This window comes from Leptinotarsa decemlineata, unplaced genomic scaffold (genome assembly GCF_025532065.1).
Source record: "Leptinotarsa decemlineata unplaced genomic scaffold, Ldec_3_MD MMD2_tig00004307_RagTag_RagTag, whole genome shotgun sequence".
NCBI classification, from domain to species: Eukaryota; Metazoa; Arthropoda; class Insecta; order Coleoptera; family Chrysomelidae; genus Leptinotarsa; species Leptinotarsa decemlineata.
The window spans coordinates 4076599-4208014 of record NW_027412606.1 but is presented as its reverse complement, the minus strand read 5'-3'; the positions used below and the strand labels follow the sequence as shown (position 1 = coordinate 4208014).

Below are 131416 nucleotides of genomic sequence, written 5' to 3'. Positions count from 1 at the left end.
GATGATGGGAAACGACCAGATGGCATGACTCTCATTCCTTAGCAGAGAGGAAAACCGTTTGTCTGGGATTTCACCTGCTTTGATACTTTGGCTCCTTGTCACGTTCCTTCGACTTCTGTATCCAGCGGTGCATCAGCTTCATCAGCGGAATTGTGCAATTATTTGGGAGGTCATGTTATTATTTATGCAATAGGAGTCGAAATTTTTGGTACCTTAGGCCCCCAAGCATTGGAGTTCATTCATGAAATAGGCATTATCTCCAAAGAGACGAATGACCCAAGAGCTACCTCTTTCTTGATGTTCAAGTACAATTCCTCAATCAAAAACACTAAGTCGATGTTTCTCATGAACAAAATATATCAGCATCTTTCTATGATGGTACAGCCAATCCTATCCTATCCTCATTCCCAATCGAGAATTATCCGTCACATATGTTCTTCACCGATGCCGCTATGCAATTCTCATGTTTTCACGCAACGCAACGAATATGTACAGACAGTGCAAGAACTGGAGTTGTGCAGTTTGGTGGAGGACTCTCAGCAATACGGTCAAGTTTTGACAGAAGAGGCTGAGCTTAGTCCATTGGCTGAGCCCTCACAGTCCCCAAAAGAACTAATAACCAATTCAGTTTTGAGCACTTTTGCTTCGAATTCCTTATCCCATCGATCCAATGAAGGGGTGGATCATCGTATCCGTATTTACTCAGAAGAAGTTAGTAATGGAAAACGTACAACAATAGTTACAACAATAGATCGGTGAAACATTCTTCAGTCAGAATCCTTGAGTTTGATGGGTTGAACAATATTGAAAACACCTGCTTGATGAACAGTGTGATCTAATGTTTATCAAACACGAGATGGTTGCTGAAATATTTAAAAAAGGATGTATACATGGAAGATATCAGAACTAGTATTTCATGTATGAAAGGTGTTTTAATCAAAGCGTTCGCAGAAGTCATCAAGAAATTGTGGTCAAAAGATTCATCTGATAGAGTAATTAACACAATCTACTTTAAAAGGTTGATTCAAAGATTTGCCCCTTATGGATTCTGCTCATGGATTCTGCTCATCAAGACGTCCACGAATTCCTTTGATATTTTTCAAAGGGTTCACATGAGGACCTCAACAAAATTACTGAGAAACCTGAACCGATCTCAACAGAGATTGACGAAAAGTTGAGCGACAGTGAAAAAGCACAAGAGTCCTGGCTGAGATATTTAAATATGAACAACTTCAAGAATGTAGACAATTTCGTTGGTCAATTGAAATCCACTATGAAGTGCACACACTGTGGATACTCATCAGTAACCTTCGATCCTTTCTGGGACTTGTCCCTCCCCATGCCACAAATAACTGGCCTATTGACCTAGTCACATTGCTTGGATTCCTTCACAAGACAGGAAACTCTGGATGGAGATGAAAGACCAACGTGTTAGAGGTGCAAGAAAAGAAGAAAATGTACAAAGTCCCTATCAGTCTATAAATTTTCCCGTATTTTAGTAATTACAACGGGCTTCACACAGCATATTGCTCTTCTTCTTTCCAATTTTTTTATAAACCTAGTTCTCTGAATTGATTTGTATTTCATGATTATTCCAAATATCAATAGTATTATACAAGGCAAGTAGTCGTAGGCCTGTTTGAAACCGTTAAACAACAAAGTCATTGATTTCAAATAGAAAGTGGTACAATTTTAGAATAACGTTTTTCATGAAAATGTGAGAAACTTTCGAAGAAAGGAAATAAGTAAATACTTTGGAAATGAACTCTTCACAAAGATATGTGAATCATGCAAAGAAGTAACTTTCAGACACAAACTGGAAGAAAAAGTCCTCTCCCTTTTTACATTTCTGTATGCAGATGGAGAAATAGAAATTCAAAAACTTCCCTGAATTTTGTTCATGACTTTCGTTTTTCAACATCTTCGAGATGAAGATATGATTAGTTGTTGTTTTTTCCTGACTGAATCCACTTTGATGATCTTCTCTTTTCTCCGTTTCGTATAGTTCAATCACATTCTTATTATTTTTGCTTTGTTTTCGTACACTATCGCTGATAATGTGATTCCTCTGTAATTGTCAAAAATTGCTTGGTCACCTTTTCATATATGTGGTCATTACCCTGGTATTTTTTCATTTTGCCATTGAAATAGGTCAAGCTATTACTTTCGGCCTCCACTAATTCTGCTGGTATTCCATTTCCTGCAGAGTTGTTTTTCAATTCTATCATTGCTACTTTCACCTCCGGCATAGGAGGTTTTCATTTGTAAATTAATTTCATACAAACGAACCACTGATAACTTCAAAATATTTTTTTCTGGAAAAGCGATAGAGGTTCTAAGGCAGTTAATTTTGAGCTCCACACCTCACTTCTGAAAAATCAGCTCGTGCGAATGATCCTGCTACTAGTTATTTTACTATTCACTCGGTATTAAGTTAGTAAGTTGTTTTGTTTCGTTCGACTTTACTCTTGCTATATTGTATTTTTCTAAAAGCAACAGATGATTATTATTGTTACTTATTACTGAAGTATTGAAGACATTCATAAATTCATTAGAAGTAACTGGTTATTTGAATATGTTAATCGTTTGAATGTAGTTTTAGAATGTTTCTTGTTCGATATTTGTTGGTACCTACCTGGTCATGACTTACAAAAAGGGATAGCAAATAATATTTACTGAATTTTATTCATTCACAAAACATCGTGAATTCGTACAAAACTTTCTGTTCATTATTTCGATATTGCAAAATAAAACGTTCGTGGTAATTCAATTGTTTTTTCGTAATATTTTCAGCCAGTGAGGCTAACTCAGGTTCAATAATACAAATCAATACAGTTGAAGTTAAAGTTGGATATGGATTTTTGGAATAATTATATTGTTTCTGAGGTTTATTTTTCATTCCCCTAATTCATTAAAACAATAATGAAATACGTGAAAGAGACTTTTCATCATATTACATGAGGATGAAACATCAACACATTTGCCACTTCCAGAAGTATGATGCATTTCAACTGGTCAACAATACAACATATATTTTATAGTATTCATGGTAACCAGTTGATACTGTTGATATGGAGAAAAATGATCATATTGTCGAACATCTCAATCTTTCTGCACAAATAATTTCAGTTCGACAAAAAACTCCTAATTATACAGTCAAGTTGTTACTCAATTGTACAATAGTTTATCGACATAGAACCCAGTCATATTGAATAACTTATAGTAATAAAGTGTATATATTCTGACTAAAACTTGAATTCAGTCATGAACTTTTTTGAAGTATGAAAAAACTCGAATCATGAACATTCGACTTTTCATAAAAACCTGACGAAATACTTTTAGAAGGTAACTGTAGCGCTAGGAATAATCTCTTAAATATAGTCTTATTGAACAGTGTCTTAGAATTAACAATAACTTCATTTATTTTTGTATTATTTTACGCTGTAGAATAATGAAATTGGTTGTAAAACAGACAATAATTCACAACAAACACAGAAGTGTTCAACATTCTTTGACGGAGAACTTGTGATAAATCTGCACAAATGCATTTATTGAAAAAATGTTAATCAACACTCTTGTGACTTGTTTCGAAAGATGAAAGAAACACCATATTTATGTACAGAGTGTCAATTTGAAAACTTGCCACCCTTAATATCTTCCTTCTAGTAAACAATATGAAGAAAAGCAGGTCGATTTTATAGGCAAGGGGGACACTTTCAAGGACTATTTGTAGCCCTCGTGGTTTACCCCGTAAGAGGGGTAAATGTTACCCTCAGAACTTTAAATGGCAATGGGAGTCAAGTGTCACATCATTTTGATTGGCGTTCAATCTTACTTCCAATGGTACCCTGAGTTATTATTTTTTGATGAGCATATGCGGAAAAATATCGTTGTAAACTTACACATGTAAGTAGAATTTGCCTGTTCTGAGATGCATTATTGTATTGACTCCTTTCAATGAAAATGGGACCGTTCCAACCCTTGAATGACAGGAATAAATGTATGACGTGTGGGGTTTTTCATTTGTTGGTTATTGTCCTTTAACAAAATGATATTAAATTTTCGAAAAAGGCATTTCAAATATGAAATACACCTGCCATCATCTCACAAACTGTTAGAAATGTTGTCCATTTTGCTTTAAGCAATAATAAAGTCTGTTTTCTGACTCCCCTCTAACATTATGGAAAACTTGACTGGTATGCTGCTGTAATTCGTCTTTTGAGTTCTTTAATCTCAGAAAGTTGTGTTTTATAAGCAAAGAATTCAGGATGTCGACGAAGAAAAAATCTAAGGATATTAAATCCGGTAATCTCGGAGACCATTTGACTGCTCCCTTTCTGCCAATCCATCTATCCGGAAATCTCTCGTTTAACCATTGTCGGACGGGAATAAAACAATGAGGTGGAGTACCGCCTGCTGGAAATGTTACAGATCCTCTTACAAAAGTTCGTTATCTCCTGCATTCATTTGAGTTTCTAGCTGGTGAGTTATAAGAAGATTGATAGTCTTTCCAAGTATTTCAAGGTATAGTCAAGGTATGCCAGAAATAATAGACCAATAATGGCATTTCCAAGAATACCAGATCAAACATAAACTTTTTGTGGGTGTGAAAATTTGTGGGTTTTCTTCACAACAATAGCGACAATTTTGTCTATCGACATTGCCATTCATAAAAAATTAACATCGCTCATCGCTGAAACAGATGTTTAACAGAAGATGAGAGATGGTTTTGACTCGATGAGACATGATTTCACAAAACTCTATTCTTCTATTATAATCATTCTCGTGAATCTGCATTTCATAAGGATTAAATTTATGCATTTCAATGCTTTTCTTACAGTCTCGCATGACATCTCCGTCTGTTCTGATAATGATCGTAAGCAGCTTGTGGGCTCTGCAGCAAATGTTCTTAAAATTTCAATTTGAACGGCTCCATTTAGTATTCTGGGGTTATTTCTTTTTCATTTGTCACTGAACCAGTTTCGTGAAACTTATTCACCAAATCAAGCACATACCGGTGACTTACATTACAATTTGGATGTCTTTCGTTGAAAAGACATGCCGCTCTTCGTGCGTACTTTCCAACTTCTCCATAAATTATAATCATTTCAATTGTGTCTTCGAAAATGTAAACCATGTTCACACTTTTATACACTTATTAAAATAATCACTAAACAGCCCAACAGCACAATACTACCACATCATTCAAATTTGCGAACCAATTTTTTGGTTGAAAACAGAAACTTCTGGAAACGAAGAATTTCGAATTCAACTCTGTTTAGGTTTTTTTAACACAACTGTATTATCATGTATGTTTTACTATCACACTATTTTTTATGTAAATTAATTAGAGCTAATTGCTAATGTTACCCCTAATGAAGGGTTGGAACGGTACCACCTAATATTCTTATCAGTTCTGGTCTAACCATGCATCTCAGTATGGGCCTACTGATAATTACCTTTACACATGAAAAAAATAATAAAGGGTACCATTGGAAGCAGAATTGAACCCCAATGAAAAGGATGTAGCACTTGACAACCCTTTCCATGTAATATTCTAAGGGTAACGCCTACTTACTAGGAGATTGAATCACAAGGGCTACAAGTAGTTTTTGGAAGTGTCACCCTTGACAATAAAATTGACCTGTATTTTTCGATTCCTCATATTGTTTACTGGAAGGAAGATATTGAGGGTGTGAATTTTCCAAATTGACACCCTGTATAGTCGAGATAGGAATCTCTGTTGAAAGATTTATTTGAAGTTTAGCGTGAAAATTGTATTAGACATTGTAATTCATACTTGCAATTCCTATTGTGAATGCATAACATTTTTTGTGAATATGTCGTAAATGATCTTATATTTTTAATTCAGTCGTTAGAGGGTTGCAACATACATTCAATCAGCTATTAATGTATTTTATATAATTTGAAATCTTCACAATTGACTCAGAGTATGCATGTATACCAAGACAAATTTTTTTCGTAGATTATAGTCCACAGTAATCATTTTGCTGAAATCGTGATTCTACGTCATTTTGGCTGCTCTGTACCTTCTTTGCAATTGATTTCGTATAAAATCCTTAAGGACAATTCTGTTCATGAGAAAATTGAATATGTGGCATATTTGACAGGGAGCTAGAAACTGCCCTTTTCAGTAGTTTTTTTTTGCAAGATGGCGTCAAATGCAGAGCAATGTGGCTAATGATAAGTTGAGTTTTTCACTCTCCAACAGTTGGGGTTAATCGCTTCTTACTCCTCTAGCGGCTATGTTACATATCGATATACAATGAAAATTATTTCTTCCGGAATGGTAGGTTTTAAAAAAGTCCACAGATTTACATTTCTCAAAGGTTAATGCGAATATGCATATGTTTCGGGATGATTCAAAAGCAAAATGAACATAAATCATAGGTATTCAGCAACAGTAGAAACTGTTACAAAACTCACAATAAATGAAACCCAATGGAATATATATCGAATGAAATCATATCCTTGCCATTATATATTCATTTTTCATGATGATAATCGAATTTTCAAATAAAATTCACTGTGTAATCCATTGTTATTAAATATTATCATGTGTTAATTTTCGTAACCTATCCATTCGATGAAATCATATTCAGAAGTTTCGCTGATTATTAATTGAATCAAAACAATTACATTGTCAAGTGGAGGTATCACACTAAAATATATCCACAGAATCAAATAGCTGTCCATTTGCCATCCAAGTGCCAATAAACTCAGTCATATTTTCCTGCCTAAATGATAAATATTCAGTCTTGAAAATGATTTGGTTCAAGCAATCATTTGACTTGGTGAAAACATTTTCTTTCCTCAGACCAGAAATTCCCAACCAAGTGGCATCATCAGCATTTTTGTTCTGATGAGAAAGAAAGGTTTTCAATAGATTTATTTCACGTCAGTGGTTCCGAATTCCACTCATCGAAATACGAAGTTATTGTTCTGAAAATAGTCTGCTTTGTGAAAAATACGAAGTGAATACTACTCGTATCATTATAGGTTACATTTCAGGTACTATTACGAAAATTGCTTGCTGTATATCCGTGTTCAAAAATCCTTTTTTTTGATGAGTTCTTGGAATTCGAAATGTTTTCTTTTTTGACATGATTCACTGAACCCCTCTCAATTTTCTTCCTCAGAAGATCCTGATGATGGTTATATCATCATTTTTGATGATGAGGGGATTCTTGAGGGGATTCTACTTCCGTTGAATTTCAACGTTATCTCACATTAGGTTATATTTACCAAATAATATACGTAGATAATTACATTTCTATGAGCTCTATATTACTAACAATCCGAGTTACTGAAAATATTGAATATTCGAACTAAGCATACTTCACGTTCTCTTTGATTGCTAAGTTCGAATTTTTGATTGTAATTTATCATTTAATAATGTCCACTAGTTTTAGCTAACTTCCAACTTGGTTCTCCATACCTCCACTCTCTATGATTTTGGGGTAAATAAGATACAGAATGCCAGCTATCATGTTGCAAATTCTGCATATAAGTATTCTCGAAAATTTTTCCAATTTTGGTCGTTTGGGACAATTTAACTTCTCCTTTTGGAGTTTCGTGGACATTTCTCTCACTTTTCACCCACCCTGTGAATTTTCCTGACATGTTTTCATTGATTTTATAGCAACCTAATGTAGGATACTCGTTAAATCTGAGTAGATATGATATGAGAGAGCTAGGACGGAAAAGGCCGTTGTCCCATGTAACATGTCATTTTTGTCACTAGATTTTTCAAAAAGTCACTAGATTCAATTGAAAAGTCACTAGAGTTTAATCCCTTTGACGATATACTGAAGGCAATCGAGTTTTATCGTACACTATCGTTACTTCAGATTCTAAAGTGACTCTTCGATAAAATCTGGTAACATTTTGGGAAATCTAGTGAAAAAAATGACATATTGAACATGCTTTTACTCAAGGAGATTTACATAGGAAAACGGCCATTTCTGTCCTAGCTCTCTCATAGCATATATAGGTACTAATCTAGTTGAATACAACTTTTAAAGTCTATTTCTCCGATAAATTCTCATTTTGAGAATGATTATCTGTGGCTACTGGATTGAAGGCATTTGAAATAAAACAAAATTGGCATTGTTCATTCAGAAACTATATATTAGATATTCAATCATCATGAAATCAATCGTATACATATAAGAGAGTCAAGCAATGAAATAATTTATGCTTCCGGCTCACAATCAACAAATATGCTTCAAGCAATGTTAGCATAGCAAGTTGAGAATGTGGATTTTCATTATTCACGTTTTGTATATTACAACATTCAACCTTTTTTCAATTATTTATATGTTTGTGCCACCACTGATACACTAAGGGTACTGATTCAATTCAATACTTTGGTCACTTTAAGATTTACTATTGGGTGTAGTCATCCTTTCGAATAGTTCTCTAATTTTTATTCTTTGGCAATAGTGAAAATGTTCAAATAGCCTTGGATATTGAAAATATGTTTGATTACCGGTAACAAATGAATCAATCGAAAGCAAATTTTTGCTTGGAACAACTGAAATATATAAAAACTGTTATGGATATACAATATAATATTACTGGAATTTTTTCCCAACACCAAATCGTTATTTTTAACACCTCGACACGTGTTTCGATCACCAAGTGATCATCTTCAAAGAGGAAGATTAAAACTCCAGTAATATTCATTACTACACCAAAGGTTCCAAACAGTGAATCATAAATGGATATACAAGATTATTTTAATCATTTCAGACGTGATCTTGTCTTCATCAGGAGCTCATGTTTTTGAGATGAATGAATAATGTTTCTGTCTATCAGGAAAGGCGAATTCATTTATACTATTGAATATGTTTGAAAATGTGTAGGAATTTATTGTAAAGTACGAATAAATCATATCATATCCTTGCCATCTCTGATATATTTTCTGAAAGCAGTTTTTGTAAAACTTTGTTCGATTTAAAAAAAATGTTTTGGAAAATGCTTATCACTTTTCACACCATTGATACAATTGACTCTTAAATTTTAAGCATTCCACAAAAGCTTTCAGAAAAAAATTGTGAAACTATTTATAATTCATAACCACTGTATACTCTCCAACATGAGTTAGTACCTGTCGTCCAATCAAATGATTAATTCAACTACTTCAAAGGAGTCAAACAAGTAATTTATGATTTACCGAATTATATTTGAAACAGGTCGATGAAATTGATGCTATTGCATAGTACTTTATTTCGAATGTTTCCATACTTTCTAGAAGGTTGAATTTCAAACATTCATTCTGGAAACGAAGAGTTTCGAATTCAACTTTGAACTCTAGTTCAACTCTGTTTAGGTTGAATAACTTTTTCTGAGATCAATTGCACTAACACCAAACTGATATTTTTGCACTCGACGCGCGTTTCGCCAACAAAGTTAGCATCCTCAGGAGGAGAAAATTGATACCTAGTCTAGTCTGGTTACTCCTTATATACTAAAATTTGTTACCTGAAGTTGTATACCTGAAGTACAATATGGAATTTCTCGGTAATTAACTACCTGCAAGTTCTTAGTAATTATTCTCTTCCTAACGGAAGATTAAAAAGCGGGCTAAACGGAATGGGTCCCTTATCGCCATTCATGCTGTTCTTACATTTTGCTATTTCTGGCCTCTCACATGCATCGAGTAGCCTAGTGTCATGCACATGCTTAATCAGTTTCAGATTGTTTTCACCAATTCTGTGGTCCTTGTCTACAGCATGTTGGGCGACACTGGATTTTTCTATCCTTCCGTATTTCATGTGTGCACAATGCTCCTTGAAGCAGGTTTTAATCGCTCGTCGGCTCTGGCCGATGTATTTGCTGTTGCAATCTTGACAACTGATTTCGTAAATCCCCGACCTTTCTGTGTTTTCTAGTCTATCTTTTGGATCACCAAGGAGCTGTTGCAATTTATAAGAAGTTTTATATGCAACTTCCATATTTACTTTATCGAATATCTGTTGAAGCCCTCTCGTGTATTGGGGTTCATATGGGATTACTATAAACTTGTTATTACTTTTCTCTCTTTGAAAAGTCGAAGATTCACGAAGTGCTTCCCTAAACTTCCATTTTTAAATTATCTTGTCAACTATATTTGGGTTAAAACCGTTTGCTTCAGCTACATACCAAATCACTCTCTTTTCATAGTCGTACTTATTTTTCTTTAAAGGAAAAATTACTAACCAGTGTATCAGAAATTGCAGTGCAGCCATTTTGTGTTGTGTTGTGTGTGGCACGTCGAGTGCAAAAATATCAGTTTGGTGTTAGGGCAATTGATCTCGAAAAAAGTTATTCAACTTTCATACCATAGGTTCCAATCTCATCGTTATTCTGTTTAGGTTCTTTTATGCATGGTATGGATGTTCTTTCACTATCACTTATGTGTAACATAGAATATAATTCACAAGACAATTCATGTAAACTCATCATGTATTTGACACATATGCCATTTTTTCAAAAATCTGCCGTTTTTGTGAGAACGCAAAAATACCCATGCTTGGTTGACCCAAATGAGTTAACATTTTGTTATTTACATCATCGGCTCTTTGAATCGTGGTAATTTCGTTGAATTGGAAGTGATTCAGGGACAAACACATCGTCAGCAAGTCATTGACGAAACGAAACATCACAGACGGACAAAATGTACAGAAAAAGGTTTAATTTTTGATACTTCCTGATGGAAAATCCAATAGTGTTGTACCACACGTTACCTAGAGGTGATACCAGCATTTTTTTCCAAATAACTCGTGATAGCACTTCGAATTTCATAAGGGCTCATCGATATATTAGGGAGGCGTCAATATTATTGACATGTGGGGTATATTGTTAGTAATTTCGAAGTGAAGTCTGCCTTACACTTTGTTGTTGATCGATATTATTGAGTCAATAATATTGATTCAATAATAATGACCGGGGAGCCTAAGAGCAACCTTAAAGCAACTTCAGTTGAAAGATCAGAAAAGACAATTCAGAAGCTTAGTAATTTCAAATTATTATTCAATTTGAAGATTCAATAACAATTCATGAATGAACTATAAGAGATCTCATTTCCAGGTTATTTTCATTTTGATTTCATTCCATGTTTGGATTACGTTTTCATGGACGGATATTTTAGAGAATTCATTGGACAGAAGAATAAACAATCTTATAGTGGAACAACTAGACTGATAGAATGTGTGTTTATCGCAGAATTAGTTCCAAATCAACGAAATATTCCATTCATCCTGTAACTGTTTTATGAAGGAAAGTTCATTGTTGGCAAAAATGTCCATGAATGACTTCATGGGATAAAAAATACACAGAAACTGGCTGGTGGAATATTTTTTTCTATTGGTGCAGGTAAGCCAATGACATTCTATCATGTTTCACTGAAACAGATAGACAACTGAGTGAGTTCTTGGATTTCATAAATTCTCCTCAGCTTTCTATCACATTCACAAAATATTCTCTGGGCTTGATTTTCACGATTTTCAAGATTTTTTCACCTATTCATATCAATTCAAAGCAACAAGTTTCATTGCTATGATCTAGAAACCTGTAAATATTTCTTTGTCCGATGTGAAATTCAATGAAAAACAATATAATAAATCAAATCACGATCAACAATGGGGTTATGATGGCAATCTTGTAGATTCTTCACTGTCCAGAAAACTATACAGCCGAAACATGATTGAAATTTGCCGATTATAAAAGATGAAAATGAACTCATTTGGGTCAATTTTACGGAATGAAGATCAAAAACCAGTTTCATTTCAAGCATACCACTTAACTTGAACATATATCAAAAACAAAGGCGTTAGAGAAGATGAAAGAACATAAAAACAGTTTTCAGAATAAGGTCAAGCTAGAGTTGCATTCAGAATATGCATAAAAAATATAAAAACAGTTTTCAAAATAAAAAAATGAATTCAATTCATGAAACTCACGTTCTCACAGAGAAACATGAGCTCGATCGCCCAAACTTCGCATTTGCAGAAAAAAGGTTCAGAATTTAATTTTCTTGAAAATATGCAGTTCATTGAATTTCAAAATTTTCTAATATCTGATAAACGACCAATTGATTTGGGTAATTCAGCTCTGCTTTATGTATTTTCATCAGAAAATCAATCTAGTATTTCAGGTAGTTGGATCAATCAATTATCTGATTGAAATCAGGTAATAACTAATGTCGAATTGGATGAATTGATTGTAAATTATCAGTACTTTATCATTTTCTCTCAAGAAAACTCTTGTGAAATGCGAAACACGTGTTGCGATTTTTGTAAAACATTCACAATGACAATTTCACAGTAAATTGTATCAGTAGTGTTCATATCAATTTCCATCAAATACCGGCCAATTCTATCCAATCATATCATTCTTCGACATATCTTGATAAATCAAGGTCATTTTTCAACTATGTGCTGAGAAATATACATTCATATCCAGTATGATTGAAAATTCAAATCGAAACTGAAGTGAATCTACTCCAAATTTCGAACTATCAAAAATTGTTCCCCTCGGGTGGGGAAAACAATATCATCCAAATATTCATTCGACACAATGAATGAAAACGACTTATGTTTATGTTGTTTCTGGTTTTTCAAAACTAAAAGAGAATTCATCCAAAATTCTTCAACTACTAGCAATCTCAGTGTGATAAACACATATTTTTACGTTTTTATGTTACCAACTCCATCATGAATATTTTCAACAACTCATTATCTGGATAAAAATTCCACTTTTGAGTGTCTTATTTTGCTTTATATTTCAAAGATTCGTATCCATATAAAATGACTATTTTCCAATCTCTGTTATATAAATCCGGACTAGACAAATACTCAAATTTTGAGTAGGATTACTTTGGACCTACATCTAAAAACTTTCAAATGGATATTTTGAAATGTTGAATTGTTAGAATACTTCATGTGTGATATGAATGTCAATAAAGTATCATAAAAAAATTACATATTTCAAAAAATAAAATAAAATGTACAACAAAAAGTTCAGTAGATCAGATTGTGAAGCAGTTTGGTGAAAAGGAATGATTTTTGTGTATTTGTTCAGATTGAAAAATATCTGACGTATATGGTTACTATTTCTTATCAAGTAACGGGCCAGTGTAGTCGTGAAAAGTAACTGGGAAACTTCTTTGATTTCAATGGAAATAAATGTGAATTGATGTATAATTGAATATGTATTTCTCAGCTTATCATCGAATCTAGTCAATTTTCAAAAAAAAAGTTTTACGTTAGACAATAAAGTACCATAGAATTAAGGACCTGTATTCACGTGTTAACAACCTCACCAGAAATATTCTATATAGATTGTGTTGTTAACTTGTTACATAAAGACAATAATGAAAAAGTTGATTTCAGCAGTTACGAGCTGTCTTTATCCAGCTAAATAAATTGTGAAAGTTATTTGTAAATAGCTCTGTTATTAGGTGGAATTAAAGCATCAGTGTTATTTTATTCGTTTCATTTGATAATAATCAGTAACACCCTGAGAGAGTAAATGAGGAAGTTAATCATTCCAAGTGTGTTTACCAAATTTTTTAAACTGAAATATGTTCACATCATCCTGAAAGTGTCTAATGATTTCACTGAAATTGATCAGTATACAAACTGAATATTATTATTATGGGTGAATGTATATGGTACAGTGCCTCAATCTTATTATTTTGAATAAATAAATACCAAAAATCAGGATGGAAACATTTTCAAAAATGATTAGTGTTTTCTAAACAATAACTTTTTTTTGGAGGTGATTGACAATATCATCAGTTCGGACTTCCATTGTCTAATATAATATAAATTGATTTGATAATCCTGAAAAAAATCAAAAAGATTAACCGAAAATAACAATTTTATTAAACAAAAAACTGAAATTACAAAGAAATAACATGCAAGCAACAACCAAACAAATAAAATTGAAATATTAATAAAAGCTGAAAATAAAATTGAAAAATTAAAAATATATTATCAACAAAAAATGAAATAAAAAACAAAAATCAAAAGATTTCAAACTGAGTTATGTCACAACGTTTCGATTGTTAGTATCCACAATCGTCTTCGGATGATAACTGGACTTATTCCTCCGAGATCTGACTATTTATAGGCCATTCGAGTGCTTACACGTATCCCCTCTTTCCGCTTCATTAGTTTTGGCGGGAGATGTTCGTTTGGCGGGAGTTGGTCGTTTTTCGCTTGATTAGAGGTTTCCATATGTTACGTATCTCTACGCTAGCTTGACTAAATACGTTGTTGGACAACATATACGCGGCTTCTTTGAATTTTCTCCTAAACCACTGTTCCTCTTTGTGGATGATTTCATTAAGTGAGCTCAAGCTGAAATCATCCACAAAGAGGAACACTGGTTCAGGAGAAAATTCAAAGAATCCCGCCAAAACTAATGAAGTGGAAAGAGGGTATAGGTGGAAGCACTCGAATGACCTACGAAGTCAGATCTCGAAGGAATAAGTCCAGTTATCACCCGAAGACGGTGATAACTGGATACTAACAATCGAAACGTTGTGACATAACTTGGTTTGAAATCTTTTAATTTCAATTTTTTAAATTTTTTGTTGATGATATTTTTAATTTTTCAATTTTCTCTCCAGCTTTTATCAATATTTCAATTTTTATTTGTTTGGTTGTTGCTTGTATGTTATTTCTTTGTAATTTCACTTTTTTGTTTAATAAAATTGTTATTTTCGGTTAATCTTTGTTTTTTTTCAGGGTTATCGAATCAATGTTTATTATATTAAACTGATGAAATACACCACGAAACATTGTCAACCACCTTCGAACAAACGTGATTGACAATGTTTCATGATGAATTTCATCACTTTGGACTTCCATTGTCTGATATTGTATAAAATGATTTGAAATCCCTGCAAGTACTAATAAAAAATTCAAAAATGAATAGCAGAAAATGATGATAGTATTAAGCGAAAAAACCTGAAATGGAATAATAGTGAAATAGAATACATGTAAAAATTGAACAATCGAACAATAAAATGAAAATTGAAAGTTGAGAGATTTCAAGCCAAGTTACTTCACGACGTTTCGATTGTTAGCATCCACAATTGTCTTCGGGTGATGACTGGACTAATTCCTCTGAGATGGCCATGTTTCGCTTGATTATGGGTTTTCCATATATTGCGTATCTCTAGGCTAGCTAGGCTGATAACTTTGTTGGACAACATGTATACCGCTTCTTTGAATTTCCTCCTGAATCAATGTTTCTCCCTGTGTATGATCTCAGCTACGGAGAATGTTTTTCGATCTGGAGCAGGTTTTGATGTTGTACTCGGATCCAATTCTTTTTATCCTTTTCGATAATACTCTAAAGTAGGAAAGTGGTTGTGATGGCTTCTCTTCCTTGCGAGGCTCCTGCTGTCTTTCAGCCAAAGTCTGTGCCACCATCGCTTTGTAGTAGTCATTCCCGAGACTCTCCTTCATATTACAGAGCCTGAAAGTACGATCTATTAGAGTCTTGATGATTACTCTTTTAGTCGATTGGTGGAGATTGGATTCGTGGTTCACATACTGTTCCGTGTGAGTGGGTTTTCGATATACAAATGTTTCCCAATAAGTGTCGGTCCTCTCCGCACAATACGTCTGAGAATGACAATTCGTTGAGGACATCCTTCTCCAACATCCTTCTCCAACGCTGTTGATGTGTTTCAGGAAGGCGTCTAGTTCAGTATTTCCATGTTAACATAATCTAACTTGGGCTTCTTGTGGACTTCTTTGATGGCCAGAGTTTCAAACCACCCCATATATATGTTGGCTATGACTGGTGAAAATGGCGATCCCACTGGCAGTCCCTCATCTTGTGTAAAGAATTCGTCCTTCAGTTGGAAATACAGTTTCGTATACCTAGTAGTTCCATAAATACTTCCATTGGTGAATTAGTTCTATCTCCTAGGTCCCAGTCTTCGACTAGCATCCTCTGTATGACTCCACGTTGAAACTGATCAGTTGATCTTCCTGTGTGACTTTAATTGTCCCTAGTAGTTCGACAAAATGTCTTGAATTCTTCACAAAAGAGGATGTTTTTCCTTGTAATGGTTGTATCACGGAGAGTAAAAATTCAGACAAGTTTTGAGTAGTCGAATCTCTGGAGATAATAATCAGTCTGAGCGGAACGTCCTTATTGTGGATTTTGGGTAGTCCATACAAGTGAGTCCTTTCTAAAGAACCTCTTCGATCTTCTGTTCGTAGAGAACATCCCATATAATATCAGACAATGGAAGTCCGAACTAGTGAAATTCACTAAAGCATGAAGATTTGTAAACTCCTCCAAGATATTGGAATTGGCCCAAATGAATGCATCATGTGTGTTTCCTGGGTATCGTGCAAAAAATTAATGCCTGAAACTTTCAGAGGAAAGAAGTTTCCCACAATTTAATGATGATGGAGAAGTACAACGCCAAAAGGTTTTTGCCAAAAAACATTAAAAGATTATAACAGTTTCGTAAGGGCTACATGAACAACAATACTAATATACAAAAATCAACTCATGAGCCGGCTCAAATGATTAGAACTACTGCAACTCTTTGCAGAAATATGGTGTAGATATCTTCACGCCAATTATTCAAGCTTTTTATGATGGGATGTTGAAAAAGAAAATGAGAAGTGTGAACGATGATGTTCAAGGAAGAAGAATGAACTAGGAAGACATTGAAATAAACAACTCAAAGAGGCAGTAGAGAAATGTAGAAGAATTGATGAATTCTTATTCATTTAATCGATCACATTTTTGAAAAATGAAAGTCAGTTTTGAAATAAAACAATTTTATCTTTGATTTTGTCTACAAGTACAACAAAAGTTAATAAGTTTATGTGTAGGCAATTGAGTAATATTAAAAATAAATCACTTGCGGCCATATATCCTCTCGTATGATTTCAGCAGCTGATTTCACCACGCGTAGTCTTTCTGCTTGATGATCTGAGCTTCTACTGTCATACCATGGGCTGTGAAAATTTTGTGACCTGTGTTATTAAAACAAACAGTCGTGTATTTGAAGTGTCTCTCAATGATAAAAATGTCCTCCCCGTACATACTTTGCAAACAAGCGAGTTTTGACTGTTCGTAGTTGAGGTCGTTCTCCTTCTATCTGGTCCATGAGTTGAACTAGAGAGAACTGACACTCCTCAGAATTTCCTTTCAGAAATGAATAAATCTTTTTCATGGCCTTATCCACTGAGGGATGCTGACGATTCTGGACTTTCCTATTGGAGGTGCCTGGTAGAGCTTTGTTTGGCAAAACCGATGATATCTGGCATCAAGGGCTACCAAATAAATGTTCTCAGATATATGCTCTTTTATTATAAGGACCCATTCATCAACACATTTCTAACCTGCTTTCAAGATTGTTGCACTGAGAGACAACTTTTCCGCAGTAATGACATTGTTCGTTTTTCTGGCTTCTTCTTCTTTTCTGCCACAAGAGACTCTTCAGTTATTTTGTCTCCACTTAGACAACAGTGTTCTCCGAAATTGAACTGCTCAGATACTGATCTCGTGGCCCTTGATGGCGTAATATTTGATTTTCCAGTGCTAACAGCTGATTTGATCAACTTCTGATTGTTGTATTATATATATATGACAAACACTGTGCACATATATCTCATTCACGCCCTTCAATAAATGACATTTCATTGCAGCTGACCTTATGGTACAAACACGCAAAATATAGCTACCTCCGGCTTTCCATATTGAGCTAACAATTCCTGATGATTTCGATTAAATCGTGTCCCTTTAACGCACCTCATGAATGAGGCGGAGGCAGGAGTTTTGAATCTTTTGCAACATTTCCTTATTCCAAATTATGAGTCACACATCTGCGTAGTTAGAAGATGAGAGAACGAGACTATTGCAGAGAGTCATTTCTGTTGTTTTTCAATTTCCGAAAATCAACTTGAGTGACAGATATGCTTCCCGGACCAATCTATTCACATAGAATTCAAATCAGAGACTGTCTATAGTGACGCCTGAATTTTTTGCTTTCTTTATGGACTCCAAATCATTTGAGTTAGCTTGTAACAGGGTGGCCCTAGAAATAATCGGCCTGATCTAGAGATGGCGGTAGTTGTTTGAAAAATATCACTGTTTTGAAAAGAACATAATCTTTAAAGCATGGGCAAATTTCGAATATGCAGTTGGTTACCTCGTTCACAGGCAGATGGGGTGACGACAAACCTGTTGTTTGTTGTAGTCTTCAGCTTAGTTCGAGGAATGATACTCCGACGGAATTCGATTTTCAATTATCGAAAATCATCGACTTTATATTGATGATATACACTACCTTGCACTGACGAGTGGCCAAACAGCCCGAAACCGGTCTGCAAGTGTGTTCCAATAATTGAAAATCTATTGCGGCAGTTGTATCGCCAACAGCATATGCAGGAATAACTTCAGTGAAGAATCCTGCACTGACACCTGTCGGATATACTCCAACGCCCTTCGTGGTATCAGCCAGGGGAGTGGTTGTTTTCTTATAGGTGTTGGTCCATTAACCTACTGTGTAGGGTGTTGAGACTGGCCTGAACGAATTATTCTTCTAGATGATTTGGTTTGAAGCATGTGTTTTAAATTCGAAGACACTGCGTTGTTTGGTATTTGTTTGGCAGCCACCAATAGGTGAATTCATTTTTTAAGGACAAAGCACTACAGGAAAATGTCTGAGGCGCTCTGATAGCGGGGCCTGTGATCATAAAGAGAATATTATGAGTTAATTCAGTGAAGGAAATAATCAGAAATGAGCTTCTAATTATCGTTAAATTATTTGGGAATTTCTACATCTACCTATTGAAGCTTAACTGTGAAAATTGATCACACTGCTTTCGAAGGAGTAGTATTAGTTTGCGAAGAGGCTAAACAATCAATGCCGTGAAACTGTCAGATAATACACGTTACAGGACTATAATAATATGGTCCTTTTCTCAGGACAAGAGGAAATGAAAGAAACTGAAGGTTTCAAAGTTTCGAGTATAGGAGCTTTCTAGCTCGTTTCTCCTACATTTATTTTCTGAAACGAATTTTAGCAGCGCTGTCAACAGATGCAGATTTCTCCGCATCAAATTTTGAATATCAAGGCAGGTCCGAAAAAGCTGTAGAGTTTGTGCCGATCGCACGAAGGCCGGTCTTTTTTAAATCTGATCATTTGGTATACTTACTTATATTCTCTCTCATTGTGTGGTTCCAGTTTAATCTTAATTGAAATGCTTTTCACTCACTATTCTCTTCTCGATAGATTGACAAAAGGTCTCTTATTTGTTTGTGTTTTCTTAACTTCATATTACTCTACTAGGATGGTATTTTTCTCAGTCCAAGAGAAAATGAAAGTCCAAAGTTTCAAATATAAAGTATAATAAGTAGAATACGACTTTATGAACAAAATAATAAAAAAACAACGTGTAAAATCTTATATAAAAAATGTTGAATTGCAATAAAACAAGAGAAAATAGAACAAATAATTCGCCGCAAATGTTTATTGTGCTATTCACTATTTAATTCAAACTCTGAAACAACTATAAACATACCAACTCGGTACAAAATACTTTTAGTTTTACTTTTACTTCAGGGAGAGTGGTGTATAACTTCAAATTTTCACCATTTTTTTTTTGTAATTGTACTCTAGCTTAACTATCAGCACTAGGAACCCCACAATATGTAATCTCTTTGTAAATAGGAAGTGGACTCAGATAAAATATTATGTGAACTCTCTCTAAATATCAACTGGTTAGTAGAAAAAAATAACAAACACTTACATAACGCCTCTTTGTGTGGTTCGTGGTCAACCATAGGTTTCGTTGACCCGGTGTGTCTTCTACACCAACACTTTTAATTTAAACTCCCCTGTACCCCATACCGGCTTAAGATTTCACTATCGTTTTTACTTAAATTTCGCCACACGTGCTTACAAACAAAATATCTCCCCTATTTTGCCCACCTCCCTCAGCCTCAAAGGCTGAGGGAGGTGGCTGAGACCTCCGATCTCGTCTCGCCGAGATCCGGTGACCGACCTTTTCTGTCTCTCTCGTAAGAAACTCCCAAGCCCTCGCGTCAGCTACGCTATCCACAAAAACCTCATATCAGCGTTTTTTCAACCTTCCCAAGTGTATGATCATCGGCAGGATGCAATACACTTATTTGTTCAGTCTAAGTAAATTTTAACATGACCACAACGACCCTCGAAGGTCCGACAGTCATAAAGTAATTCAGCGCTTTTTCAACTGGAAAAATATCGACACCGAAGAAACAGGTGATCGACCTCGATCTCAATTAATAAAATAATATTTTATGTTACTCTCGCAATGGCCGTTATTACAGGACCAAAAATACTCTTACCTATTTTCATAGTTCTAAAAACAACCACTTAATCTCTTGAAGATGCCAATTTGGTTGGTGAAACGCTTGTCAAGAAGAGTATTGACGTTCTGTTGATTGAGAAAAGGGCATGTTTTTGAATTTATTTCATGCCAGAGGTTACAGATCAACCTTTTACTATTCTAATAAAATTGTATGAAGATAGTCTGGCGATGGAAAATGGTTGGTGGCAGCAAAGGCGTCAAATATATTTAGTGGACCGCAATGACACACGCCACATGTTCTCTACCGAAGTGACTTGAGTGTATATCGGACGACACATTCAGGAGGATTGCTTTAAATCATTCGCTTTGACTAACAGTATGCTCGCTGAAAACCAGAGCCCAAACAGAGTATGCTTATCAAACTGGCGAATCGCTATTTTCAGCATAGATAATCATCTGATCTCTCAATAATGAAGAAATGGTTTTGGCCATATTTCTCGATATCGACAATGACAATGCACTTTCCAATAGAATAGAATGAAATGCATGAGTGGCCTATACCTAGGCATGCTCGTGAGCAGAATAGCAATCACAACTCTCGTGAGTGAGGCCATCAGGTTCAGAGACAGCCTTCATGGCGAAGTGTTATCCCCTCTTCTGTGATCAGAACAGCAAGCAAGACTTTTCGAAATGAGGCCATCCGGAGCAGAGTCACCAGGGCTACCTTTAGTGTGGCGTACTATTCCCGTTCTGTGGTTATTCCTGATTGATAGTCTGCTTGACGTCCTTATCCAATTAATATTGTCATGCTGGCAATAACCACATGAAGAAGAATCGCTTATAATACCCACCAAGGACCCCAAACCCCGGCATAACTGTAATAGTCTCTTTTTCATTTCAAAGGAATATGGATGATTCAACTTCAGTTTTCCTCGGTGATGGGGTTATTTTACTAGAGGAAGAGATTAGATGGATAACAAGCAGAATTATGCGTAATACCAATTGCAGGGAATAGGCTTATGAGAAGCGTAGAAAAATACTGGCTAACATCGAAAGTCGCAGCATTTTGGAAATAACCTCCTACTCAATACTGTCAACTATACACTTCCTTTATAACAGTCCGGTTCACGAGCAGAGAGGAGAATATTCTGCGAGAGGAGGAAATAGTGCGAGCAGAGAGTGATTGGTTTACAGATTAATGAGAAAATTCTTAAGTTCTGCAGATACATACTCTAGCAGACTCAGAACAGAGATACCAACCTACCTGTTAGCGAATGCGACGTATTTGCGCGTTGAGAGATTGGTAGGAAGCAACCTCATCCATAAATCAATAGAAATAATTTCAGACTGACAAGCGGCCTTGGAAACTCTTGGCTCTCACCGGGTTACCTCTGATTCGATGGAAAAGATCTCATTTGATAGAAATATCCAATAAATTGTCTCCGGTCTTTATTCTTGGCTATACTGACCTGAAAAGTAAGGAATCAGCTGACGGACCAGAACCTGTCCCCTGAACTTTAGGGAGAGTTTCATACTTCGGATAAAATCTACCAGCATTGGCCCTTCCCCAAAAGAGGTTTTTTTGTTTTCTTCAGAGAATGTTACCGACCAATTATAAGACCTCAGCAAATATTTTGTCCTGAAGGCCTACTAACAGGTTACTGTCACCTGAATTATCATATGAAGAGTTTTCGATTTTCATGTTTTCCGCCTCTGTCTGGAAAATGATGGAACAGCAGAGCATATATTTTATTGTGCCCCTTCTAACCGAATCAAGTTTCATCAAGGAACTGGACTTATTCGGTCTAGATTGAATAGGTATGATCCACAATGATCCTTCGGATATTTCAGTAGATAATCGAATATACCCATTCACTTTGTACTCACCTTAACTAGACGTATCAATTAGACTGTATAACAAATTATCAAATGTACAAGACAAAAATATCCAACTATAAAGTAAATTTTATTATGAGAATATGCATTCTCAAGTATACAGAACTGAAGATATGTTTTGTGATCAACTCATTACAAGAGAGGCATGATGTTGAAAAAATTCATATGCTCCTTGTGAAATAGCTGTCATTTTCAATTGTTGAAGAAATAATTAGAAAAAAATGAGGAATTGAGTTATAATGCCACAATAATATATTTGCTTATATAACTAAATTTGTGTCGTATTTTGTGGAAGTGCAGTTAACAAGTGGATGTATATAAATACAATTGAGGATTATTCCCGACTGTGGTGGTCTTTTCGATTGAGAATGGTGATATCTAATCATCTTTCATATTTAGATTATTCAAAACAGCATAGTACGAAAACGAAGACCGAACGATCTGTAAACAGAAAAAAAAAGTTATTTCACTGAAAATAAAATAGTAATGATAGAAAATCATGTTCTTATTATATGATGTGTGTTGACAAAAATTTAAAAATGCTGAGTCCTCCACATCATTATTATTATATTTTCCCCGCTCTCGACTAACCTTGTGTTACTTACCGATGTGAATGTTTCGACAGATATGTTGAAGAATCCTATTGCCTTGAATCGTATAGGTTGTTGAGTCCTGTGCATGAAGTAAATTATCTCCTTCTTTACGGATTCTGAAGCATCCATCCAGGGACACGAATATATCGCTAGGGGTATATTTTCACTCTGAGAAAATCAACATTTTCAGTATATTTCAATCAAATATTCCAAGACATTATGTACAGTTCACTGTCAGAATATATTTTTCAAGTTCTGGACTGGAAGTACTGATGACCTAATCATCTGATGAATTCAAAGTGATTACTGACATTTTTTAATAAAAACAATGTTTTACTTCAAAAGAAATAAGAAAAATTTGAATCAAATTATTGATGTGTTACTTATTACCATAAATAATACAACTCGAAATCCTTGCTCGATAGAATCCTTGAAGTTACTTCAATTTTCCTGTTGCTACATCAATTACACTTGAATGAACTGGTCACAACTCGAACGAAGGCTTGCGATATTATCACTGGCAAAATAATATTTTATTGTACTTGGAAAATACTACAATTTTCCGAGACGGGTTTTCATCAAACGGACTGCTTGTAACTAATTTCGTTTTCATAAACATAAACAAACCTACTCGAATTTCCTCAAACAGACAAAAATTAGTCAGAGTCACCTGTTTTGTTGTGTGATGTTTTATATCTTTTGTTTGAAGGTGATTGACAATGTTTCATGATGAATTTCACTAGTTCGGACTTCCATTGTCTACTATATAAAATGATTTGAAATCTCTGAAACAATTAAAAAAGAAGAATTGAAAATGAATAGCTGAAAATAACAATTATATTAACCAAAATAAACCTGAAATGAAATAAAAGTGAAATAAAATACAAGTAAAAATAGAACACTTGAATAGATAAAAATAAAGAAATGAAAAAAGGAAATAAAAATAAAAAGTGGAGAGATTCCAAGTCACGTTAGTTCACGACGTTTCGATTGTTAGTATCTACAATCATCTTCGGGTGATGACTGGACTGATTCCTCCGAAAGATGACTATGTATAGGTCGTTCGAGTACTTTCACTTATCCCCGCTTTCCATTTTCCGCTTCACTGGTTCCGTGGAAGATGACCGTTTTGGCGGGAGTTGGCCATAGTTGTACAACGGTACTCCTCCATATTATTGATGATATTGTACGAGCTACGGACAAAGATGAGTGTACTGTTTTGGTCATGTTAGATTTCAGCAGAGCTTTTGATACTTTCAACCATAATTTATTGCTTGAAATTCTACTTTATATAGGACTGTCGAATAATGCTAAGAATCTCATGGCATCATACCTTAGGGGTCGTAAACAAATGGTTTTAGTTGATGGGCTATCCTCCAATTATATGGATTTGAAATGTGGAGTACCCCAGGGTTCCATTTTGGGGCCATTGCTTTTTGCTATATATACTTCCTGCCTAGTGAAAACTCTTCAGATTTGTAATGTACACCTTTATGCGGATGATACTCAAATTCATTATAGTTTTCACCCCAGTACGGCAGTGGAGTCATGTGACCTTATAAATGAGGAACTTAATAAGTTCATTGAAGTTGCAGAGGATCACTGTCTTAGTATTAATTGCAGTAAATCTAATGTTATTCTTTTTGGCAACAAAAACAAAAGAGATGAGATTTCTGATAATGTAAATATTTTAATAAAAAATGAAGTACTTCAAAACGTAAGTGAAGCCAAAAGTTTAGGTATAACATTGGACTCCAATTGAAAATTTGAAAAATACATGAATCAGCTTATTCAACGTGCATACTTCACTCTTAAAACTATATATGGCAATAGATATTTCCTTCCTTTTCAAATTAAATCAAATTTATGTGAGTCATTAATAATGTCCGTATTTAATTATGCAGATGTACTCTACGGTCCATTCTTGTCCAGCCAATATCAATTGAAAATACAAAAAGTATTGAACCCATGCTTACGATTATTATTTGGTATCCGCAGAAGAGAACATATTTCACACAAATTAAAAGATAATGGTTGACTAAATATGAGTAATAGAAAGAGATTACATGCTGCTGTTCTTTTTCAAAAAATTATTTTCGATAAAACACCCTCATATTTGCACAGAAAAATCACCTATCGATCCGATACACATAATCTAAATATCCGATATAAAGGAACCCTTTCACCGCCAATATTCAGATTAGAAATATTCAGGCGTAGTTATACTTATCAAATATGTTCAATATACAATCAGGTCCCTACCATGTTCAAATCTTACAGTTTGCAAAGATTCAAGAAGGCCTACAAGAAACACTTGTTTTCAATGCAGTCCTGATATCGTACGATGGAAATTATATTAGAAATAGCTTTAATTATTTAACTTCCTTTTTTTTTCTTTTTCAATTCTGTTATATTGTTAAGTTCAACACACCAGGCCACACAAACGCGGAATCGCAGTCCGCGTTTGGTGGCCTGGTTTTCGTGAGGCTGCTACGGATAGTGTTACCGGATCTGAATCCCAGACTGCGATTCCAAGAATTGCATTTACCGGATACCCTGTGAGTGCGGAAAATCCTATATTGGTGAAACTAAGAGGCCATTGAATGTTCGCATTGCCGAGCACAAGAAACACACACAGCGAGGGGAAACCAGCAAATCAGGAATAGCAGACCATGTTTGGACCCATCAACACAACATCGAGTGGTCCTAAGCTGAGATTTTGCACAGAGAGGAACATTGGTTTATGAGAAAATTCAAAGAAGCCGCATACATTTTGTCCAACATCGTATTCAGCCAAGCCAGCGTAGAAATACGCAACATATGAAAACCCATCATCAAGCGAAAAATGACCAACTCCCGCCAAAACGGTCATCTCCCACGAAACCAGTGAAGCGGAAAATGGAAAGCGGGGATAAATGAAAGTACTCGAACGACCTGTAAATAGTCATCTCTCGGAGGAATCAGTCCAATCATCACCCGAAGATGATTGTAGATACTAACAATCGAAACGTCGTGAACTAACGTGACTTGGAATCTTTCCACTTTTTATTTTTTTTCTTTTTCATTCGTTTATTTCTATTCATTCGATTGTTCTATTTTTACTTGTATTTTATTTCACTATTATTGTATTTCAGGTTTATTTTGGTTAATATAATTGTTATTTTCAGCTATTCATTTTCAATTCTTCTTTTTTAGTTGTTTCAGGGATTTCAAATCATTTCATATAGTAGACAATGGAAGGCCAAACTAGTAAAATTCATGTTTTATATCGTTGCCACTAGATGAATAGTTTTCATAATGCCTTCTCTAAACTATGTTTTTGAAATGGGCTGCGATTTTTTCATTCATTATTATTTCAACAACTAATTTCTACAATGTTTCGCCCTAAGACACTTGCCTTAAGGCTATTCAGTACCAAATTGGATAACATTATAGAAAATACTTGCCCTAAAGCAAGTGTCTTACGGCGAAACATCGATGTCTACCAGTCAGAATGACAGTGTTCCATTTAAGTGCAATTTGTTACCATTCATTTGAAGTAAAACTCCTGTGGATGATATCTGATTTTATTCCATAACGAATGTTATGGAGTAGAGAAAATTATCATCTGTATAATTCAGTGTTTATATAAAAGTATTTGTTCCGAAAAATTTTTTTTCTTTCGTGTTATTCAATATTTATATGAAAGTAGCTGTTTCAGGAGGACTTTCTTTCAGTTTGTGTCTGAAAGTTGCTTCTTTGCATGATCTACACATCCATGTATATAGTTACTCAATTTCAAATTACTTTCTTCCTTTCTTTGGAAAATTCTCATATTTTTTGTATCAAGATGGAGTAGTAGAAAGCCAAAAACTTTCTTTCCCAAAAATACAATATTGTATATAGATTTGGTTTAATCTTCTTCTTGAAAATGATCACTTGGTGATTGAAACATGTGTCCAAGTGTTGAAAATAACTTATGAGTGAACGAACTATAACATTCTCTTTGTATATTTTATAATTATATACAACTATAATATCACAAGTTATTTTGAAATACTCTTCCACACTTGAAAAACATCTGAATTAAAAATGTCGTTTCATTCTGATTTTGAACTGATTGAAATGAAAACTTCATATGTTTGACGGAATTTCATTATATAGATTCGAATTCAGATGTCCATGAAATCCAAATAATTACGCTTACTGGTAAGTGGTTAGTGTATGGAGTTAAATTGAAATTGCAGTTTTCGAAATCTTTAGAAACAAGACAATAACATGAGCTTACCTTCCGTTTCATTTCCGAGGAGAACCAGCAAGGTACTAGGAGTAAGTTGAACATCGAAGCCAGGAATTCAATCAGATAAAAGAATTCGAAAGTATTTCTCTCAACCTGGAATAAAAGAATCAGAATATTTCATAATATTATGTCATACTGAACAACGAAATATCATTTCAACTTCAAAGGAAAACAGCACGCTTCTTCCATGAAGTTTTATACATTGATATGAACAGTTGACCTCAAAACCTTGGCCAACAGGCCACCAGAAGCAGATTGAGATGTCAGGTGCAACATCAGCACCTGCTTCAGATCCGGAAACACTATCCGCAGCAGCCTCACGAAAACCAGGCCACCAAACGCGGACTGCGATTCCAATAATTGCATTTATCGGATATATATCCTATATAGGGTGAAACTAAGAAGCCATTGGAAGTCTACATTGTCGTACACAAGAAACATACACAGCGAAGGGAAACCAGCAAATCGGGAAAAGCAGAGCATGCTTGGACTTATCAACATAACATCAAGTGGTTCCCATCTGAGATCATCCACAGGGAGAAACACTGGTTCAGGATGAAATTCAAAGAAGCAACATATGGAAACCCATAATCAAGTGGAAAACGGCCAACTCCTGCTAAACTGGTGAAGCGGTGAGCGGGGAGAGGGAATAGGTGAAAGCACTCGAATGACCTATAAACAGTCATCTCTCGAAGAAATAAGTCCAGTCCGATATAAAAGACCTCGACACTCTGTCGTCCTCCGGTGAAAGATGAACAATCTTTTCATTCATCTCACTCCAGCCAGGTAGAGCTGATGTCCGAAGGGATTCATGTCGCCATCCCATCATCAGTAATGACCCTCTGACAAACATCAGTTGAAAGGGTAAGGAAGCCAGGCTCCAACCTGTCTGAAACCAAGATGGCTGTCGGTGAATAAGCCCAGTCATCACCTGTAGACGATTGTGGATACTAATAATCGAAACGTCGTGAAGTAACTTGGCTTGAAATCTTCCACTTTTTTATTTATATTGTTCACTTTGCAAATGTTGCTTGTATTTTATTCTACTGTAATTTCATTCCAGGGTTTTTTAATCAATATAATTGTTATTCTCAGCTATTCATTTTGATTTTATTGATGTTTTCAGGGATTTCAGATCGTTTTATATCATCTTAGACAATGGAAATTCGAAATGATGAAATTCAAAATTCATATTCCTCACAAACAAATGTGCTTCCATGATAAAAATCCTAGGCTGTGGAACTGTTTTCGACAGGCAATACTGTAAAGAAAATATTATAAATTATTGGGATGAGACGTGTCTATACCCTCCGTTGATTGGTATTGTGGTATTTGCAGTAAGCCACTAGAGAAGCCAACTTCTGAAATAAATCAACAACTTTATGGAAACTGAAAAAAGCAGATTGTAAAAATTGCTGAATAAATACATTCAGTAGCCAAAACAATGTGTTGAAATTTTTTTGTGAAAAACTGTTAGAAATTTGGATTGAACTTCAATGTTTCAACATCCAAGTTATTAGTTGCACAGTAGTTTTCATGCACAAATCAACTTCGAGAAACATATTTCATAGATTACTGTTTTCACATTTTCTGTTTCAAAACTGAAATACTGATCCAAAATAAAAAAATCCAACGTTTCAAAAATCTCAAACGATCAATCTGAATACCTTTTTTGAAATTATGAGTCAAAATAAATTTTCTGTAGGAGGTTTGATATAGAATTTGATGCATTGTGTTTCATTACCTCGTCAGAGGCTAGCCATTTTGAGATGAATTTGGTAAAATAGTGATATCCATCAGAAACAATCATTTGAAAATTTCTTTTTTTTTAGAATATAGAAGTTGCCCTTTTTATAATACTCACCACACTCAATAGAAAGAGAGTCATACACAAACATGATGTACTTGCTATGAACTGCAGAAAATATATTTCACTGAACACTTCTTCAGTTTTCTTAGCAAATCTGAAATAAAAAACTGGGAAATCAGTATAAAATATTTTAATCTACCTATAGTTAGCAAATAACTACTAATAACTTCTTCGAAAGAAATATATTTAAGAAGTTTTGATAACTATCTATAATAATTTCTGACAAATCAATCTCTCACAAACATTGTTTTTTATATTTTGTTTCTTCTAAACACTTCATACTAGGCGCTAATGACTGTGATGGTGTCTTGAATAAGAAATGTAACTTTTCTTCCAGAGTGGATGGTATAAACTTTCCGTATAAACCTTTTCCATTTCGTCTTCATTTTCAGTAGTAAGATTCTGACGGCCAACTTTGTTGATATCTGGTTCATCCTGATGATTCTTTATTGAAGCTGGTTTGAGTATCTCTATGAATATATTTTTTTTCTTATTGTTGATCAAAACGGTGAAATATTTGTCATTCCACTTTAAAACTTTATATGGTCCAGAATATGGCTGGTGCAAAGGTTTTTTGGCTGCATCTATTCATACGAAGACATGTGTGGCAGTTGGTAATTTTTTATTTTCCAGTTGCTGTGATCAGAACCTTGTGTTACTTCCATTTCATCCATTATCTCCTTGGGGCTGTTTAAAAAATATTCCCAATCATAGTTGATTCTTGCAGAATTCATAATTCTGTGGAACCATTCAATCATTCCATTAGAACTTGGATGGATGATTGGAAACCCATTATTTTGGGAAATTCAGAGAATAAGGAACTCTCGAATAATTGACTTTCTTGATCTGTGGTTATTCTGGATCCATTCATTATAAAGAGTTTTACTACTGTTTCAGCACGTATGTCTTCCATAGAAAATGCTTCTTTCCATCTGGAAAATCGGTCTACTCATGTTTGGCAATGAGAGGAACCATTTGCAGGTGGCAATGGTCCGACAATATCAATATTCATGTGTTCAAACCTTGTACTTGCAGACAGGAGTAACTACATGTTTATTCACTTTGGATTTTTGACGGGGGATACAGAACCCATTCTTGAAGATCTTTTTCAATTTCAGGCCAAATATATTTACTTTCGAAGAGTTTTATAATTGTTTTGGTACCAGGGTGAGACAGACTGCAATATTTTAAAAATGTCCTTCTTTGAAATTTTCAGAGCATATGGTACAATATGATGAGTAGAAACATCACATTGGATCTTGCTGTCACTTCCAGGCGTTTGTATTTTTTTTAGTTGAAGAGATGTTTTTCCTGACAAAAGTTTCTGGAGTTCATCATCTTGTTCCTGCTCTTCTTTCCAGCAACAGTATTTTTGGGTTTGTTTGGGAGAAGTAGTTTCTGGTTTTTTATCAAACGCAAACATCAAAGGTTTATGATCAGAATATATTACAAATTACAGAGATGTTCTTATTTCTTATTGGTATTTTTTAACTGTTCCATAAGTTGGATGCATAAAAAATCAATACTGTCCACTCTCGCTGTAATACAGTCTCGATTGGTTGAGGTACTAGCTGAACACTCATTGTATAAGAGATTCAACAGAGTTGTGAAGTCAAAGTCTTTCGAATTCGCAAACTCGGGATACCTCTTGATGATTTCCAATTTCATTTTTAAATCTGATACTTCTCCATTGATGTCGATATCGAAATGTTGTAGGATTTTTGTAACTTGATCTTCGTTGAGTTGTTGCAGAAGTTTTAGGAAGTATTGCCGCAATTGGATATATGAAGTACACTTTTGAAATGGAGTCAATAACGGAATGTATTCTCTAGAAAATTTCTACACACCAATTTTGCCAATAGTCGAAATAACTGGTTGTTCCTTGTCAATATATACATACTTTGCTCATACAAACCTGTCGCTCACCTATTTTTTTCTTGGATTCATTATGCTCTTTTAATATTCGAAAAAGCAGTAGTTATTTCTCATGTATACTGATGCCAAAGCAGTGATCTGTTAGTCACATATTCATAGTGGATTGCCTTTTATATTTCGGGATTAGAGAACAAAAATAAATATCAATCATCAAAAATCACTTAATTGTTTTTCAAAATATTCTCCATGGAGATCTATACACTTTTGCATGCATTTGAACCAATTGTCGAAGCACTTTTGCCACTATGATTGAGGTATCTCCAAAACATGACCTCTAAATTTGTTTTGTAAGTGCGGGAATAAAAAAAAGTCATTCGGTGCCAAGTCAGGACTATACGGCGGATGACTCATCAAATCGATGTTTTGTTTGAGCCAATGTGTGACAGATCGCATTGTCGTGGTGAAGAGTGATCCGTCTTCGGCGATTGGTTTTTCGATTTATTGGAGACAATTGGCAAATGGTTGTGTATCACTCAGAATTGACTGCTCTGCGTTGTTCTAGTGGTACGGTTGGGACATGTCCAATTTTGCCGAAAAAATAGGCGACCATTCGCTTGGAAGTGCTTCGTACGTGATCAAATTTTGTTGGATCAACTGTCACGATGTCATAGACGTATTCCAAAGCGATCGTATTCTTTGAGCATTTCCTCCAACCAATCAACACGAGCTTTTTTTAAGCGATCGAAAAATTGTGTGGGATCCAACGCGAACATTTTTTTTGACAGTCAAATGTTTATGCAATATTGAATGTATGCTGGTCCCACTAATGCCTAAGATTGTCTCAATCTCACGATAGGTCACATGACGATCTTGCAATATCAGTTCGCGCACAACATCAATGGTTTTCGGAATAACAACTGATTTTGGATGACCTTCACGAAATTCGTCTTGGAGTGAACCACGACCACGATTGAATTTACCATACCATCGCTAAACACTGGTTCTTGATGGAGCTTCATCACCAAAAATTGATTTGAGTTCATCCATGCACTGTTGCTGAGTTAATCTACGTCGAAAGTTGTGAAAAATAATCGTACAAAACTGTCCACGAATCAATTCTATTTCTGGGCCGAGATGAATCTTTTAAATTACTGTGAACCAGTGGTCGCCAACCTGTCGATCGCGAGCTACCGGTAGCTTGCGGAGGCAATTCTGGTAGCTCTCACAACGATTTTAATTCAAAAAATACAAACTGCAAAAATCAGAGAAGCTTCCGAAAATTCCACAAAAAAATCTAATTATTATAATATTAAACATAAACAGCGGCAACGTTGCGATGAGCGATCTGCCGCTGACGCCATCAAGCTAGAATCGGCTAGAACCGACCAGCCGGACCAGCGCGTTAGTGTTCGAGAACGATCTGGATTGCTTCGAACGGGATAAATACGCACGGCGCGGCGACATTGCGCTTAGTTCAAAACTGAACACGTAACCAACGTCCGGCGGTTGGGTTAGTAGAGAACAACAAAAATAATATTATGGCAAGCAGTTGTAAGGAGGTAAAGACATACCACTTTCATTCGGAATGGGAAGAACAATACTTTTTTACAGAAGTCAAAAATAAAAATGTGTGTTTGTTATGTAATACTTCGGTCTCCGTTGCTTAAAAAGGAAATATTGAGAGACATCATAAAACTGTACATTCTAATTTTGAAAAATCATTCCCACTACATTCTGCCGCCAGAAAGGAGAAACTGAAACAGTTAAAAATGCAGTTAATTGAACAACAATCAATATTTTTAAGAACAGTCGACAAAAATAAGGCGGCAACTGAAGCATCGTCTCGTGTGTCCCAGATAATTGCACAAAAAAAGAAACCTTATGAAGACGGGGAAATGATAAAACAGGCGTTTTTAGAAGCTGCTGATTCGACATTTGCCAACTTTAGAAATAAAGACGAGATAGTTTCAGCTCAACATTGAAGAGGTTGGCGACCACTGCTGTAAACCACACAAATAGCGCGATTATGTCCAAACGTTCTGAGTAGGTATAAGCTCAAAAATGTCCAACTTCACGATAGAGCTGTCAGTTGTCAGATTGCAACACTAGGGTTGCCAAATCCCGAAACATAAAAGGCAACCTATCCACAATCCTAGTGACATTGTGAAAAGATCTAAGGCTACTGCTTTGAAAGCTATATGGTCAATTAACCAATAAGATTTCGGAATTGGATATTTTTTTCCATCTTTCAGCCTGAGTGTTTGTATGAAATCCAGTAAACGCATAAAGAAAACTATTTTGTAATCACAAGCGAAATAACTCACCTCAAAATGTGTCTATGATACTCAACAAACTCTCCAACAGAATATTCGATTTTGCGACAGTCCGCCATGGTAGCCATTTCATCGCAAAGCATATCACACTGCAGCCCAATGAATGTTGTAAACCCAGAAATCATTATATCAGCATATATATTGATGTAGGAAATATAAATGCAGGATATGCATTGGTGAATATATACCACTTCATGGACTGGGGACGATGTAACATTGAAGGGATACCATGAGGCGAATGGTAGGTTTTCATCATTTTTTTTGACGAGCAGTGGAGTTGTCATAGAAGATATCACAGCCATGGAACAAGTTGCCAGGAGAACAGTTTTTATGGTTCTATAAAACCGAAGCGAATTTTCAGCTATGCATTTCTGTTGCGAAGTTTTAGGCTGAAATATTTTGTCGTTTAGAGTGTCTACCAAAATTTGAAATGCTCTTCGATTCTTGGCCAGATAATACGACTTTGCACTCGCCATACAGCAAATCGCCACCACATAGCCACAACCTGCGAACTTTCTGAGGCTTTCAGTTTGCTTGAAAAAATTTATGACTTGCGCTAAATTCAAGACAAGCATGAAGAGAATATTGATCACGAAAATATACACTCCATGAACTTTTCCTTGCGTTTCATTTTGATTTACTATCCATACTCCGAAATATCTCAATAGAGTGAAGTCAGTTTGGAAGTAACTATGAAAATCTAGGACTAGGTCTGAGGAACCCATTTTGCTATTCACAAAATGTGAAATCAACTGTGACCTGAAATTGAGGTAGCACTCTCTTATACCGCTTCGATTTTGAAACTTTTGCCATTATGGTAATTATTTGATAACAGTCCGGAGCTGGAAGTGAGAGACACTTTTTCCTGGATAATGATATAATCGGGGTGATTTACTTCGACACGCTGGAATAAGTGGAAAATTGAAGAAAAATATATGTTACTTACCTGAGTTTTTGGTGTGAGAACTGACATTTTCACTGTATTGATCTAAATACGAAATACATGGGCTGAAAAGATTCGGGCCTAACACATACAGGGTGTAAAATAAGTACGTTGAAATATTCAAGTGACGTATTTCTGAGACAAAAAGTCTATATGAACTCGTGTCCGAAAATGCTTCGTTTCGAAGATACGGGATGTTGAAATTGATTTTTATTGTTCGCTCTTTGTAAATAACTCTTGCAAAAAAGAAGTTATTTGCACGAAATTCGGCAGCCGAGGTTTTTTGACGTGGGAAATTATAATTGTGTATTAATTTTCATGTAAGATCTAGAAGACGCTGCGTACGCTGTCATTATTTATTTCAAAATGCCCTAACTTTTTTGGCAGTAAATATTTGGTACTGTCCATGAAAAAAACTAATTTCCACACCTTTTCCAAGTAAAAAACGTATATTTCCCCAACAACGCTGGAGGTGATCGTTTTCGAGATATTTACAGTTTTCAATATCGATGCATATTACCTAACTCCTAAGTGAAGTTGCTGAGAACAATGATGAGAAAAATGATTCGTTTTCGAAATACAGATTGTTGAGACTTTTCAAAACATGTTAGGTTTTTGTCATAAGTTTTATGCAATTTTAGTTATTTTCATCAAACTTTATACGCAGTATACCCTACAGACTTCTTTTAAACTGAGCATTATCGAACTGCTTATTCAATTCGAATTGAAAAAAAAATTGTCAGGTTTAACGATTCAATTAAGAAATTGCTACATTTCGGAGTTTTGTAAAAAATCAATTCGGAGAATAAATATATAAAAATTAAACGAAACAACTATTACAACAACTGTTCAATGTGACGACCTCCAACAGTAATACAAGCTTCTGCTCTCCTCATTGAAGAATTTCGCATCCGTTGAAAAATGCCCGAAGTGTTTCTTATCGTTTCGCAGCAAGCTATGATGCGATACCTCAACATTTTCTCGTTTTCAATCGCGCTAGCATGAACTATTGATTTTATGTGTCCCCAAAAGAAAAAATCGACGGGATTGAGGTCCGGTGACCTCGGGGGCCAATGCTCAGTACCTCCTCTTCCTATCCATCGTTGGGGATATGCTACGTCTAAAACTCCTCTTGCTATCACACTAAAATGAGCAGGAGCTCCATCGTGCATAAATCAAGAGTGATTTCGGAGACCAATGGAAACATCTTTCATAAGTTAGGGAAGCTCGTGTTCCAAAAAATGTAGGTAAGCATCTCCAGTCAAACGTAAGGGGAGAAAAAAGGGCCCAATTAAATAATCTCCAATGAAACCTACTCATACATTGAAAGAGTATCTGTTTTGGAAATGAGTGTGCGTTATCGCATGTGGGTTATCTTTTGTGTGAATGGTTGTTATGGAAGTTCATGATACCATTTCTTGAAAAATTACCCTCATCTGTGGAGAGGATTATCGATAAAATTTTCGGATGTTGTTCGACTTTTCTTTGAAGCCATTGAGCAAATTCGATACGTGGTTGGAAATCACGTAGCGAAAGTGCCTGGACACGCTGAATATGATAAGGATATACTTGCTGTTCCTTTAAAATTCTATAAACTGTCATGGAACTCACATTTAAAATCGATCAAGGTAATCGATTCAAGGTAAGGTATGCGAAATCCTACTAAAACTCTCAAGCAAACTGTTTTGTCTGCTATCTCAGTGTACCTAAGACGGTCTACAGTGACAAGTTTTGGAAAGGAGTAGAGTATTTATGGAAATATCTGTTAATGCCGTCCAAATTATACCTTTCAACTTGGTTACATTTATCAACACTTATAGTTGAATTTCTATAAGAAAACTCAGGAGCTGGCCTGCGTCATTGCCTCCACAATCAAGAGATAGCTATTCAAACTGGGCACAAACACTACTTTCTTGCTTGAATCATGAAAATAGTAAGTACATGGTATAACTGAAATGTTACATATTGTCGACACTCATTCGTAACTTTCGGACAAACCTTTCCCTTCCATTATTATAAAAACTGACCAACTGAGACTGTCACAATTCATTAATAGCTTTATACGAAAATGAACTCTGTATTGAATGGAATGAAGTTTCGAAAAAAAATTCACTTATTTCAATAATAAATTTAAAAATATTTCCCACTAGACACAGATTGAGGGGCAAATCAGAATGGGACTGTTTACAACGCGTTCGATAAGTTTGTTGGGGGTAGAAATAGACAACAATTTGTCTTGGCACAATCATGTCGATGGAATTGCAAAGGCTGCTTCTGAAAAGCTTGGAACACTGTTCCGAACCAGAAAACTGTACACACCTCAGAAACTTTTGATGCTTTATAAAGCTCAGATCAGACCTTATCAATACCAATACCAATACCCTGAAGTTGCTGAATTCCATCCAGAAAAGATCCATCCGCCTGACTGAGGACGCGAACATCATGTGCAACTATGATAGCCTGGAACATCGAAGAAAGGTTGCAGATTTGTCTCTATTCTATATCTACTTTGATGGGAGACGTTCAAGTGATTCAGCACATTTGATTCAATACAGACGGCTCAGAAACCAAAGAAGGCTCAGGATGTAGAGTGTACTCCAGGTCACTGAGCCTGAGGATTAAGTGGGGAATGGGAAGAAATACCAGCGTGGTCCAAACAGAACTGGCTGGTATCCACAAAAGAAATAACCAAGAAAGGAATTTCTGGCAAAAACATAACAATCTGCACTGATAGCAGACAAGCACTATTAGCCTTGAACAGACAGCGTGTTACCTCAGAGCTAGTACTAGAGTGCTTCTCAGGGTCACCTTGGGTGACCCTGGGAAGCTGGCGCCGAAGAAATATCTGGCGATGACCAGGAAAAATCTACGCCTTACAGTGGGATTTCTGACTGGCCACTGTCAACTAAGGAAACACCTCCATAATATGGGGCTAGTAGATACACCTCTATGCAGGATGTGTGAACAGGAAAATGAGACTGTCAGGCATGTCCTGTGCGAGTGCCTGGAGTTATCGTCAATATAAGAGTGTGTGTTCGGCGAGTCTTGGCCTTCACCTGCCGATATAAAGGAGATGTCTCCCAGCGACCTGTCCACCTTCCTGGAAAGGATGAACGATGACCTAGGAGGACAACTCTTCGGGAGGATGTACAATGGGTCACATGTGGCCTAAGTGCGTGGGCTCACACTCACCCTCCCTACTCTACAGATACAGAGATACATTTGATTCAACCAAGAGCGGTATATATCAGAAATACGCGACGGAATGTGACTGCTCATCGTCTTGAAGGTCAAGTAAATACACTGTAAACTCAACTGTTTAATAACTCTTCCATCTGGAAAACTGCGTTTATGTGGAATTAACTTCCCGAGAACGTTTTTCCATATCGATTCAATCTTCAGCGATTCAATCTCAATGTGAATCGCTACTTTTGCACAGGCACCGTTCTGGGAGCGTCTCAAGGATGTTTCTGTAGTGCTTTTGTTTCGTCCTTAAAAAAAACTTGATCACACAAAACAAAATACTTTTTCCCAATGCGCGTTTTGATAATCAACTGAGCATAGATCAGGAGGTGACTGAAACTGAATGTAAATTCCACTGGACAGAGCCACAATACTTCAAATCTAATCAGTCTAAAAATTGTATAAGTTGTACAGTTATTTCTCTTATCAGTAGAGGTGTATGTTCATCTCACCTTAGCTTGCCTCATCTCGTCTTTTCTCATCTCTTTCCGTCTCTCATCGTCTCTTTCCGTGTCATCCTGTCATCGCTTCCATCGCAGTACGTGGCAGACAACTGAGTGATTAGCAAATGAAGCAGTTTTCTACTTGTGTGTTCAATAGTGACAGTAAGTTCATCGGGTACAAAAGTAGTATAATGCTGGTAGATATTGAAATAATTTCTCGAGAAAGTGAAAACCAATAATTGCTAGGTGATGTATAATGTGATGTGGGTGAGAATTGTGGATTTCCTTGTACTATGTCACACTACATTTTAGTTACAACATCCTGAACGTTTCATTCTTCTTTCAGTTCAAGAGTATTCAATACTGTGTAGAAGGAGAAAGAAGATCGAACAATCTGAAAAAAATTAATGATTCATCTTTGAAAAACATAAATGAATGTTTAACCGTCATGAAAGTTTCCACAGAAATCTGGAACAACCCAACAGCATAAAACCTTATTGGCTTTTGTGACTTATGAATTAAAATTATCAGGTTCTTCTTGAAAGCTCCTGAAGCTGTGACCCAATGACAACTGTAAGCTGCTTTAGCGATATTTTCACTCTGGAATATATTTGGTTTTCCATCAAAATTTTTCAAATTATATTATTTGCATACCTTTCTACACATCTCTGATGAGAACCAGCAAGGAATCAAAAGTAGGCAGAAAATTGACGTCTGGTAAAAAAATAAATAGAGGCATTCGAAATTAATTTCTTCCTGCTGAAAATCATAAATAGTTCTTCACAAATTAAGTGGACATATTTGGAGACTGGCTGTAAATCAAATTATTTAAAAGAACATTTCGTTCAGGCTAGTCTCAAATCACCTACACTGTAGGTTAATGGATATACACCTATCAGATAACAACTACTCTCCTAGTTAATACCACGAAGGGTATTGGATTATATGCGACAGGAGTCAGTACAGGATTCTTCACTGTTGTTATTCCTGCATGTGCTGTTGGTGATATAACTGCTGCAATCGATTTTCGATTATTGGAACACATCTGCAGACCGGGTAAATTTCATAAATCCGGTTGGTTACCTCGTTCACAGGCAGATGGGGTCATGACAAACATGTTGTTTATTGTTCGCTTCAGCCTAGTTCGAGAAATGTAAGCTCTGAAGGAATTCGATTTTCAGTTATCGGATATCATCATCGATAGACACTACCTTGTACTGACAAGTAGCCAAACAGCTCGAAACCGGTCTGCAAGTGGGTTCCAATAAATGAAAATCTATTGCAGCATATGCAGGAATAACTTCAGTGAAGAATCCTGCACTGAAACCTGTCGGATTTAATCTAACGCCCTTCGTAGTATTAGCCAGGGAAGTAGTTGTTTTCTGATAGATGTCAGTCCATTAAACATTTAAGGTAATTTAAGACTGGCCAGAACGAATTTTTTGTTTCAGATGAATATTTCTTTCCTTATAAGATTTGGTTTGATGATATATAACTCAGAAATAGGAAATACATCAGTAAAACACTTGTTATTGATGGAATTATATTTTTATCAACACGCTTTTATCAGCATCACCTGTATGTATGTATGTTTATTTGTTTGTAACTCTCAAGTTCGGGATCAATATTTGACAGAGTTATCGACATTTTTTGCTTGGTTTATTCGCGGGCAGATGGCGCTGTTCGAAACCGCCTTGATATAATTCGAACTCACTTTACATGCATTTCTTCATTTGAAAAGAGTATGTTTCTTTCATTACCACGCGCGCCTGCTACCTTATTTGTAACCCTCCTTTGCGCGCCTGCTTGGTAGCTGATTTTCAGTCTCCCTATCCATATTCTAAACAATATACGGCTGATTGACCCAAAGTTTAGATAATATAAATTCAGTTTGAAAACACTAAAAAACATGCTTTTATACTATACGAAACTGAAAAATGAAAAATAAATATAGTTTGAAAAACTAAACTACACGCTTTGAGTAAGCTCAAATTCATTCATTTTTTGTTAAGTTCATCGATGTACTACTATTAATTGAGGTTATCCCAGGTATAGACAATGTAGGTATCATATCTGAAGAAATGAACTTTAAACGTTCACGCAAGTCTCGAATATACCTACACAGTAGCTTGAATGGACTGACGCCTATCAGAAAGCAACTACTCCCCTGGCTAATAACACGAAGGGCGTTGGATCATATCCGACAGTGGTATTAGCCAGGGAAGTAATTGTTTTCTGATAGGCGTCAGTCCATTCAGCCTACTGTGTGGGTATATTCGAGACTGGCTTGAATGTTTCAAGTTCATTTCTTTAGATTTGTTCACTGCCAGTCTTCAAGCATAGGCCACTGACAAATAAGAATGTAGGTATCATATTATCTATAACAGGTATAGGCAATGTAGGTATGAATACTCAGATTTGAATGTAATCTAGTTAGAATTGAAGGGGTTATATTTTTAGGAGTGATTAATTTTTTGGGAAAGAAAGTTTTTGGCTTTCTACTACTCCATCTGATACAAAAATAAGGGGATGAGAGAATCTTCCAAAGAAAGGAAGGAAGTAATCAATTTGAAACTCTATACATGAATGTGTAGATCATGCAAAGAAGTAACTTTCAGATACAAACTGAAAGATAGTCCTCCTGAAACAGCTACTTTCATATAAATATTGAATTACACGAAAGAAAATAATTCTTTCGAAACAAATACTTCTATAAGAACACTGAATTATACAGAAGATACTTTTCTCTACTTAGTTTGTATTTCAAACATTTGTTGTGGAATAAGAATCAGATATCATTCACATGAGTTCTACTTTGAATGAATGGTAATAAATTGTACTCACATAGATAACTGTCACCCTCACTGGTATACACCGATGTTTCGCCTTAAGACACTTGCCCTAAGGCTCTTCAGTACCAAATTGGATAACATTATAGAAAATACACACACTTCATTCATGAATTACGATTTTGAATGTCACGGAATAAGCATGATCTGCTTATGTCATCGATGACATCGTAATGACATTCATTCACCTATTTGATTTAATCCCAGCCAAGAGGAATCTTATTTGAATTGAAGGGGTTATATTTTCAGGAGTGATTAATTTTTTGAGAAAGAAAGTTTTTGGCTTTCTACTACTCCATCTGATACAAAAATAAGGGGATGAGAGAATCTTCCAAAGAAAGGAAGGAAGTAATCAATTTGAAACTCTATACATGAATGTGTAGATCATGCAAAGAAGTAACTTTCAGATACAAACTGAAAGAAAGTCCTCCTGAAACAGCTACTTTCATATAAACATTGAATTACACGAAAGAAAATAATTCTTTCGAAACAAATGCTTCTATAAGAACACTGAATTATACAGAAGATACTTTTCTCTACTCAGTTTGTATTTCAAACATTTGTTGTGGAATAAGAATCAGATATCAGATTTTGGTTTCCCAACTGGACAGTCTCTCATAACAAATGAGGGGCATCCTGTGTTCTTCACGCTTTTTTTTTTCGGGGCATCTTCACACTTCTCATTTCCGTTCTTACTAGTTTTCGCAAACGTTCTGGATACTGAGATACGGGGAAGTGGAATAATTGCGGTTGATGATACTGAAGTTGTTGTTTTTGAAATTGACGTTGATACTCGGGGATTTCAGTTCCGCTTTCTTCATGAGTGAGAAGTTTCGTCCTCAATTCTCTTATGGGTTCAGGGAATGGACATTCCGGTTCTTTATTCTCAGTTACTAACGGCCCCCATTCAACTTCACTTTTAACTTCTCGTAGTTCCATGAATTTGGGTAATATGGACGGTTGCAAATATGTCATTTCGGGTGGTATGAGTTCTTCCGGTTCTTTCTTAGGAAACTCAATTTTTGGCAGAATACTGGGACGTTGTGTATGGGTTACAATATAGCGAAATGGAGCCGACTCATTATTTCCTTCCTGTTCAATTTCAGTTTCAGTGATTTCAGTTCCTTTGTTATTTGAAAATGGTGAAATTATTTCAGCTCTGTTCGAAAAACATTTGTAATTATTTGAAAGAAGTTCACGGACAATTTCGGTGTTTCTTAAGGCCATTTTGGCAAAAAGATGTTAAAATATGGAATGTGAAAAACAACAAAACTTCCTTCCTTTCTTTGGAAGATTCTCTCATCCCCCTTTTTTTTGTATCAGATGGAGTAGTAGAAAGCCAAAAACTTTCTTTCCCAAAAAATAATCTAGTTAGTTTTAAAAATGGTATAATGACTGAAACTAGTCAACAAATATAAAACTATTGTGGAAAATAGACAAAAGTGCGTTTTTATAGTGTATCCTCATTGTTCAGAGATATTAATGATTCACAAATTTTGGTATAATCATATTACGAAAAATCATCTTTGAAAATACTCACCAAAGTAAGCAAAAACAACGCCATGCATAAAGCTGAAGTACATGAAACGAACTGACCCAGGTAAATTCTATTGAAGAGTATTTCGGTGTTGAGAGCAAAGCTGTAATTCATAAATAGTTTTTCATCTGAAAGTTCTTGCGGAATAGGAATTGTAGATTTCATCATATTGTGATTTTTCCAATTTAATATTCTTCAAATATTTGATCATGGGGTACTCACCACAGAATTTTTTTATGATGTGCGATACAAGAAAGAATATTCACATTCCCTTCAGGAGGTTGCGAATCAGTTACGTTGTATAATGTGTCACATAATAGATCACATTGTATTCCAATAAAAGTTGTGAACCCTGCCATGATTATATCAACGTATGTGTTAACGTAAGTGATGTAAATAACTGCTATGCATTGGTGGAGGTAAACAATCTGATAAACAGGAGGCGAAGAGACAGCGAAAGGATACCAAGAAGCAAATGGAAGGTTCAGCTCATTCTTCGTATAAAACACAGGAGTTGATACAGCAGAGATTACACTGATTGTACATACCGTCGATATTAGTTTTTTTATCTTCTTGTAGAAGTCCAAAGATTTTCTTGCCAGAGAGATCTGATGTTCATTCTGCGGTTGGAATTGTTCATCACTGAAAAACTTCAAGAGAGAAAGCAGTTCTTTTCGGTTTTTGAAGAAGTAATATGATCGCACGTTCGCCATACAAGCAATTGCTACTACATATCCACATGCCGATAATTTTTTCAGGTTATCCATTTGATGAAACAAATTGAGAATTTGTACCAGATTGAGAATGGCACAAAAAAAGAAATTGATAATGACAAAGTAGATTTTGTAATACTTTCCGCTTGTTGCATGAGGAATCCAAACTCCCAAATATTTCAAAACACAAAAGTCCATACTGTAAAAGTCATTGAAGTCTAAGGCTGGGGTCCTGGACTTCATTATCAGTTTTCCTGTAAAAAGTCAAACTTCAATTTTGCCAGCCATAAATGTTGAGTGGCGAAGTCAGAGATTTGTCAGTATGTCAATATCTCCTTTCTAGATGAATAATTTCCATCTAACAACGTGAAGGTTTGAAAAATAAGTTTTGGAAAGACAAATTGTCTAGTCATTTTAGGTCGATTTAGGCCTGTATTTCGGAAAATTGACATACCCAGCTGTAAATTTGTATAAACTGTGTATTTTGGCATCATGAAAGTATTATTAAAATTCACATATGATTCGACGGTCGCAACTTCAAAAATTGGGGGTCAAAAGTAAAAAAAAAACGATTTTTTGCTCGTTTTTTGCCAATATTTCGTTTCCAATGGGTTTAATGGTAATTGTTTTCCAAATCAGTATTATAGAAAATTGAATTTTCTACAACTTTTGTTTCAAACATTTTTCCATACGTTGAATCGTTTTTGAGATAGAGGGCAGCGCGAGCGCAGATTAAATATTATTTGAAATCAACTGGTTGTCCCGATTGAAATCAGCTCATTAAAGGTTTAATTACTTGATAAATGATCATAAATAATTTTCATTTTTTATTAAAAAATACATCAACACTAAACAGGCCAGAGATGATGCGAATGTTCTCATTATTGAGACAGCTATTGAAGAATCTAAACGTCAAAGAACAGCTATTATAGTCGGTGAAGATATTGATTTACTTGTGATTTTGATTGGGCGTATACTATCTCTTGAACAAGAAATTTTCTTCAAAAAAGTTGTCAAAGCAAATGTGAAAACGGAAATATACTCCTCTAAGAGTTTCGACAAATATTCAAGTTCTAAAAAACACATTTTGTTCCTTCTCGCTTTAAGCGGCTGTGATACGACTTCTGCGCTTTCAAAAAAAAATGTTTTTAAAAAGATTCGAGAAACTATCTAATTTTAATCAACTTGCCGCAGCATTTGAAGAAGAAAACTACTCGATTCAAAGATCATTTGATAGTGGATTGCAAACTTTATTAGCTGTTCATAATGCTCCCAAGTCTGTAGATACTATCGATCATCTTCATTATGCACAGTATTTCAAGCTAATAAAGCTCAATAAACCTGTGCAGTTATCAAATATCCCACCAACAAGTGGAGCAGCTCACCAATATTTTAATCGTGTTTATTACCAAGTTCAAAATTGGTTGGGACATGATTTGGAACCCCATATATATTCTATAACTGCAAAAGTGGTTGTGGTTCAAGATGTGGATGCAGGAAAGCGGAATTGCAATGCTCTTTAGCTTGTGGCCAGTGTAATGGGCAAGCTTGTCTCAATGCTGTACCATAGGAGACCGATGTTAACGAAGATAGGTCCTTTGATCCAAAAATCATAGAAGAATTGAAAACGAATCTGGGTGAAGATGATAACGCCCTTGAATTTGTTCAGCTGCGAGAAGACGACGATGATGAAGAAGAAGAAAATCAAAATTAAAACTCATTATTCTTTTAATTATTCCATCTGTTTTTTAATTGACATTCACAAATGTATCAAATGAGATTTTTTGATAAAAATATTTTTTTTTCTAATAATTTTTATTAATTGAAGAATAATTACTATAGATTGGATTCAAATTATAATGTAATATATATTTTAACCTCTACAAATTCATAACTACACGGGCAGGTAAGTGTTATTAAATAAATTGACATCAATTGAAAATAAATAATTAATGAAAAAAATATTTAAATATAATGTATTCGTTAATGAAAAATGAAAATTATGCAGGATTATTCATTAATCAATAATTTATGAACCTTAAATGAACTGATTTCGATCGGGGCAACCAGTTGAATTCAAATAATATTTAATCTGCGCTCGCGCTGCCCTCTTTCTCAAAAACAATTCAACGTATGAAAAAATGTTTTCAACAAAAGTTGTAGAGAATTCAATTCTCTACAATATTGATCATGAATACAATTAGTATGAAACCCATTGAAAAAGAGATATTGGCAAAAAACCTGAAAAAGTCGGTTTTTTTCGACTTTTGACCCTCAATTTTTGAAGTTGCGGCCGTCGAATCATATGTGAATTTTGAGAATATTTTATGATGCCAAAATACAAAGCTTATACAAATTTACAGCTGGGTATGTCCACTTTCCTAGGCAAACCCCCTAAAATGACTGGACTAAAAGTGTTTTTTCCGGAACATAGAAATTGATAAAATTTATATTACCTGAAGCAGGAATTTGAAGCATACTTTTTGTTGGAATCTCAATTGCAGATTTATCAATTGGGGAGACATTCTTTTGCAATAAATTTATCAATGAATGAGTGGTGTAAGGAAATAAAATTTAAATAAATCATTGGATTGTGAGGTGTATGACGATAAAGAAGTAGGAAGCCAAAATTTTTTTTGAAAAATGATCTATCCTGAAAAAATACTCCTTTCTATTCAAAAAATTAGTGGACTGTTCGAAAAATGAACGGTGGATGGTCAAATTTCGCGGGCTACCTACATTTTGTCAACAATTTCTTATGTTTCCATATTGGTATATGCGTTTTGTCAGCAGTTGAACATGTTCACTTTGTTGGTTAGAGGCATGAAAGTTATTAGTGTTTTGCATGTTTGGCGATTTTCTGCTATAGAAAAAAATGGTTCAAAGAATTTACATGGGGATCAAATGCTCAAAAACACTTGAAATGTTGACTGTGGCATACGGTGAGTACATTCTGAGTCAGAATTGCTTGTATAAAATTTGTTTTTCGAATGAATGTATGTTTAGTTTGAATGGAGAGGTGAATCGGCAAAATTGTCGATATTGGACTGATACGAATCCTCATTTATACCGTCAAGTTCATACCCAACGAGCTCAAAAATTGAGTGTTTGGGCAGGAATTTCAGTTGATCACATCATAGGATCTTTTTCATGGATGATAATTTGACTAATGATTGAGACATGTTGGAGAATCGAATAATACCGTGCATCAATAGGGCAGTCGAGAATGACATAAAATTATTGAAATACGAATTAGTTTTTCAACAGTATGGTGCACCTCCTCATTATGCAGCTCCAGTACTACAAATTTTGAATGATCATTTTCCTGGTCGATGAATTGGCAAAAGAGGTTCTACAGAATGGCCACCATGGTCTCCGGATATTACTCCTGTAGATTTATTTCTAATAGGTCATTTGATGTCCAAAGTGTATGAGATATAATCAACAATTATAGAAGATTTGAGAGAGAATAGCATGAGGCATTGCTGAGAAATAATTTCCGAGATTCTCAAGTAGTCTAATCAACAAGTTCATAAACATGAAAAATAGAGATGAAGGTTCTAAAAATATGAGCGATAGCTCATTCAATTCGGAATCACCTCTAGAAAAAAATGTTGGTGAAGGATTTTGGTGCAGGTAAAAAATTGCAATTGTTATTAACAAAATAAGATTTAAAACAATTTTATTCAGTTTTTCGTTGATAACTCAAAAAATATCATTACTTAAGCAAGTTTTTAAAAAAAGTTTGTTGAAGAGGAGGAAATTTCCGATAAAAAAATCCCAACTCTCGAAACTCTATCTCCATTATTTATAATTTTAATTTGACGTTGAAAATAGGCTTCCGCGCGGCTGTTAGGGCATGCGCGCGCTGCCGCTGAAGAGAGTTTATCAAAAGTAATGATTTTTTTATAACATAAAAAAAATGTAATTTTGAAAATTTGGAAAAATCTAGTATCTTCTTAACTTCTAACTTCTTCTTAAGTTTTATCACCAGTTTTCAAAAAGTTATTCAATTGTTAACTCACAATTTTTTTCCCAATCTCTGTTGGCATGAATAATGGGATAAAAGATACACAAATGATTGGCCTATAAATTTTGAACTTCGTGGAGCCCTTGTGATATATATACTTCATACGATCCTTTGATGGAAGTTGATAAAAATTTATTAATTAGTTAATTATGATTTTTTATAACTATTGCAAAATGAAATATCTGAAAATTGTTGATGAATTTTTTTTTTCAATTGATATTCAGCTATGTCTGTTTTCACATTAGACAATGGCAGTTATTAAGATAGGATATGAATTTTTTACGTAATTTGTTTAATGAATTGTTTTGAACAAATAGAGAAATTCAATATTTTTGAAAAAATGTCTTCGTTATTTTGTTGTTTAGAGATAACTATGATTGAAAAAAAAATTTTCTTGATTTGAATTTTTAATTGTTTTGTATCGATTTTTTTTATATTTAGATTGTTTAAATGATTAGTTAAGAAATAATTTTGCTTTCAAAAATCATAATTCACACTTTTAAATAGTTTGACAGAAGTTTTCTTTTATTTATCATTTAATTTTTTATTAGTTCAACAATTTGTTATAAACAAATATTGACCAACGTTATATTCTTTTTCTGATGCGAAAATGAATTATAGAAACAGCTATATATAAAAAGTGTCATAATCTATTTTTTCATGTATTATAGTACTTTCCAATACCATGTCATTGTTTCAAATGTAGCTGTTTTCATTTATTTTTTTTCTGCTTCAGAAAAAAAATATAACGTTGGTCAATATTTGTTTATAACAAATTGTCAAAGTAATGAACAATTGAATGATAAATAAAATTATTTATTTTTCCTGCAAATCATTGTTTCAAAAAATATTCAGGATGGCGCGTTTTCAACTCAAATAATTTTGGCTCGTTTTCAACTCAAATAATTTTTAACTTTCAAACCATGAGCTTCAGACGATATGTTTTATACTTTGTTCAAATTTGATCATCATGAAGCATCTGATAATGCGAAACAAAATTGGCTAATCCATTTGAAAAAATTGGTCACATGCTCTGGGAATCAACATCAAATGTGAATGTGTCAAAATGTGTCCCCGTGTATGCTATTTTCGACGTGTTTTTTTATTTTTCCTGAAAATAATTGTATCAAAAGTTATTCGGGGGGGCTCGTTTCAAATGGAATGCACTGTATAATGTAAATTCCGTTGAAAAATTAACATATTCCATAGAAAAAAAATTTGAGTTTTTTTTAATCACTTATTTCAAGATGACGTTAAATATTGTATTTTTTTATCTATCACAGCTGATTCTGGCGACAAGCTTGTATATTATATACATTTTGTATTTTATTGAACTGATGGGTTTGATTAACTCTGAAGTATCCTTATTTCTAGAGTATGTGAATGAAAGTTGATTTTCGAAAAGTTTTTCACTACAATTTCATTTCCAATTTTTCATTTATCGCTGAAAACATACTCTGTTTGTTTTATTTGATACGTCATCATTGCAATGCATCAAATATAACTAGTACGTCATCTTGAGTGATCTGCCATTAAGAAAACTTTGCAAGGTGAAAAAAAAAAGCTTGTGATGTGAAAAGAATTTGATAGCAATTCATAGAATTGTGGTGAAAATCATATATCAAATCAAATCAAAATGTACTTTATTGTCGAAGATGAAATCTCATTGACAAAGTGTTACTTTTCTAAGAAATATAAGATACACAACGTGAAAGTTATTGCCGAAGATAAAATATGATTGTCAAAGTGTTATTATTTTAAAGAATATAAGTTATACAAATTATAGGTAATATTTGAACATTTGGTGATTTGAGCATTTTGGGGTGAAAAAGTAGTCAGAATGTAATAATATATATGCTACATATTGAAATGAATAATAATAATAATAATGCATATTCTCATGCAACACATAAATGTGAGTATGAAAATATAAAAACTATAAAGCATAAAAATATAAAAGTGAATGCATAGAAAATAACAGTAAGTATCAACTTCGTAAACATTTTCAACTATACAGTTCAGAGCTAAATGCAAACATCAAACAAAAAGTTAAAAAAGTCACATAGTTTAAAAACACAATAATCAAAATTAATTGTTTATATAATTTAAATTTCTGTCTGAATAGAATTCGTCTAAAGAATAAAAGGCCTTTCAAATCAGAAGCTTTTTTACAGTCTTTCTTAATTTAGTGATACATGTTATTCCTTTGATCTCAATTAGTAAATGGTTAAACATTTTTTTCCCATTATATATGAAAGACCTCTCTATTTTTGTTGATATTGGAATCGGTGAACCTATATTGAGCTTATTTCTGGTATTTAGTCGTGGTGAAATGAAAATTTCCGTCCTGTATTTTTTTGCATCAAACATCACATTTTCAATATAAGTATGGAAGGCAAGGTCAGGTTTTTATGTTTTATGAATAAAGGTCGACTGGTATCCTTGAATCCAACTCTACACATGTTGTGGAATTGGCCGCGGTGGTAGTGCGCACGACTCACGATCGGAAGATCGTGGGTTCGATTCCCACCTCGACCTGACATTTTTCTTGAGAGAATTTATATGGTTGAAGCGGGGATGATTCTACAACCTTGTTACGAATCACACGTTAAAAGGTAAGACCTCGTTAGTCCTTAGCTCGCACAAGTTTCTCAACTTCTGAGAGTTGTTGTTCTTATGGGGTCGACAGCTGATTAACGGAAAAACATATTTTAAAATAGATTTTTTTAAAACAGATTTTTTCTAACTCCTCTTTTTTGTAGTACAAACACCTTATCAAACATGTATTGGCAACACGTTCCCCAAAAACAGATACCGTATCTCAGATGGGAATCGATGAGAGCAAAGTACACATTTTTTGCCATATTAGTGCCCAGTTTATTTGCTGATACTCTGACTGCAAAGCATACTGATGAAATTTTTTCACATAGGTTATTTATGTGACCTTCAAAATCCAAATGTTTATCAATTTGTAATCCCAGAAATTTTGCTGACATTTTGTTTTCAATTAATTGAATACCCAGGTAGATATCTAGTGTGGATCACTTGAGGGTGATGTTGCTAGTTTTCGAGGAATTAAATGATCAAATCATGCAGATCCCTTTCATTCTTGGAATGCCAAAATAATGTAGTGTCATCAGCGAATTGAGTTATTCCTGCGGTTATAATAATGCGGGCTGGGTGGTTAATATATGATAAGAAGAGAATGGGCCTAGAACCGATCCTTGTGGAACACCACAAGTAACTCTCTGGAGATGGGTTACGTTGTCCGAGAGTTTCACTTTCTGAGTACGTTCTGACAGGTATGATCTGAACCATTTCAAAGAGATATCTCTAAAGCCATACACTTTCAGTTTTTGCAGCAGAATTTCATGATCCACGCAATCGAAAGCTTTTGAGAGATCGCAAAAAACTGCCGCTGCTATTTCACGATTATTCAAATTGAGATACATGTTTTCTAGTAGATGAAACACAGCATCTTCCGTGTTTCTCAAACACTGAAACCCAAACTGACTGATACTAATCATATTATGCTTATTAACAAACATCATAATTTTTTGTTTAACAAGTTTTTCTATGATTTTAGCAAGGGTAGGTAGCATAGAAATAGGCCTAAAGTTGGCAGGATTGTTAGTGTCGCCTCCTTTGTGCAAAGGAATAACAATGGCTGTTTTTAAACATGCCGAAAATACACCCGTTGTGAAGCTTCCACCAAGGCAGTGATAGCAGAGTTGGGCAACTCGGTAAATACTTATATGCTCATGTCATCCCAATCAGCTAAGTTTAAATTTTTGATTTCTTTAAGAATTTTTCTAATTTCCATAACATCTGTAGGCATGAAAAAAAATGTCTCTGAAACTGATTACTATTGGATTTTATATCTTTGGATAAATGATATGCCACAGTGCAGTAATATTTGTTAATACAATCAGATTTCAGGTCAGTTGTCGTAGGAGCTATATTTTTTTTTCTCTGAGGTCATTGATGATTGCCCGGCTTTCTTTTTGTTTGTTTGCAGACCTTCCCATTTTATTCATAAAATGAATTTGTTTTGCAGTCGTTATAGTTCTTCTATAAATTTTTTTGTACCTATTATATAGGGAGTTGAAGCCTTCAATGTTACCTAAATATTTCTCAATTAAATATCGGGATCGTAGATTTTCTGCTGAGACCTAATGGATCCGTTGATTATATTCGTTAGTTATTGTATTCCAAATCTACTTTGAACACTCTATATGCAATATATATATTCCATCGCTGAGTTCACATATTCATATTCTGGAAATTGAAGAAGTGACTTCTGATATATGGGAGTATTCATTTTTGAATTTAACGAAATCACTTCAAACCGATGGATATTCCTTTCCCACAATATATGTTTCAATGTGAACGTCAGAAATTCGTGCAACCTTCTGAAATTGAAAAGCCTTCCAAAAAAAATTGAAAATTGGGCAGTATTTTGTTTTCTACTTGTTGGCTGTGAGAAAAATAGAGACAAGTGCAAAATAACTTAAACATTCATACCTTCCAAAGAATTTATCTTCTGGTCAGTGAAGAAATCTATTCATTAATGATCATTGAGCGCAATAAATTATCTAAACTCTTATTTAGGTCTGTTGTTCAATCATTCTTGGAGGCAACACAACAATGATCTTTTGATGCTCAATGATAAAATTCCACCATAAAATCCCTTTATATGCAACTTGTAATTGCCATTTCAATCTTGAGCTCAGAAAACCATACTCAATTATTCTCTGTTCACGAAATGATTAATATTCTAATAATTTAATTGAAGAGGAAGCATTGTAATTTATTTCATCAATATCTTATCGCACAAGCAATTATGACTACACAAGGTCGAATGGATCACACCCTGTTATCCAAATTTCATTATTAATGAGTATTAATCATGAATATTATTATCTAGAGATTAATAATGCCTTACTTGAAACTACCAGAAGTAAAGTGTAGTGAAAAATTGTACAAATTTCACAATACTATAGAGCCATTTCAATACTGAGCAATTTCTCCAAATTATTCGAAATAATATTATACTACAATATTTACAGTCCAATTCGAAATATCATATCAGATGATCAGCATGTCTTTGTAGAAAATAAGTCATGCATAACCAATCTTTCATGTCTTTCACAATATGTCTTTGAAGCCTTGGATAGGAAACTGCAGGAGAACGTCATTTATACAGACATGCAAAAAGCTTTCGATCGAATAGATTTCTTCACTCTTCTCAAGCGTCTATCAGGATTTGGTTTTTCAGCAAAATTCGTAAAACTCATGTCGAAATTATCTACTCCATAGAAAACCGCATGTAGAGTATGAAGGCTTCAAATCTGCTTTATATACTCCCAGTTCCAGAGTGCCCTAAGGCTCAAATTTAGGACCTCTTTTGTTCTTGATTTTCATTAATAATTTTACTCAAATAATAAACAATTCAAAACTGCTTTACGCCGTTGACCTTAAGATATTCAAGATGATGGAAAATTATGGAGACTGCTTAGACTTACAGTATGAATTAGATCTGATATATGATTGGTGTTCCAATAATCGTTCGAATGTTAACATTGCTAAATGGCATGTATTGTCTTTTTCCAAGAAGGAAAGTCTGATACGATTTATTACGAAATTGATGACAATACCATAAGTCGAGTTAATGAAATTAGAGACCTTGGCATTAATTTCGATCAGAAATTCACTTTTGTTTCAAATATAGAGCAAGCTGTTTCGACCACTAGTCAAATGTTGGGCTTCATAATGAAAAACATTATACATATACCATTTATAATTTCCACACATAGCAAATTGAAGCTGTCCAAATAGTTCTTCAAATTATTGTCTTTTCGCACTACAGGTATTTACCCCCAAAGGTGAATTGACTATTCCATCCTCTTGAATTAATTTAATATTATATCACTGGATACACGTATACTCCTCGTTACGGTCATATTTCTATTGTGACCTTATCTTCCATGTAATACAAAAATCATAATAGATTTACTCGAAAGATAGGCATAATGCGTACGCCAGCTCTTCGTTGGTATGCATTATGGGTTTCGTTCAAAAAAACTTTCCTGTTTCCTGAAATTTCAGCAATTGAATCATTTCTTTTATATTGATATAAGTTGAGCGTCACACAGTCAATAAAATGAAAGATAAGATGAAATCTAATAAAATTTAGTTTTTTCAGCCACGGCAATGAAATGGAACTATAAAAATCAGATATTCGGAAGACACTTGACATTCACAAAATACTGGCTGGTAAATTGGATAAGGGTAGAAATCAAAATCTGAATGTGCTTCAAATTTGCCATTTAATCATATGTAAAACAAATTGTAATAACTCAATAATGATCGTAGGTAAAAGTACGCTTTCATTTACTTCAGGATAATTCAGGTAAAAATATCAGGAAAAGTATTACTTATGAGACTCATGTCATAAAAAAATAATTATTAAGAATGGTGTTAAAAATTACCTCACCAGATTATACGCAATTCAGGTTTACATTATGAATGGTTCAACTCAAAATTCAATAATTGTATGTTAATGAAACAGTATTTCTAATGCAAAAAGTAGTCATTTTCGGAAAAATGAGTCAAGTGTAAGTGATATTTGCTTGTCAGTTTCTCGTCGAACTGTAGCTTCAGTTTTCTTCGACCAGGAACGGGACAGACTTGGAACACGTACTTTTCTAATTTTTAAAATGGACTTAGACTATTTTGTGGACGTGGACAATAACATATATCGAACTGGACGAATGAAAAACCCTCCATTCGGTTAATTAACTGAAAATATATTCCGTAAGGCAATCAGAGATAAAAGTCTTTGTTCTTTCCTCTTCAATAATTCCAAACAAGTTCTGCAGAAAAACTATTGTAAAAAGTCTCCAATACTAAAACCCTGAAAAAACAATTTCCATAATGGAAATTGATTCAAAATTTCGATTCACTGAAAGGTGAATCTCACATGCAATTGAAAGGTTCGAAATGAATTTTCATACCTTCCTAAACGAAGGGTTTCGTTAACGAATAACGTTTTCAAAGAAATAGCGTCGCTCGTTCTGGAAAAGTGGTTGTGACCAAGTAGAATCCTTAGGAAGTGCAACCTTTTGTGAAACTCTCAAAATCTATACATGAAACTATATCCGAAACAATATCGTTCAAATTCTTGAAAATGGACCATACGGGTCACCACTAAACAAATCCCTTCTCGAGATTCTCGTTCATCACTCCCTTTTCCAAAAAATGCCACAACTCCTTGCCGTTCTCATGATAAAGGATCACCTACAGCGCAAGTCTATTCTGAGGAATTCCCCCAAATATTTTGGCAACACATCATTCCTGACTTTCGGTTTAACGAAAATAGAAAATCTACCTCGAAGGGATCCGAGTGAATCGGTCCTATTGGAAAGAAAAACTAATCAATCTGTACCAGAAGCTAATTATCATATGTGTATTGAGAAGTGAAAATCTTAGCGAGGCAAAAGGTATAAATTGGATTGCCTACATCTCAGGAAACTTTCTTTAAAATCAATAAGAATTACCTTCAATGAAATAAAAATTAAATGAAAAGTACTGAAGGTTTTTATAAACGCTACTCTATACATAATTTAATAAATAATAACATCTCCGCTCCTACAAAATATACATTTTATATACCACGCCTCAACTTAAGATACGAGAAAACATTTCATTGTCAGAGTAGTAGAACAAATGTGAATTCACCAGTGAATTCAATGTGTTATAATTTTAATCTAGTATACCACATGTGTGACATTATTGGAAACTTTTTGAAGTTTATCAAGGATTGTATATTACATTCACAGTTTTTTTATATAATTTTCAATTGTTTTATGTCAACCTTGTGAAGGCTAATTCATTTATAATATGTCAATTGAATCTAATTATATTATTCCATTTATATTATCAATATCATTGGTAATTTGTCAATTGAATATGTTATTCATTCGAATTGAATGTTTTTTTTCAGTATATTTTCTGTAATTGGGTGTACACCTGTTGGAAATAAAGTGCTATCTATCTATCATCTAATACTTGCGCGAGTCGTATTTTTGAAATGTAAGGTAGAATGTGAAGCTCTGGCGTAGAATGAATCCACAAATTAGAACTACAACACTCTTTTCGACGAGCATTCTTTCAACAGAGTGTTCGTCATCAGTGTAGTTCATCTTCTGATGATATCAATTTGTTTGGAGAAACGTACATCCAGAAAAGCGAGGGTACCTTCTTTTACAACTAACAGGTGTCTTGAAAATATTGCATTTCAAAAATTCTGCATCAATGATCCAATATCCGTTGGTGCAGTTCCGATTTGCCATACTTATTAGGTTGTTCCAAAAGTTTTGTCCGTTTCAATGATGTGTTTTTGTCACTCCATATCTCGAAAAATCATTATATTACTGCAAGAATCATTTATATAATAATAATAATAATAATAGTAACCTTTATTATCCATATGTGTATGAAATCTAACAACAAAGTAATATTGTGGTTAAAAGGAGCCCGATCAGTGAAGACTGGTCGTCCTCGGGAACCTGGGATACATAATAAAAAAAACACTAAGATTAAAGAATGAAGATTTGAAAAGTCAGAAAGATAAGTAGATATATAATTATCATTGAAAATATAGAGGGGATTTAAGAAAGACATATTAACTAAAATTTATGGTGATTACTTGAACTTATATAATCCAACATTGCTCCTCAAAAGTTTTTACTGTAGGTGTTCACGAAACCTGACCACTGACATTGTTTTTAGATTTCCAGGAAGTAGGTTGTATGCTCTGATCAGATTGTAAGAGAAGGATTTTTCGAATTGTTTAGTGCAGTGATGGGAATTGTGATTATTTTTTTATGCCTCAAATTCAAATTGTGAACGACTATCCTGTATCTGATTTTTTCAGTGAGATAAGAAGGAGTTTCATTTATTATCAGTTTATGTAATAGAGATAGGCCATGAAGTTTCCACCGATTACTCATAGATAACCATTCCGTAGTAACTAAAAGGTATGAGAGATTCTTTCGAACTTCCGGATGCCAAAAATAAGTCTTAGGCAGGAATTTTGCAGTTTTTGGATTCTAGGTGTATCTCTTGCAGTCAGACAGGGCCCATAAACGAAATCGGAATTGCTGGCTTGGGATAGTACCAGAGAGTTGCATAAAAGAGTTTTGAGTGACCTACTCTAATATGTCTATGACCAAGTTTTGCGTAAGATTTCTGAAGTGTGAAAGATACATGATTGGAGAATTTTAACTTACTATCGATAAATAACCCAAGGTTTTAGGACTTATCTTTCACAGTAACTTAATTACCTTCTAATTGAATGTTTATATCAATAGGTCCAAATAATATAACAGACGATTTCGATGGGTTTATAATTAAGTCATGTTTCTTAGAAGCCTCTACAATTTGAAGCAGGTCTTCATTGATTTTCTGTTGGGACTCTGCTAATGTGTTCGAATCGAAAAAGTAGTAGATTTGAGTGTCATCTGCGTACATATGGATTCGTGAGTATTTTAAAGAATTGGAAAAATAATATGTGTAGATAATAAATATCAGAGGATCGAGAATCGAACCTTGTGCTACTCCACGTGATATAGATCCATGTAATACCACTCTCTGAGATCTTCCTTTGATATAGTTTCTGAAGAACTTGAGTGCTTGACTTTCTAAACCTATGAAGTGAAGTACCAAGAGCAGTATATCGTGATTAAGCATGTCAAATGCTTTACTATAATCTAATAATACTAAAACATCGATCTTTTGTTTGTCTAATTCCTTAAAGAAATCGTCCGTTATATGTAGGAGTGCTGTGCCGCAGCTATATCCTGGTCTGAATCCTGACTGTACTGGCAAAAGGATATTATATTTATCAAGGCGATCACGTAATTGTGTTTTGATGTCTCTCTCTAATACCTTGGACATAGTTGGCAGGATGGTGATGGGTTTCAAATCATCAAGACTTGTAGGGGAATTGACTTTTAGGATAGGTATTACAAGCCCCTCCTTCCAAAGTTTGGGGAATACCCCATATCTAGAGGGACAGCAACTGCGATAGAGTTGGGTAAAATCCGCACCTTGCAGTGACTCAAATTTTCGATAATTTCGAAGAAATAAAGAGCGAACAGAATCGGTCCAAGTATAGAGCCTGAACAGGCAAGGAAGACAAAAACGATCCATTAAACACTTTGATTTCTTCCATTGAGATAGTTGGCAAGCAGGGTAATAGCTGAAGTTAACAGACAAACGTAATGTAAAACGTATTGATAAATCATGGTTTATAGTGCGGAAGACTCTGCTCAACTCAAGAAGAACAAGAGCTGTACAATGTCCTCTATGAATGAACAAATGAGTTTGTAGTTTGCTTCAACCATATTCATTTATCATTCAGATTTGTCCTCAAATTTCAATACACACCTCTGTCACATACTGGAGTGTCAAGTAATTGTCAAATTTTCAGTGACTCATCTCACACATATTTTGGAAAATGACCACTGGAAGCCTGAAAGAGCAACTGGAAAGACAACCTCCACTGAAAGTTAATGCCGAAATTTCCATCACTACTTTGTTGGCAGGTTAGTTGAAACCTACATTCACCACTTTTCTGAGGATATATTTTTTGATGATTGTTAAGATAATTGGACTGCACAAGTTTTTTTTCCATTGGCAGCAAGTGACAAAATATGTGATATCATTATAATTATATCTGTTGCCCGCGACTCTAGGTTTTCCAGATTTTCTTATATTGAAATGTTCTCATATATTTGCTCATCTTCGATTCACAGAAAAGTCTATCTACAAAACTATGAATGAACAAAAGTTTCATTCGAAGGAACTGAACATAATTTTTATAGTATTTTGAATTCAACGTGATTTTTTAAATTGAAATGAATCAAACAATAAATGTCTTGGATTCTATTGAATTGGAGAAAAATTCCGTTGAAAATTCGATGCCATTGATACAACAAAGTGAAATGAAGTCATAATTTGGAATATCTTCAAATTTTCAGGATTTGACTAATGGATCAGTTATATTACTGATTTGAACTTCTGCTGTCCAGTTGTTTGTACATGTAGAGTTGCACCAGCTACTACAGGCGCAACTGGTGTGACCTTCGCTACCCAGTCAACATTTTCAGCGGTATTTCAGTCAATATCTGGTGAATTCAAAAGAGCAGCAATTTCAGTGTGTTCAACAACTGCTGCAACAGCCTCTTTGGCTGCTTGTTCTTTCTTCTTTACTTCTGCAGGTTCTCTGCAGAAGAATAGATTGACTACAACCTCTCACTTAGTACTGCATTGAAGATGATATCCACCAGAGTAGACCAATACTGTGTTGATACTTATAATTGCCAGAAATAGCAATGCCAACACATCTCAAACGAAAATCGGTATTGCACAAAGCAATAACTATAATTCTGACATGATAGGCTGATGATCAAAGCTGGATCAGCAACAATCAGTAAACGAGGTTCTCTGAATGGAGTAAAGACAGCCGATGGCTGAAAATGATTTAGTTGTTATCATATCACGTTGACGCCTAAACGGTGGCTAATAGTTGTGTTGAAAGATATACACAGTTTTGGAACTGAATAAGTTGAGATGTTGAGAGAATACTTCACCTTGAAAATACAACTCGTATCGTCATCATTTTCCCAACTGAATTTCTATGAGAATTGTCGATAATATCCTGAAGAAAAACGTATTTCGAGAGTGAATTTTTTCTGTTTTCATATGAAATTTTTCGAGAATTGAAGAAATGACTGATACACTTTAACATTCGAAGTGAGAAAATGAACTGTTCATAAACTGTTCTTTGGTATATTTGTTGCACGCAACTTCCAACGCGTGGAATTTAGTTTCTGAATTCTCTCAGAATTATAACAGCACAATTTTTTTATGTATCTGCCTATCTTTGATTCATGCAAATATCGTTGCACAGTATTTTGATAGTATTTTTTCCAAGGAATATTTGATGTGATTTCTTGAATTTCCATTTATGAACCGATTTGAATGTGATTAGATTAGGTGAGGTCTAAAGTGAGTAGGTCTATTCAACCCTCCACCGCAACCCGCATGGGTTTATCATGGCTCACACCTATTCACACTCGACCAAATAAACTCAGCTTCTCAACGAAACCGATTTGTTTATATGGTAATTAGTCTTTCAGGTCAGATAGTGAGAATACGGCTGCGTACGCCGCTAAAGAATTTGGTGCAAGGCGGTTTCATAAGGTACCCCGCTCTTGAGGAGACGACCCAGTCATTTTCTGGCTTCACCACCAAACCTTTTTTATAGGTTTAGTTACTGGATCAGGAGTTGGAGACTTGAGAAGCTCTCGCTCCTGATCTAAATTTACAGGGAGGTCAGTTGGAGTCGTGAGCTCGACATCCAACTCCTCTGTAGACTCAGCGTCAGAAAAAATGTTTTGAGTTTACTTTGTCCATAAAAGTCCCTTGGATAGCTAGGGAAAGAAGGTCAATCACGGCAGAGCCCTGCATTACCGTGAGAAGGGGATGCTACGAGAGGCCGCCTGGTATCTCGAAGGCTTTGTAGAGACAGCTGATAGGCTCAGTGTCATTCATCCTCTCGGCACGGATACACACACCTAAGGATCAAGCCATCGTTGGGATGCCATTCAGTCAGAAGATAAAACAACCACAAGTGATTCTGTCATTCTCGTATCCAGCGGAAGGCATTCCACGTCAATGCCAATGCAATGCCAGCATGCACGGTGGTTAAGGCAGTGAAAGATGAACAACGACAGCCAACCCAGGAGGATTTGAGTGAGTTGAATATGAAATGTGAAGTGGAGTTTATCATAACACAATAGTAGTAACTCAAAGAAAATTGGTTGACCTTTTTTTGAGATTAGCGAACAGAGTCAAATAGATTAACATACAGACAATTACACTTTCGAACACTTATTGATTATTCATCGACTCCTGAAATAATGATAGAATCAAAGGAGTAACAACTCGTGAAACCACATTATTGGCTGCGTTATATTGATGACATGTTCATGGTTTAGCAAGATTGTGAAGAGACACCAAACGAATTTCCATTATTTGTAAACTCTCCGACCCAAAAATTCAATACACAATGGAACGAGGAACCCAAGGGACTCTAGCACTCCTGGATGTTCTTATGAGCGGACCATAAGATGGCAGGAATAATGGTCACAGAGTGAACAGGCAAACAACACACACAGACGGGGTAATCAAACGTTGGTTGTGAGAGCACGTCGTATTTGTAAACCTGAGAGTCTTCCTGAGGAACTCAGTTCCCTTTGAAGGGAAAGGGTACAGCAAAGGAGAATTCGAGAGGACTATACCACAGACCATATACTCTAGACGGTTCACGTAGGTTACTTCACCTTGAATCCCTTTTTTAGTACCGATACAAATCTTAAGATTGCACGCACTGTAAATTTGTTCTTTGGTTTTATGTTACGCACCCACATATATTCTTGTGGAAGAAGAAGAACATGTGCATAATATATAAAAGATGGTCATGTGACTCATGTGTTATTGGTATGTGGTGTTGTTGTCTAACTTGTACCCTAGTGATTATTTATTTCGTTATTTTGATTGTTTTACAATGGTTTACTACAAAAAATGTTGCGTTCCTTATTGCAAAAGTATATCAAGTATAAGAGATGCGTTCCCTAATCCATATAAAGATATAAATAGGTTCAAGAAATGGATACTGGTAATTAATAACTTGGAACTGATGGAAATGAACCCAAAAGAAGTTTACGGTTCTAGAAGGCTGTGTGATAGTCATTTTGAGGCAAAATACATTTCTGCTTGGTCTCACAAGTTATTTGGGAACGCTGTTCCAACTCTAAATCTTCCTGGTGAGTAAAAATTTCAATTCGTGAAACTTAAATGAAACATACTTTTTCATAGGTTCAACAGGCCCAAATGATGTATATGATACTCTATCAACATCTAAGTCTTCAAATAGTTCTGCTCAAGGAAGTACTCAATTCAATGAGTTAGTCATTGAGATTCCAGAATTGAACGAATCTTCTCACAGTATTGAGGTAATGAATATAAACATACTGACATATATGGTGGATCTTTCACTAGAAGATTGTGTTACCCAACGTTATCATTCCTCACTTCTTTTTATGATATTGTCCAAGTGATAAACTATTGTTTAGATAAACAACCATACTCCAAACATTCAATTCGTATAATTGAAAATAAAATAAGAGGCAAGGTTAGCTTTGAATTCTTATCTTGCAACAAAGAGGAACATGAAAATAATATAATTCAATTTGTTATGAAATTCACCATAACAACTATCACACATAATTGGTGCAAGCGTGTAAATCAAATTATACAGGGAAAATCGAAACTGTATCCAGGTACAAATGTAATTGAATTACTAGCCAATGAAATTCGTTTGAGCAGAATAAAGAAAAAGAATTCTAAGCAACCTGAACATATAATCACACAAAATGTTTAATGTTGAAATGTTCTGAATAAAAAATCTATAATAATTCAGCTGTTTTTTTTAACCTTATTGCCCTGCAACATAAAGCAGTGGTTAAGAATTTGTTCTAACTAAAATTTTTACATTGGTTTTGTGAATTTCAGCGTATTGTTTAAAGTCCACACAACACTCAATATAAAGTGTAGTTTGAGACTCTAAACAATACGCTGAAATTTCCAAAAAACATTTGAATAAAATGAATATTCCAACCATATACAACATTTGAATATCCCGCGTCCGTCAATTGGTACTGATACAAATCTTCAGAGGGCGCTTTTTTCCGTCTCTGTTGTTTAGCATTGCCGTGAACCGTCTAGGGTGTATGGTCTGTGGACTATACGAGCCAGGAAAAAGAACGTCAAAGTAAATGTTGGGAATCACACGTTCAAAGGTAAGACCTTGTTAGCTCGCATAAGTTTCGGTTTCTGAGAGTTGTCGTTGGTAGGAATGCGATAGCTGGTTAACGAAAAAACACATTTTAAACACATTTTTTTAAACTCCAGCTGAGCTGGCTAAGAGAAAAGCCTTCCTTACCAGATTGGGATAATTTTAGAGAAACACGACGTTAAATCAATATTTGGGGCAACAAAAACTATCAGACGAGTTAGCTTAGGACCCCAGAAAATTTTAGTTGCGACCAGAGTATACCGGGTTCCTTGTAGCTGCGGGCGGTTTTCATTTGAAATACGAAAAGTAGTGTAGGTACTCTTTTCTCTGAACACAAAAAAAATTGTCTACCCGGACTAATCGACATATCAGCTGTAGACAAGCATGTTCCCAACAAAGAAGGCATCCATATTATCCCTTTCGAAGATTCAGTGTCACTTGAAAAAACTCAAAATTACTATCCAAGAGTATCTGTATCTGTGACCCATTGTACATCCTCTCGAGGAGTTGTCCTCCTAGGTCATCGTCCATCCTGTCTTTTCTGAGAGATTGACAGGTCATTAGGAGACATCTTCATATCGGCAAACTCGCACATACTCTCTTTGGCAACCTTGAGGTGTCTTACGGCTGCCTGCGTGAAGGATTTGGATGTTGCAGCGACATTACTGTCGTTGCGCGGCTCCTTCAATCATCTTGGGGTTCCCTCCATGGAGGTGCATAAGTAAGGGCACTTTCCTGCAGGGTCTGCCGGTTCTTTGCCTTTATTCAAGGCGGAGCTCTTGCACCCGCCGCAGGAAGTGCCCTCGCCGTTGGAGGTGGAGTGGGGAGGAGGCGGGTACACTTATAGTTGCTGCCACTCCTACCCCTTTCACTCATTTTCTCCTTTTGACCTCGGCGCTGCGAATGCCCTCGCGCCTTGGCCTTTGTATTACATCACGAGGTGATCTGCTATGCCCAGCTTCATTCCAAGCGGTAGATTGGAGTAGATATTTCTGTTCATCCCCAGCCACCGCTTCAGATTGAGGTGAGCACTTCTGTTCAGCCTCGGGATTGGTTTTTGTTTTTGTTGTTTCTGTTTTTGTTCATTTCATGTGTGTTTCCACGAGTAGCAACGAAAGAGTTGATCACCTCTGGCAGAGCCATGCATTACCAGAGGTAGGCTGATTACAATTAGGTTACGCCCGGTTCCCCAAGGGGATCGTTTGTAACTTCATATCACCTTGCGGCCATTCAGCTGTCGGCACGATGTCTAACACCTTAGCTTGGGTAGGCTGGTGCACGGGGGCATGTTCCGCAAAAGCTTTTGGTGAGTTTCAGTTCCCCTCACCCTGCCACTGGGGTCCCCGTCCATCAGGCCACATTGGCTTTCCGGACAAGGACCCCAGTTCTGGCCGTTCCCCTACCCGCCACCTGGTGACGCGCCTGGTAGCCCAACACACGGGTATCCAAGAGTATATAGAGAGGCAACAGAAATTCAATAATTTCAATAGAAAAGAAGAGGTGGAGAAAATTATTAAAATATAGCTACCTTGAAGGTTCACAAACAAGGTCAGGTTTTCCACTAATAACAATATAAAATAATGGAAACAGAATCAAATACTAGCGTCGTAAGTTCATGCTTTCGGAACAACGGTATCACCAACTGGAGCACTGCGACCGTTACAACATCGCCTTTGATTCTGTCTATTCTGTCTATAGCAGTAGTAAACGAAACGTTGTGCATGAAAATCTGCAGAGCATGGCAAAATAACCCGAAAAATGGCTTTCAAATAGATATCACTCTGACGAAAAAGAGTTTTTACAACCTCAACAATCACTACATTTCGATTCATACAAATACCGTTGCAGATTTGAGTATTTTCAACTTCTGTGTTTCATAGATCGATTTTTTTATTAATTTCGACCCACCAATCTGAAGTCAGTATTGTTTGTGAACTCCCTCCTTTTACAATAATTATAAATATGAAATTTTTCAGTAACTGTGGGAGTAACACTTCTTCTGGTGTGCTGTTGTTGTGGAGGTGGCAGTAGTGGGGGACGTTAGTACAATAATGGCGGAGACAAAACATACTACTCAGTCATCAGGCATTACTCATCTCAATTCCCATCTTTTGGGAAACTTGAAGAGAAAACATACGTGTGCACGGAAACAATTGATCAAATGCTCACTTTTTTAGAATAAAAATGTAGCCAGAGATATGATTAAAATATATTCCTAAATGTATTTACATTTGTTAATGAATATAATTTTAGGTTCGAATCGAATTTTATATATATTGTTATCGTGTGGTAATGTTATGAGTTTTGTTATTTATTACCAATAATCCAGACCAAACAGACTTACTCGGTCTCTCACTAGTTCGGACTTCCATTGTCTACTATATAAAATGATTTGAAATTCCTGAAACAACTAAAAAAAAAAATTGAAAAATGAAAAGCTGAAAATAACAATTTAAGCAAAATAAACCTGAAATGGAATGATAGTGAAATGAAATACAAGTAAAATAGAACAATTGAACAAAAATAAATAAAAATAAAGAAATGAAAAAAGAAAATGACAATAAAAAGTTGAGAGATTCCAAGTCACGTTAGTTCACGCCGTTTCGATTGTTAGTATCTACAATCGTCTTCGGGTGATACTGGACTGATTCCTCCGAAAGATGACTATTTATAGGTCGTTCGAGTACTTTCACTCATCCCCGTTTTCCATTTTCCGCTTCACTGGTTCCGTGGGAGATGACCGTTTGTCGGGAGTTGGCCATTTTTCGCTTGATGATGGGTTTCCATATGTTACGTATTTCTACGCTGACCTGGCTGAATTCGTTTTTGGACAACATGTATGTGACTTCCTTGAATTTTCTCGTAAAAACCAATGTTCCTCTCTGTGCAAGATCTCAGCTTGGGACCACTCGATGTTGTGTTGATGGGTCCAAACATGGTCTGCTATTCCTGATTTGCTGGTTTCCCCTCGCTGTGTGTGTTCCTTGTGCTCGGCAACGCGAACATTCAATGGCCTCTTAGTTTCACCAATATAGGATTTTGTGCACTCACAGGGTATCCGGTAAATGCAATTCTTGGAATCGCAGTCCGCGTTTGGTGGCCTGGTTCTCGTGAGGCTACTACGGATAGTGTTACCGGATCTGAAGTAGGTTCTAATGTTGTACTTGGAACCAATTCTTCTTATCCTCTTCGATAATCCTCTGATGTAGGGAAGTGCAAGCACTGGTTCAGGTATCCCTACCATCCCACCAATTATTTTCACTTGCTGTTCTTCCGGAATGGACGGATGATCTGGGGGCGTTTTGTTACGTACACTACCGGTAGTCGTGAATAGGGATACAAGTTCCCTCAAATATTTTCTACAGATAGGACGATTCGGAAAACGTTCATTGAAAATCCTTCTCGTGAAAGTTACGCGTCGCACCGTAAATAAAAATCGCTTCAATTTTCTTCCAATAGATGAGAATTGACCATTTTGGAGATTGTTGATGTGGTATCTTTCTACTAGTAAAATCTAAAACTAAATGAGAATATTCTAACTGAACAATGATGTTCATTGCCGTACTGATATTTTTTGTCAATTATATGAACAAAAACTAACTCTACAAACCTTATCGGGATGTTGAAATTGTCATATGGCAGATAATAAGGAATATTTCTAGAAATATTGATATTAATGGGTTTGTCTTCAAGAAATTATTAAATGTTTTGCCATTTTGTATTAGGTGAAGATATTGACCTCATATTCTAAGGATGTGAAGTATTCATGAGGAGCTTCAAAATAATTTGTCATAAGACCCCTCTTTCTTATTTGATTTTTTCCCAGATGGCATCCTGTCGCCATCTGAGAGTTTCATCTGTCAATTTCACTTCAAAATGAATCATTCATGTATTAATTTCATTATCCGAAATTTCAATTTCTTGAGTTGACCCGTCCGAAAAATTAAATGAGGGGACATTAAAGAAATGCACTGTATATTAGAGTAAGTAATGAAAATGACGGGAAAAATAATTATAATCACTTTTGAAAAACTATGAGTTTATGATTGGCTGTATACGATCCTGTTCTGGTCTCTAGTTTTAGTGTGTACATTGAGTTTATTCAGTTAGAAAATTTCCGATTCATACTACCTGCGAACTCAAGTTTTGTGTGGATGATAGTAAAAAGTTCTCATTGAGAATCGTTTTCGAATATTGATCAGATGAGTTTATTATTTTTCTGCAGTCGGATAAAAGTAATCCAACATGAATATAAATCTTGAGTTGTCGATAAAGCAATGCAATAACAATTTTCCTATCGTGAAATCGTGACGATTTTCATTTTATATATCCGAACATCTGTTCATAATAATGGTACCAAGGCACAGGGAACCATATCTTTTCAACAGGCCATTAAAATTCTTAATGTTATAAACATTCGGTATCGAAAGAACATTAATTTGATAACGTTCAACAGGTAACATCATGTGATTATTCGAAAATGATTTTCTAGAACATTCCCCCTCTCAAGTGGGATTCGACCTATATATCTGAGCGCAGCAATGATTCAACCATATCGTCTACAACAATGTCTGTATCTGTATCACCATTCGAAGTTATGAGTGCCAATTTTATGCAAGTGTATGATCCACGTTTGAGAAGAATTGTAGAAGAATGTTATGAAGTTGCTTTCATCATTTGCAATACCGATATGGAGCAATTCACTACGGCAAAGGTAAAAAAATCCTAATTGTTCTAATGAACGAAAATACTATTTTTGAGAAATTAAGTGACAACCTGTATATAATCACTATTCATTCGATGGCATTTTCTGTCGATTTTTTCAATATTTGGAGACAATAAAATGGAAACGCATGAAAGAAATAATATACAGTGCTTTTCAGACAAAAGTATCCACCTTTAATAACTTTTGTAATACTGGTATTTAGGAAAAATCCAAAAACACGTCAATTTACGTTTAAAGGAGCAAGCATTATGGCTTATTTAAACTTACTGGAAAAGCCACCCCCTCACCCCTAGCATCATCCCTTTTTTTTAAATTACTTCTCATATTTTTTATGTAAAATTTGGATACTCCTTTTTGAGCTGATTTCAAAAATGTTTAATACTTGTAGGTTAAAGTGGTTAGTTTATGAGATAAACAATTTTTCTTTTATTAGCACAAATTTTACTTATTTTTTACTTTCACCTTATTTGCCTGTACTAAAATGGGTTGTACAAACTCTTCAATCTGTTTAAATGTGCTATTCATTCTACTTCAAAAATCCAAACAACAAAAAACTCTACTTTTTATTAAAGTTTGACATTGTCAACTAGAATTTTTAGTCACTATTGTTAGAGTACTGTGATACATTATTTATTTTGTTTCGCTGAAATGGTTTACTCTTTGCAAGAAATAATTGAAATTGTAGGTTTATACTACCAAAATAATAATTGTGCAAGAGCTGCTGCTAGAATATTTAACGAATTATATGACGGAAGACATGCAACTCATAAGTATGCAATTCAACTGATGGAGAAATTTACCACAACAGGGTCTGTTTGCAATAAAGTGCATAAGCGAGAGGGACTCGTAAATAACGAAGCAATCCAAGTGGTAATTTTAGGGCAAGTCAGCTTAGAGGCTCAACAACCCCAATCGTTGTCAACAATAAGTAGAGCGATCGGTGTTTCATCTTCTACAGTTTTCCGAGTTCTTCATAAATTCAAGTACCACCCATACAAAGTTAAGTTGGTGCACGAGTTGAATGAAGATGATTTTGATCGTCGTCTAGAGTTTTGCGAATCAATGACGCAATTCATCAATAACAATCCACAATTGTTAAACAATATTTGCTTTTCTGATGAATGCTCATTTTCATTAAATGGTTTATTAAATAGGCATAATTGTAGATATTGGGCTGAAAGTGATCCACATATTATGCGTGAATTCCATACACAACATCCCCAAAAGTTAAACGTTTGGTGTGGTATCCTAGGTGACCACATTGTCGGACCTTTCTTCATCAACGGAAATTTAAATGGTGAATCATATCTTGAGTTACTCAGGGAAGGGGTTGACCCACGTATTACAACAATAATAGAAAATGATGATAACTTCTCCGAAGATTTACTGGTATTTCAACAAGACGGAGCTCCCCCACACTATGCTATGCCTGTCCGAAAATTTTTAAACGAAACATTCCCCGCTCGTTGGATAGGTAGAAGAGGGCAGATGATGGAGTGGTCACCTAGGTCACCGGATTTAACACCCCTAGACTTCTTTTTATGAGGGTATTTAAAAACAAAAGTTTATGCTACCCAACCAGAATCTCTGGATGATTTACGAGAGAGGATAGAAAAGGAATGTCGACAATTAAATCCAGCCGTATTAAGCAATGTCAGAGAGACATTTCAAAATAGACTATACCATTGTATGGAAGTGAATGGTACTCATTTTGAACACTTATTGTAACTTCATAATAAATAGCACAGTTAAAAAGATTAAAGAGTTTGAACTGTTGTACAACCCATTTTATTACAGGCAAATAAGGTGAAAGTAAAAAATAAGTAAAATTTGTGCTATTGAAAAAAAAATTGTTCATCTCATAAACTAACCACTTTAACCTACAAGTATTATACATTTTTGAAATCAGCTCAAAGAGGAGTATCCAAATTTTACATAAAAAATATGAGAAGTAATTTAAAAAAAAAGGGATTATGCTAGGGGTGAGGGGGTGGCTTTTCCAGTAAGTTCAAATAAGCCATAATGCTTGCCCCTTCCAACATAAATTGACGTGTTTTTGGATTTTTCCTAAATACCAGTATTACAAAAGTTATTAAAGGTGAATACTTTTATCTGAAAAGCACTGTATATTACTTCATATCAGGTGAAACTGGAACAACTGGCATAGAACAAATCCAAAACAAGCTGCATTCCCTATCACCAAAAATGCAATACTCTTCTTTCAACAAGCAAGTTGTCGTATTCTGGAGATGAAGACGTCATTTCTGGTGTTTGTGAAAAAAGCTTGTTTTGGATTAATTTCACCGCCTTCAAGAGAGAATGTTATCAATAGGACCCATGTCAATCAAAACTTCACTATTTTTACATACAGTGTGTGAAAGCCGAATGGAATAAATTCATTATTCAGGTTACGTTACATATTTTAACAAAATCACAAAACACATCAAATTTAAACTTAAATTTGACATTCTTCAACGGAAAAATACTACCCCTACCTTCATCCCTCGTCGAATGGCAGGTACAAACCCCAATTTTTCAAATATGAAGTATAAGCCTGTGATATATCGTTTGAAATGTATCTTCATTTTCTATTCAAAAAAGTTATAGCTTTCAAGTTCATTGCAACAATTAGGATAAAATAAATTAAAATTATGAGGTTACCTGGATTCTTTTAAATACACTCAAAACTTATTGCAATATTTTAAAAATTTATTTCATGTCGAGGTATCGATGATAAGAATGTAAGCAAAAACCATGGCAATGTTCTTTTTAGATGATAATAATAATAATATCGTTTATTATTTATTTATTTATTAAGAGTTAGCCGAAGGCTATCTTCCACCCCTCCCAAAAATTATACAGTGAGTATAAGAAAATAATTATAAACATACTTATTTAATATCATAACAATAATGAAGAAGAGAAAAAAATAACACATCAAATAGTTGCTAAAAACTCTTGATATTCTTAACATTATTTTGGTAAATTTAACAATTTCATTGCACTAACATACATTGAATTTTAAATTTTTTAATTAGCACTGGGCAGTAAACATCTGTTATTTTATTTCTTTCCTAAATTGATGAACAGTATGATTTGAAGCGGATAAAATTCCATTCAGATAAGAAGGGACTTTATAAGAAAAACATTCTTGAAATTTGGAAGTACAGTGCCTAGGTATGTTGAATGAGTTAATTCTCAAATTGACCATATGTATGTCAGAATGCCTGCTTAATGAACTACATAAATAAATAGGTGTTTTAGTTTGAATCAACTTAAACAAAAACATTTTTATCAAATATTGGACTCTGTACCTCACATTCAGTTCCTTCATTTTTAACAAAAATGGGGTGACATGTTCACCATTAGGTATACAGCATACAAAACGCATGCAAGCATTTTGTATACGTTGTAACTTTTGTTTGTTATATTGCGGCAAAAAATTGTAATACACCGAACAACAATAAGCGATATGGGGGTAAATAAGACTTTTAACTAACCTGAGTTTCATTTCTTCTGATAACTGATACCTGAATTCATATAGCGATTTGAGTTTGGAAAATGATACTTTGGAAATATTTGTCACATGTTCATGGAAAGACAAAGAGCTGTCTATGATTACACCAAGATTTTCAGCACTGTCTACCCAGTCAATGTCTGCGTTATCGAGAGTGAGCCTAAAGTTGCACTGAGTTTCTACTATTTGTCTTTGAGACCCTATGCATGAAGCCAAAGTTTTATTTGGATTGATTTTCAGTCCATGATTCTCCGAGTATAGGAATGTTTTGTGCAAATCTGTGTTCATATTGGCCACGCAACTTTCTGTATTGGTGTTATGAGAAGACAAATATAACTGTATATCATCTGCGTATAGATATACTTGACAATGTGATAAGAAAGTTCAATGGAAACTGCGTGTTTTATACACAAATATAGGTCAAAATTTGAATATATTTCTTCGTGTCATAGCACTCGCCTGAAATCTAAAAATAATTTCAAATTACCATTGCCTTCTTCATCCCTAGTATAGGACTCCATTTTCTATAACGGTGTTGAAATGTATAATCACTTACCGTCTCATTTTAGAAATAGCTACGATAGTATTGACAGCTTCAGAAAATACACAAAAAAACTTCTCGCGAGCAGACCCTATTATAGTTTGCAAGAATTTTACAATGACAACTTCCAGTGAAATTGTAATTTATTGCGGGTACTGTATAGCATACTCGATTAGACTGTTAAATTATAAGTCGTAAAATTGACAAAATGTTCAAATAACATTTCATGATTGATATTTTATTTATACTTCAACACTTATTCTATTGAAAAAATGTATAATTGATAAATGTATATGTTTATATACTGCTTGTTTATATATCAATTTTATTTTTATTTTCATTCTATTTTATTTATATTTTACATAATTGTGTGTATTTTGCCTGAATTTTTTTTTCTGTACGTGTGAGATTCTAGTTTGTCAACAAAATAAGAGTTTTTTCGACAATAATGTTTATTTCGATTGATTGATTGATGGTAATCAAAAATAATCACTGAAAACATCAACGGTCCTAAATTACTTCCCTGCGGTACACCTGAGATTGTTTCTTTCAGGGATGACCATAAGCAATCATCCAGTTTCACCCTCTGTTATCGCCTATGAGATAGCTGGTCCTGAATTTAAGAGAAATATCATCGAATCCTATGAACTTGAGCTTGCTGATGAGTAAATCGAAATCAACTAAATCGAAAGCTTTACTTTGATCAAGCAGTACTGAAATAGTGACTTTTGATTGATCTCTAAATATCGCAAGATCGTCGATTACTTTCAAGAGGGCAGTCTGTGTTCCGTGTTTTTTGCGAAACCCAGACTGCTCGTACGGGAGTATTCGATTTTTTTCAGGAAAAGGTCTTATTTGACGGGAAACATTTTTCTCGGACACTTCAGAGAATGAGGGCAGAATGCTGATAGGGCGTAGGTCACTGAACGTGGTAGGTGCGTTCTTTTTCGGAATTGGAATTATATTAGCAACCTTCCAAACATCTGGAAAAATACCCTGTCTGAAGGACTCGTTGAAAATATGTTTAACTTCATCAATACAGTGTGGTATCACCAAAGAAATCATCTTGATATTTATATTGTCAATACCTAAAGCATTAGATTTTATTTCTTTGATAGCAGTCAAAATATCATCATCACATATATCGGTGAGGGAAAAGTTCATAGGAGCGTTCAATTTATTATTTTATTTCTGACCGGGATATTATAAGCTTATATCGTCATAGTTACGCTATCAATAAAGAGGGTCATAACTCCCTTATGCAATAAATGAATATCATTAGGAGCGTCCTTTAGGAATCTGATAACAACTTTAGGAGATAAAACAGCAGACTTTTTCGGCTTATAACTCTTATTCTTCCGTTTCAAAAAAGCCTGTAGTTCATTGAACTTGGTGATATCTCGTTTCTCATGTATAGTCACCATCGATTTTAGCATTGCCCATTTAGTCCATAAAGAATTCGGACTATACGTTTCTGACTGAAACGAATAAACACAATTACTACCAAATCTACCGAAAAACATAGAAAATTCCTTACCAGTTCTTGAAAATATGCCAGAAATACAGTTTCAGTGACATCTTTTGGCATAACATTTTTCCGTTTCAGCCAGTCCAGATATATCCTGTATTCTTTTTGGTATACGGCTTCACTTTTCGATGGAATTAATGATTCTCTTGCTTGTTCAGCTTTTTTCAAAATATCCTCCATTATATTTGGGGTAGAAAACACGTTTTCACCGCAAACACAGCTTGATAACAAAGTTCTGTTTATAAACAAGTAACATAGCAACAACCTAGCAACAAGAAAACTCCACTATAATCAACGGTACCCGATTCAAATATACCGGGAAGGTAATGAATTGGTACATTTTTCCGTTTCAAAAATGAACAAAATTTTATTGAAATCGGTCAGAAATAAAATTATCTATGTACCACGGGAATTAATGAGCCTTAATAACCTCAGGCAATTGCTGTCCCTCGGGCCAGAGGCCCTCGGGACGCAAACTTTGCCATCGGTAATTAAGGCCCTCCTAATTCCCTTGATACATAAATAGCTAATTATAGAATGAAATATTGTCATTATTTACTATTGAATGTCCAGCCACGTTGATAAAATAGTCATAGATTTCTTCAGGTCTACGTATACGATAGTATCCTTTAAAAAACTGTGAAGAATTTTCGTGGCAACGTTACTTTAAAACGCCTTGTCAACTAGTTTTGTATGTCAAAACATTAGTTGTCAGTATTTCAAAATGAGTTTGAAGTTCAATAATTTCAAGTCAAAACAAATGATCAGATTAACGGAAATGCATAAAATATTTTTTTTCAAATGATTGATTACGGAGACAAAACCCCAACACAACAGGAAGTTGCTCGCCTATTTTATGAAAAAATTTCCTAATTTGCCGCCCATATCTCAAGGAACAATAATCAAAATAGAGAAGCAGTTTCGCTAGCTTGGTCATGTGGAGCAGATAAAAAAAGCAGCTGCCAGTGATGAACTCAAATTAGATGTGATGCTCGAGTTTGAGAAAAACCCACATACTTCGAGTTGAAGGCATCCACTGCATTCATTGTTAGTCATACATCGATAGTAAACATATTAAAAAAAAATAAAATGCATTCCTATAAAATGATACCTACTCAGGAGCTCATGGAAGACGAATTTGATAGAAAAACTTATTTTTGTGAGCAAATGATGGACATGTTGAGTTACAATTTCATCCAGTTAGAAGACATTATGTTTTCTGATTATTGTACTTCGCCTATTAACGGTCATGCTAATCGGTAAAATTGCGGTAAATTTTCGTTATGTGGACACCCGGCGATTTTGAAAAAATGTTTGACTGTACTTACGTATTTTGATGCGTAGATTACGATTCCGAAAGAAAAAAGCGGCGCTCTCCCTTATTTAAAAAGTTACGGCCCTTCTAAGGGCAACTTTTCAGCCTTCATTTTCACTAAATAAACTATTTAAAAACACATGCATTTATTCACTAGGTCACCTTTATACCTTATTCGTCCTTCTTTAACACTTTTCACTTCAATAATCAACATTTTTCTTATAAAAATGTTAAAAAATGTACGGAGCTGCTTTTTGGTTACATATCACTGTATTTTACGTTTTTAAGGTTAATGATATGGTTGGTACGACTGATGCAGTCCATATTCCTGAGGTAATTCAAATGTTTTTTACCTTCACTCTTTAAATCGTAAATTGGTTTTTGGTGGTGTATTACGAATTTGAAATAGTAGGCGACGGCAAATACCAACCGCTTTTTTCTGAAATGTCACTAGTAACTAACCTAAAAATAGAATAATGTCACCAGGAGACTCATTCGTTTTCAAATTAAGTTTTTTATAAGAAAAATGTTGATTGTTGAAGTGAAAAGTGTTAAAGAAGGAGGAATAAGGTGTAAAGGTGACCTAGTGAATAAATGCTTGTGTTTTTAAATAGTCTATTTAGTGAAAAAGAAGGCTGAAAAGTTGCCCTTTTCTGAACTTTGAAGGACCGTAACTTTTTAAATGAGGGAGAGCGCCGCTTTTTTCTTTCGAATTCGTAATCTACGCATCAAAATACGTAAGTAGGTATAGTCAAAAATTTTTTCAAAATCGCCGGGTGTCCACATAACGAAAATTTACCTAGGAAACAGTATCATTGGTCCCTTTTTCATTGAGGACAACTTGAATGGCGGTAATTATTTGGCACTACTTCAAAGTGATGTCATTCCAAGTTTAGCAAATTTATATCCTGATCCAGGAAACCCTCAAGTTCCAGTGAATACGATATGGTTTCAGCGGGATTAAGCACCACCATATTATCAAGTTAATATTCGGCAATACTTCGATACAACATTTCTCAATCGGTGGATAGGGAGGCGAGTATCAATTGAATGGCCAGCGCGATCACCCGATCTTTCAACATTGATTTTTTTTATGGGAATATGTAAAGAGCAATGTGTACAAAACTGAACCTTCAGATATTAATGACTTGAAAAAACGAATAGCGCTTGCAATCAGGTCGGTCACGACTGATATTATGTTAAATAATGTCAGAAGACAGTTTTATTTGAGATTAGGATGTTGCCAAGACGTTCGCGGTGAACATTTTCAACATCTAATTCATTAACATCCATATTTTTTTTTTCGTATTCTACATTTCAATACGTTTGGCATTATATTTCAGTTTTTGGGTGTATTTCATTACTACATGATTTTAATTTATTTTATCTTAATTGTTATAATGAACTTGAAAACGATAACATTTTTAAATAGAGAATAGATATTTCAAACGATATATCACAAACCCATACTTTTTATTTGAAAAATTGGGGGTTGTATCTGTCATTCAAAGTGGGTTGAATGTAGGGCTGGAATTTTACGTTGAAGATTGTCAAATCATAATTTGCATTTGACGTGTTGTGGGATTTTTTTAAATATGTACAGTAACCGAAATAATGAGTTTATTTCATTTGGATTTTACACACTGTATATGGTAATACATACAGTAGGCCACACTTAAGATGAATACATCTCAGTATTTCTGTTATTCTTGAAAGCAGATATTTGATTTTTGGTACAGGCGTAAACTTTTATAGGCCGCACTCCACGCAATACTTAGCCCGAGGAGTGACAGTCCTGAACCCAGCTTACTGCGTTCTTGGGAAAAGGGCAATTTCTCGATATTTTGCTTCGCGTTGATGATGCTGAAATGGGTTATTCAAAGAAGTAGCTCAGAAATCGATTCCGCTAAAGTCCAATTTTGAATTTTTTGTATGATGGAATTGGCCGATACTTGATGAAAATCCATAACTAACATATTAAAAAACACTATTGTGAGATTTTCACTGAACGATTTTACAAAAACGCAACACTTGTTTCGCCATGCAATGGCTTCTTTGGGCGTGTCTTTACTAACCAATTCTACATATTCGATGCTGAATATAACTCATTCTACATTTTGAAGTACCTGGATTTCAAGTTTCCACATATGAAAAATATTTAGTAACGAGGATTTATTCAATTCTGATTGATCATTCAGTAAATTACCCAAATTCCTGAATCTATTGATTTCTAAACATTCTAGAGGATTGACATAACCATAATTGATTTTTTCATTGGGGTATATCAAATGGGTTGTACACCAAACTCCTCCAACATCTATAGAAGTCATGAAACGAAGAATCACTAGAGCTCTCAGAAAAATCCCAGAGGATATGCTGGAACATGTAAATAATTCGTTTAAAAAAGACTGACATTATGTGTTGCAGAAAATGGTCACCATTTTGAACATCTTCGAAACCCCACTATTCAATAAAAAAATCAGTCGTTGTTGTTCATATTGACAAATTTTTGAGTAAGTGAACGTAAATAAATGAATTCTTGTGGTTACAACAATTATTAAAACTGGGTATAATTTGTAAAATATCTGTTCTTCGTGGAGTATACCTCTGATATGTAGTGAAATGTAAAAACATTCCATGAAAATGGAAAAATACAGGGTGTATTTGAATTATGTCTGTTTGAAAATGATTGAAACTTGACCGGTTTTACCGAGCACCCTATATATTGTTTTTGAAAGTTGAGATTTCTCAAATCATCACAGTGATGTTGACTAACTAAAAATATATTGTCTGCAAAACAGGTTTTTCTGGTGCCGCAATGAAAATTTGAAAAAAAAATTCTTAAGAGAAATAAAAAATATGGACTTGAATGAGGTATCTGTATCTGTAGAGTAGGGAGGGTGAGTGTAAGACCACATTACTTAGACTTGAAAGAAGAATAGAATAGAATAGAATAGAATGGAATGGAATGGAATGTAATGGAATGGAATGGAATGGAATGGAATGGAATGGAATGGAATGGAATGGAATGGAATGGAATGGAATGGAATGGAATGGAATGGAATGGAATGGAATGGAATGGAATGGAATGGAATGGAATGGAATGGAATGGAATGGAATGGAATGGAATGGAATGGAATGGAATGGAATGGAATGGAATGGAATGGAATGGAATGGAATGGAATGGAATGGAATGGAATGGAATGGAATGGAATGGAATCCCACACAGCACTAGATATTCATGGAATATTCCCTGTATATCATAAAACGAACGTATATATTCCAAATATTCATAGAATATTCTTGGAATATATACATGCCTTAAGAATATTTATAGAATATGCTTGAATGAATATGGCAGGATTATTCCCGAAAGAATGTGCATAGAATGTCTATAAATGGATTATTCTCCCTTGAATATTCTAAGAATATTGTCGATCGAATATACCATATGGTATATTCTTAGAATATATCCCCACGGTATATTTTGGAATATTCTATACAATGGAATTTTGAATTATCTTATAATAACGTATTCAAATAATTCAATATTATTAAAAACAAATATATTTGAAGATCTTAATCGAATGCATAACCTAATATATATAACCCTGATAGTGTTAACCAGTTTTTGAACTCAACGCAAAGATTCTGGATGAATTGCTCCAACAGCAACTGTTGGAAACGACAAAAAAATTTGAATGGGCCAATAAATGAACCAATTGCATCAATAAATTGGTTAATTCTCATCCTATTTGTCTTTTTGTATTTGAAATTATTTAATTACAAAGCGAAAAATCCTGGAAACAGAGAAATGGGGAAGTGAATAATTGGAGTAAACGTTTCTCATTGGTCAATTGAAGTGTAGCGCGAGACAGTCGAATAAGCTCTGTTGAAGCGGCTGTCCCTTAATGCATGGTACATTTGCGTTTGCGTTAAATTCGACATTTGATTCAACATGGCGGTTGACGTGGCAGGTTCGCGTGTGTAATGCATGGTGTGTTGGTGTTATTATCAAAGTATAATTCTGTCACGTTCAGTGTACCAATAATAATTTGGGGTTGTCCAATTTGCAGTACAGCGAATAGTTTGATTTTGGATCTTCAAACAGGAGAGTTGCATATATTCAGTCTTCAAGAAAAGTAAGTAAAATGCAATAGTAGGTATCGATAGTAAAGTCATGGTGATTAACCTACTATACCTCATTTTAGGTTCGAGGAGAGTTGGTGTGTGGGATTTGTTGGTTTGACTAAGTACATGTTTGAACTAGAGTGATTTCAGTTGTGTATCTTCAATAGAGAAAAGTAAGTGAATGACACATTCTTTTGAATCATTTGTTTTCATAATTTTTATCACTCGTTTCCAAGATAGTATCAATTTTCCCAAAAGGAAACAGAGTGGTACCTGATACAGGCAGGTGCGCCAAGGAACTGAAAACGTAATGATTACTTTTCAACAAGACAATGCAAATTGCTCTCCAAGTCATAAAATGTTGTAAATGTTCATGAGTAACCTATGCGAAAAATATCTATTTGATTTTTATTCCAGTTTTATTGTGCCACTTTCAAATAGTGATAATGAACGTTAATGTACATTTTGTTCCAGGTATTACTATTGAAACACTGGCTGATGCATTGTTGGACAAACATAAGGAAAACTGTTCTGGTGAGCAAAGTTTGAATAACTTTAAGTAAGTGAAATTCATTAAAGAACCCATCATACCACTCATTTTAAATACTTCATTTGTGGGTTTATTTTTCTAAGTGAGAAACCTAACCTAACCTATTTCTTGATGTAATACACTTTTTCTTTTTTAATGAAATGATATATTTATTATTTTTTAATTAGTGCTGATGAATTCACAGAGTTGTTATTTAAGTATATTTTTTAGTATACATTTGTTTGAGAGTAGGAACATCCTAATTTGAATACATTTCTAATATTTGTAATATGACAGTATTCAGGAATATTTTATTCAGTGAATAAATATTTTGAATTAGATTTTTTATTTTTAATATCGGTTGAAACGTCAAATATTTCAGTGTATATTGTTTTTAAAATATATTTGTTAATGAATATTATGTGTTTTATTACTTGTGTGAATCTTGTATCAAAATGCAATATATACATGCCTAATAGCGGTTACTCGTCACATTCTTGGAATATTCCAAATATTCCTAGAATATTCATAAAATATATTTAAAGAATATTCTATGGTGTTTCTCTATTGTATATTCCTACAATAAACTAAGAATATCCTGAATATTTTATGAATATTCCTCGGGTTCTATTCCTGGAATATTCTTAATAGAATATACCTTAGATATTCTAAGAATATTATAAGATATTCCAAGAATATTCCCATGGAATATTCTTAAAATATATCAAAGGTTCGCCAGGAGCACTTCCAGGGAATATTCTCCAGAAGATATATATATATCCATGGCATATTCATAGCATAATACAATATCCTTAAATGTATATTCATGAAATATACCTGGAATATCTATTGCTATGTGGGATGGAATGGAATGGAATGGAACGGAATGGAATGGAATGGAATGGAATGGAATGGAATGGAATGGAATGGAATGGAATGGAATGGAATGGAATGGAATGGAATGGAATGGAATGGAATGGAATGGAATGGAATGGAATGGAATGGAATGGAGTGGAAGGGAATGGAATGGAATGGAGTGGAAGGGAATGGAATGGAATGGAATGGAATGGAATGGAATGGAATGGAATGGAATGGAATGGAATGGAATGGAATGGAATGGAATGGAATGGAATGGAATGGAATGGAATGGAATGGAATGGAATGGAATGGAATGGAATGGAATGGAATGGAATGGAATGGAATGGAATGGAATGGAATGGAATGGAATGGAATGGAATGGAATGGAATGGAATGGAATGGAATGGAATGGAATGGAATGGAATGGAATGGAATGGAATGGAATGGAATGGAATGGAATGGAATGGAATGGAATGGAATGGAATGGAATGGAATGGAATGGAATGGAATGGAATGGAATGGAATAGAATAGAATGAAATAGTGAATGGTTTCCATTGAAAAAACCGTGTTCAATCAGTTTTCTCGATGTTATGTTTCAGGTGGAAATTTCGACCACCCAGAAAACTATTTTCGAAAATTCGATGGACCTGTTCATGACTTGATGCCTAAGGTGTGATTCTGTGAATTTTCACATCTTCAACTGTTACTGTCTAAAAGTTATGATTTTTTCGGAGTGGTGCTGTAACTGTCAAATTTTTCAGAAAAAAAATAATATCTCGAAAACTAACAAATTTGGGTATAGGCATTGTTATACAAAGTAGGCCTAAAATGTGCTGAGAAATTAAAAAAAATACAGGGTGTTCCATTTGAAATAAGGAAGTTGCCCTCAACTTCCGATATAACGGAAAGAGACCGGAAGTTGAAAATATTTTAGTTGTGAAGGCAATTTTCTAAAACCCACTACCACAAAATTTCAAGTGTTCATTTTGAATCGTTCTCCATATATTCCTAACGAACGCTCGTCGTGAAAGACACTGTATATCATGCTCTTTCATCATATAAAAAGCACATCATCAAAAACTAGCCTTTCATATTTCTTTTTATCATTTCTTGGCGAAACATAAATATCTACAAATATCATGGCAAACATTCCAGCGGAAGTCCTCGTTTCATTTATCACGAAATATATTATTCCAGACACGTAAACATATAAAAATGGCGAAAACTCCTTACTCACTATTATCGTCATATACCTCTGACATAAGCAATAAAAAAAGCAATAACAGAAGTCTGAGCATGTTTGTTAGTTGTTTTGGAAAAAGTTCTTCGTGACGGTTTGGCTTCGTATAAATCTATTTTACACAATGTGCGCACGGGGGTCAGTGAAGTTTCATGATAACAAAGACCACTGTGATGTGTCTGGAGAGTTATTAGCCACCTTGAAGACAGTGAGTTTGTGGAATAAAGTTCATTTCAGGTTTTCGTGCTACTAAGAATGACCAGATAAGTTGATTCTATTGATAAGAGATATCCTGAACGGGTCAAGTTGATATTTATGAATTTATTAATTTATTCAACGAAATAACATATTCGATGGAAAAAAAATACAATAATTGAATGGGGCTGGTCTTTATTTGTTCTGATTTCCACTATTAGAGGTTCACGAAACAGCAACACATGGAGGGAATAATTATTGTCGCCTGACCAGGTCAGCTCAAATCAGAGGTGAACAAGTCCTGCTCAGCTGATTCTGATGTCAGGTATAGCTGTTGTACAGAATCCTTCATCGGACCATCGTTTTGGGTACTAATCTTGCAAATCCGAAAAAAACGCTCACACAGGTCGATTTTTATTGGGATGACGACAATTTTTTTTCAACTTACAGCGTCGTCATTTCCACCCCGGAGCAGAGGCATGAACAACCCTTGGAATTTTAATAGGGAACTGGGGGCGAGTTGCGCATCGTTTGAAAGATCTTGGAGTTCTCTAAACAATGGTGTACATTTGTTCAAATTTGGACTTATTCAAAAGAGTTATTTCCGATAATTGACTTTTTCAATATTATTAATAGCAACAAATTGTTGTACACCACTGCTCAGTTGGAATGTATTTGGAACTCTTTCATTTGTTTCTTACGCTACTTTTTTGTTAATTTTTAGGTTCTTCTCTGATAAGAGGACTATTACATTTGGAAAATGGTTAAAAATGCTGTTTCTATTTCTCATTTTCATGTAAAAAGTTTTTTTTCCTGAGGGGAACGCTCCTGTTCGCTCCTGTGACTCTGTCACAGCCTACCCACTAAAACCCCTCTTTAGCATTCAAGTGGCTCTTTCTGGAACTGCTTTGGGCCATTACTTCAGAAAGAGGATGCTTATTGTTCTTAGTTTTTTGTTCCTCATCGCTGTCTATTTTCCCTCACCCTAATGTCTCTCTCCTTCGTGTCAATTATGTATTTGGCCAAGGAGCTTATCTTAGTCCAAATTTCTGCACCCTCCAGCATCTTGTTTATTATGTTGTCTGGAGTTAGTTGACCTGTGACCGTTTCCACTTCTTGTTTTTTTTGATGCCATCTCATACAGGTGAAGAATGTATGTTCGACGGTGTCAACCTCCTCGCAGTATATGCATGAGTCGCTATTGCTTACATGGAAGCGTTTGCGATAAGTCTGGAAGCACCCGTGCCCTGTTAGTAGCTGTGTCAGGTGGTATGTGGTATCACCATGCTTCCTCGAAAACCAGGGAGCTATATCCGGGATAAGTCTGCGCGTCTACAGTCCTGTGTATGCTTTTCTTTGCTACCATTCCTGTCATCTTTCGAGCATAGTCGTGTTAGCATTGGTCTTCTCAGTTGACTTCTCTTCCATTTTTTGTCTAGCCCATATGTGGATGGGGGGAATCCGTGCTACTACTAAAAGTGCCCTAGTGAATGCGGTTCTGTATGCTCCAGTTATATAGATAGCCGTCCGGTGTTGAGTGCTTAGCAAGACTTTTCGGTTGACCTCTCTCTGTAGAGCCTTGTGCCAGATTTGTGCTGCATAGAGCATAACTGAATGCACCACTGAGCACAGAATTTTTCTTGTGGCCTCTCTCGGACCTCTAGCTTTGGGCATCAGCCTTCCTATCGCCGCTAGGGGTTCATGTAAAAAGTGATATCTACATTATTACTAGTAGTGAGTACCGTAAAGTGTTGCTAAAGAAACAATGGTTTACACAACTGCAGAGAGGGATGAGTTGATTGAACTGTACTATGGAAATAGACGTTGTGCTGCGAGAACCGCTGAACTGTTCAATCAACAACATGGGAAGAATGTGTCGCGATAGTATGTTTTCGATTTAATTGCAAAATTTCGCGCAACTGGATCTGTAGCTGATGAAAAACAACAAATCGAACCACCAGTAACAAATTAGGCGACACAAGTGGAAATTCTGGGCCATGTTGAGCTTTAACCATACTTTGAGCGCAAGAAAGTTAGCATTTGTTTCCGGGGTGTAACGAACTAGCATTTGACGTATTTTTAAAACACACAAATTGCATCCTCACAAGATTAAATCAACGCAAGAACTGAATGAAGATGATTTCGTTCGACGCTTGCAATTCTACGAGTTGATTAGTGAACGAGCGGTGGAAAATCCACATTTTGTTTTCAATATTTGCTTCAGTGATGAATGCTCTTTTTTTCTAAATGTCACAGGTAATGGCCATAATTGTCGCTATTGGGCTGATTCAAATCCTCACATTTTCCATGAAGTGCATACTCAACGTCCACAAAAATTAAACGTATGGGCTGGAATTTTTGGTGACCGTATTATTGGCCCATTGTTTTTAGAAGTCAATTCAACCGGACAAATGTGTGTGGAGCTTCTGGAAGATACTAGTAATCCCCTTCTCACTGATATTATTGGAAATGACCACAATTATCGGGAGGATCTGTTAATATTTCAACGAGATGGGGCTCCTTTGCACTATTCTCTACCTCTTCGGCAGTATTTAGATCAGACTTTTTCGGATCACTGGTTTGGGAGACGGGGTACTATCGAATAACCACTACGATCACCAGACCTTCCGCCTTTAGATTTCTTCCTGTGGAGTCATTTAAAAAGCAGAATTCACTGTACTCCTCCTGCATCACTCGAAGATTTACGGCAAGGAATCACAAATGAATGTCGCCAAATCACTCCAGAAATGCTCCACAATGTTCGAGAACGTTTCCAGCAGGATGTGTCAGTGTTGGAAACACTCTCAGTCAGTTGGCAACCATTAGGCAGGGTGTCCCACAGGGATCAATCCTTGGACCTATACTATTTTTGATATATGCAAATGACCTGATTTCAAGGATTGTCAACTATTCACACAGTAGCGTATGCAGATGACACAAATTTCATAGTGAAGGAAATTGATGTAACGACCCTACAGGAAAGAACCCAGGATGTACATAAACAAGTAAACATATGGACAGAAAAAAATCACTCAACACTCAATACATCTAAAACTGTGATGATGAAGTTCACAATTAGTAAGTGGCCCGAACATTTTGTTATCCATGAAAATGGGGATCTGCCAATTGAATCTTGTACTTCTACAAAAATGTTAGGCGTCACCTTGGACTACAAACTCACATGGACTCCTCATATTGAGACTCTCTGTATTGAATTGAGAAAAAACTGCTCTGCTCTGAGATTCATGGCTAATTTTTGTAGTAAAGAGATTTTACTGAGCTTATACTATGCGACCATAAACTGCCACTTGAGATATGGAAAAATATGCAAAAATATGCAGTAAGAATCATTTCCGGTATTGGTTGGAGAGAATCATGTAGAAATGCTTTTAAAAATTTCAAGATACTAACTGTTGCTGGTCTCTATATTTATGAATTGTGTATATACGTTTATAGAAACAATCATAATACACCTTTCCAGCAACATAATTATCCAACTCGTTCTAGAGGCAAACTGATGCCCAATATTCATAGAACAACTTTTTATCAGAAAAGTTTTTATTATCTTGGACCAAAAATGTTTAATGAATTAGAAGAATCAATTAAAATATCACCAAATCTTAACATTTTCAAATCAAGACTGAAAAAGGAACTTATTGAAAAAAATTGCTACACACTTGACGAATTTTAAACTGTTTTTTTATATTTTAAGGACAAAATATCACAACTATGTGATAAAATTGACTTTCATTCATTTATAGATATTTTTTCCACATAATCTAAGCCAAACAAATAATTATATGTATATACCTATATGTATCATATTTTTAGATTATTGATTACTACAAACATTATACTCTCTAACGTGTCCTACCCTCAGACGTTTTCCTTGTCACTGTACGTATAACAATGTACTTTTTAACAAGGAAATAATAAAAAATTATTATTTTATTATTATTATTATTATTATTGCATGAAAGCTGGAGGTGCCCATTTTGGGCATATGCTAACATGAGAATGAAGTTAGTAACTTCAACTGTAAATTTAATATGGTTCGTCCAAATTAAAAAAAAAAATGAATACCGTTGTTTAGAGAATTCCAAGATCTTTCAAACAATGCGCGACTAGCCCCCAGTTCCCTATTAAAATTCCAAGGTTTGTTCATCCCTTTGCTCCTGGGTTGAAGTAACGACGCTGTAAATGGGAAAAAACTGTTTCCCTCCCAATACAAATCGACTGTCTGAGCGTTTTTTACGATCTGCAAGATTAGTACCCAAAACATCCATGCCAAGTTTTCGATGGCCCATCCTGTTTGCCTTGAACCGGTATAATGGATTGCCTATTTCTCAGGTAACTTTGCTACTTGAATATCGAGTCTTATGTTCGAATTAAATCGTTCAGTTTTTTGTCGGTTTTCTTATAGTATGAGGAACGTTAATTTCTCGTGAATTGTTTCGTAGTTTCTGTCAAGTAAATGTATCCTCGGGATGAATAAGTTCCCAAATCAAATCAAATCAAATCAAAATATACTTTATTGTCCAAAAATAACAATTCTCATGATAAAGCATAAAGTCACCATGATAACATCACCAATATACAGTTAGCAAGGAGATCATAAATACACATATATTCACACTTACAATAAGCGGACATAATTACATATACAAAAGCAACAAGATTTACACCACCAAGCCAAATAACATTGAACAACAAAACTACGATGTGCCAATTGAATGAATAAAATAACATGCCGGAAAAACAAAAACAAAAAGAAAAAATGTTTACATTTTGTACATGAAATTACAAGGACTATCTCTAAATATATAAAGAATTAGGCATACGTTTTATGACCGCCGCCAAAGATAGAGATCTCAGCAAAAAGAAAGTATTCTTCCAGGGTATAGTAGGCCCTCCCAACAGATTTTCTGAACTTGACGTCGCTTTTGATGACACGCAAGGTTAGGGGAAGGTGATTGAAAATTTTCTTGCCCTCAAAAATTAGAGAGTTGCGAGTTAAGGTTGAGGAGGGAATTGGGAGCAAGATCAAGTGAGAGGAACGAGTGTTATAGCTTGACTCAAGTAATTATAGCTTGGTATTTCTTGTGCATGAGGAAAGCCATTTCCAAAATGTAGATACAAACCAATGTCAGAACTCCATGTTCTGGGGGACGACAGGAGTCACGGTAATCAGAACTACATAGGTATCTACCTCCTCTCCACATTTTTCTGGAAAGAGAGGCTAGATGGACTGCATACAGACTTGTGCACATTGCCAATTGCACAAATCAATTTAATGACTGTTGGTTGACACTGGAAGTCACAGCATTCTGGAAATGACCTCTGACTTAATGCCTCCAACTCTCAACTACGAACTGCCTTATAAAGTACTATTCCCGAGCAGAAGAGACTGGATCCTGCGGGAGAAGGAAATGTCAGGAGCAGATAGTTGTTGGTTCACAGATGGATCAGAAACACCTTCCGGTTCTGATGCAGGTGTTTTCAGTCGCAGACCCAAGACAGAGTTATCTACCTGCCTAGGAACTTATGCACACAAAATTCCAGCGGAAATTTACGCTATTGAATTGTGTGCGAAGAGATTGGATAACTCCAAACTCACTCACAAGTCAACAAAAATTTTCTCAGACAGTCAAGCGGCATTGGAAGCTCTTGGCTCCCACCGAGCAACGTCTAAATTGGTAGCAAACTGACAAAAAAACTTTCATCGATAGGAAGACTAAACAGATTGTCTCTGGTCTGGATTCCTGGTCATACTGGCCTGGAAGTCAATGAAGCTGCTGACTCTCTTGCAAAGGAGGGTGCTGCAAGCGGCTTCATTGGACAAGAACCTGTCATTGGTATCGCTTTGGGCTTTGCCAAACAAACACTTAACACCTGGATGGCAAGAAGAGTTATGGACTTCTGGCAGAATCTTCCAGGATTGGCTCACTCTTAGGCGTTCATTCACCCTTCGAAGCTTGATTCAAAACAGTTGTTGGACTACAGTAGGGATGAAATACGATGTCTAACAGGCCTTCTTACAGGTCACTGTCATTTGAATCATCGCATGCAGAGACTTGGACTGTCGGAAGATAGTGTGTGTCGCCTCTGTCTGGAAAATGATGAAACTGCAGAGCATATACTTTGTGCCTGCCCCGCTGGGAACCGAATCAGGTTCTTTGAGTTCGGCAGATCCGTACTCTCACCATCTGACCTGAAAGACCACTCACCATACAAACTAATCGTATTCGTTAAGAAGCTGGGTTCATTTGGCCGAGTGTGAATAGGTGTGAGCCACTATAAACCCTTTTGGATTGCGTTGGAGGGTCGAATAAACCCTCTACCTACCTAGTATACCATATATCTTTAAAAAATACATTTCTGGGTCTACATTTCAATTAAATTTTCTGGTAAATTCAGCTACAGAGCACGTCCTCATTTGTTTAGCCGTAATAAGGAGACACAAAATGAAGTGAATCTAACTCTGTTTTTTTTTGTTCTCAGATATTCGACGTGTTCGACCAAACGTTTCCTACTGCTTGCGTGCTGAATACGGGATATTGGCCATTCTACTCAACTGTCAAAGGACAAAGCTTATGCATTTGTGGTCGGTTTGGAATATTCTGTAGACACGTCAAGAGTGATTTTCACTGGATCGATATTTGTCCAGTTGAAAATGATCCCCATGGTGTCGTATTTCGGCCGAACGAATATGGTTCTGTTCATCCAAAGGTAAATCAGATTTGGTACATTTAACTATGCAACCGATTTTATTCAAGATATAACAGTTTCATCAAAGTTATTAGATTTTCAAAATGAGATCTGATCAACAGAAAAGTTGATTATCACTAAAATAACAAGGTAGACAATAAGTGTTTTTTGTACATTAACCGAAGGAAAAAGGCTAAATCGTATCTCCACATTGATCTGTATCTGTAGAGTAGGAGGGGTGAGTGTAGACCTACAGCACTTAGGCCAAATGTGACCCATTGTACATTCTCCCGAGGAGTTGTCCTCCTAGGTCATCGTCCATCCTGTCCTCTCCATGAAGGTGTACAAGTCGCTAGGAGACATCTCCTTTATATTGGCAGGTGAAGGACAAGACTCGCCGAACACACACTCTCTTTGGCAATCTTGAGGTGTCTCACGGTGGCCTCCGCGAAGGTTTTGGAAGGTGCAGTGGCATTACTGTCGTTGCGCGGCTCCATTAACCTTCTTGGAGTTTCCTGAAGGGGCAGCCGCTTCCTTAGCTTTATTCAAGGCGGAGCTCTTGACGTTAGCCTCAGAAAGTGCCCTTGCTATTGGAGGTGGAGTGGGAGAAGAGGAGGGTGCACTAATAGTTTCTACCACTCTTGCCTCTTCCGCTATCTTTCTCCTTTTGGCCTCGGCGCCGCCTTCTTGGCCTTTGTATTACATCACGAGGTGATTGGGGTGGACATTTCTGTTCATCACCAGTCACCGCCTTAGATTGAGGTGAGCACTTCTGTCCAGCCTCGGAATTGGTTTTTGTTTTTGTTATTTGTGTTTTTGTGAAATAGAAGTATCATCGCGAAAAAGAGCTATCGATGTAGTCCCGTTATTTATAGTAAAAACAGTAATGGTCCCAGGACTGAGCCTTGTGGAACTCCAACTCCCAAGTCAAAGGTATGCGTGTTGAAATCATTCCATTTTGCATACATTTTTCAAAATTTCATGCTACGTCTGTGTGGGGGTGTGTGTGACGTAATAACAAATGTTCGACCTTGGGCAAACCTGCCATGAATGATTGCCCGCACTGCTTTCTGTAAGCTCATCGATTTGAAATTGTGTAGTTGTTCGTATCGAGCGCCCCACTAGCGATTTCACTAACTAACACGAGCACTCAGTTCATTGGTCAGTTTATTAAAGTCTATAAAATAGAATGCCTTTGATAAATCGAAGAAGAGTGCGGTCACAATATTTAGGAGAATTATAAATTCGAAATGAGTATTTCAAGAAAATGAAAAAAACCAATCTGTCTCCTGATTATGTCATTTTACCGAATAGTAAAATGTACCACAAGGCTGAGCCTTGTGGAACTCCAACTCCCAAGTGATAGGTATGCGTGTTGAAATCATTCCATTTTGCATACATCTGCCAAAATTTCATGCGAGACATAATCCAAGATAGAAATTTATCTCGAATTCTTGTAAGAGAGTAAGAGATTTGAGCCGGTCCTAAACCTCCCCTACCGCTATGAATGATACGTCTGTGTCGGGGTGTGTGTGTGACGTAATAAGAATTGTTCGACCTAGGGCAAACCTGCCACGAATGAATGCCCCCACTGCTTTCTGTAAGCTCATCGATTTGGAATTGTGTAGTTGTCTGTATCGAGTGCCACACTACCGATTTCACTGACTAACACGAGCACTTAGTTTATTGGTCAGTTTATTGAAGTCTATAAAATAGAATGCCTTTGATAAATCGTAGAAGAGTGCGGTCACAATGTTTAGCAGAATTATAAATTCCAAATGCGTATTTCAAAAAAATCAAAAAAACCAATCTGTCTCCTGATTATGTTATTTTATCGAATTGTAAAATGTACCCTACATGTGACTATCGTTGAAAAACCCAAATATGCCTCTACTTGGATGTGTCACTATTATCATATCATGTACAAGCAGTCTAAACGGCTTCAGTGATTTTTCTGATAATTTCTGATTTCTTGTATATATTTTATTTGTGTTGAATTTGAAGGTAATGGAATCATGGTTTCAGGAATATAATATAAGTATAAAAGCAATGTATGAAGAAGGCTTGCATGGATGCAACATCACTGCCCTCATAAATGTTTATTATAAGAAGAACGAAAGAGGGCGACACCGTCGCAATTCAAACCCAACATCATCAATGCAGAAAGACAAGATCTTCAATATCACTCTGACTGCTGGGTAAGTTTGCATAAACAGAAAACATATCAAAAATTATGTTCAAGATATCACATCAATTTGAGCTACTTGTTCCTATCACAGGAGTGACGAAGTGCTTCACATCCATGTTGTTTCAAATCACAGCAAAGAATTACAATTTGATTTGCATTGTTGACTCTTTTGTTTTCGGCCATCTGATTGTTTGAATGTTGATATTTTGGAAAGATATATCACCCTTGATTTGGTATATACACAGCGTTACCTCCGAGACAACAACATTAATGTTGCAGACGTGAGGGTGAATTGTGATTATTCTTGAACATAGAAGAGTTTTTATGAAATCAGAATTTCGTTGGAAAATATTGACGAAAATGTATCGTGAGTACCTCAAAATTAGTGATATGTTGGAAGAAACTGAATCACTTGCCTATTCTAGGATTTCGGAAGTACAAAGAGCACCGATTACGACAAAGCAGAATTCAATCCAAAATCTATTCAGCGACATATCTGACGACGAGGATGAAAAATTCATGAAAACAAAAGGAGTATCAGGCACAAGGAAGCAGTGTGCAACCCGTAAGCCTTTCAGCAATATCTTCAAATACGATGATGAGGAAATACTAGAATTATGCAGCGGAATTGGAATATATGTTATTTCCCAAACACAGAATGAAAATATTTCCACTGACCTAAAATCTTCTAGAGGCATCGACAGTACGGAATTTGTGAAAGTATCAGCAGATTTACCTCGTAGAGTGGAATTCTTTGAATGGTTGCTTGTCAAGACTCAAGAGGATGAACATTTCCTTGACAATATCATATTGACAGATGAGGCCAAGTTCACAAAAAATGGAGTTTTCAATATACACAATAGTCATTATTGGGCGCCAGAAAATCCCCATGTTGTCCGCCAAAGGGGTTTTCAAGGAAGATGGCAATTCAATGTATTTTGTGCCATAAAGAATGGGTCAATTTTTTATATCGAGTTTTATGATGATAATTCAAATGCATCAAAATATGAAGATTTACTGACGAATGGAATTCAAATGATTTTAAATAATAGACCAGGAAGAGAACGTGTATGGTACCGAATGGATGGTGCTCCACCCCATAATTCTCATTCAGTCAGCGAAGCTTTAACCGAAATCTTCGAAAACAGATGGATTGGTAATAATGGACCTTTTCGTTGGCCTCATAGAACACCAGATGGCAATCCATTAGATTATTTCGTGTGGGGTTTCATTAAAAATATGATTTACTCTACTCCAATAACAACAATGGAAAATATGAAATCGAGAGTTACAACTGCTTCCAATAGTTTGACTCCAGACTTGATCAGAAGCGCTACACATGACAATCTTTTGAAGATATTACATGTTTGTTCAAGTAGAGGTGGAGATGTGTTTGAACATATTCTGAAATACACTGACGATTAAATTAACTCATTAATTTATGAGTTTATTATTTTTAGTTCGTGTTTCAGCGTTAATAAAACTATTGTTTGAAGAGAAGTTTCATTCGATGGTTGAGGAGTATTTTAATAATTATCTTTTCATTGTATTATCTGTGACTAATTGAGAAACATCAAACGAAATCTGTTTTACAAAAATGAGTGATGAACAAGGAAACCATGTCAATTTCCGTTTGAAACAGTTTATCTCGAAAACGGTTCAAAATAGAAATAGTATTATCTGAACAAAGTTAATCCAAAATTGGATGTAGAGCTCAAAAATTTTGAAATATACAGGGTGTTCTATTTGAAAAAATTGAGTTCCACTCATTTTTTCATGAGATCAAAGTATCTGCATTTTTTGAAGACCCCGTATGAGGCAAATGAAAATATGACTCGGAGTGAAATCCTCATAGTATCGCTCCACTCCACTCTGAATTTGATCGTTTTAGTGCAAGAGAGTTCAAGATTATCAGCATTTATAAAAGTTCATGTTTGGTAAAAAAATTTCGAAATTAATTTATATCTTCTAAACGGTAATAGATAGGTAAAGGGATAGTATATGAATTTGTTGACAAATCCGCTACTTTATAGTAGAAGCGACAACGCCGCTCCGTCTAAAATATTTTAGGCGTGTAGGTCATATTGACTTATGCATACTGTGGAATTTGCAGGTTGATCTGTTGAATAGTTTGCCAGAAACGACTAATTAACGCTCATCATGAAAAGCCCTGTATATTTTTTCCCTTCAGTGTGAAAGCATTACTTTTTATTTCGACTTTTTTGGAATAGGAAACAAGCTCTTGTTTCAAGATATTGGGGTCTCCAGAGTTTCTAGGTAAGAAATATATATTGACGTCTCTATGATTTATTTAAACTTCCAATACATTTTCTAGAAACTGAAGACATTCATTCGGAGATGTTTGACTCTGCCCAAACACGATTGAAAAATTCTTCCTCTGTTTTTGGTCTAGACGGGTACTTGCTTCCTTCAACTCAAAATTTTCCTCTTTGAAGGCTCAATATTATGAGTCAACTCCAAATCTGACAAGGTTTCTTGTGTCTTGTCTAACTTGGCATCTAGTTCCATAATATTGCAAGCAAATCCGTCATCATAACAGTTGGATTTTCCTTCGTTGGCATTTTATGTGGTTCTGTTAGCACCTGTACTAATTGAACGGAGTATTCCAATATGTTTTGCGGATTAAAATACTTTTTTCTCCAAAGCGACAGTTTTTAATGAGTCGGGTGTGTTTGACTCACCTAATATCATAGTAATAAGGCACTTCTAATTGCACTATCTGAACAAGATTTTGTTCAATGTATCAACAGTCAATACATGACAAATACACAAAAACGACAAATTTATGTGTTTGCTAGAACCCTGGATATTTATATATTGACGGATCTTATTTTATACGACTGTTTTATTCGACTGATTCTTGAACCGTTCTCAAAATATGTAACACATATTTATAGGATTTGATCGAAAATGTTGAAATTTTGGAAGGGTTTTATTCCAAGATTTATTCGGCGACATATCTGAGGACACGGATGGAGAATTTACGAAAACAAAAGTAGCATCAGCCTTAACGGGCCAAAAGTCATGTACAAGTCAAAATTATACAGCGATATATCCGAAGATGAGAATGGAGAACTTCCAGACTCACCAGGAGTATCAGGCACATGAAAGCAGTCTGCAACCCGTAAGCTTTTGAACAATATCTCCGAATACGACGACAAGGAAATTCTAGAACTATGTAGCGAAATTGGAATAGAGGTTATTCCTCCAATACCTAATAAAAATATTTCCACTGACGAAGAATATTTTAGAGGCATCGACAGTACGAAAGTTGTGAAAGAATCAGCAGCCTTTCAGAAAATTTGAAATTCTGCAGATACCAATCGGGTGATCAAATCGAAACCGGATGCACTTCGACGTACTTCAGAAATAGACAATATTTCATCCTCAAGAAGCAGGAGTTTCTGCCGACAGTCATCGATAGTACCGAGTACATCTCCCGAATCTTACTGCAGAAAGTATAGTCGTACTAAACCAATTAATTGGACGTAGAAGACAGGGAATATCAAAGCATCGTGATTAGTAGGTTCTGCATCATTGACAATGCCGAATCAATTGGTTAATCCCAATGAGATTCACGTTTCCTCCTCTGTCAATCCTAAACGGAGGATATCAAACGTTGAAACGGCTCACAGTTTCATAGTGGACAATGCCAATGAGCAGACAATCAGCATGAGAATGAGAATACAATTTGAAGAGCAGAAAAAAAATACGGCGAAAAAAAGATCGAAAAGGAATCGTTAGGACACTTAAAATGGATACCCAATCTAACACATATAAAGATGCTAGGGGTCTTTCCCAGTTTTGTTCTGAAAGAAATGGGGAGATATCAATATCAGCTGGAAATAGGCAGCATGATATGAAGCGCATCGAAACGAAACGAGGTGTCTGCCGACATCATCGATAGTACCGAGTCCCTCTCCCGATCCTTACTGCAGGAAGTATACCCACACAAAACCAAACGATTGGACGAAGAAGTCGGGAAAAGTCAAGGCATCGGGATTTATAGCTTCGGCATCATCGACAATGCCGAGTCAATTGGTGAATTCCACTGGGATTCACGATTCCTCCTCTATCAATTCTAAAAGAAGAATATCAAACGTCAAGACGGCTCACAATTCTATAGTGGACAATGCCAAAGAGCAAGCAACCAGCATGAGAATGAGGATACAGTTTGTCGAGCAGAAGAAAAATACGGCCAAGAAGAGAGCGAAAAGGAATCCTGAGAAGTCTGGTTCCACACTGAAAATAGGTGCCCAATCCGACACATCCAATCATTCATCGGGCTATCCGAAACGGCGGGCGTTTGACAGCGATGAACCGCAATGGTCATCGAGGCTAGTCGAAATGTAACTGAGGTCGCCTACCATATCTTCTCCTATGTTGTATGGCGTGGAAATGTGACAAAAATCATTTGATTGTTTTATTTTTCAAATTATGTATCAATAACATGAAATAAATTATTTTAAGTGAAACTCTGTTTATTTAACGAATCAGTATAATATCTTTCATTCCCTTGAAGTACTTCATCGAAATCTGAAATACATATCATGAAACTATTGAGGTCGCCTACCGACTCTTTTCCGATATTCTTTCGGAGGAAAGTTCAGTAGGAAGTGACAAAGCACTTTTGTTGTTTTTATCTCGTTATTATGTTTCAACTACATGTATTGAAAATTCTTAGACGAAATCTGTTCATTTGATGAATTGGTATATTTCCTGATTTCTGAGGTACTTAATTAAAATACGTATTTACAGAATTGGATTGGAATTCTTTATTGTTTTATTGCTCTCAGTTTCATCGGGTTACTGTTACCTTAAGTCATCGTAAAGTTACCATATCTTCTCCTATGTTGTATGGCGTGGAAATGTGACAAAAATCATTCGATTGTTTTGTTTTTCAAATTATGTATCAATAACATGAAATGAATTATTTTAAGTGAAACTCTGTTTATTTAACGAATCGGTATATCTTTCATTCCCTTGAAGTACTTCATCGAAATCTGAAATACATATCATGAAACTATTGAGGTCGCCCACCGACTCTCTTTCGAAATTCTCTCGGAGGAAAGTTCAGTAGGAAGTGACGAAGCACTTTTGTTGTTTTTATCTCGTTATTATGTTTCAACTACATGTATTGAAAATTCTAAGACGAAATCTGTTCATTTGATGAATTGGTATATTTTCTGATTTCTGAGGTACTTAATTGAAATACGTATTTACAGAATTAGATTGGATTCCTTTATTGTTTTATTGCTCACAGTTTCATCGAGTTATTGTTACCTAAAGTCATCAAATATCATTTATTTTCGACCATCTGATTGGTTGAATATTGATATTTTGGAAAATATATCGCCATTCACTTGGTATATATAAAGCATGTCCTCCGAGACAACAACATCATCAGTGCAGACGTGGTGGTGTATTGTGTTTGTTCTTGAACAACAAGAGTTTTTGTCAAAGCTGAATTTGGTTTACAAATATGGATCGTGAGTACCTCAAAATTAGTGATATGTTGAAAAGAATTCGATCACTTGACCATTCGAGGATTTCAGAAGCACAAAGAGCACCGATTACGACAAAGCAAAATTTAATTCAAGATTTATTCGGTGACATATCTGAGGACGAGGATGAAGATTTTACGGAAACAAAAGGAGTATCAGCCTCAACGGACCAAAAGTCATGTACAAGTCAGGAATTATACAGCGATATTTCCGAAGATGAGAATGGAGAACTTTCAGACTCATCAGAAATATCAGACAAAAAGAAGCAATGTGCAACCCGTGCGTCTTCCAGCAATGTCTCCAATTATGACGATGAAGAAATTCTAGGACTATGCCGAGAAATTGGAATAGAGGTTTTTCCTCAGATACCGAATGAAAATATTTCCACTGACAAAGAATATTCTGGAGGCATCGACAGTTCGAAATTTGTGAAAGACGGAGTAGCTTTTCAGGAAATTTCAAATTCTGAAAATAACAATCGAGTGACCAATTCGAAGCCCGATTCACTTCGCCGTACTTCGGGTATGGACAATATTCCATCGTCACGAAACAGGGGTTTCTGCCGACAGTCATCGATAGTACCGAGTCCCTCTCCCGATCCTTACTGCAGGAAGTATACCCACACAAAACCAAACGATTGGACGAAAAAGTCAGGAAAAGTCAAGGCATCAGGAGCTTCGGCATCATCGGCAATGACGAGTCAATTGGTGAATTCCACTGGGATTCACGATCTCAACCGTATCAATCCCAAAAGAAGGATATCAAACGTCAAGACGGCTCATAATTCTATAGTGGACAATGCCAAGGAGCAAGCAACCAGCATGAGATTGAGGATACAGTTTGAAAAGCAGAAGAAAAATACGGCCAAGAAGAGAGCGAAAAGGAATTCTGAGAAGTCTGGTTCAACACTGGGTGCCCAATCCGACACATCCAATCATTCATCGGGCTATCCTTCGTTTTCTTCGAGGAGTGATGGGAATATATTGTCATCTGAAAATAAGCAGCAGGATATGAAGGGCAGCAAAATTGGCAGTTCAGGGGAAAACGACGTAATTGTTCAAATCCAGAATTCAAAAAGAGAGAGCGAGGAAGTCGACTACGAAGAGATACAGCCTAAAAAACGAATAAAATTAATTCTCACAAAACGGCGGGCGTTTGACAGCGATGAACCGCAATGGTTATCGAGGCTAGTCGAAATGTAACTGAGGTCGCCTACCATATCTTCTCCTATGTTGTATGGCGTGGAAATGTGACAAAAATCAAGTGATTGTTTTATTTTTCAAATTATGTATCAATAACATGAAATAAATTATTTCAAGTGAAACTCTGTTTATTTAACGAATCGGTATATCTTTCATTCCCTTGAAGTACTTCATCGAAATCTGAAATATATATCATGTAACTATTGAGTTCGCCTACCGACTCTTTTTCGATATTCTCTCGGAGGAAAGTTCAGTAGGAAGTGACAAAGCACTTTTGTTGTTTTTATCTCGTTATTATGTTTCAACTACATGTATTGAAAATTCTTAGACGAGATCTGTTCATTTGATGAATTGGTATATTTCCTGATTTCTGAGGTACTTAATTAAAATACGTATTTAGAGAATTAGATTGGAATCCTTTATTGTTTTATTGCTCTCAGTTTCATCGGGTTATTGTTACCTAAAGTCATCGTAAAGTTACCATATCTTCTCCTATGTTGTATGGCGTGGAAATGTGACAAAAATCATTTGATTGTTTTATTTTTCAAATTATGTATCAATTACATGAAATAAATTATTTAAAGTGAAACTCTGTTTATTTAACGAATCGGTATATCTTTCATTCCCTTGAAGTACTTCATCGATATCTGAAATACATATCATGAAACTATTGAGGTCGCCTACCGACTCTTTTTCGATATTCTCTCGGAGGAAAGTTCAGAAGGAAGTGACAAAGCTCATCAGAAGTATCAGACAAAAGAAATCAATGTGCAACCCGTGAGTCTTCCTTCAATGTCTCCAATTATGACCATAAAGAAATTATAGAACTATGCTGAGGAATTTTTAGTTATTGTTTCAAGCTTGATTAAAAAAAATATTTTCAACTTTTCAGTTTGATGTTCTTCAAAAGCGTGTTTTTCATTTTTTGTTATTATGGTCAGAAATCAGTTTTCTTCATTGCCTGAAGTTATCAACTTGGTTGATGAGTCCCGCGTCGAAAAGAGTATTGCATTTCTGGTATTTGATAGAAGTGCCCGTTTTCTATTCATTCAACTCCGGAGGTTTCAGTTAGACCTTCCCTCATAACTGTTTCTATATGAATTCTTCAGCATATATGATCCATTTTCTCTCTAATGGAGTCAATTGATTTTTGTTAATGGTGGAAGTTAGACAATTGCATTTTAGCTTTAACGTCGTCGAAACACAACTTCTGTGTGTAAACGACGTTTCTTTTCAAACTCGTTGAGTTTCATGTCTGTGGAATGAGATGGTGTATGATTACGAAAGTAATAATAGGTATGGAATCATCCTTTTAGAAAAATCAATCAGCATCACGTAAATGGTAATATAACTCATCATGAATGAACAGAAATGTTGAACTTATGATGCACTGTTTGGAACCTTTGGTGTAGTAATGAATATTACTGGAGTTTTTTTCCCCAACACCAAATCGTTATTTTTAACACCTCGACATGTGTTTCGATCACCAAGTGATCATTTTCAAAGAGGAAGATTAAAACTAAGGACTAGTGCGAGCTAATCCTATTTATGCTATAAAGGTAACTCATACAGGTAAACCATCCAGGCATACCAACCTAAATTAATTTAGCAATTTTGCCTTATCTATTATTTTACAATATATGTTTATATAAAACAATTTTCAGCTATATAAAAATTAATTTCACAATATTGTCTATCCAAATTTATTTTTTCAATGTGCCCTTATGTAGTAATCAGTAAACCCAACAACATTATTTTATTTTAACAAGCTATATAGTATGCTTTTTGGTATAGGTCCGTCATCGTCATTCATAATATTATTGTGTTTACTCATTTCTACACTCTCATAGGCATCTAGTTGCCTGTTGTTGTTAACTTGTCTAACTAATCTTAATGAACTGGAGTCTATGGAATGGTTTTGTTGCAAAATATGATGGGCGACTGCTGATTTTTCAGGTATTCCATATATTAAGTGTGCTATGTGTTCCTTATATTTTACTTTAATAGATCTTTTTGTCTGTTCATAATATTTTGCATCGCAGTCCTTACATTCAATTTCGTGAATTTCAGACTTTTCCGAATTCTCGACTTTGTCTTTTGGACTTCCCAAAAGGCTCTGTAGTGTATGACCTACCACCTTCATACCTAGTTCTTTGAAAATCTTTACAAAGTTCCTCGTATATTGGTGGTATGGAACTGAGATGTATTTATCTTGGCTTTTGTCCTTTCTGAAAGTCGAGATTTCGTTCATTCTCAACCTAAACTTCTTTTTCCTCATTATGTCATCTACAATACCCCTCAAGAAACCGTTAGTGGCTGCTATTTCCTGTATTGTACGTCTTTCTTTTTTGAACCTATCATGTGTTAGAGGAAAGTTAAAAGACGATGAACTGAAAAATTCAACCCAGCACGTTTATGCTCTCCACAGTGATGTGAGGAATATACCTGTACGTGCTTGTTTCTTTTCTAAATATATCGTATTCTAACCCTCCATATTGGCTCCTCATTACCAAAACGTCAAGAAATGGTAGTTGTCCCTTATTTTCTAACTCATATGTGAATTTTATTGATCTATTATTTCAAATGGAAACATAAAATGCAAACATTCCAAATAATGGATAAGGCAAAATTGTAAAATTAATTTAGGTTGGTATGCCTGGATGGTTTACCTTATGAGTTACCTTTATAGCATAAATAGAATTAGCTCGCACTAGTCCTTCGTTTTAATCTTCCTCTTTGAAGATGATCACTTGGTGATCGAAACACGTGTCGAGGTGTCAAAAATAACGATTTGGTGTTGGAGGAAAAACTCCAGTAATATAGAAATGTTGAAGTTTGCCATCACTGGTTCTGAAATTCTGAAACCTAAGCTACAAAATGGAAGTTTTGAAAAATGTTGGGGTTACAAACATATTTATTAGTTACGTACCACTAAATGAGTCAATAGAAATATTCTCTGACAGTCAAGCGGCGTTGTAAGCTCTTAGCTCCTACAGAACAACGATTAAATTAGTAGCAAATTGCCAAAAACGACTCTACTCTCGATATGAAGTCTCAACATATCGTCTCTGGTCTGGATTCCTGGAGGAGGGTGCTACAAGCAGCTTCATTGAACCAGAACCTGTCATTGGCATCGCTCAAGGCTTTGCCAAATCGACATTGATCACCTAAGTGGCAAGAAGATTTATGGACTTCTGGCGGAATCTTCCAGGATTGGCTCACTCCAAGGCGTTTATTCACCCTTCGAAGCTTGATACCAAGCAGTTGTTGGAGTACAGTAGGAATGAACTATGACATCTAACGATCCTTCTCACAGCTCACTGTCATTTGAATCGTCACATGCAGACCCTCAGACTGTCGGAAGACAGTGGGTGTCACCTCTGTTTGGAAAATGGAAGTAGCAGAGAACATAATTTGTGCCTGCCCCGCTGAATACCAAATCAGGTTTTCAGAGTTTGGCGGAGTCGTTCTCTCACGATCTGGCCTGAAAGACCACCTACACAACAAACTGATCGGTTTCGTAAAGAAGCTCGGTTTATTTGGTTGAGTGTGAACAGTTGTAAGCAACAATGAATTTTTGCGGGTTGCGGTGGAGAGTCGAACCTAACCTAACCTAACCTACGTACTGAAGTACATTTTTAAAACATTAAAATCGATAATATTTCCTTCGTGAACAGACTGCTTAAGAAATACTTTCAATTATAAAATTTATTCGATTGTTTTTTTTTTGTTCAGGAAGAATACTTCTCAGTGTACTTTCGAAAGTCAATAACACGTTACATGATAACACGTCGAATTTATAAATAAATATATGTTACCAATAAACTAGAAAATGTATAATTTGGTTCCATGGGCTCATGCAAACATCATATTCAGTCAGTTATATTGAAGCATCATTGTGTATTTCTCGTGTATCCGTTTTTGACTGAATGTACTGTTAACAATCGGGTTGAACCGCGTTAGATATTAGGTTAGGTTAGGTCCAAAGTGAGTGGATCTATTCAACCCTTCACCGCAAACCGCAAGGGTTTATTGTGGTTCACGCCTATTCACACTCGACCAAATAAACCCAGCTTCTTAACGAAGCCGATTAACTTGTATGGTGAGTGGTCTTCCAAGTCAGATAGTTGGAGTACGGCTCTGCCGAACTCTAAAAACCTGATTCAGTACCCAGATAATCTAATCCACCCCGCTCGACCTACTACAAATTTATTATATAGATATGTTATGTAGTCAATGAATCTATATATCTATCTGTCTATCTATCTATCTATCTATTATTTCACAAAATGAGACTATGAAACACCAGCCTGGTTCAAACAGAACTGGACGATATCTCAATCGCCACAAAAGACATAACCAGGAAAGGAATTTCTGACAAAAACATAACAATCTGCACTGATAGTATACAAGCCCTATTAGCCTTGCACAGAAAACTTGTTACTTCAGGGCTAGTACTAGAGTGTCACCAAGACTTAGCCAAAGCCTCGGTAGATAATAACATCATCCTGAGGTGGGTTAAAGGGCACGACAGGAGTGAAAGTAATCGCATTGCCGAACCTTTAGCCAAGGAAGCGGCTGGGCTAAGAATTGTAGGACCCAGTGACCCCTACGGCCGGATGACTTCGACAATTGCGAAACTATCCAAATGTCACACCCATGCTCAATCTCTAAAGAGATGGAATAGGATCAGAGAATGCACTCTTGCCAGGATGACCCTCGGCGACCTTGGGAAGCTGGCGCCGAAGACATATCTGGCGATTACCAGGAAAAACCTACGCTCAACAATAGGATATCTGCCTGGCCACTGTCAACTTAGAAAATATCTTCATATTATAGGGCTGATATAAACACCTCTATGCAAGGATGTGTGAACAGGAAGATGAAACTGTCATGTATGTCCTATGCGAGTGTCCGGAGTTATCGTCAATAAGAGAGTGTGTGTTCGGCGAGTCTTGGCCTACACCCGCCGATATAATAATAATAATAATAATAAACGATTATCTAGAAGGACAACTCTTCGGGAGGATGTACAATGGGTCACATGTGGCCTAAGTGCTGTGGACCTACACTCACTCTCCCTATTCTTTAGATACAGAAGACTATGAATAGCCACACTTGTTGAAATTGTGCGCAAATCATCCAATCAAATGCGATTGGTAACACTGTGAGTGATATTTCACTAACCTTGTTTCGGAATCATCGTATATGAATTGATAACTTCAAAAAATTGAAAGGACAAGGACTAGGATGACAGAAACAGCTCCATTACATTTGGTTGTTTCAAAACAGTTCTAAAAACTGACCAGACATTTGGAAATGATAGTAATAATGAACGCACTGTTCGACGTTGGTTTGCACAATTTCATTACGGATATTTCAGCCTTGAAGGTGAGCTCCAAAGTAGTTGACCTATAGTGATCCAGGACAAGGATTTAAGGACCTATTACAAACGGTTTTTGGGATGGCAAAAAAACTGGGCGAGCTCCCATGCGTTCTTTGATCGTTTAAAGTGTCAAAAAGATCGAAGAGGGGGTGCTCTATGATCTGAATGATCGACAGAAACTTTCACGTACCAAGGTCTGTTCTTCTTTGCTTTTGCGTAACTAAAATGATCCTTTTTGGATTGGATCTTCACGTGGGATGTAGTGGATCCTCTATGACAACAGGAGACGTTCAGAACAGTGGCTGAACACCGATGAGCCATCCAAGTACTTTCCAAAGGCAAAAACCCATCAAAGAAGACTGTGGTTACTGTATAGTGATAATCGGCTTTTTTTGTACCTTGGGAGCTGTCTGACTTGTCCATTTAGTCCAAGTCCTTGAGCTTATTGCGTTAATTCTCCCATCTTCTCATGACACTCATTTCATTAGTCTCGTTTCCTGTACTAGTTTGTACAGGTTCCGTGTTGGATGTTCGCCATATTCTTCTGGGCGTAATTTTGTACGTCCATATATTGCCTGCCTCCTGTGATTCAGTGCCTCACATTCGCAAAAGATGTGTAGACCTATTTCTATCCCTCCGTTGCATAATCTGTAGCTGAGGTCTCCGTTATACAGCCCCATTTTATTCAGGTGTCCTCTAAGCGGACAATGAGCAGTTAGTAATCCTGTAATTATTCTGAGCTGATCCCTACTATATTGAAGTAGTTCTTCGGTTCTTTTCTCGAATGGTTCCCTAATGAAGATTCTACTATGTTTGTTGCCAGGTAAGTTTGTCCAGTTCTCTATGTGCTTCTTATTAGTCCATGTCCCATGTCCTCTAAGCGGACAATGAGCAGTTAGTAATCCTGTAATTATTCTGAGCTGATCCCTACTATATTGAAGTAGTTCTTCGGTTCTTTTCTCGAATGGTTCCCTAATGAAGATTCTACTATGTTTGTTGCCAGGTAAGTTTGTCCAGTTCTCTATGTGCTTCTTATTAGTCCATGTCCCAATCTGGTTTCGTACCAATGATTTTGATACCCTCAGAGCTGGTTCAGGACCTACATATGAGGTTGATGATCCACGTCTAGCGCATTCATTAACTTTATCATTACCTGTGATTCCTGAGTGCCCTGGCACCCACTACAAAGGTAATTTGTTCCTGTTTGTAAGTTCATTCAGTTATTCATGTCATTTCCAGAGCAGTTTTGATGTCACCTTCGGGTTTGTCAGAGCCCCTAGTCCGCTCTTGCTGTCTATAAGAATAATGACCCGCTCATTTCTTTGAGATCTCAATTTAATAAGCCTTGCACACTGCAAGATAGCATACACTTCCGCCTGAAAGACGGATGTGTATAGTCCTAGCGGATAGCTGTAGTTCAGCTATCCGCTCGGTATATTCCAGCTCCCGTTCCTTGTTTGGTCTTCGATTCATCTGTACGCCAGGTGTTTTTTCCAAACATGTTTTCGGGATGACTAATGGTCTTCCACTCTTCACGGCTAATGATTTTGGCCGTAAAGTTTGTGTACTTCGGTGTCATGTGGTCTGTGCACATATTCAATATGTGCTCCTCCACTTGTTTCGAAATTTTTGTTCGATCCGATCTTTTGTAGTTCGGTGAGTTTTCCAGTCAGAATTGGCCCATCCTGGCCTCCCCCATTATCGCAAAGTGTAAAGGAGGTAGATTCAGGAGTGTCTTCAATGCAGCTGTTGGGGTTGTTCTCATTGCTCCCGCCATTTCCAAACATGCAATTCTTTGCACCTTGCCTAGTTTGTTGATGGCGGTGGCCTGCTTCATCTTTGGCCACCGGACCAGAGATGCGTATGTTAACATGGGTTTAACCACCATCGTGTATAGCACATGGGGGCTAAAACCCCCATGTTTTTCCACAGGTGCGTCTGGCAAGTATCAGTGCTACCTCCGCTTTCCTCTTTATCCTGTACAAGTGTTGGTTCCAGGTCAGTTTGAAATCTAAGATTACTTCCAGATATTTAACCTCCCTCGACACTTGCATTTCTTCACCTCGAAGTTTTAGAGGTCCGAGACCCTCCGTTTTAGTCCTCTCGGTGAATGCTACTATGGTCGATTTGGATGGGCTTATGTTGAGTTCTTCTTCTTCGGTCCATCTTGTTATAATGTTCAGGACCTGCTGCATGCATCCCTTCACTACATCATTGTATTTACCCTGGACTAAGATGACTAACTCGTCTGCATAGCCCAGTGCTTTATACCTATTATGGTCCAAGAGACATAGTAGCTCGTCCATTACAAGGTTCCATAACGGAGGGAATAGAATCCCCCCTGAGGACAGCCCCTTGCTACATGTGCCACGACTGTTTCCCCCATAATGGTTGTATATACCAATCTTTCCCTAAGTATGCAGTCTATCCACCTACAGTTGGTCTTGTCGATCCCTCTTCTCCTCGACGCCTGGATGATTGATTGTGATCATCGGCTAGTGTGATTCACCTTTCTGGGTGAAACCATCACAGTAGAGTACCATTGTGAGGAAATCGATGAACTGTACTGACAATTGCGTTGATGGCAGTAGCCGGCACTGGTCAGCAGAAAAGGTCCGATCCTACTACACGACAACGCCCGTCCGCACGTTTTACAAATTGAACATCAATATTCTGCCTCGCCCACTATACTCCCAGACCTCTCGTCAACCGATTACCACCTTTACAAGCACTTCGATAACTTTCTCACCTGTAGAACCTTCGCTTATCAGGACTTAGCGAATACGGCCGTCGTCGACTTCATCGAATTCCTAGCACGAAAATTTCATGCTGACGAAATTGCTTGACTTGTGTCACGTTGGCAAAGGTGCACTGATTCAAATGGCGCTCATTTCGATTATAATAAATGAGCATCTACTGAGATACATAAAAACGAAAAAACGTTTTGAAACAACATAATATTTGTGTTCGTGTTCTCATATAGGCTCTCATTTCGTATTCAAACAACATGACAGTTTTCTAGAATGCATTTTCGGTTTGTGGTCAAACTGAAATGGAAACTACATTATGTACGAGTATATTCAAATTTATTATTCAATTTTGAATAGGAACCTCGGTGAAATGGCTTTGCCTCCATGCTCATATATTGAAAACATCACCTTCCAACCAGAAAATAACATATTCATTTCTATTTTACAATTCAGATGAATAAGAGGAACAGAAAGGATTTCTATCAGATATAATATGTTCAATGTTTACATTTCAAACTGCAATTTATTTCTGGATTGGTGTATTGCTTCAACAGGTGATTTTATCAGTTTCAAAATTTCTCTGCCAGATTTTCTCTTACAAATAACAATATATACCAAATATAATGTCATTTGTTATGTTGAAAGGATTATCAACTTATTGCCATTCTTTCTGTTTTTTTTTAAATGTGCCATAATTGTAGTAAATGTTTAAAAGGTAGCAAAAACGTATGTGAATTTCTGGAACTTCAACTAGCATTTCCTAATATGACTAATAATCAATCCGTGCAAAGCTTATTGTTAAATCATCTGATGATGGAACTTTTAAGAGGTGATGATCGACTGTATTGCCGAACCTACGCCAAACTAACTGATTGTTATAAGAAAACATGTATATCTGAGGCACCACTCAATCAAATAATAACACTGATGATCTTCAAATATGACTCGAAAGCAGGGGAGCCGACGATGCAAAATGGGGATTTACTCGAGCGTCATTGAGACATATTAGGTTGCAAAGCTTAGATGATAAGAAAAAAAATTGTTATATAATATATACCTTTTCATCGGTGGGGAAAGCGGCTATAGATTTTCAAATATGTAAAAAAATATTGTTGCATGGACATACTCGAGCGCGTCAGATATCAATGTTTTACGTATTTTTAATAATGTTGATATGTTAATCTGATCATTTGCATGATGTGGGTGGTTGTACGTAAGGGTTAAAAGTGAAAAGAAAAAAAAATATTCGAGCGCGTCAGATTTTCTAAGGGGGTGTTGAGTGCAATAAAAAAAAACTCGCATTCAATAATCTGACGATTTTGATCTGATGCGAACTCGCGGCCATTATTATAATGTGCAAAAAAAATTCGTCATTTTGAAATACTCAAGCGCGTTAGATTGAGATATATATGGTTCATCTTTATGTTTTAGACGTGCTGTTTCATAATCTGACGAATATCTAGAGGGATTCCCTTAATCTGACAAAAACAATTTTTTTTAAATTTTTTTCAATTCATTGAACTTAATTAATTGAGAAGCTCAAGGAATAGCATGCAAATAAGTAAGTGTATGTTTTTTAAGTAGAAAACTTGTATTAATAAGAAAATAATTTTTTTTAATGCTAAAAAAAATTATTTTTTTTTATCAATTGATTAATTACTTACTATTGCATAAGTTTGAAAATGTCCTCATAGGACAGAACTGCAGTAACGTTAGTCACAAATAAAAGTGGTAAAAAACATAAAAATTTCAATTTTTCTTTTCTTCATTACGATTTCCTACCACGTAGTAACGGCTACATCCATCAATTAATTGATTATGGCAACATAATTCAGAGTGGGGACGGAGTGAGAGAGTAATAGATAGAGAAAAAGTGAATAGAGAATAGAGGAATAGAAACTCGGAGAGGAAAATATAGGTATCACACAGCTGCACGCATTAAACTTTATCGACGAATTTATCCATTTTCAATTATTACAAATCACTTCAACTAAATACGTGAAAAACGGAAAACAATGATTTGCGCTCGCTAAACAAATCGTTTTGTTAACTCAACAACTTGCATGCTTTGCACGTCACACCACACTCGCTGGACGGCCGGCATCGGCCTTGGTCGTTCTCAACCTATGCGCGTAAATTGCGTTACGCTAGTTGCACACACACCGATTTTGGACGGCCGACTTTGTACCGGTCGTACTCACCATTCCAGTCTCGAATGCTCGTTGAAATTGTAGTTACTACGCATTAACTTCATTTTGTTAGTACGTGCTAATTACGACAACAAAGCAACTGATTAGCACGCACTACCAGAACGAAGTTGATGCGTTATTTCACCGAGCATTCGAGACTGGAATGGTCGGTAAAAAACCGGTGAGTATGCAAGAGTGTATTTAGTCATGTACGCCACTACTTCCCGATACTGCCGGCGATACAGTGGCAGTGGACGGCTGCTCACCGGTATTTTACCGGAGACGATCACCGGTCGGCGTGTGTGACAGGTCCCGTTCCCACATGTGGTTCACTATTGGAATTTGGAAGACCGGTACAAAGTCGGCCGTCCAAAATCGGTGTGTGTGCAACTAGCGTTAGTTATCAATTGGCGACTTTTTCGATGTAAAAGAATGTTTTTTACGTACTTTATTATATATGTATATCCTAATTATTAAAACGCATCAAAATGGTGTATGGACTGAATGTTTGTAACATGAAATAATAACATACATGAAAAAAGGGTCGGGAGGTCGCATAATATTTTTTCTTGCTAAGGGGGTCGTGCCATGCAAAAGGTTGAAAAACACTGCTTCAGATGATCTGATTTATAGCCAGTCTTCAAGTATGCCCACTGACTATATGTGAAAAGCATCGAAATGAGTGGAATAAAGTGAAAAATGAGTTGAATAATAGAAAAAAAAGCGGAAAACTATTTTAGAAATATGAAGTTTTCAACATTGAGGTGAACAATATGTAAATAAGTTAATGGGTAATTTTGTTCTGTTGAGGGGAAAATAATGATAGAGACATACTCATATATTCCTATACTATGCAACCTACCTAACATTTTCTCTTTCTAATTCTGAATCTATCAACGGTATTTCGTGAAATTATCTTTGCATAATGTTGCAGGTATTTGATACGGCCAGAATTCTATCCAGCAATGTTCACCCTAGTGTTCCAGCCAAATCCTTTCTTTCACGAACAATATGGAACATATTTTGAAGATCTGAAACAGCTCAGGGATGCAGAATGGGTTGGGTTCTGCCACGAACATCAAAAGATTTGGTATATCACTTGTCCACAGATGACTTCAACAACATTCGTAATGCGGCACGTGAATGTTGACATCTATAAACAACCATCGCAAATGATGGCGTACTATCCATATTTTATGAAGAGTATAGGTTCCAAAACAAAGAAGAATAAAAGCTGCCAAACTACCGAAGACTACGTTTATAGAATCAGGGAGTCCAGTAAAATTTGGAACTACTTTCCCAGTGATTCTCAGTCTATCAGTAGCGCTTTGGCTAATTTGGCAACGAATCGTCTAAATGGAACCACCCAAAATATAATTCAAAGGCCATTCACCATCGAAGAATCCGAGTCATACGACAGTCAGTGGCCCGTTGTTGGCCACAACAGAACTATCCGGCCAAATCCCTCTAGACCGGATAATATATACAAGATTCGTAAACTCAGTGGATCCAGTCATTCGAAGATTGAGAACTATGATCCTCCATCAAATTCAGAAGCAACAACACCAACAGCTAATCTGTCATCTGTGTCAGACTCAACTAAAAGTGGTATACCATCCACTCCACATACTCGTAATGCATTACAGAGTTTGAATTTTCTAGAAGCTATGAGAAAACCACCTCCACCCTATGAAAGTAGAGTTCTTTCAGCAGAATTGCTTATAAAAGACAAGGTTAAAACTGAAATAGATGAAGAGTTCGAATTGATAGAGACTGTTATTTGGGAAGACGTGATGAAAAACGAGGAAGAATGGTATAAAGAAGAACCAAATACGCCTTCTCAGTAATGTATAATTGATTAATCATTGTACCACATATTTCAACAGAGTTATAATAATTTATTGGAAAAAGATTATATTATTCGAATATTTGATTTGTAGTTACACCTAACTATCAAGCAACGACTCAGTCTCTTGAGCTGCTGATTAATAATTTTATCAAACTGACTTGAATGTTTAGTGGAATGTAATATATATATTGAAAGATGATGTGTAATTTTTTTCACGACAGCATATGGAAAAGTATTATATGGTAGTGTATTCATATTTTTTCACTTTATTGACGACAACTCGTTACAGTTACTGTGTCAACATTCCACTCGACAAAGGGAAAAACTCATCTTTTATTAGCGTGTTAAAAAATTAATTGGATTAATTGGAAAAATTAATTAATTGTAATGTCAACTTTTGTTTTCCTTGATTTCATTTCCAGGTCATTTATAATTGACCAAGTTTCTTTGATTTTGTTATTCGACTCTCCATTCCTGTTGTTGTAGTACTTATGTTTAGCTGGTTGGAGAGTGGATTTATAGATTTTTCTATAAACGTTGAAAGTGGAAGAAAATAAATGGTTATTAATAATTTTTTTGAGATAATGCAGTGAGCGCAAATTACCAGAAGATGTCTTCAATCCTTTTGTCAACCAGGGTTTTTTAGTTTTCATTTTATTTTTTTGATTAGGAGAAGACTTGTTAAACACATAAGTTAATTTACTATGGAAAGAAGAGAATGGATCAGTTTCAGTCAAGGTACTCTGCCAGTCAATTCATATAAAACCTATCGAAATTTGAGCTACTGAACAGTCTACCAAACTTTGTATGCACCTGTTTCCTCGATGACTTGATTGAGGGGACAACTGAACAAGTAACATTTTGAATATTGAAATTGCTACAAATATAATCGATGCGAGTTGCAGAGAAGCGGGATATGTGAGTATCTTCTTCCACATGCATACTCAACTCAATTGTAAGAAATACATTTTTTAGTGATTCCCCAGCATAGGAATCACCGTCATTATAATCTATATTGAAGTCTCCTGTTATTATCAGGGAGCAGTTCCGAGGCAAATCAGAAAGTAATATTTCTAAGTTATTTATAAATATATTGTCGTCTGAAGAGGGAGATTGGTAAAGGCATACAATATGTAAGTTGAATTTTTTACTAAAGCAGATCGAGAACTCAAAATGTCCATCCTCCAAGAGGTCTATGTACTTTTTTATTGGAACGAAAGAGTATTCAGTAGCTGCTTTATCATTGATCATAATTACTGTACCTCCATAATTGGAGTCTGTTCGGGAGCTTCTACATATAACTGAGTAGTCCAGTATATAAATCGGTTCGTTGGTATTACACCAATGTTTAGTCAACAATAATAAGGTGGGAAAATTCTCACTATTGAGAAAAACGTAGAGTTCATCACACTTGTTTCTTAGAGACTATATGTTTAGGAAAACTAAGGTAAGGGACTCAAGTCCAGGACCGGAGCAAAACATATTGTTCAATTTCCTAGAATAATTCTGAACTGGATATTTTTTTTGACATCATGGTTCTGTAATCACATTTTTGTGACTGCGATCTAAAAAAAATATTTTCTGTCTGTGAAACAAACCTTAAATTTTTTCCTGTTATTTTTTGAAATAATGTGATCACCAAGCTTATATCCGTGAACAGAATTGATCTCCAAAAATGATATTTCGCCTTCTGCAAACCAATTCAATTTTGTAATATATTCATAAAGTTTTGAATTGAATTTATAGATCCAGTCAATACTGCTATTCCTTTTTGCACAAGGTACAGATGACATAATAATATTAGTGTCACAGCAAAGTTTCAATAAGTTAATCATTTTTTCAAGAGAAGGGCATTTACTGACCTCAAAATCATTCGATCCTGCCAAAACTATTATATAATCACTAAGACATTTTTTTTTGATAGATTGACAATATCTTGAATCACATATTCAAATAACGCTCCAGGTTTGATAACAATCTGCACGGAAAATTGATTATCAGTTAATTTTGAAATAACTTTGCCCAATCCACAACCGACTTCATCACAGAGTAACAGAATTTTATTCTTTCTATTACTATGGCTATGACTTGTATCCCTGGCTTGTGTCCTGACTTCTAATTCATCAACAGCTGCAGAATGATCAGTTTTTGACGCTTCTTGTATATTAGGACATCCTGTATAGTAGATTTGCTTTGACTCTGATGTCTCTGTACATGAGATAGCTTCAGTGTTTGTTGATGAACACTTTTTGTATGTTGTTTCAGTTTGTACTCCAGTATTTGTAGTAATCTTATCTGTTGTGGTTTTTATCGATATTTTTTTCTTCAGTTCTTCAATGTGGGCATTCAATTCTTCTATTCTTATTTCATGCGATTTAATCGTATTATTCATTTCCTCCTCGGCTGAGGAAACATCATCTAGGAATAACTTATTTTGATTTTAATTTTAATTTCTGAATGTACTTGGTTTTTCTTTCATTCTTCAAACTAAGTTCTAAGAGAGTAGTTTCGGGCTCTTGGTTATCCACCAAAGGGGAATTACTATCCGAACAGTCAGCATTTTCTTCGCAGCAAATAATCTGATTTTCTTTAATCATCCTGATTTTATTTCTAAAACGAGGTAAACAGTGTTTGTGAGAGACACTACGGCAGTTAATACCCACAAAGTGAATAAAATATTCAGTTGAACAATATTTGAAGTTGATTGCTGCTGGAGACATTTTTGAAGAGAAACGAAAATTTCTATGTTTCTTATTACTTTTAATTGTAACTAACGTTACTGTAGTTTTGTTCTGTATGGACATTCTCAAACTGATACAATAAACTACTGAGTTTATTGCTACTGAGTTTATTGTATAAGTTTGAGAATGTCCATATAGCATGAAACTGCAGTAATGTTAGTTACAATTGAAAGTGGTAAAAAACATAGACATTTTCATTTCTCTTTTCATTATGATCTCCTACCACGTAGTAACGGCTACATCCATCAATTCATAATAAATTTTGGTAATTATAAAAATAATACTTTTCGTACTCGATTGTCCTTAATTGTTCATCACAGAAACAATATTCAGAGATCACCAGACTCGCTTAAATAGTCAACTTTACCAGAAAATACGTTTCTCAGCCGACTGTTTTTAACTTTTTTCATAAAGATCCATGCCAAGCTTAGTAGGCTGCCCTTTAGTGTTATCAATTGAAATACGCATTTTGTGGAAAAATTTCAAGACAGTCCATGGAGCTGGGAATATACACACATCGGAAAAGTATAGAGATATTTTTATAACATACTAAATATCATAAAAATAAATGCATGAGGTCGTTTAATTTCGATTAAATAGGTACATTCGACCACCCTGTAGATTTCTATGGGTTGAACAGAGCCTGCAAAAACGGTAACTAATCTTTTATCAAGTTTTTTACAAATTGTAGGTTTTCGGATAAAATGAATAATCTGAAAGTGTCGAGTTTGTACATTCTATGCAGTTCTTGCTCAGCAATCAAACTGGAAATATTGTGCTTCAACATGGAACGCCATCACTTACCGTTGACTGATGAATAGAGCTGTAGGGCTTCTTCAAGGTGGCATGCGATAAAATGATGTAGCTCTTCGTTTGGGGGTCTCCCAAAGTGTTATCAGTCGATTGTGGCGGCGTTTTCGTGAAACTGGCAGTCCAGCCGAACAACATCCAGGGCGAGGACTACAATTGCAGTTCAAGAGCGATTTTTGGTCTTAACCGCAAGAAGACAACCGACAATCACAGCACCTGAGTTGGTTAACGTGTTGCAGCAGACGCACCAGGTAACCATTGGTCGTGATACTGTCAGAAATCGACTGCATGAAGCAGATCTCCACAACAAAAGGCCACTTAGATGTCCACCTTTGTCGAGAGGCAATAGCGGCAGAAGATTACAGTGGTGTCAAGAACATCAAAACTGGGATGCGAATGATTGGGCCATAGTTTTGTTTACAGACGAATCCAGATTTGGATTTAATCCAGATTTTCGTCGAGTAAGACTGTGGAGACGACCTGGAAATAATGAACGTTTGAGACACGTCCAGGAAGTCCACACATACAGAGGTGATACAGTAATACTATGGGGCGGAATCATGATCGGCGGCAGAACCGATCTCGTTTTTCCAAATCAATCCCACACAGCTCGACAGTACCTCGACACCATTCTTCTACCTATTGTCCGTCCGTTTGCTGGTGCTGTTGGTGAAAACTTCCACCTAATGCACGATAATGCTCGTCCACATGTCGCGCGTCTAGTGACTGACTGGCTCACCAACGAAGGAGATGATGTATTGCCATGGCCAGCACAATCACCGGACCTTAATCCCATCGAGCATGTGTGGGACATGCTTCAACGAAGAATTACTACGCATATGGAGAACAGTCACACAACGTTTCGATTGAGAGAGCTTTTAATCGCTGAATGGGCAAATGTACCTCAACAAGACATTGACAATCTTATTTTGTCGATGCGCGATAGATCTAGGGCCGTAATAAACTAGCGTGGAGGCCATACTTTGTACCGATTCCAATTTTTTTTGTATTATGATTTTTTTTCGCGGTGCCAAAGAAGAGCCATATTTTTTTTTGCCTATATGCGCACTCAGTATTTTTAACCATTCAATAAATTTTGTTGTACGTTACATCCGTTTAATAATCACCCGTCAATTTTTTTTTCCCTAAAGCGATCTAAAAAAAAATTATTACCATTTTTAAAAATATCCCTAGACTTTTCCGATGTGTGTATTTTCCGGCCGAGATAGTTGGCTTAGTTATTTTACAGGATTCGTTGAAGTGAACAAAATTGTTTCGATAGAAATTATCAATATTCTCAAATATTCTTCGTGAAAATTCAATGTTTGCCCCTTTTGAATAATATTTTTTGAATTATAACAATCAATTGAGAACTATACGATTTGAGAGAACTGAAAGAGTTCGATAGAATTATATCTTTACAAAAATTCGATGATGAAAATAGTTTTTCAAATATAAGAAATACAATTCTCCTCAAATCCTCAATACCTTCTAAATTACTGAAGTTGTGGTGAACTTGCTTCCTGCTTGCTGTAGAACTGTATGTGATATTTTGAGTAACTTTAGAAATATTCTGAGAATAGAAATTCGTCTGTAGTTCACTCAGACATATTGAATCGCATGTCAAAGCTATTCATATTCTGTCAAAAAAATAATCATTATTGCGTATATATGAATTCAAACAGCAATCACTACATCAAGTTTTGTCACGCTAATGAAATAAATGTGTCAAAACTGTGCCCAGATAAGCCAACTATGCAAATATTTTCGTTGCTGTTTTCGCATAATGGGTTGGTTAGTTCGTTGCACGTTAGATAAAACTTTCTGAAAATTTCAACATGTTCATTGCACGAATTGGCATGTGGAGCAGAAATTAAAGAAGTTAATAATAGTATAGCATATTGTAAGTGGAGAAATCTTCAAATATTCGGGTTTGTTTACCAAATAGATATTTCTCCTCACAAACTGTGTTCACTTAAGAAATATTTGCCGGAGAAAATCAGAGTGGAAAAAACAAATACTGTTGAAGATACAATAAATATACCTAGTGTTTTGCTGATAGTGGGTCTCGTTTATTTTTAGGCGACACTTCGTGAGTTAGTCTAGCGTCATTTCATCCAATGAGTACATCTAGGAATTATATCTGCTGGTCCTGTTCAGTCTCCATGGTGAACTTGATGCTGGGGTGTTGAGCGTTCAAGTGGTCTAGGATTAAGGTTTGAAGCTTATTTTCCGTGTTTCCAGGTGACGAAGATGTCATTCACGTAACGTAACAAGGTCAGTTTTGATTCAAAGCTGTTGATTGCTTTCCTTTCGAAACGTTTCATAAAGTAGTTGGCTATCACTGGACTGAGTGGACTTTCATCATCATGCTATCTAGTTGCTCATAGTAGTTTCTGCTTCATTGGGGGAAACTCAGAGACATGCTGTGAAGAGTCCGACTATATCACTTGGAAACAAATAGGCTAGCCCCTTCAGAGAGTATTCCAGTGGGACATTGATAAACAAGAACACAACTTCGAAGCTGACTAAAATATCTGTATGAGATTTGATGGTTGGCAATTTGTTATCTTGTTAACACGAAGTCCCCTGACCGATACCAAATGAATTGCTACAACGGCAGCAGTTATGGCTCTCTGCGAGAGTGTTTTTTCCTAACATATTGCAAATACTCATTCCTAGATGGAAATCACTCATTGAATTCGACTAACTTGATTTCGGGTTTTCAAGTGATACCAATGAATGAATCACGATATATGTTTGTAAAAAATCTGTTTAAAATCTGTTTTCTATCAATCAGCTGTCGCCCCCATACGAACGACAACTCTCAGAAGTTGAGAAACTTGTGCAAGCCAAGGACTAACAAGGTCTTACCTTTCAACGTGCGATTCTTAACATACATTTGGACATACATTTTTTTTTCTTCAATTATGTTATTCTGAATTTGTTTTGAATTTCTTGAGGTTATGATGCACTACAAACAGAACAGGTCGAGAAATAATGAACTTGTTCAAAATACTCATAACAGGTTGACATTTATGCAGAATTTCTTCAAAAAATCATCATGAAAAAATCCAAACAGTGAAGTATGCGGAACCAAAAGACCTACTGTATCGATAAATCGTTTCAGTGATTTTGGGAGATCATAAAGTGAAGTTGATCGAGATTCCTGAGGCTCTAAGGATATCAAAAGAACGTGTTGGACATGTCGTGCATGAATATTTGGATATGCAGAAGCTATGTTCAAAGTGGGTGCCACGCAAGCTCACAATCGACCAATAACAACTACGAATTGGTGATTGAAAACCCAAATTTATGCATCGTTATGTGAGCATGGATAAAAGATGGCTCCATAATTTCACACCAAACCAAAATGATCGTCATCTGAGTGGACTGCACGTGTTTAACCGACTCCAATGCTTGTAAAGACGCGTAAAGATGTGATTTGCCGAAAGATTCCGACTGTGTCTCTCATGATATCCTTCTTCAGAAGCTGAGTTAGTATGTACTGAGAAGAGTTGATCTAAAGCTTTCTGAATCTCACCTAAAAAATCGCTATCATGTTGTTGAAGTCAGCAATGAGGGGTCAGAGTTGAAAACTAACATACAAGATGTCCCACAGGGTTCGGTCCTTGGACCGTTACTCTTTATCATTTACAATAATGATTTGCGCCAATTTATATTGCCGGAAAAGTGTACTTCGTTTACTGATGATACTACCCTAATTATCTCTCACTATGACTATCAGCAACTACTGATGTTATCACTGGCGTTACAAGAAAAAGCCAAATATTGGTTTATAAGCTGCAACTTAATGATAGTAAAACCCAGAATATCACATTTTCTACAAATAATTCGCTCATGGAGGACAATAACGTCAAATTATTGGGAATAACTATTGATAACAGACTTGGCTGGAATTGTCATATTAAACAACTTAGACATAAACTTTCTAGTACGCTATTTTTACTCCGGCAATTGAAGGGATATGTTATTCATGATACACTGAAAAGTACCTACTTTGCACTTTTTGATGCTCATATGAGTTACGGTATCATAATATGGGGTGAATCTGCAAATCTTTCGACTGCAAAGAAGGCCCTGAGAATAATTTCAAATTGTAATAGCAGAGAACATTGTCGTCCTTTATTTGTTCGCCTCAAAATTTTATCACTACCTTCCTTATACATATATGAAACTCTTATAGAAATACATAGACAAAAAAGGAATTTGGTAACACAATCTCAAGTACATTCCTATGATACAAGACGATCAGATTATATTAGAACTCCCAGGTACACGTCCCGTCCTCGTCGCCACTTTTTAATGTCTAAGGTTTCAACAATAAAATGCCATTTTGGTAATTGGCATTCGATATCGAATTCGATATCGATTTAAAAAAAAATAGGGGGGCATTTGCAAAGAGATAAAATTTTATCTAAAGTATATATATTTACAATGTCCGAATGGCGCAAAGAAATAAGTGCTATCAATTCAAAACCATATTTCAGAAGACATCAGGAAATATCAGTTGTAAGCAATGTGTTGATGTGGGTACATCGTGTCATTGTTCCAGAAAATTTACAGAAAAAAATGTCAGGAATGTTGCATAATAGTCATATGGGTATTGTGAAAATAAAGTCACTATCAACGGCATATGTTTGGTGGCCTAGTCTCAACAAAGATATTGAAAATATCTGTAAGTCATGTACAATTCGTCAGTCAGTTCACAGAAATCCTAATAAAAGAATGTTACAACCTTGGCCAATACCTAAAGAGGTATGGGAAATTGGAACCTTTCCTTTGGTGTGAAAGTTGAAAACTTTTTCTAGAGATCAATTACCCTAACACCAAACTGATATTTTTGCACTCGACGCCCGTTTCGCTAACAAGGTTAGCATCTTCAGGAGAAGCAAATTGATACTGAATCTAGAGATAAGGGTTAGCTGTTTATATACCTAAAGTTTTTTGGTCCAATGTGGACTTTGTTTGTTAAATGATGATTATCCTAATTGATTTTTCGGTAATTAACTAGGGGAACAACTACCTGCAAATTAGTTTGTCAACAATGAATTAGAAAGCGGACAAATTAATTTGCAGGTAGTGGTCCCACTAGTCAATTACCGAAAAATCAATTAGGATAATCACCATTCAACAAACAAAGTCCACATCGAACCAAAAAACTTCAGTTATATAAACAGCTAACCCTTGTCTTTAGATTCAGTATCAATTTGCTTCTCATGAAGATGCTAACCTTGTTAGCGAAACGCGCGTCGAGTGCAAAAATATCAGTTTGGTGTTAGGGTAATCAATCTCTAGGAAAGTTTTCAAAAATCGGTTTGCAAAACCACTCACTACCTCACCTAACCCCACGAACACACGGCTCTGATGAAGAAATATTATAAAACGAACAAAAAATTAGTATTCAGCCTCTCCAGCTAGCCGAGCCTTCACTCCTCAACTATATTTGATAGCACGTTTACAAATCTGGGCGACTAGGGGCCACAGGCAAGAAATGTTTATGACTGTACTCTTATTTTTATTACCGTTCCAATTGGGAATGGATAGACTATAGCTTTGTGTAAATAAGTTATTAAAATAAACACGAAATGGCTATCAAGTTCATAACATAGCATTACATAGTTACATTTCAATATTCATATATTCATGTACTTATATTTGTATCTGTTCCGCTGGGCTTAATATTATTCTGTCCATATACTCTGCTCTTGTCTCTGAGCAATATTTTATAGTTTATATTTGTTAATTGTCCCATATACACGTTTTACTTTACTGGACTTTGCCAATAAGATTTTCAGATCTTGGGTAATGAAGCATATTTTGATTTGATTAGATTTGATTTATATCGTCTTTGAAGAGTGATATAAAATCAAATTTCATCAAAATTTCTCTTCCATTGTTAATCTACGACCTTTCCAGCTCAACTGTAAATTTTTTTAAGGTTCATATTTTACCGTCAGTTGTAGATGGTCCACGTGGAAATTTTGAAAAAGTGTAAACACTCTCTTGAGTGGGGATAATTAAGATAAAAGTTCAGCTTTAATGAATTAAGATATTTTCTACAGAATAAGTGAAAGAGAAGAATAGAAAAAATTTTAATAACACATAACACAGAAAAGTGTTATCTGTTGAAAGGTGATAGATCTCGGTGCAGCTTTTGTGAAATATTTTGTCGTCTATAGTCGTATGTTCATGGGACGGCAAATACGTATTTTCAATGCATATTTCTTGCTGAAGTTTTGTGCGCTGAACGTAATATGTTATTTTTTATGGTTCAGCCCGAATATTTGAGAATATATACATTATCCCCTTCAAAATATTGCTGTAGGCCAAATAAATATTATTTCTGCTAGTTTAAGGACATCGCAACACCACAATGCAGGTCGACCTGATTCCTTCATTTCGTTCAAATATTTGATGAGAAAGAGTTGGGCCAGAAACATCAATAGGCCATTAGCACAATGAACAGTATTGATTTGTATCACATATGATATGGGAAATATACCTGTCACAATGTTAGGTCATTTCATCTATATTAGAAGGTTCTGAATTTCAGTTCAAGGAAAAAACAAGCACGTTTCACACAGCTTTTAATTTGATCCGTTTTGAATTTTCATTGGGATATAAGATTCAAAATATACTCCACTGTTTCTCATATTATTAAATAAATTGTGGCATATGTTTGTTAACACATCCATGATATGCCTTGAACTGATAAATGAATCAGAAAAACACAAGTAACATCAAATACTGCAATTTCTCTGAAAATCATTCACTTTAACGTAAAGAGAAATCTCTTTCGTGGGTTAAACATAATGGCAAAGCTGGTTCAGTCAGTTGACTATTTTAGTGATCCAACAATTTTTCTGAAAAAGGGGTCGTTGGGTAACAGGATCAATTTTTCTTCAAAAAAACAATTGTATTCTTGCCAACGTTTCGAATTCAATTGAATTATTCTTTAGGGCTCTGTAACAATGAATTTCCATAAATATACCTTTCACAAAACTTATACGATTATTATCTTTTCAATTTCACAAGAAATAATGAGTTCTTAATTAAATTACTCACCGAAAAGTAGTTTTTTCGTATTATTAAGAATACTATTTTGAAAAACCGTCAGACATTAGATACATTAAAAGTTAGTACTATAGTTCCCATTCAAAATGTAAACAATACAATCAAGGCCAATGAATATAGACCCATAAATACATTACCACCAATAGAAAACATTCTTGAACTAGCTGTTTATGAGCAGGTACTTGATCATGTTGTGAAAAATGAAATTTCAATAAATAATCAATCTGGATTTCGTGAAAAATATTCATGTGAATCCGCATTGTAACTCATTTTATCTGAATTTAAAAAAGAAGTTGATAACAATAAATTTGTGATAGCTGTTTTTCTTGATCTGAAGAGGGCGTTTGAAACAGTTGATCGTAATATTTTTCTCATAAAATTATGAGGTTATGTCATTGATGGTGATGTTTACCAATGATTATTTGACTATTTATTCCATAGAAAGCAAAAAGTCAGAGTTCAAGATAATATCTCACAGGAATTGGATATACATATAGTTGTGCCTCAGGGTAGCGTTTTAGGACCTCTGCGTTTTATCTAATACTTGAATGACATAAACTTGTTTATAAATGTTGATTATATAAAATTATTTGCAGATGATACACTATTGGCATGCTACGATACAAGCTTAGATAAAGCTATTGATAAAATGAATGCCGCATTCAAAGATGTAAATGGGTACCTCATGGCAAATAAATTGAAATTGAATAAAATTGAAACTAAAGAAATTATTATTACAATAAAATATAAATGGAACAACTTTGATTTAAGTGGAATAAATCTACAAATCGATAATGAAAACATTGAAATTGTGTCATGTATCAAATATCTTGAATTCCAGTTAGCTGATTTATTACTTTTTGGCAATCATCTTGATTATATATGTAAAAAAATATCTAAAAAACTATATTTCTTTTCAAGAATTTCTGGTAATTTATCCACTTAGTCTAAAATTACTGTGTACAATGCGATTATCCAACCACATTTTGATTACTGTGCTTCTATTATTTTCTTGTTTAATCTAAATCCAACATCTCAATCACAAAAACTTCAAAATCGCGGTATGCGAATTCTTCTTAAAATGAATAGATTCACTAAAATCGGAATTATGATACAAACTTTGCGGTGGCTACCAGTTTCTTTACGGCTGTATTACTTAACTATGACATTTATATATAAAATTTTGATTAACTCACCACCTTCATATTTTTCTGAATTTGTTAGTTTAAATTCAGAAGTGCGAAAATATGCCACAATAAATCGTACTAATTTGCATTTATCGGGAACAAATAGGAGAAGTGCCATGAATTCTTCATGTTTTAAAGGGTTTGATGCATACAATGAATTACCAAATGAAATTAAATCTAGTCCATCATTAGGTATTTTTAAATAACAGTTATTGAAATCCATCCATAATGCTAGATAGAATGATACTTGGTAAGATAATATTAATAAATGAAGTATTTGTATTTTGCTTTTGATCGTTGTATTTGAGCTGCAGCTATATTGCAATGTATTTTCAAAAGCATATGTCTTTATTTTTCAAACTAAACATTTTTATTTTCAATTTTGAACTAAATCTACATTTTAAGTTTTTTTATATGATTATTTTCAATTCCTATATTAGTAATATGTTTAATATAATATTGTGTATTGAGATTACCTATTTCAATAAACATTTTCTTCTTCGTCTTTCTTCATATTTGAAAAATAAAAATAAAAAACATTGCAACAACAAATTTCCGAGACAACACCAACACTAAACTACATGAAACAAACGAATGGATTTATCTCTGATTCTGTGTTTTAATCAATGGCAGAAAAAAAAAGAATGGAAAAAGTGTGAATTATTCAGGTATATCAGGTATATCAGGTATATATCAGGTATATCAGGTATTCCAAATCGTATTCCAAAAGATATATCTATAAAAATTCACTTGTTTTTGAAATTATAGAAACTTCAAAGTTCTTCTTCAGCAATAAAATTGAGATTGTGTTCATTTAGATCAAGGGTCACTCGGGTATTGTAGGAGATGAAGAAGTAGGTGTGGCAGCAGGAGAAGCCAACTCTCCAGAATTGATAACTGATATTAGTTCCCTGCAAGACATAATCTGAGACGTTAGATGTGAAATTCGACTGAATTGGAAAATACTCTGGTGATAATTCTCATCTAACACAAGCGGACTTCTCAATTGCAACAACAGCCATAGAAAAAGCGAATCTACTAGCTGAACAATTCGGGTCCCACTCCATAGTGAATTTTCTGGAAAAGGCACCTCTCACTATCCTCAAACCAGAATCTGCAATGTCGGAACTTACTTTTCGACAACGACGTCAAGTCATTCAAATTTTGAAACAACTCAATATCAACAAGGCTTCTGGTCCTGATTAAGTGCCCGCCATCGTACTTGAAAAGTACGCAAATGAACTCGCACCAGTATTTTGTAAACTTTTCGACTTGTCTTACAAGAAAGAGATTTCTCCTTCTTGTTGGAAGATTGCTCGCGTTCAGATCATTTCTAGAAAGGTCTAAAAAATCCTTCCAAATAACTACAGACCAGTCGTTCTGCTATCAGTGATATCAAAAATTATGGAGGAAGCCGTAAACCACCTTCAATATTTTGAGCAATCATCAATATGGTTTTCGGAAACGAAGGTCATCAGGTGACCCTTCATCGTATGTCACCCATATTTGGAATAATGCAAACGAGAAACATGAAGAGTCAAGAGCTGTCGCGGTTGATATTTCTTAGACCCTAGACCATGTGTGACATGAGAGTTTGTTGGCCAAATTTCGATGCTATGGTTTTTCTGCACGTCGTCTTGATTTCAGATAGGTTGGAGCCCAGCTTCCTAACATTTTCGGCTTATTTTTGTCGAAGAAGGACGAATGAGTTCATGACTGAGGGGATATTGGCGGTATGAAGTCCTCAGACATCAGTACCGCCCTTCATGGGGTACCTCTACCTGGCTGGGGTGGGATGGATAAAAAGTTTATTCGTCCTTCAACGGGGGACATGAGTCGTCTTCAGCATAATCTATAGCTTCCCTGATTAACGATTCCTTGACTGTATAGACTGCCGAATGGAAGGCAGCTGCAAATATCTGCAGATAACTCCATTCCACACGAACCAAGGAGCATTCACAATCATCCTCATTAACTTATTTTGCAATATCTCCAGAATGGAGATATTATACGTCGCCGCTTGTCTCCAGACGCCTGAAGCATACATGATGACAGGCTTGAACATCGTATTGTAGATAGTAATTTTGTTCTTCAAACAAATTTTTGACTTTCTGTTGATCAGAGGGTACAGACTAGCTATCGTTCCTTCGATCTTTGATTGAACGCATATGATGTGTGGGTTCCAAGTGAGCCTACGGTCTACTAGAAGACCAAGGTACTTTACCCGCGCTTGCCAGTCCATCTCCCTTCCAGAGTTTCTCACTTTTCTAGCCGGAGAAGATAGCAATCTTCCCATGGTGATCGCCTGAGTGTTGTTCGGGTTCACTCGGATCTTCCAATCGAGGTATTAGCACTCGAGGTCGTTCAATGCACGTTGCATGTAGACGACGCTGAGCTCCTGACCCATGGAAGACGGGAGGAGAGCCGTGTCATCGGCGTAAAGGGATATCTTCACACGCTCAGGCTTCGGAAGGTCGCTGGTGTAAAGTGAGTACAGCGTGGGAGAGAGCATGGTCCCCTGCCAGCGAAGATCTCTCTGTTGTAAGACAGAGAGCCCTCTATTCTAACCTGAAATGTTCTAACTTCCAGAAAAATCCAATCAACCGGATCAGGCCTCGAAGCAGGTCGAACGCGATTAATTGTCTGATAGTACAATGTGAACTATTATCCGAAATGTCTAATAGTACAATGTGAACTTTTTCATTATTATCCAACTCATGGTGTTCTCGACCAGCCTTAGAGCCTGTAACTCAGTGGAGTGTTCTCTCCTAAAGCCAAATTGTTCATCAGGCAGAACATTTCAGTCCTCAACTTTTTCGTTGAGCCTTTGAAGAACGACTCTTTCAGCCAGCTTAGCCGCCGACGAGAGTAGACTGATCGGGCGATAGTTCTGTTGGAACAGCGGGTTCTGACCCTTTTTTGGGACGACAATCGTATGTTTCCACCTTCTGAGGAAGTGTCTGAGAGTCAACGAACTGTTTATAATGTTCAAGAGATTCTCAACGCAGTTGTCTGGGAGTCTCTTCAATATGGTATGGTTTGTCGGATCATTTTTGTGTATGGCTCTCCAGTTTGGTTTATTGAGAAACGAAGACCTACGTGGAAATATATAAATATTGTTATTCAAAAATATATCTATCATAAGATAGACAGAAATTCAGTTGATGAGTCGAAATAATTAAAATTCCCGTCGAATGTATGAAAGGGATTTTGTGGAAAAATATTCCCAATTTTTACTTCAAAAGTGTTTATACATATGTCCGAAATTTGAAATTCATAAGGTAACACGTTGAAAGTTTTTAAAGATATATATAAATGAGAGTTTTATATAATCTATATTTAGGTAGCCTTACATTTGTTTCGGCTCTGGTATCATGGTAGTGTATGTCTTTCTGCTTAGTCACTTCATTTTCATCTTGTGAACACAGACATTCATATATTGAGCTAGATCGCAAAGGCAATATACGGAGATTTTCGAAAAGAGGTTTGAAATGATCGTCGTGTTTAACCTGTGTCATAATTCTGACGACTTTTTCTCTAAATTCAAATATTATCTCTAGATGACATGATGAACCCCATACTATTAGTTCATATGTCATTATGCTGTGGAAATCCGTTGTTATTATGTTGCTGAGTTGTCTTATCACGTATATGTCGCAGCCAACTGGTTTAAATAGCCGTACAATCAAACATCTAGCTCTTTGACTGAACAACGCCATTCAATCACACGGCTAGCTTTTTATTTGAATATTTGAGGCGCTCAAACCGTTTAACACTACAGTTGATTCAAACGCCGCCGTCTAATTGAATTAGTTTAGCGCTCACCACCGCAGCACTAGGTGTGTTTTTAAATAGTTTATCTTGTGGAAGTTGCTGAAAGGCTGAAAACTTGCCCTTTTCTGAACTTTGAAGGGCCGTAATTTTGTAAATAATGGAGAGCGCTGCTTTTTTATTTCGGATTCGTTATTATTGAGTTTCTGAGGTGAGCAAATTTTGCTCACCTCTTGAACTTAAGCCAAGAATAATCTCCCAAGAAATTACAAAAAGTTTTCATATTCTTTCAAATTACATACTAAACTATTGGTCACCCTTGTTAATTCGCCATTTAACTAGTTGGCTAAGCGTCGTCTAGCTGTAGTGTTGAATGTTACAGTCAACAAGTCGGCTAAACGACGTATGATCGTGATTGAATGGCGTTGTTTAGTCAAAGAGCCTAGCTGTTTGATTGAACGGCTATTTACACCAGTTGGCTGCGACATATATACAAGTGGACAGCCGCTTTGATGATTTGTGAATATGTGGAAAGAAATTCCAAGATGAGTCAAAATGAATTCCGAGAAGCTTTATTGAAAACCATTCAGGAGCAAAATCAAAAAAGCATTTGAGCAAAAAAAAGTTGGTAATCATCAACCTATTGCAGGTAGGTAGGCCTAAAGTGAGTGGGTCTATTCAACCCTCCACCGCAACCCATAAGGGTTTATTGTGGCTCACACCTATTCACACTCGGCCAAATAAACCCAGCTTCTTAACGAAGCCGATTAGTTTGTATGGTGAGTGTTCTTTCAGGTCAGATGGTGAGAGTACGGATCTGCCGAACTCAAAGAACCTGATTCAGTCCCCAGCGGGGCAGGCACAAAGTATATGCTCTGCAGTTTCATCATTTTCCAGACAGAGGCAACACACACTGTCTTTCGACAGTCCTAGTCTCTGCATGTGATGATTCGAATGACAGTGACCTGTAAGAAGGCCTGTTAGACATCGTAGTTCATCCCTACTGTAGTCCAATAACTGTTAGGAATCATGCTTCGGAGGGTGAATGAACGTCTTGGAGTGAGCCAATCCTGGAAGATTCTGCCAGAAGTCCATAACTCTTCTTGCCATCCAGGTGTTAAGTGTTTGTTTGGCAAAGCCCAAAGCGATGCCAATGACATGTTCTGGTCCAATGAAGCCGCTTGCAGCCCCCTTCTTTGCAAGAGAGTTAGCAGCTCCATTGCCTTCCAGGCCAGTATGGCCAGGAATCCAGTCCAGAGACAATCTGTTTAGTCTTCCTATCGAGGAGAGTCTTTTTTGGCAGTTTGCAACCAATTTAGACGTTGATCGGTGGGAGCCAAGAGCTTCCAACGCCGCTTGACTGTCCGAGAATATTTTTATTGACTTGTGAGTGAAGTTGGATTGATCCAATCTCTCCACACACAATTCAATAGCGTGAATTTCCACTTGAAATACAATCGCATACATTCCTAGGCAGGTAAATAACTCTGTCCTGGGTCTGCGACTGAAAACTCCTGCACCAGAACCGGAAGGTGTTTTTGATCCATCTGTGAACCAACAACTATCTGCTCTTGGTATTTGCTTCTCCCGCAGGATCCAGTCCTCTCTACTCTGGAATAGTACTTCATAAGTACTATTCATAGTCGTAGTTGACAGTTGGAGGCAGAAAGTCAGAGGTCATTTCCAGAATGCTGTGACTTCCAATGTCAACCAACAGTCTGTTGCACTCTGCATTGAATTGATTTCTGTAATTGGCAATGTGCACAAGTCTGTATGCAGTCCATCTAGCCTCTCTTTCCAGAAAAATGTGGAGAGGAGGTAGATCTAGAAGAATTTCTATGGCCGCTGACGGTGTGGAACTGATGGCACCACTGATGGTAAGACAAGCCTGTCTCTGTAAGCCAAAGAGCTTCGCTTGGGCCGTTTTCTGTGAAGCCTTCGGCCACCAAGCAATTGCACCATACGTGATCATTGTTCTGACAATCATCACATAAATCCGATGGATTTGTTTGGGACCCAAACCTCAAGTTTTACCACAAATCCTTCGACATGTCCATAGAGACAGTCTGGCTTTGTATAAAACTTTTTCCAAGTGAGCGTTCCAGGTGAGTCTTTTATCAAGAACAATGCCAAGATATTTCACCTCCGTTCCAAATGGAATGACCACACCATTGAGGGAAAGTGACGTTAGATCAGGTTTCAGGTTTATTGTTGCTTAATTACATTTTCAAACTTAACATTTCAAACTTAACTTAAGGTACTCAAGGTAGAGATTGTGTCTGAAAAGGACGACCTAGGCACAGGTGCCTGTTGTGTCTTTGTCCATTTCAGACAATAGAATTATATAACAAAAGGAAAGAAAAGCGATATGTAGAGGTAGGTAGTTACAAGAGGCAGACAACCTGGAACAGAGACCAGTAAGTGGAATATTACGAAAAATACTAATTAACTAATTAATTAATTAATTAATGAGGAACAATATGAGATTATGATTAGATGATTGGAAGAGGGATTCAGATGATTTCTCAGAAAATATTGAATTGTGTATCACTGTTGAAAATAAGCTTCTTTATTTCATATTTAAATTTATTTTTATTGCGGATTTTTTTAATGTCAGCTGGAATAATGTTAAATAGTTTCGGTCCATAATAAAGGAATGATCTTTGTGTGACAGCCTTTTTGAAATGATTGACTTCGACGTTAAGATTAGATGCTGCTCTAGTATTGAGGGGCTTTCTCGGAAAGTGTTCATGATTTTGATGCATTCGCAGGAGACACTGGTAGATGTAGGTTTGTCTTATTTGGAATAAATTAGTATCCTGATAAAGTAATTTAGTAGAGAAGAGTTTTTTTTTGTGAAGTATAATTTTTAGTAAAGTGTTCTGAGTTGTTTGTAAGTTTTGTAGTGTGCTTGTGAAAGCACCTCCCCAAATTGTTATGTAGTATCTTAGGGTAGATTCAACTAGCGAGTTGTATAACATAATAAGATTTTTTCGTGTTAGAATATCTCGTAGCAGATAAAATTTGTGAATCAGAGCTCTTAGTCGTTTTATCACATAGGTAATATGGTCAGACCACCTGATATGCTGGTCAATCATGACACCAAGGTATTTCAAGACTGAAACTTTTTGCAAGTCAGGGCAGTTACAACCATAAAAATCCTCGCATTTGGGAGAGTGTAATTTGATTTTTATATTAGGTTGATCGCTTATCGTAGGTGAGAAGGTGATATATTTCGTTTTCGCAACGTTTAAGCTTAATAAGTTGTGATCCAACCAGATTTTTATATTTTTCAGATCCCTTTCAGTTTTTTTGTAAACTTCATCCCAGCTTCTCCCAGTGAATATAATTGCTGTATCGTCAGCATAGCAGATCATTTGACCTTCAAAGTTATTAATGTTTGCAATACTATTTATATGTATTAGAAAAAGTATGGGACCCAGTACTGTTCCTTGTGGCACTCCTGTCTCAATTATTGATTTATTGCTCAACTTATCACCTATCTTTATCCTCTGTGCTCAATTGTTCAGATAGTTTTCAAATAGACTTAGTGATAATCCTCGAATACCGTAATTACACATTTTTTCTAGTAATTTGTTGTGGGAGACAGTGTCGAAAGCCTTGGCCAAATCAAGGAAGACCGCTAGGCATTTATTCGATTTGTCCAAGGACCCCACCACCTTACCAACAAAATTCAAAATGGCATCCTCCGTGTTGTAATTCTGCAGAAATCCATATTGACAGCTGGTTATTATGTGGTGTTTATCCAAAAATTTGATTAGCCTTGTCTTAAGTGAATGTTCGAATAGTTTTGCAAAATTATTAATAACAGAGATGGGCCGATAATTAGTCAATATATTACGTTTCCCAGCTTTAAATACTGGGGTGACTACGGATTCTTTCCATTGTTCAGGCATTTTTCCATTGAGGAAGCAGAGATTTATAATGTGTTTCAGTGGAGTGAGGATATGTTTGTGGATAGCTTTTATAACTTTGGTATCAATTCCATCCGGCCCTGGGGAGCAATTATTTTTCAATTTTGAGATGAAAGTTATTAGTTCCGGGGCTGTTATGGGTTCTAGGAATAATGATGATTGTATAGACTTGTCATTAAGAAAATGCGGGGGTAAGTTAATTTTTTCAATATTACTTGCCATTTTCGACCCTAAACTAGAGAAGAACTCATTAAACACATTTGCTTTTTCGTTATCATCATTTATTGAGAGTCCGTTTTCATTAAGAACGTCAGTTTGAGACACGTTTAAATTTTTTTTAGCACCTGAGATATCATTGATTAAAGCCCAAGTTTTCCTACAGTTCCCGGCTGCCTCACTTAACTTTCCTTGATAAAAATCATTTTTACTTTTTTTTATTAGTGCGTTGAGATTATTCCGGTATCGTTTATATTTCTGTTCAAGTTCAATAGAATAGTTGTTCAGTAGTTGTTTTTTTAATAAGTCCCTTTTATGTACTGAAGTAATTAGACCTAAGGAAATCCAAGGTTTTATTTTCCGAAATTTATTTTTTACAGTTTTCAGTTTAGTCGATTTCGTAATAAATTCATTGAGTTTTTGAATGAAGTGATCGTAAGATGTTTGAGGATCTTGATTTCTTACCACATTTATCCATTGCTCGTTGCTAGTCAATTTCTCGAGTTTTTCAAGATTTATTTGTTTTACTATTATTTCTTTTCTAGATGTTGAAGGATTCGGATTTTTTCCTGAAAATTTTATGAAGATGGAGGTACTGAAATGATCAGTGATATCAGTATGAAAAATTATTGGGTCTATTTGTGTTGTATTCAATATGCGGTTATTTTTTTTGATAAATATATGATCAATAATTGATTTAGAATCCTGTGTAACACGTGTTGGCTTATTAATGTATGAAACAAATCCATTCAGGTTAAGTAAATCAAGGTATTTATTTGTTTCACACAGATCTAATCTCAGTAAATTGATGTTGATATCTCCCAGATAGATTTCTAAGTTTTGCTTACCAATTGATAGCAGATATTCTTCCAAGTCTTCAATATAACTTTGAGTGCTTGTTGAAGGGGGTCTATAATAGGCGGTTATACCAATTTCATTATTATGCTTCAATTTGAAAGTAGCACGAAGGAATTTACTATCGTTGATTTTTTTGATTACAATGGTAGGGATTATGTGATTTTTTATATAGATTACAGTTCCGTCACATTGATTTATGCATGAATCATTAAAATAGACCGTATAATTTGGTATTATGAAATCATTTACTTCAACTTGCCTCGTTTCTGATAAAACTATCACATCTAAGACATCTTTTCCCTTTTCCAGATAAATAAGCAGTTCATCAAAGTGTTTCCTCAGACTACGAATGTTAAAATGTACTATTCCTATACCATTCTCTGTTTTTCCTCTTATCTCATCAATATATTCTTGTAAACTACCTAGTTCTCTTGTGTCAATTTGCTGTTGACTATCTATCTCATTTAGAAAATCCAGCATAATGAATGTGAAACCTGAAGAACTCCTGCAGATATTATTCAGCGATTAAGGCATGAATATTTGATGATGTGCTTAAACATAAAAATTATAGGCAAAAATACATGTATATACATTAATTTTCACACATATGCACATATATACTCACATGTACATATGCAATAGTTGAAACATAATCATATGATGTACAAAATGAGAAATTTCACATTTATTTTATGACCCTACCACATTTCTTATTTATTTTGTAGCTCATGGAAATTATTCGTATTTGTAATTAATTGAATTCTTTCATTATAAAATACATAAATTTTCCCATTTTCGGACCATACATTCTTAAATCCAATTTTTTCAGCTATTTGATTCACCAGTTCCACTTTTTTCTTGGTCAGGTCTTCTTTAATAACTATCCCAGTGCCTTTGAGCATCTTCTTCTTCGCATATATGTTTTGTTTCACTGTTATGTTGCTTAACTTCAAATAGATACATCGGGATTGTTTGTTAGTCTGTTTACCCACTCTGTGACATATTTCTATATCCTCAGATTTCAGCTTCATTCCCATTTTTGAATTAAGGAGATCAATTAATGCAGTCCTGGTGTTCTCTTTTGGTGTTTCTTTTAGATTAAAGATTTTCAGACTTGTTTGTCGACTTAGTTGATCAAAGTATTCAAGTTTCATTTCAGCTTCTTCACGTTTACGAATTTCCTCATTCATGTTATTTTCCAATGATTGAATTTTTTTTCCAATTTTATGCTGAGAAGAATCTAAATCTGATTGGAGGGACGCCACTGAATTCTCTAAATCAGTAAAACGTTTATCCAGAGTTTTTACAATAGCCTCCGTCACACTATCGGCGATTGTTTTTATGAATTCTCTGTTCTGCATGCATGTACTTACGGCTTGGTTTACCGACTTTTCTATTTCTTCTTTGATATCCCTGGTTATAACCATGATTTGTTATTATGATATATAAGATCAGCACTCTCAATACTTAATGACCTTTTTCAAGCCTCAAAACACCACAGTAACTCAGTTTTTGGTATTATTTTCAGGAGCACAGATTTTATACGACTATTCGCAGTATACCATGGGCGTACCATCGTCCAATTTTCTTCTTTTGGTGGAGGGAATTAACACAGTTCTGCTGGGGTTGACAGACATCTGCTCCCTCAGGTACTAATCGTGAAAAACGTCCAACGCGCTTTGGAGGATAGTACAAGCTACCCTTTTGGAGGATATTACAAGCTACCCTTCACGACGTGGACCTTGCCAGGATGACGAGGTCATCTGCATAAGCTTGCAGATCAACTTTTCTTCTGTCGAGGACATCAAGCAGACTATCCACCAGGAGCGACTACCCCACCTTGAGGACAGCCCCTGGTGACTCTGCACCTGATAGCCTCGCCTTGAAGAGTCGTAGTTGCAGTTCTCTTTACTAGCATGGCATAGATCCAGCCAGTTATGGTCGATTCTATACCCGTTCTAGCCAGAGACAATCCTATAAATTTAGGTAGTGCATTGTCAAATGCTCCTTCAATATCAAGAAATACAGCAACCGCAATCTCCGCAACCTATTGTGCTCGCCGTTTATAGTGATGGCCTGGCTAAAGTATTTTTCAAATATGGTCCAAAATTCACACTAAACAGTGACTTTTTCGGGATGCATTGGACGCTTTCGGATCTCATCTGGATTGGTATGGTCCCAAATTCAAAAAAAAAAAATTATCACCTACTCACTCATCCAGAATTGGGCCTTACCGCTGGAGATAATTTCTCGAAGAAAATTAGTTAGTTGCCAACCGCTAAGAGCATATTCAACGAATGCACGTCATTGTCCATGGTTCAATTCCTGATTCAGTTGAATTTTCCACAGATCTTGCGTTGAAATATTGTACTTATGCGATAACACCGTATATCCTCAGGTAGTTTTGGGTTAAAGTATGGAATCGATCGCGCTTTTAGCGCGAGGAGACATGCGGCTCCAGAACCGTGCTACTGAATTCCAGCTTTTTAGCCCTCAGTTTGTGCGCGTTCGTTATCCTCGCTACTCGCTTGTACCCTCCAAAAAATA

The 131416-nt window shown here is 35.7% G+C and overlaps 4 protein-coding genes across 12 annotated transcripts; 1 reads left to right on the top strand and 3 right to left on the bottom strand.

The window, feature by feature from the left end:
* Positions 1-22345: 22345 nt before the first annotated feature.
* LOC111509901 (odorant receptor 10-like) lies at positions 22346-38114 on the bottom strand. Of its 2 annotated transcripts, XM_074178797.1 has the most exons (6): positions 37830-38114; positions 33183-33703; positions 28978-29077; positions 27102-27206; positions 22847-23002; positions 22348-22682 (listed from the first exon to the last, which is right to left on the bottom strand). In XM_074178797.1, the coding sequence occupies exons 1-6, from the start codon at positions 37857-37859 to the stop codon at positions 22620-22622; spliced, it is 975 nt and encodes a 324-aa protein (XP_074034898.1). In that variant the 5' UTR covers positions 37860-38114; the 3' UTR covers positions 22348-22619. The 2 variants fall into 2 exon arrangements, with proteins under 2 accessions (XP_074034897.1, XP_074034898.1); XM_074178796.1 differs by lacking the exon at positions 37830-38114 and having other exon boundaries at positions 22346-22682; positions 33183-34123.
* LOC111509903 (odorant receptor 10) lies at positions 38100-51593 on the bottom strand. Its single transcript, XM_074178798.1, has 6 exons — positions 51474-51593; positions 42429-43173; positions 42210-42309; positions 38475-38579; positions 38265-38420; positions 38100-38214 (listed from the first exon to the last, which is right to left on the bottom strand). The coding sequence occupies exons 2-6, from the start codon at positions 43160-43162 to the stop codon at positions 38152-38154; spliced, it is 1158 nt and encodes a 385-aa protein (XP_074034899.1). The 5' UTR covers positions 43163-43173; positions 51474-51593; the 3' UTR covers positions 38100-38151.
* Positions 51594-57210: 5617 nt separating this feature from the next.
* LOC111512605 (uncharacterized) lies at positions 57211-108450 on the top strand. 8 transcript variants are annotated; one of them, XM_074178791.1, is made up of 6 exons: positions 57385-57559; positions 66368-66589; positions 86958-87185; positions 89190-89362; positions 107339-108009; positions 108067-108450. In XM_074178791.1, the coding sequence occupies exons 1-6, from the start codon at positions 57527-57529 to the stop codon at positions 108249-108251; spliced, it is 1512 nt and encodes a 503-aa protein (XP_074034892.1). In that variant the 5' UTR covers positions 57385-57526; the 3' UTR covers positions 108252-108450. The 8 variants fall into 8 exon arrangements, 7 of the variants coding, with proteins under 7 accessions (XP_074034896.1, XP_074034892.1, XP_074034891.1 ...); XM_074178790.1 differs by having other exon boundaries at positions 107339-108012; XM_074178789.1 differs by having other exon boundaries at positions 57386-57559; positions 107339-108450.
* On the bottom strand, positions 71863-72705 carry LOC141483813 (uncharacterized). The gene is made up of 2 exons (XM_074178664.1): positions 72197-72705; positions 71863-72137 (listed from the first exon to the last, which is right to left on the bottom strand). Exons 1-2 carry the CDS (start codon positions 72365-72367, stop codon positions 71871-71873), a joined length of 438 nt encoding a protein of 145 aa, XP_074034765.1. The 5' UTR covers positions 72368-72705; the 3' UTR covers positions 71863-71870.
* Positions 108451-131416: the final 22966 nt, after the last annotated feature.

Bases quoted from the DNA above. Each gene is read 5' to 3' on its own strand.
- LOC111509901 (XM_074178796.1), bottom strand. From the start codon at position 33,916: ATGGGTTCCTCAGACCTAGTCCTAGATTTTCATAGTTACTTCCAAACT. The intron at 23,003-27,101 runs GTAAGCTCATGT...TGATTTTCTCAG, and splicing joins CCTCGGAAATGAAACGGAAG to AGTGAAAATATACCCCTAGC. The intron at 22,683-22,846 runs GTAAGTAACACA...TTCTGTTTACAG, and splicing joins CTGTCGAAACATTCACATCG to ATCGTTCGGTCTTCGTTTTC.
- LOC141483813 (XM_074178664.1), bottom strand. From the start codon at position 72,367: ATGGAGGATATTTTGAAAAAAGCTGAACAAGCAAGAGAATCATTAATT. The intron at 72,138-72,196 runs GTAAGGAATTTT...TATTCGTTTCAG, and splicing joins TGGCATATTTTCAAGAACTG to TCAGAAACGTATAGTCCGAA.
- LOC111512605 (XM_074178789.1), top strand. From the start codon at position 57,527: ATGCCGAAATTTCCATCACTACTTTGTTGGCAG. The intron at 87,186-89,189 runs GTAAATCAGATT...TCATGGTTTCAG, and splicing joins ATGGTTCTGTTCATCCAAAG to GAATATAATATAAGTATAAA. The intron at 89,363-107,338 runs GTAAGTTTGCAT...ATAATGTTGCAG, and splicing joins AATATCACTCTGACTGCTGG to GTATTTGATACGGCCAGAAT.
- LOC111509903 (XM_074178798.1), bottom strand. From the start codon at position 43,162: ATGAAGTCCAGGACCCCAGCCTTAGACTTCAATGACTTTTACAGTATG. The intron at 38,421-38,474 runs GTATGCAAATAA...AATATATTCCAG, and splicing joins CATCAGAGATGTGTAGAAAG to AGTGAAAATATCGCTAAAGC. The intron at 38,215-38,264 runs GTTAAACATTCA...AATTTTTTTCAG, and splicing joins CTGTGGAAACTTTCATGACG to ATTGTTCGATCTTCTTTCTC.